This window comes from Sardina pilchardus, chromosome 12, assembly GCF_963854185.1.
Source record: "Sardina pilchardus chromosome 12, fSarPil1.1, whole genome shotgun sequence".
Classification (NCBI taxonomy): Eukaryota; Metazoa; Chordata; class Actinopteri; order Clupeiformes; family Clupeidae; genus Sardina; species Sardina pilchardus.
The window spans coordinates 8,114,490-8,248,230 of NC_085005.1; the positions used below are offsets into that span (position 1 = coordinate 8,114,490).

General features: G+C 40.6%; 4 protein-coding genes and 1 long non-coding RNA gene across 5 annotated transcripts; 4 read left to right on the plus strand and 1 right to left on the minus strand.

Moving 5' to 3' along the window:
* The first annotated feature begins 4,779 nt into the window (after positions 1-4,779).
* Positions 4,780-46,272, plus strand: LOC134098318 (fibrillin-1-like). Its single transcript, XM_062551347.1, has 70 exons — positions 4,780-4,792; positions 4,990-5,136; positions 6,156-6,302; positions 6,738-6,884; positions 7,222-7,368; positions 7,804-7,950; positions 8,288-8,434; positions 8,871-9,017; positions 9,355-9,501; positions 9,937-10,083; positions 10,421-10,567; positions 11,003-11,149; positions 11,487-11,633; positions 12,069-12,215; positions 12,554-12,700; positions 13,136-13,282; positions 13,620-13,766; positions 14,202-14,348; positions 14,686-14,832; positions 15,268-15,414; positions 15,752-15,898; positions 16,334-16,480; positions 16,818-16,964; positions 17,400-17,546; positions 17,885-18,031; positions 18,467-18,613; positions 18,951-19,097; positions 19,533-19,679; positions 20,017-20,163; positions 20,599-20,745; positions 21,083-21,229; positions 21,665-21,811; positions 22,149-22,295; positions 22,731-22,877; positions 23,215-23,361; positions 23,797-23,943; positions 24,281-24,427; positions 24,863-25,009; positions 25,347-25,493; positions 25,929-26,075; positions 26,413-26,559; positions 26,995-27,141; positions 27,479-27,625; positions 28,061-28,207; positions 28,545-28,691; positions 29,127-29,273; positions 29,611-29,757; positions 30,193-30,339; positions 30,677-30,823; positions 31,259-31,405; positions 31,743-31,889; positions 32,325-32,471; positions 32,809-32,958; positions 33,394-33,540; positions 33,878-34,024; positions 35,903-36,037; positions 38,729-38,875; positions 39,546-39,692; positions 39,809-39,955; positions 41,939-41,956; positions 42,051-42,197; positions 42,867-43,013; positions 43,620-43,766; positions 43,888-44,034; positions 44,157-44,303; positions 44,383-44,529; positions 44,627-44,773; positions 45,207-45,353; positions 45,687-45,796; positions 46,267-46,272. The coding sequence occupies exons 1-70, from the start codon at positions 4,780-4,782 to the stop codon at positions 46,270-46,272; spliced, it is 9,840 nt and encodes a 3,279-aa protein (XP_062407331.1).
* An 8,159-nt stretch (positions 46,273-54,431) lies between these two features.
* Positions 54,432-57,696, plus strand: LOC134098319 (latent-transforming growth factor beta-binding protein 1-like). Its single transcript, XM_062551349.1, has 9 exons — positions 54,432-54,459; positions 54,718-54,864; positions 55,302-55,448; positions 55,538-55,684; positions 56,131-56,277; positions 56,372-56,518; positions 56,713-56,859; positions 56,949-57,095; positions 57,542-57,696. Exons 1-9 carry the CDS (start codon positions 54,432-54,434, stop codon positions 57,694-57,696), a joined length of 1,212 nt encoding a protein of 403 aa, XP_062407333.1.
* Positions 57,697-57,824: 128 nt separating this feature from the next.
* LOC134097620 (uncharacterized) lies at positions 57,825-59,060 on the plus strand. Its single transcript, XR_009940934.1, has 4 exons — positions 57,825-57,928; positions 58,123-58,269; positions 58,359-58,505; positions 58,952-59,060. It is a non-coding gene; the product is annotated as an uncharacterized LOC134097620 (long non-coding RNA).
* Positions 59,061-60,086: 1,026 nt separating this feature from the next.
* LOC134098320 (adhesion G protein-coupled receptor F5-like) lies at positions 60,087-94,307 on the plus strand. Its single transcript, XM_062551350.1, has 19 exons — positions 60,087-60,114; positions 60,373-60,519; positions 60,610-60,756; positions 69,763-69,909; positions 70,066-70,212; positions 79,081-79,383; positions 82,280-82,383; positions 83,267-83,331; positions 83,794-83,933; positions 84,936-85,127; positions 85,514-85,714; positions 86,341-86,478; positions 86,871-87,055; positions 88,570-88,740; positions 88,907-90,286; positions 90,405-90,446; positions 92,820-92,873; positions 93,254-93,317; positions 93,497-94,307. Exons 1-19 carry the CDS (start codon positions 60,087-60,089, stop codon positions 93,532-93,534), a joined length of 3,693 nt encoding a protein of 1,230 aa, XP_062407334.1. The 3' UTR covers positions 93,535-94,307.
* Positions 94,308-97,310: 3,003 nt separating this feature from the next.
* LOC134098212 (lysophosphatidylserine lipase ABHD12-like) lies at positions 97,311-104,511 on the minus strand. Its single transcript, XM_062551209.1, has 13 exons — positions 104,128-104,511; positions 103,839-103,975; positions 103,188-103,287; positions 102,687-102,821; positions 102,468-102,498; positions 102,315-102,360; positions 102,055-102,184; positions 101,765-101,802; positions 100,113-100,198; positions 99,533-99,615; positions 99,332-99,410; positions 98,567-98,691; positions 97,311-97,514 (listed from the first exon to the last, which is right to left on the minus strand). The coding sequence occupies exons 1-13, from the start codon at positions 104,193-104,195 to the stop codon at positions 97,487-97,489; spliced, it is 1,086 nt and encodes a 361-aa protein (XP_062407193.1). The 5' UTR covers positions 104,196-104,511; the 3' UTR covers positions 97,311-97,486.
* Between the last annotated feature and the right edge of the window lie 29,230 nt (positions 104,512-133,741).

The following is a 133,741-nucleotide window of genomic DNA, read 5'->3' on the forward strand; positions in this document are numbered from 1 at the left end:
GCCAGCAGTCACTCCACTATTTTAAGAGTTTCATACTGTGTATATTAACTATTTGCTTTATTTATTTGCTCTCTCTTTATTTGCGTCTACAAAATTATAAAAATAGACTATCTGTATATTACAAGCACCCAAAGGGTGTTCCCAAAGTGAAAGATATAAAGTGCAGTGCAGGTACTGTTATCTAGATACACATGTACAACATACAGCTGATGCATGCAGATTACTCAGTCCAGGATAATATTCTCAGTACAAATATTTTAAAGAAGTGTTTTCCTCAAAAGAGTTCGAAAGATGCAGCTTATCCACAAGACAGATACAAAAGTTGTCCAACATCGCTTATACTGTAGAAAGGGCCTCAGATCAAAATCCACGTTCATGCCCCTTGGGGCCAATGTGCCCAAGGTGTAAATCCAAAAGGCTTCTTTTCTCAAGAGTAGGGCTGTGCAATGAAGTGATTTTTAATCATAATCGAGATTATTTTTTTAAATCGTTATCGAGATTATGAAAATATGAAATGGTAAAATAAATTTTTCACTTTAACTAGGGTAATTACAGTACTTATGTTTGCAAGTGTTGAATTTTGTGGCAAAAGTTCAAAGAAAGTTTCTTAATATCAGTCATTTAAAATGAATTATTAATAATTAATATTGTTTAATAGGAGCAAGATTTGCACTTTAAATCCCAATGGGGAAATTATTTGCAAAATGTTCAGTAAAAAAACAGCATATTTGAAATTAATTCTTGCCTTTTGTCATTTATACTATTTTGTCACAAAATAATCGTAATCGAAAATCGGATTTTGAGAAAAGAAAATCGAGATTTTATTTTTGGACAAAATCGATCAGCCCTACTCAAGAGTAACTATTTGTGTTATTTACTTGCTCTCAAAACATCTGCAGATAGTACCTACTGTAATGCCACAGGGCCTTTTATTAGGGCCCGAGCACCGAGGTGCGGCCGCTGAAGCAGCGGCTGCACCGTAGGTGCAAGGCCCTATTGCTTCTGCTCAGATTATTATTATCGTGGAATCTTCTTACGGCCATGTTTGGCCTTTTTTGACCAACTTGGCATGCTCTAAAACTCTTGAAATTTGGCAGATATATGTGGAATTGGTAACGCTACTCAAAGACAGTGCTCTGGCCACGGGTGTGGCTCAGGGACTCTATAGCGCCACCTAGCGCGGTTTCTGTTGTGTTTGACACATACATGCACGAAAATTAACCAAATTTGGTGGGCATATGTGTTGTATTAATCTGAACAACTTTTACATTGAAACTACACAGTGAATCTTAGAAGAATTTGAGTTATGATTATGATTATGAATTTTGCACGTCACGTATTTTGAAACACTTCTCCTAGACGGTTTATCAAAATCATGTCATATAAGCACTAAAATGATCTTGAGGGGTTGCCCGAGAGGAATTGCGAACAGATTTTTGAATTTTTGAAGTATATTGAAATGGCGAAGGTTTGAATTATGGCGTTTTATTAAGAAACAGGAAGTTGGTGTTATAGGTAGAAAAAAGGTTATGAATTGGATGTAATATGGCAGCTACATGTGGAATTGCTTCTGCTAGTCAGAGACAGAGCTCTGGCCTAAGGTGTGGCTTCGGGACTCTATAGCGCCACCTAGCAGCATGTTATCTGTTGTGGTTGACACAAACATTCACGAAAATGAACCAAATTTGGTGGACTTGTGTGTTATTGCTACTACTAGTCAGAGACAGAGCTTTGGCCTAGGGTGTGGCTTAGGAACTCTATAGCGCCACCTAGCACATTGTCTGTTGTGGTTGACACATACATTTGATGAAAATGAACCAAATTTGGTGTGCTTGTGTGTTATTGCTATCGCTAGTCAGAGACAGAGCTCTGGCCTAGGGTGAGGCTTCGGGACTCTATAGCGCCACCTAGCAGCATGTTATCTGTTGTGGTTGACACAAACATTCACGAAAATGAACCAAATTTGGTGGACTTGTGTGTTATTGCTATGGCTAGTCAGAGACAGAGCTTGGCCTAGGGTGTGGCGTAGGGACTCTATAGCGCCACCTAGCGCCATGTCTGTTGTGGTTTACACAAACATTCACAAAAATTAACCAAATTTGGTGGGCTTGTGTGTTATTGCAATCGCAAGTCAGAGACAGAGCTCTGGCCTAGGGTGTGGCTTAAGGACTCTATAGCCCCACCTAGCGCATTGTCTGTTGTGGTTGACACATTCATGAAAATGAACCAAATTTGGTGGACTTTTGTGTTATTGCTACCGATAGTCAGAGACTGAGCTCTGGCCTAGGGTGTGGCTTAGGGACTCTATAGCGCCACCCAGCGCATTGTCAGTTGTGGTTGACACAAACATTCACGAAAATTAACCAAATTTGGTGGGCTTTTGTGTTATTACAATCGCAAGTCAGAGACAGAGCTCTGGCCTAGGGTGTGGCTGAAGGACTCTATAGCGCCACCTAGCACATCTATCTATTGTCTATTAACAACTGTCTATTGTGGTTGACACATACATTCACGAAAATTAACCAAATTTAGTGGACCTGTGTGTTGCTCATGCACATGCACACCAACCCACACATGTTGCTTTGTTAGATTCCGAAATGTCACGGGTCCGCACCGAAGGTGCTCGGGCCCGCCATCGCCGCTTGCGGCTATATTTTTAATTGTGATAGCCTTGCTATTTTATTTATTTACATGGTTGTCTCATATGACGGTTAAATGTTAACATGTTGAGATTAAAGTTGAAATTTCTAAATAAAGATCTATTATGTTGACTTTAATCTCAACATTTTGAGATAGTTTGGGGAGAGAGCAACTGGTCCTATAGCCTACCCCGGTTTTGATTCTACAGTACAATTTCACCAAATCATCTACACAAGGCATTTTGTTAAGGCATTGGCTAACTGGTTGAGTATTAGGGCCGTTCGCTCTCTCTAAACTAGTTTTGAATGTTGATAATAAAGGCTAAATTTCAAGATTAAGGTCAACATGATATGCCTATTTTATTTTAGAAATTTCAACTGTTCTACATGTTACTTGCTAAACTGAACATTCACTCTACTCCATTTACATACTCAATAACTGTCATATGTGACATTATAAAATTGCTTCTCTCTCATTTTGAAATAATGGAACGTTCACGTCAGACAGACTTATTACTAGGGGTGAGCAATCCAAGTGGAGATGTCCTAGAACATGCACGCTGTGGAATGCCTCTCGTCCAATTAAAAATTATGAAATAGTTTGACTGGACCTAACCTGTTGAGTTATCATTCAATATTTTTATTTTGTTTTTAATTTGCAATATGTCAAGAAGAATGAGGAACTAGTCTAACACAAACCTGTTTAGAGATCTCCACCCCAGAACTTGCCTGAGGCATATGTTCCAGTAGGCTACTATTTGACAGGGTTAAAATATTTCTATAGAGAACGGTGATGTTGATAAAACAGTCAGTCAACAGTCATGATGATGCACATCAAACTTACATCTCATCAATCATGTGAAAGTATTTGTGCCAGTTTTGTTTTCTGTGTGTGTATTTTTCCATCCATTTACTCGTAACTCTTCAGTGGCATTAAGGAAGTAATAACTTGATGTGACATGATGTGAACTTTTTTACATATTTAACCAAATCATGAGCACTTAGCTTGTACTGTATATTATGACCAACATGGAAATTAAGTCAGTTTATTATCCTCATCCAACCACCACAATCCTGGAGACAGGACTTGGAAATTGATAGCCAGTGTGAACCACATATGAATTTGCTACTGACCTTCTCATTCAGTCAGATTTCCAAATCACCAAACCATCACAACCGCTTACCTAGCATTTAAAACACGATTTTACAAGTTAGATGTGTTTGTAGTACTTTTGAAAAGATTTAATAAGGGTTTAATGTAACAAGTTAAGTTTAAAGAGGAATAATGCAGGATTGGCGATTTCATCTCTGGTTTCGGTTTTGTTTTTCGTTTTCGCTCGTTTTATGCTTGCATATTTCTCTGCAGAGCTTCCCCGACAGCTTTAGCGTGTATACATATATTATATAGGCTATATATAAATATATAAATTGCAAGCGTGGTTCTTCTTGTTCCTTTCGCGTCTCTGACTTCCAGATGTAAACAGCAGACGATCGTTTATCAGAAAGTTGCAAGGTTGTAATAGCGGAGAGGGACACTAGGGGCGGGAGGAAATGTGACTGTTTTCGATAAAACTGGTCAGTCAAGCAAAACAACGATTTCTAAGCGATTTTATGACTATGAAAAAGTTGCATAGGGTCTCTTTAATTTCACTAGTTACACAGCATGGAAATCAAAATTGCCTGATGAAGACCCAGTAGGGTCGAAGCGTTGCTTGTTTTTTAAACATTAAATGGGAGCAAATAGCAGTGTTGTGGACATGATATTATTTTTTATTGAAGCTCATTTCTGTTTCCTCTTAAATGTGGACAGGTATGGCAGTGTCAAGGGGAGAATCTATGACCATCATTGTAATTATCTGTTGTGTTGTGGTAACATTGTGTGAAATCAGTTTTGCTCAGGTAAGGAAGACATGTGCAACTATTAATTGTTCAGTTTACTCTCAGAGTAATTGATCTTCTCTTTTAAGAATGAGTCATTACTCTTAGTCTTGAGTTGAGCATAGGCTACATATTCATGCTTGCATAATTCAATTGATTCAGAAATAATTTGCTGTTGTGTTGTTATATTGATTGGGCACACTATCATCCTTTCCTTAATCAACAGCTCACAGATGAGCGTGGAATTCAACCACACCTTCGAATGAAACGGTCTGGTATGGAAAGTATTCTCTTCCTTATATGAAACAACTTTAAAACTTTAATCCAAGTTAAGTCTTTAATTCCAGCCACAGTTGCTCTGTTTTGGTTTAACTGGCTAAAACTGTGCTTAAAGTTGTGCTTAAAGTTGTTGCTTAAAGTTGTGCTTCATTTACCTTTTCTTTTCTCCTGTCTTTCTTTTTTCTTTTTTTAGCTACTCAGCGGTTTCGATTTGTCCTTGAGATTGATGCAAACGTGTCCAGCCTGGGTGTAGCCAACAATCTGAAATATGTTGTGGGCAATTTCAGCTTTCCTTTACTAGTACAAAGTAAAAACATCACAGATATTGATGTCTCAACTGGTAAGAAATGGATGGAAACCTTCCTACATACAGTAATGTAATACACGTTTTTCAGGAAATAAATAGGACCATTATTATATGATATATAATATATGATATTTCTATTCATTTTAGTATGTCAACCAAACAACAACACCGGATACCAGTGCACATGTGAAGATGACTATTTCTTATTCTATAACACATGTGTTACCTATGGTGCTTGTGGCCACATTATCAATCAGAAATGTGGATGTATTAACTCCCTTCCATTCAGCATGCCATTATGTCAAAAAGGTATGAACATGGCAAACCACACAAATAACAAATGTAGAGATATTTTCTAATGTTGAACTCTAGGCTCTCGTCTAAGGAACAGTTGAAAATTATGTGAATACATAGTGAGCTGTATTGCCAGTTTGAGCCTCATGAGGGATCACCCAAGTTGCCTCTGTTGAACAGACATCCCCTAATGAAGTGGTCTAACAGTGTTGTTATTCTTTCTGCTGCTCAGATGTATGTGGCCAGAGTGAGGTCTGTGGGCCCAATTCCAACTGTACCAATGTGCTTGGAGGACACACCTGTTCTTGCTTGCCTGGATATGATATCACTGATTCAACTTGCGAAATCAGTCAAAGTAACCCATGTTTAGGTAAGATCTTTTATGTTGTTACTTGATCAGAAATAATTTATATTTCTGTTGTTTTGATTCATTTAACTTCCTTAAATAATCTCTAAATTCTCTCCATACTACATATTGATTGATTGTTATCAACTTCTGGGTTACCTTTCAGACATAGATGAATGCCTTCAGACACCATCAGTTTGTGGTCCAAACTCAGCCTGCAACAACACCATTGGAGACTACAGCTGCTCATGCTTGAGTGGATATAATGTGACTGATCCAAGTGTGCGAAGTAGTGCGAACAATTCCTGCACAGGTAATGTTGTTTTTAGGAACCATGTAAAGGACCTTGGGAGAATTTAAAACGGTTTTCTACATGAGTATGCATTTTAAGTTAAACTGTAATGTTTTTCAGATATAAATGAATGCAATGACATACCAAACGTATGCGGACCCAACTCAAACTGCACCAACACCAATGGAAGCTTCAATTGTTCCTGCCTGAGTGGATATCGGGAGACCAATGTGAATCAAGCCATAAGTGACAGCAATCAGTGCACAGGTAAATGAAGACATGGACACTTTGTATGTCTATCTCTTTGAATTGTAGTTGACTATACTTCCAATAACATGTTGTTGACCTCATGCTTCTTAGATGTGGATGAATGCCTTGAGACCCCACCAGTCTGTGGTCCAAACTCAGTCTGCAACAACACCATTGGAGACTACAACTGTACATGCTTGAGTGGATATAACGTGTCTGATCCAAGTGTGCAGAGTAGTGCTGAAAATCCCTGTACAGGTGAGGATTATTGTCTTGTGGAGGCAGGACTCTGAGTGGAATGTTGGTAGTTTGAGTTGACGTTTCAGTAGATCCAGGCTACCAACTGAAGTGCTGGTGTTCTGAGATCATTTTCATCAAATGTGTCTGTACTAAAATATAGTTGCTGTTGGTTTTCCCTTGCTGTGAGTGAATCTTGTTTTCACTCTCTTTTAGACATAAACGAATGTGTTGTGATTTTGAACCTTTGTGGCCCCAACTCAAACTGTGTCAATACCAATGGAAGCTACAACTGTTCCTGCTTGACTGGATATCAGGTGGCCAACCCAAATCAATCCATAAGTGAAAGCAATCAGTGCACAGGTAAATGAAAACGAACATGCCTTAGCAGTCTTTTTCTGAAATTTCTGTTTGACACTTTTTCAGCAGAACAATGTTAACTCTGTGTTTTTAGATGTGAATGAATGCCTTCAGACACCGTCAGTTTGTGGTCCAAACTCAGTCTGCAACAACACCATTGGAGACTACAGCTGCTCATGCTTGAGTGGATATAATGTGACTGATCCAAGTGTGCGAAGTAGTGCGAACAATTCCTGCACAGGTAATGTTGTTTTTAAGAACCATGTAAAGGACCTTGGGAGAATTTAAAACGGTTTTCTGCAATAGTATGCATTTTAAGTTAAACTGTAATGTTTTTCAGATATAAATGAATGCAATGACATACCAAACGTATGCGGACCCAACTCAAACTGCACCAACACCAATGGAAGCTTCAATTGTTCCTGCCTGAGTGGATATCGGGAGACCAATGTGAATCAAGCCATAAGTGACAGCAATCAGTGCACAGGTAAATGAAGACATGGACACTTTGTATGTCTATCTCTTTGAATTGTAGTTGACTATTCTTCCAATAACATGTTGTTGACCTCATGCTTCTTAGATGTGGATGAATGCCTTGAGACCCCACCAGTCTGTGGTCCAAACTCAGTCTGCAACAACACCATTGGAGACTACAACTGTACATGCTTGAGTGGATATAACGTGTCTGATCCAAGTGTGCAGAGTAGTGCTGAAAATCCCTGTACAGGTGAGGATTATTGTCTTGTGGAGGCAGGACTCTGAGTGGAATGTTGGTAGTTTGAGTTGACGTTTCAGTAGATCCAGGCTACCAACTGAAGTGCTGGTGTTCTGAGATCATTTTCATCAAATGTGTCTGTACTAAAATGTAGTTGCTGTTGGTTTTCCCTTGCTGTGAGTGAATCTTTTTTTCACTCTCTTTTAGACATAAACGAATGTGTTGTGATTTTGAACCTTTGTGGCCCCAACTCAAACTGTGCCAATACCAATGGAAGCTACAACTGTTCCTGCTTGACTGGATATCAGGTGGCCAACCCAAATCAATCCATAAGTGAAAGCAATCAGTGCACAGGTAAATGAAAACGAACATGCCTTAGCAGTCTTTTTCTGAAATTTCTGTTTGACACTTTTTCAGCAGAACAATGTTAACTCTGTGTTTTTAGATGTGAATGAATGCCTTCAGACACCGTCAGTTTGTGGTCCAAACTCAGTCTGCAACAACACCATTGGAGACTACAGCTGCTCATGCTTGAGTGGATATAATGTGACTGATCCAAGTGTGCGAAGTAGTGCGAACAATTCCTGCACAGGTAATGTTGTTTTTACGAACCATGTAAAGGACCTTGGGAGAATTTAAAACGGTTTTCTGCATGAGTATGCATTTTAAGTTAAACTGTAATGTTTTTCAGATATAAATGAATGCTATGACATACCAAACGTATGCGGACCCAACTCAAACTGCACCAACACCAATGGAAGCTTCAATTGTTCCTGCCTGAGTGGATATCGGGAGACCAATGTGAATCAAGCCATAAGTGACAGCAATCAGTGCACAGGTAAATGAAGACATGGACACTTTGTATGTCTATCTCTTTGAATTGTAGTTGACTATTCTTCCAATAACATGTTGTTGACCTCATGCTTCTTAGATGTGGATGAATGCCTTGAGACCCCACCAGTCTGTGGTCCAAACTCAGTCTGCAACAACACCATTGGAGACTACAACTGTACATGCTTGAGTGGACATAACGTGTCTGATCCAAGTGTGCAGAGTAGAGCTGAAAATCCCTGTACAGGTGGGGATTATTGTCTTGTGGAGGCAGGACTCTGAGTGGAATGTTGGTAGTTTGAGTTGACGTTTCTGTAGATCCAGGCTACCAACTGAAGTGCTGGTGTTCTGAGATCATTTTCATCAAATGTGTCTGTACTAAAATGTAGTTGCTGTTGGTTTTCCCTTGCTGTGAGTGAATCTTTTTTTTCACTCTCTTTTAGACATAAACGAATGTGTTGTGATTTTGAACCTTTGTGGCCCCAACTCAAACTGTGCCAATACCAATGGAAGCTACAACTGTTCCTGCTTGACTGGATATCAGGTGGCCAACCCAAATCAATCCATAAGTGAAAGCAATCAGTGCACAGGTAAATGAAAACGAACATGCCTTAGCAGTCTTTTCCTGAAATTTCTGTTTGACACTTTTTCAGCAGAACAATGTTAACTCTGTGTTTTTAGATGTGAATGAATGCCTTCAGACACCGTCAGTTTGTGGTCCAAACTCAGTCTGCAACAACACCATTGGAGACTACAGCTGCTCATGCTTGAGTGGATATAATGTGACTGATCCAAGTGTGCGAAGTAGTGCGAACAATTCCTGCACAGGTAATGTTGTTTTTAGGAACCATGTAAAGGACCTTGGGAGAATTTAAAACGGTTTTCTGCATGGGTATGCATTTTAAGTTAAACTGTAATGTTTTTCAGATATAAATGAATGCTATGACATACCAAACGTATGCGGACCCAACTCAAACTGCACCAACACCAATGGAAGCTTCAATTGTTCCTGCCTGAGTGGATATCGGGAGACCAATGTGAATCAAGCCATAAGTGACAGCAATCAGTGCACAGGTAAATGAAGACATGGACACTTTGTATGTCTATCTCTTTGAATTGTAGTTGACTATTCTTCCAATAACATGTTGTTGACCTCATGCTTCTTAGATGTGGATGAATGCCTTGAGACCCCACCAGTCTGTGGTCCAAACTCAGTCTGCAACAACACCATTGGAGACTACAACTGTACATGCTTGAGTGGATATAACGTGTCTGATCCAAGTGTGCAGAGTAGTGCTGAAAATCCCTGTACAGGTGAGGATTATTGTCTTGTGGAGGCAGGACTCTGAGTGGAATGTTGGTAGTTTGAGTTGACGTTTCAGTAGATCCAGGCTACCAACTGAAGTGCTGGTGTTCTGAGATCATTTTCATCAAATGTGTCTGTACTAAAATGTAGTTGCTGTTGGTTTTCCCTTGCTGTGAGTGAATCTTTTTTTCACTCTCTTTTAGACATAAACGAATGTGTTGTGATTTTGAACCTTTGTGGCCCCAACTCAAACTGTGCCAATACCAATGGAAGCTACAACTGTTCCTGCTTGACTGGATATCAGGTGGCCAACCCAAATCAATCCATAAGTGAAAGCAATCAGTGCACAGGTAAATGAAAACGAACATGCCTTAGCAGTCTTTTCCTGAAATTTCTGTTTGACACTTTTTCAGCAGAACAATGTTAACTCTGTGTTTTTAGATGTGAATGAATGCCTTCAGACACCGTCAGTTTGTGGTCCAAACTCAGTCTGCAACAACACCATTGGAGACTACAGCTGCTCATGCTTGAGTGGATATAATGTGACTGATCCAAGTGTGCGAAGTAGTGCGAACAATTCCTGCACAGGTAATGTTGTTTTTAGGAACCATGTAAAGGACCTTGGGAGAATTTAAAACGGTTTTCTGCATGAGTATGCATTTTAAGTTAAACTGTTATGTTTTTCAGATATAAATGAATGCTATGACATACCAAACGTATGCGGACCCAACTCAAACTGCACCAACACCAATGGAAGCTTCAATTGTTCCTGCCTGAGTGGATATCGGGAGACCAATGTGAATCAAGCCATAAGTGACAGCAATCAGTGCACAGGTAAATGAAGACATGGACACTTTGTATGTCTATCTCTTTGAATTGTAGTTGACTATTCTTCCAATAACATGTTGTATACCTCATGCTTCTTAGATGTGGATGAATGCCTTGAGACCCCACCAGTCTGTGGTCCAAACTCAGTCTGCAACAACACCATTGGAGACTACAACTGTACATGCTTGAGTGGATATAACGTGTCTGATCCAAGTGTGCAGAGTAGTGCTGAAAATCCCTGTACAGGTGAGGATTATTGTCTTGTGGAGGCAGGACTCTGAGTGGAATGTTGGTAGTTTGAGTTGACGTTTCAGTAGATCCAGGCTACCAACTGAAGTGCTGGTGTTCTGAGATCATTTTCATCAAATGTTTCTGTACTAAAATGTAGTTGCTGTTGGTTTTCCCTTGCTGTGAGTGAATCTTTTTTTCACTCTCTTTTAGACATAAACGAATGTGTTGTGATTTTGAACCTTTGTGGCCCCAACTCAAACTGTGCCAATACCAATGGAAGCTACAACTGTTCCTGCTTGACTGGATATCAGGTGGCCAACCCAAATCAATCCATAAGTGAAAGCAATCAGTGCACAGGTAAATGAAAACGAACATGCCTTAGCAGTCTTTTTCTGAAATTTCTGTTTGACACTTTTTCAGCAGAACAATGTTAACTCTGTGTTTTTAGATGTGAATGAATGCCTTCAGACACCGTCAGTTTGTGGTCCAAACTCAGTCTGCAACAACACCATCGGAGACTACAGCTGCTCATGCTTGAGTGGATATAATGTGACTGATCCAAGTGTGCGAAGTAGTGCGAACAATTCCTGCACAGGTAATGTTGTTTTTAGGAACCATGTAAAGGACCTTGGGAGAATTTAAAACGGTTTTCTGCAATAGTATGCATTTTAAGTTAAACTGTAATGTTTTTCAGATATAAATGAATGCAATGACATACCAAACGTATGCGGACCCAACTCAAACTGCACCAACACCAATGGAAGCTTCAATTGTTCCTGCCTGAGTGGATATCGGGAGACCAATGTGAATCAAGCCATAAGTGACAGCAATCAGTGCACAGGTAAATGAAGCCATGGACACTTTGTATGTCTATCTCTTTGAATTGTAGTTGACTATTCTTCCAATAACATGTTGTTGACCTCATGCTTCTTAGATGTGGATGAATGCCTTGAGACCCCACCAGTCTGTGGTCCAAACTCAGTCTGCAACAACACCATTGGAGACTACAACTGTACATGCTTGAGTGGATATAACGTGTCTGATCCAAGTGTGCAGAGTAGTGCTGAAAATCCCTGTACAGGTGAGGATTATTGTCTTGTGGAGGCAGGACTCTGAGTGGAATGTTGGTAGTTTGAGTTGACGTTTCAGTAGATCCAGGCTACCAACTGAAGTGCTGGTGTTCTGAGATCATTTTCATCAAATGTGTCTGTACTAAAATGTAGTTGCTGTTGGTTTTCCCTTGCTGTGAGTGAATCTTTTTTTCACTCTCTTTTAGACATAAACGAATGTGTTGTGATTTTGAACCTTTGTGGCCCCAACTCAAACTGTGCCAATACCAATGGAAGCTACAACTGTTCCTGCTTGACTGGATATCAGGTGGCCAACCCAAATCAATCCATAAGTGAAAGCAATCAGTGCACAGGTAAATGAAAACGAACATGCCTTAGCAGTCTTTTCCTTAAAATTTCTGTTTGACACTTTTTCAGCAGAACAATGTTAACTCTGTGTTTTTAGATGTGAATGAATGCCTTCAGACACCGTCAGTTTGTGGTCCAAACTCAGTCTGCAACAACACCATTGGAGATTACAGCTGCTCATGCTTGAGTGGATATAATGTGACTGATCCAAGTGTGCGAAGTAGTGCGAACAATTCCTGCACAGGTAATGTTGTTTTTAGGAACCATGTAAAGGACCTTGGGAGAATTTAAAACGGTTTTCTGCATGAGTATGCATTTTAAGTTAAACTGTAATGTTTTTCAGATATAAATGAATGCTATGACATACCAAACGTATGCGGACCCAACTCAAACTGCACCAACACCAATGGAAGCTTCAATTGTTCCTGCCTGAGTGGATATCGGGAGACCAATGTGAATCAAGCCATAAGTGACAGCAATCAGTGCACAGGTAAATGAAGACATGGACACTTTGTATGTCTATCTCTTTGAATTGTAGTTGACTATTCTTCCAATAACATGTTGTATACCTCATGCTTCTTAGATGTGGATGAATGCCTTGAGACCCCACCAGTCTGTGGTCCAAACTCAGTCTGCAACAACACCATTGGAGACTACAACTGTACATGCTTGAGTGGATATAACGTGTCTGATCCAAGTGTGCAGAGTAGTGCTGAAAATCCCTGTACAGGTGAGGATTATTGTCTTGTGGAGGCAGGACTCTGAGTGGAATGTTGGTAGTTTGAGTTGACGTTTCAGTAGATCCAGGCTACCAACTGAAGTGCTGGTGTTCTGAGATCATTTTCATCAAATGTGTCTGTACTAAAATGTAGTTGCTGTTGGTTTTCCCTTGCTGTGAGTGAATCTTTTTTTCACTCTCTTTTAGACATAAACGAATGTGTTGTGATTTTGAACCTTTGTGGCCCCAACTCAAACTGTGCCAATACCAATGGAAGCTACAACTGTTCCTGCTTGACTGGATATCAGGTGGCCAACCCAAATCAATCCATAAGTGAAAGCAATCAGTGCACAGGTAAATGAAAACGAACATGCCTTAGCAGTCTTTTTCTGAAATTTCTGTTTGACACTTTTTCAGCAGAACAATGTTAACTCTGTGTTTTTAGATGTGAATGAATGCCTTCAGACACCGTCAGTTTGTGGTCCAAACTCAGTCTGCAACAACACCATTGGAGACTACAGCTGCTCATGCTTGAGTGGATATAATGTGACTGATCCAAGTGTGCGAAGTAGTGCGAACAATTCCTGCACAGGTAATGTTGTTTTTAGGAACCATTTAAAGGACCTTGGGAGAATTTAAAACGGTTTTCTGCAATAGTATGCATTTTAAGTTAAACTGTAATGTTTTTCAGATATAAATGAATGCAATGACATACCAAACGTATGCGGACCCAACTCAAATTGCACCAACACCAATGGAAGCTTCAATTGTTCCTGCCTGAGTGGATATCGGGAGACCAATGTGAATCAAGCCATAAGTGACAGCAATCAGTGCACAGGTAAATGAAGACATGGACACTTTGTATGTCTATCTCTTTGAATTGTAATTGACTATTCTTCCAATAACATGTTGTTGACCTCCTGCTTCTTAGATGTGGATGAATGCCTTGAGACCCCACCAGTCTGTGGTCCAAACTCAGTCTGCAACAACACCATTGGAGACTACAACTGTACATGCTTGAGTGGATATAACGTGTCTGATCCAAGTGTGCAGAGTAGTGCTGAAAATCCCTGTACAGGTGAGGATTATTGTCTTGTGGAGACAGGACTCTGAGTGGAATGTTGGTAGTTTGAGTTGATGTTTCAGTAGATCCAGGCTACCAACTGAAGTGCTGGTGTTCTGAGATCATTTTCATCAAATGTGTCTGTACTAAAATGTAGTTGCTGTTGGTTTTCCCTTGCTGTGAGTGAATCTTTTTTTCACTCTCTTTTAGACATAAACGAATGTGTTGTGATTTTGAACCTTTGTGGCCCCAACTCAAACTGTGCCAATACCAATGGAAGCTACAACTGTTCCTGCTTGACTGGATATCAGGTGGCCAACCCAAATCAATCCATAAGTGAAAGCAATCAGTGCACAGGTAAATGAAAACGAACATGCCTTAGCAGTCTTTTTCTGAAATTTCTGTTTGACACTTTTTCAGCAGAACAATGTTAACTCTGTGTTTTTAGATGTGAATGAATGCCTTCAGACACCGTCAGTTTGTGGTCCAAACTCAGTCTGCAACAACACCATTGGAGACTACAGCTGCTCATGCTTGAGTGGATATAATGTGACTGATCCAAGTGTGCGAAGTAGTGCGAACAATTCCTGCACAGGTAATGTTGTTTTTAGGAACCATTTAAAGGACCTTGGGAGAATTTAAAACGGTTTTCTGCAATAGTATGCATTTTAAGTTAAACTGTAATGTTTTTCAGATATAAATGAATGCAATGACATACCAAACGTATGCGGACCCAACTCAAATTGCACCAACACCAATGGAAGCTTCAATTGTTCCTGCCTGAGTGGATATCGGGAGACCAATGTGAATCAAGCCATAAGTGACAGCAATCAGTGCACAGGTAAATGAAGACATGGACACTTTGTATGTCTATCTCTTTGAATTGTAATTGACTATTCTTCCAATAACATGTTGTTGACCTCCTGCTTCTTAGATGTGGATGAATGCCTTGAGACCCCACCAGTCTGTGGTCCAAACTCAGTCTGCAACAACACCATTGGAGACTACAACTGTACATGCTTGAGTGGATATAACGTGTCTGATCCAAGTGTGCAGAGTAGTGCTGAAAATCCCTGTACAGGTGAGGATTATTGTCTTGTGGAGACAGGACTCTGAGTGGAATGTTGGTAGTTTGAGTTGATGTTTCAGTAGATCCAGGCTACCAACTGAAGTGCTGGTGTTCTGAGATCATTTTCATCAAATGTGTCTGTACTAAAATGTAGTTGCTGTTGGTTTTCCCTTGCTGTGAGTGAATCTTTTTTTCACTCTCTTTTAGACATAAACGAATGTGTTGTGATTTTGAACCTTTGTGGCCCCAACTCAAACTGTGCCAATACCAATGGAAGCTACAACTGTTCCTGCTTGACTGGATATCAGGTGGCCAACCCAAATCAATCCATAAGTGAAAGCAATCAGTGCACAGGTAAATGAAAACGAACATGCCTTAGCAGTCTTTTTCTGAAATTTCTGTTTGACACTTTTTCAGCAGAACAATGTTAACTCTGTGTTTTTAGATGTGAATGAATGCCTTCAGACACCGTCAGTTTGTGGTCCAAACTCAGTCTGCAACAACACCATTGGAGACTACAGCTGCTCATGCTTGAGTGGATATAATGTGACTGATCCAAGTGTGCGAAGTAGTGCGAACAATTCCTGCACAGGTAATGTTGTTTTTAGGAACCATTTAAAGGACCTTGGGAGAATTTAAAACGGTTTTCTGCAATAGTATGCATTTTAAGTTAAACTGTAATGTTTTTCAGATATAAATGAATGCAATGACATACCAAACGTATGCGGACCCAACTCAAATTGCACCAACACCAATGGAAGCTTCAATTGTTCCTGCCTGAGTGGATATCGGGAGACCAATGTGAATCAAGCCATAAGTGACAGCAATCAGTGCACAGGTAAATGAAGACATGGACACTTTGTATGTCTATCTCTTTGAATTGTAATTGACTATTCTTCCAATAACATGTTGTTGACCTCCTGCTTCTTAGATGTGGATGAATGCCTTGAGACCCCACCAGTCTGTGGTCCAAACTCAGTCTGCAACAACACCATTGGAGACTACAACTGTACATGCTTGAGTGGATATAACGTGTCTGATCCAAGTGTGCAGAGTAGTGCTGAAAATCCCTGTACAGGTGAGGATTATTGTCTTGTGGAGACAGGACTCTGAGTGGAATGTTGGTAGTTTGAGTTGATGTTTCAGTAGATCCAGGCTACCAACTGAAGTGCTGGTGTTCTGAGATCATTTTCATCAAATGTGTCTGTACTAAAATGTAGTTGCTGTTGGTTTTCCCTTGCTGTGAGTGAATCTTTTTTTCACTCTCTTTTAGACATAAACGAATGTGTTGTGATTTTGAACCTTTGTGGCCCCAACTCAAACTGTGCCAATACCAATGGAAGCTACAACTGTTCCTGCTTGACTGGATATCAGGTGGCCAACCCAAATCAATCCATAAGTGAAAGCAATCAGTGCACAGGTAAATGAAAACGAACATGCCTTAGCAGTCTTTTTCTGAAATTTCTGTTTGACACTTTTTCAGCAGAACAATGTTAACTCTGTGTTTTTAGATGTGAATGAATGCCTTCAGACACCGTCAGTTTGTGGTCCAAACTCAGTCTGCAACAACACCATTGGAGACTACAGCTGCTCATGCTTGAGTGGATATAATGTGACTGATCCAAGTGTGCGAAGTAGTGCGAACAATTCCTGCACAGGTAATGTTGTTTTTAGGAACCATGTAAAGGACCTTGGGAGAATTTAAAACGGTTTTCTGCAATAGTATGCATTTTAAGTTAAACTGTAATGTTTTTCAGATATAAATGAATGCAATGACATACCAAACGTATGCGGACCCAACTCAAATTGCACCAACACCAATGGAAGCTTCAATTGTTCCTGCCTGAGTGGATATCGGGAGACCAATGTGAATCAAGCCATAAGTGACAGCAATCAGTGCACAGGTAAATGAAGACATGGACACTTTGTATGTCTATCTCTTTGAATTGTAATTGACTATTCTTCCAATAACATGTTGTTGACCTCATGCTTCTTAGATGTGGATGAATGCCTTGAGACCCCACCAGTCTGTGGTCCAAACTCAGTCTGCAACAACACCATTGGAGACTACAACTGTACATGCTTGAGTGGATATAACGTGTCTGATCCAAGTGTGCAGAGTAGTGCTGAAAATCCCTGTACAGGTGAGGATTATTGTCTTGTGGAGGCAGGACTCTGAGTGGAATGTTGGTAGTTTGAGTTGACGTTTCAGTAGATCCAGGCTACCAACTGAAGTGCTGGTGTTCTGAGATCATTTTCATCAAATGTGTCTGTACTAAAATGTAGTTGCTGTTGGTTTTCCCTTGCTGTGAGTGAATCTTTTTTTCACTCTCTTTTAGACATAAACGAATGTGTTGTGATTTTGAACCTTTGTGGCCCCAACTCAAACTGTGCCAATACCAATGGAAGCTACAACTGTTCCTGCTTGACTGGATATCAGGTGGCCAACCCAAATCAATCCATAAGTGAAAGCAATCAGTGCACAGGTAAATGAAAACGAACATGCCTTAGCAGTCTTTTTCTGAAAATTTCTGTTTGACACTTTTTCAGCAGAACAATGTTAACTCTGTGTTTTTAGATGTGAATGAATGCCTTCAGACACCGTCAGTTTGTGGTCCAAACTCAGTCTGCAACAACACCATTGGAGACTACAGCTGCTCATGCTTGAGTGGATATAATGTGACTGATCCAAGTGTGCGAAGTAGTGCGAACAATTCCTGCACAGGTAATGTTGTTTTTAGGAACCATGTAAAGGACCTTGGGAGAATTTAAAACGGTTTTCTGAAATAGTATGCATTTTAAGTTAAACTGTAATGTTTTTCAGATATAAATGAATGCAATGACATACCAAACGTATGCGGACCCAACTCAAATTGCACCAACACCAATGGAAGCTTCAATTGTTCCTGCCTGAGTGGATATCGGGAGACCAATGTGAATCAAGCCATAAGTGACAGCAATCAGTGCACAGGTAAATGAAGACATGGACACTTTGTATGTCTATCTCTTTGAATTGTAATTGACTATTCTTCCAATAACATGTTGTTGACCTCCTGCTTCTTAGATGTGGATGAATGCCTTGAGACCCCACCAGTCTGTGGTCCAAACTCAGTCTGCAACAACACCATTGGAGACTACAACTGTACATGCTTGAGTGGATATAACGTGTCTGATCCAAGTGTGCAGAGTAGTGCTGAAAATCCCTGTACAGGTGAGGATTATTGTCTTGTGGAGGCAGGACTCTGAGTGGAATGTTGGTAGTTTGAGTTGATGTTTCAGTAGATCCAGGCTACCAACTGAAGTGCTGGTGTTCTGAGATCATTTTCATCAAATGTGTCTGTACTAAAATGTAGTTGCTGTTGGTTTTCCCTTGCTGTGAGTGAATCTTTTTTTCACTCTCTTTTAGACATAAACGAATGTGTTGTGATTTTGAACCTTTGTGGCCCCAACTCAAACTGTGCCAATACCAATGGAAGCTACAACTGTTCCTGCTTGACTGGATATCAGGTGGCCAACCCAAATCAATCCATAAGTGAAAGCAATCAGTGCACAGGTAAATGAAAACGAACATGCCTTAGCAGTCTTTTCCTGAAATTTCTGTTTGACACTTTTTCAGCAGAACAATGTTAACTCTTTGTTTTTAGATGTGAATGAATGCCTTCAGACACCGTCAGTTTGTGGTCCAAACTCAGTCTGCAACAACACCATTGGAGACTACAGCTGCTCATGCTTGAGTGGATATAATGTGACTGATCCAAGTGTGCGAAGTAGTGCGAACAATTCCTGCACAGGTAATGTTGTTTTTAGGAACCATGTAAAGGACCTTGGGAGAATTTAAAACGGTTTTCTGCATGAGTATGCATTTTAAGTTAAACTGTAATGTTTTTCAGATATAAATGAATGCTATGACATACCAAACGTATGCGGACCCAACTCAAACTGCACCAACACCAATGGAAGCTTCAATTGTTCCTGCCTGAGTGGATATCGGGAGACCAATGTGAATCAAGCCATAAGTGACAGCAATCAGTGCACAGGTAAATGAAGACATGGACACTTTTTATGTCTATCTCTTTGAATTGTAGTTGACTATTCTTCCAATAACATGTTGTTGACCTCATGCTTCTTAGATGTGGATGAATGCCTTGAGACCCCACCAGTCTGTGGTCCAAACTCAGTCTGCAACAACACCATTGGAGACTACAACTGTACATGCTTGAGTGGATATAACGTGTCTGATCCAAGTGTGCAGAGTAGTGCTGAAAATCCCTGTACAGGTGAGGATTATTGTCTTGTGGAGGCAGGACTCTGAGTGGAATGTTGGTAGTTTGAGTTGATGTTTCAGTAGATCCAGGCTACCAACTGAAGTGCTGGTGTTCTGAGATCATTTTCATCAAATGTGTCTGTACTAAAATGTAGTTGCTGTTGGTTTTCCCTTGCTGTGAGTGAATCTTTTTTTCACTCTCTTTTAGACATAAACGAATGTGTTGTGATTTTGAACCTTTGTGGCCCCAACTCAAACTGTGCCAATACCAATGGAAGCTACAACTGTTCCTGCTTGACTGGATATCAGGTGGCCAACCCAAATCAATCCATAAGTGAAAGCAATCAGTGCACAGGTAAATGAAAACGAACATGCCTTAGCAGTCTTTTCCTGAAATTTCTGTTTGACACTTTTTCAGCAGAACAATGTTAACTCTGTGTTTTTAGATGTGAATGAATGCCTTCAGACACCGTCAGTTTGTGGTCCAAACTCAGTCTGCAACAACACCATTGGAGACTACAGCTGCTCATGCTTGAGTGGATATAATGTGACTGATCCAAGTGTGCGAAGTAGTGCGAACAATTCCTGCACAGGTAATGTTGTTTTTACGAACCATGTAAAGGACCTTGGGAGAATTTAAAACGGGTTTCTGCATGAGTATGCATTTTAAGTTAAACTGTAATGTTTTTCAGATATAAATGAATGCTATGACATACCAAACGTATGCGGACCCAACTCAAACTGCACCAACACCAATGGAAGCTTCAATTGTTCCTGCCTGAGTGGATATCGGGAGACCAATGTGAATCAAGCCATAAGTGACAGCAATCAGTGCACAGGTAAATGAAGACATGGACACTTTGTATGTCTATCTCTTTGAATTGTAGTTGACTATTCTTCCAATAACATGTTGTTGACCTCTTGCTTCTTAGATGTGGATGAATGCCTTGAGACCCCACCAGTCTGTGGTCCAAACTCAGTCTGCAACAACACCATTGGAGACTACAACTGTACATGCTTGAGTGGATATAACGTGTCTGATCCAAGTGTGCAGAGTAGTGCTGAAAATCCCTGTACAGGTGAGGATTATTGTCTTGTGGAGGCAGGACTCTGAGTGGAATGTTGGTAGTTTGAGTTGATGTTTCAGTAGATCCAGGCTACCAACTGAAGTGCTGGTGTTCTGAGATCATTTTCATCAAATGTGTCTGTACTAAAATGTAGTTGCTGTTGGTTTTCCCTTGCTGTGAGTGAATCTTTTTTTCACTCTCTTTTAGACATAAACGAATGTGTTGTGATTTTGAACCTTTGTGGCCCCAACTCAAACTGTGCCAATACCAATGGAAGCTACAACTGTTCCTGCTTGACTGGATATCAGGTGGCCAACCCAAATCAATCCATAAGTGAAAGCAATCAGTGCACAGGTAAATGAAAACGAACATGCCTTAGCAGTCTTTTCCTGAAATTTCTGTTTGACACTTTTTCAGCAGAACAATGTTAACTCTGTGTTTTTAGATGTGAATGAATGCCTTCAGACACCGTCAGTTTGTGGTCCAAACTCAGTCTGCAACAACACCATTGGAGACTACAGCTGCTCATGCTTGAGTGGATATAATGTGACTGATCCAAGTGTGCGAAGTAGTGCGAACAATTCCTGCACAGGTAATGTTGTTTTTACGAACCATGTAAAGGACCTTGGGAGAATTTAAAACGGGTTTCTGCATGAGTATGCATTTTAAGTTAAACTGTAATGTTTTTCAGATATAAATGAATGCTATGACATACCAAACGTATGCGGACCCAACTCAAACTGCACCAACACCAATGGAAGCTTCAATTGTTCCTGCCTGAGTGGATATCGGGAGACCAATGTGAATCAAGCCATAAGTGACAGCAATCAGTGCACAGGTAAATGAAGACATGGACACTTTGTATGTCTATCTCTTTGAATTGTAGTTGACTATTCTTCCAATAACATGTTGTTGACCTCATGCTTCTTAGATGTGGATGAATGCCTTGAGACCCCACCAGTCTGTGGTCCAAACTCAGTCTGCAACAACACCATTGGAGACTACAACTGTACATGCTTGAGTGGATATAACGTGTCTGATCCAAGTGTGCAGAGTAGTGCTGAAAATCCCTGTACAGGTGAGGATTATTGTCTTGTGGAGGCAGGACTCTGAGTGGAATGTTGGTAGTTTGAGTTGATGTTTCAGTAGATCCAGGCTACCAACTGAAGTGCTGGTGTTCTGAGATCATTTTCATCAAATGTGTCTGTACTAAAATGTAGTTGCTGTTGGTTTTCCCTTGCTGTGAGTGAATCTTTTTTTCACTCTCTTTTAGACATAAACGAATGTGTTGTGATTTTGAACCTTTGTGGCCCCAACTCAAACTGTGCCAATACCAATGGAAGCTACAACTGTTCCTGCTTGACTGGATATCAGGTGGCCAACCCAAATCAATCCATAAGTGAAAGCAATCAGTGCACAGGTAAATGAAAACGAACATGCCTTAGCAGTCTTTTCCTGAAATTTCTGTTTGACACTTTTTCAGCAGAACAATGTTAACTCTGTGTTTTTAGATGTGAATGAATGCCTTCAGACACCGTCAGTTTGTGGTCCAAACTCAGTCTGCAACAACACCATTGGAGACTACAGCTGCTCATGCTTGAGTGGATATAATGTGACTGATCCAAGTGTGCGAAGTAGTGCGAACAATTCCTGCACAGGTAATGTTGTTTTTAGGAACCATGTAAAGGACCTTGGGAGAATTTAAAACGGGTTTCTGCATGAGTATGCATTTTAAGTTAAACTGTAATGTTTTTCAGATATAAATGAATGCTATGACATACCAAACGTATGCGGACCCAACTCAAACTGCACCAACACCAATGGAAGCTTCAATTGTTCCTGCCTGAGTGGATATCGGGAGACCAATGTGAATCAAGCCATAAGTGACAGCAATCAGTGCACAGGTAAATGAAGACATGGACACTTTGTATGTCTATCTCTTTGAATTGTAGTTGACTATTCTTCCAATAACATGTTGTTGACCTCATGCTTCTTAGATGTGGATGAATGCCTTGAGACCCCACCAGTCTGTGGTCCAAACTCAGTCTGCAACAACACCATTGGAGACTACAACTGTACATGCTTGAGTGGATATAACGTGTCTGATCCAAGTGTGCAGAGTAGTGCTGAAAATCCCTGTACAGGTGAGGATTATTGTCTTGTGGAGGCAGGACTCTGAGTGGAATGTTGGTAGTTTGAGTTGACGTTTCAGTAGATCCAGGCTACCAACTGAAGTGCTGGTGTTCTGAGATCATTTTCATCAAATGTGTCTGTACTAAAATGTAGTTGCTGTTGGTTTTCCCTTGCTGTGAGTGAATCTTTTTTTCACTCTCTTTTAGACATAAACGAATGTGTTGTGATTTTGAACCTTTGTGGCCCCAACTCAAACTGTGCCAATACCAATGGAAGCTACAACTGTTCCTGCTTGACTGGATATCAGGTGGCCAACCCAAATCAATCCATAAGTGAAAGCAATCAGTGCACAGGTAAATGAAAACGAACATGCCTTAGCAGTCTTTTTCTGAAATTTCTGTTTGACACTTTTTCAGCAGAACAATGTTAACTCTGTGTTTTTAGATGTGAATGAATGCCTTCAGACACCGTCAGTTTGTGGTCCAAACTCAGTCTGCAACAACACCATTGGAGACTACAGCTGCTCATGCTTGAGTGGATATAATGTGACTGATCCAAGTGTGCGAAGTAGTGCGAACAATTCCTGCACAGGTAATGTTGTTTTTAGGAACCATGTAAAGGACCTTGGGAGAATTTAAAACGGTTTTCTGAAATAGTATGCATTTTAAGTTAAACTGTAATGTTTTTCAGATATAAATGAATGCAATGACATACCAAACGTATGCGGACCCAACTCAAATTGCACCAACACCAATGGAAGCTTCAATTGTTCCTGCCTGAGTGGATATCGGGAGACCAATGTGAATCAAGCCATAAGTGACAGCAATCAGTGCACAGGTAAATGAAGACATGGACACTTTGTATGTCTATCTCTTTGAATTGTAATTGACTATTCTTCCAATAACATGTTGTTGACCTCCTGCTTCTTAGATGTGGATGAATGCCTTGAGACCCCACCAGTCTGTGGTCCAAACTCAGTCTGCAACAACACCATTGGAGACTACAACTGTACATGCTTGAGTGGATATAACGTGTCTGATCCAAGTGTGCAGAGTAGTGCTGAAAATCCCTGTACAGGTGAGGATTATTGTCTTGTGGAGGCAGGACTCTGAGTGGAATGTTGGTAGTTTGAGTTGATGTTTCAGTAGATCCAGGCTACCAACTGAAGTGCTGGTGTTCTGAGATCATTTTCATCAAATGTGTCTGTACTAAAATGTAGTTGCTGTTGGTTTTCCCTTGCTGTGAGTGAATCTTTTTTTCACTCTCTTTTAGACATAAACGAATGTGTTGTGATTTTGAACCTTTGTGGCCCCAACTCAAACTGTGCCAATACCAATGGAAGCTACAACTGTTCCTGCTTGACTGGATATCAGGTGGCCAACCCAAATCAATCCATAAGTGAAAGCAATCAGTGCACAGGTAAATGAAAACGAACATGCCTTAGCAGTCTTTTCCTGAAATTTCTGTTTGACACTTTTTCAGCAGAACAATGTTAACTCTTTGTTTTTAGATGTGAATGAATGCCTTCAGACACCGTCAGTTTGTGGTCCAAACTCAGTCTGCAACAACACCATTGGAGACTACAGCTGCTCATGCTTGAGTGGATATAATGTGACTGATCCAAGTGTGCGAAGTAGTGCGAACAATTCCTGCACAGGTAATGTTGTTTTTAGGAACCATGTAAAGGACCTTGGGAGAATTTAAAACGGTTTTCTGCATGAGTATGCATTTTAAGTTAAACTGTAATGTTTTTCAGATATAAATGAATGCTATGACATACCAAACGTATGCGGACCCAACTCAAACTGCACCAACACCAATGGAAGCTTCAATTGTTCCTGCCTGAGTGGATATCGGGAGACCAATGTGAATCAAGCCATAAGTGACAGCAATCAGTGCACAGGTAAATGAAGACATGGACACTTTTTATGTCTATCTCTTTGAATTGTAGTTGACTATTCTTCCAATAACATGTTGTTGACCTCATGCTTCTTAGATGTGGATGAATGCCTTGAGACCCCACCAGTCTGTGGTCCAAACTCAGTCTGCAACAACACCATTGGAGACTACAACTGTACATGCTTGAGTGGATATAACGTGTCTGATCCAAGTGTGCAGAGTAGTGCTGAAAATCCCTGTACAGGTGAGGATTATTGTCTTGTGGAGGCAGGACTCTGAGTGGAATGTTGGTAGTTTGAGTTGATGTTTCAGTAGATCCAGGCTACCAACTGAAGTGCTGGTGTTCTGAGATCATTTTCATCAAATGTGTCTGTACTAAAATGTAGTTGCTGTTGGTTTTCCCTTGCTGTGAGTGAATCTTTTTTTCACTCTCTTTTAGACATAAACGAATGTGTTGTGATTTTGAACCTTTGTGGCCCCAACTCAAACTGTGCCAATACCAATGGAAGCTACAACTGTTCCTGCTTGACTGGATATCAGGTGGCCAACCCAAATCAATCCATAAGTGAAAGCAATCAGTGCACAGGTAAATGAAAACGAACATGCCTTAGCAGTCTTTTCCTGAAATTTCTGTTTGACACTTTTTCAGCAGAACAATGTTAACTCTGTGTTTTTAGATGTGAATGAATGCCTTCAGACACCGTCAGTTTGTGGTCCAAACTCAGTCTGCAACAACACCATTGGAGACTACAGCTGCTCATGCTTGAGTGGATATAATGTGACTGATCCAAGTGTGCGAAGTAGTGCGAACAATTCCTGCACAGGTAATGTTGTTTTTACGAACCATGTAAAGGACCTTGGGAGAATTTAAAACGGGTTTCTGCATGAGTATGCATTTTAAGTTAAACTGTAATGTTTTTCAGATATAAATGAATGCTATGACATACCAAACGTATGCGGACCCAACTCAAACTGCACCAACACCAATGGAAGCTTCAATTGTTCCTGCCTGAGTGGATATCGGGAGACCAATGTGAATCAAGCCATAAGTGACAGCAATCAGTGCACAGGTAAATGAAGACATGGACACTTTGTATGTCTATCTCTTTGAATTGTAGTTGACTATTCTTCCAATAACATGTTGTTGACCTCTTGCTTCTTAGATGTGGATGAATGCCTTGAGACCCCACCAGTCTGTGGTCCAAACTCAGTCTGCAACAACACCATTGGAGACTACAACTGTACATGCTTGAGTGGATATAACGTGTCTGATCCAAGTGTGCAGAGTAGTGCTGAAAATCCCTGTACAGGTGAGGATTATTGTCTTGTGGAGGCAGGACTCTGAGTGGAATGTTGGTAGTTTGAGTTGATGTTTCAGTAGATCCAGGCTACCAACTGAAGTGCTGGTGTTCTGAGATCATTTTCATCAAATGTGTCTGTACTAAAATGTAGTTGCTGTTGGTTTTCCCTTGCTGTGAGTGAATCTTTTTTTCACTCTCTTTTAGACATAAACGAATGTGTTGTGATTTTGAACCTTTGTGGCCCCAACTCAAACTGTGCCAATACCAATGGAAGCTACAACTGTTCCTGCTTGACTGGATATCAGGTGGCCAACCCAAATCAATCCATAAGTGAAAGCAATCAGTGCACAGGTAAATGAAAACGAACATGCCTTAGCAGTCTTTTCCTGAAATTTCTGTTTGACACTTTTTCAGCAGAACAATGTTAACTCTGTGTTTTTAGATGTGAATGAATGCCTTCAGACACCGTCAGTTTGTGGTCCAAACTCAGTCTGCAACAACACCATTGGAGACTACAGCTGCTCATGCTTGAGTGGATATAATGTGACTGATCCAAGTGTGCGAAGTAGTGCGAACAATTCCTGCACAGGTAATGTTGTTTTTACGAACCATGTAAAGGACCTTGGGAGAATTTAAAACGGGTTTCTGCATGAGTATGCATTTTAAGTTAAACTGTAATGTTTTTCAGATATAAATGAATGCTATGACATACCAAACGTATGCGGACCCAACTCAAACTGCACCAACACCAATGGAAGCTTCAATTGTTCCTGCCTGAGTGGATATCGGGAGACCAATGTGAATCAAGCCATAAGTGACAGCAATCAGTGCACAGGTAAATGAAGACATGGACACTTTGTATGTCTATCTCTTTGAATTGTAGTTGACTATTCTTCCAATAACATGTTGTTGACCTCATGCTTCTTAGATGTGGATGAATGCCTTGAGACCCCACCAGTCTGTGGTCCAAACTCAGTCTGCAACAACACCATTGGAGACTACAACTGTACATGCTTGAGTGGATATAACGTGTCTGATCCAAGTGTGCAGAGTAGTGCTGAAAATCCCTGTACAGGTGAGGATTATTGTCTTGTGGAGGCAGGACTCTGAGTGGAATGTTGGTAGTTTGAGTTGATGTTTCAGTAGATCCAGGCTACCAACTGAAGTGCTGGTGTTCTGAGATCATTTTCATCAAATGTGTCTGTACTAAAATGTAGTTGCTGTTGGTTTTCCCTTGCTGTGAGTGAATCTTTTTTTCACTCTCTTTTAGACATAAACGAATGTGTTGTGATTTTGAACCTTTGTGGCCCCAACTCAAACTGTGCCAATACCAATGGAAGCTACAACTGTTCCTGCTTGACTGGATATCAGGTGGCCAACCCAAATCAATCCATAAGTGAAAGCAATCAGTGCACAGGTAAATGAAAACGAACATGCCTTAGCAGTCTTTTCCTGAAATTTCTGTTTGACACTTTTTCAGCAGAACAATGTTAACTCTGTGTTTTTAGATGTGAATGAATGCCTTCAGACACCGTCAGTTTGTGGTCCAAACTCAGTCTGCAACAACACCATTGGAGACTACAGCTGCTCATGCTTGAGTGGATATAATGTGACTGATCCAAGTGTGCGAAGTAGTGCGAACAATTCCTGCACAGGTAATGTTGTTTTTAGGAACCATGTAAAGGACCTTGGGAGAATTTAAAACGGGTTTCTGCATGAGTATGCATTTTAAGTTAAACTGTAATGTTTTTCAGATATAAATGAATGCTATGACATACCAAACGTATGCGGACCCAACTCAAACTGCACCAACACCAATGGAAGCTTCAATTGTTCCTGCCTGAGTGGATATCGGGAGACCAATGTGAATCAAGCCATAAGTGACAGCAATCAGTGCACAGGTAAATGAAGACATGGACACTTTGTATGTCTATCTCTTTGAATTGTAGTTGACTATTCTTCCAATAACATGTTGTTGACCTCATGCTTCTTAGATGTGGATGAATGCCTTGAGACCCCACCAGTCTGTGGTCCAAACTCAGTCTGCAACAACACCATTGGAGACTACAACTGTACATGCTTGAGTGGATATAACGTGTCTGATCCAAGTGTGCAGAGTAGTGCTGAAAATCCCTGTACAGGTGAGGATTATTGTCTTGTGGAGGCAGGACTCTGAGTGGAATGTTGGTAGTTTGAGTTGACGTTTCAGTAGATCCAGGCTACCAACTGAAGTGCTGGTGTTCTGAGATCATTTTCATCAAATGTGTCTGTACTAAAATGTAGTTGCTGTTGGTTTTCCCTTGCTGTGAGTGAATCTTTTTTTCACTCTCTTTTAGACATAAACGAATGTGTTGTGATTTTGAACCTTTGTGGCCCCAACTCAAACTGTGCCAATACCAATGGAAGCTACAACTGTTCCTGCTTGACTGGATATCAGGTGGCCAACCCAAATCAATCCATAAGTGAAAGCAATCAGTGCACAGGTAAATGAAAACGAACATGCCTTAGCAGTCTTTTTCTGAAATTTCTGTTTGACACTTTTTCAGCAGAACAATGTTAACTCTGTGTTTTTAGATGTGAATGAATGCCTTCAGACACCGTCAGTTTGTGGTCCAAACTCAGTCTGCAACAACACCATTGGAGACTACAGCTGCTCATGCTTGAGTGGATATAATGTGACTGATCCAAGTGTGCGAAGTAGTGCGAACAATTCCTGCACAGGTAATGTTGTTTTTACGAACCATGTAAAGGACCTTGGGAGAATTTAAAACGGGTTTCTGCATGAGTATGCATTTTAAGTTAAACTGTAATGTTTTTCAGATATAAATGAATGCTATGACATACCAAACGTATGCGGACCCAACTCAAACTGCACCAACACCAATGGAAGCTTCAATTGTTCCTGCCTGAGTGGATATCGGGAGACCAATGTGAATCAAGCCATAAGTGACAGCAATCAGTGCACAGGTAAATGAAGACATGGACACTTTGTATGTCTATCTCTTTGAATTGTAGTTGACTATTCTTCCAATAACATGTTGTTGACCTCATGCTTCTTAGATGTGGATGAATGCCTTGAGACCCCACCAGTCTGTGGTCCAAACTCAGTCTGCAACAACACCATTGGAGACTACAACTGTACATGCTTGAGTGGATATAACGTGTCTGATCCAAGTGTGCAGAGTAGTGCTGAAAATCCCTGTACAGGTGAGGATTATTGTCTTGTGGAGGCAGGACTCTGAGTGGAATGTTGGTAGTTTGAGTTGATGTTTCAGTAGATCCAGGCTACCAACTGAAGTGCTGGTGTTCTGAGATCATTTTCATCAAATGTGTCTGTACTAAAATGTAGTTGCTGTTGGTTTTCCCTTGCTGTGAGTGAATCTTTTTTTCACTCTCTTTTAGACATAAACGAATGTGTTGTGATTTTGAACCTTTGTGGCCCCAACTCAAACTGTGCCAATACCAATGGAAGCTACAACTGTTCCTGCTTGACTGGATATCAGGTGGCCAACCCAAATCAATCCATAAGTGAAAGCAATCAGTGCACAGGTAAATGAAAACGAACATGCCTTAGCAGTCTTTTCCTGAAATTTCTGTTTGACACTTTTTCAGCAGAACAATGTTAACTCTGTGTTTTTAGATGTGAATGAATGCCTTCAGACACCGTCAGTTTGTGGTCCAAACTCAGTCTGCAACAACACCATTGGAGACTACAGCTGCTCATGCTTGAGTGGATATAATGTGACTGATCCAAGTGTGCGAAGTAGTGCGAACAATTCCTGCACAGGTAATGTTGTTTTTAGGAACCATGTAAAGGACCTTGGGAGAATTTAAAACGGGTTTCTGCATGAGTATGCATTTTAAGTTAAACTGTAATGTTTTTCAGATATAAATGAATGCTATGACATACCAAACGTATGCGGACCCAACTCAAACTGCACCAACACCAATGGAAGCTTCAATTGTTCCTGCCTGAGTGGATATCGGGAGACCAATGTGAATCAAGCCATAAGTGACAGCAATCAGTGCACAGGTAAATGAAGACATGGACACTTTGTATGTCTATCTCTTTGAATTGTAGTTGACTATTCTTCCAATAACATGTTGTTGACCTCATGCTTCTTAGATGTGGATGAATGCCTTGAGACCCCACCAGTCTGTGGTCCAAACTCAGTCTGCAACAACACCATTGGAGACTACAACTGTACATGCTTGAGTGGATATAACGTGTCTGATCCAAGTGTGCAGAGTAGTGCTGAAAATCCCTGTACAGGTGAGGATTATTGTCTTGTGGAGGCAGGACTCTGAGTGGAATGTTGGTAGTTTGAGTTGACGTTTCAGTAGATCCAGGCTACCAACTGAAGTGCTGGTGTTCTGAGATCATTTTCATCAAATGTGTCTGTACTAAAATGTAGTTGCTGTTGGTTTTCCCTTGCTGTGAGTGAATCTTTTTTTCACTCTCTTTTAGACATAAACGAATGTGTTGTGATTTTGAACCTTTGTGGCCCCAACTCAAACTGTGCCAATACCAATGGAAGCTACAACTGTTCCTGCTTGACTGGATATCAGGTGGCCAACCCAAATCAATCCATAAGTGAAAGCAATCAGTGCACAGGTAAATGAAAACGAACATGCCTTAGCAGTCTTTTTCTGAAATTTCTGTTTGACACTTTTTCAGCAGAACAATGTTAACTCTGTGTTTTTAGATGTGAATGAATGCCTTCAGACACCGTCAGTTTGTGGTCCAAACTCAGTCTGCAACAACACCATTGGAGACTACAGCTGCTCATGCTTGAGTGGATATAATGTGACTGATCCAAGTGTGCGAAGTAGTGCGAACAATTCCTGCACAGGTAATGTTGTTTTTACGAACCATGTAAAGGACCTTGGGAGAATTTAAAACGGGTTTCTGCATGAGTATGCATTTTAAGTTAAACTGTAATGTTTTTCAGATATAAATGAATGCTATGACATACCAAACGTATGCGGACCCAACTCAAACTGCACCAACACCAATGGAAGCTTCAATTGTTCCTGCCTGAGTGGATATCGGGAGACCAATGTGAATCAAGCCATAAGTGACAGCAATCAGTGCACAGGTAAATGAAGACATGGACACTTTGTATGTCTATCTCTTTGAATTGTAGTTGACTATTCTTCCAATAACATGTTGTTGACCTCATGCTTCTTAGATGTGGATGAATGCCTTGAGACCCCACCAGTCTGTGGTCCAAACTCAGTCTGCAACAACACCATTGGAGACTACAACTGTACATGCTTGAGTGGATATAACGTGTCTGATCCAAGTGTGCAGAGTAGTGCTGAAAATCCCTGTACAGGTGAGGATTATTGTCTTGTGGAGGCAGGACTCTGAGTGGAATGTTGGTAGTTTGAGTTGATGTTTCAGTAGATCCAGGCTACCAACTGAAGTGCTGGTGTTCTGAGATCATTTTCATCAAATGTGTCTGTACTAAAATGTAGTTGCTGTTGGTTTTCCCTTGCTGTGAGTGAATCTTTTTTTCACTCTCTTTTAGACATAAACGAATGTGTTGTGATTTTGAACCTTTGTGGCCCCAACTCAAACTGTGCCAATACCAATGGAAGCTACAACTGTTCCTGCTTGACTGGATATCAGGTGGCCAACCCAAATCAATCCATAAGTGAAAGCAATCAGTGCACAGGTAAATGAAAACGAACATGCCTTAGCAGTCTTTTCCTGAAATTTCTGTTTGACACTTTTTCAGCAGAACAATGTTAACTCTGTGTTTTTAGATGTGAATGAATGCCTTCAGACACCGTCAGTTTGTGGTCCAAACTCAGTCTGCAACAACACCATTGGAGACTACAGCTGCTCATGCTTGAGTGGATATAATGTGACTGATCCAAGTGTGCGAAGTAGTGCGAACAATTCCTGCACAGGTAATGTTGTTTTTAGGAACCATGTAAAGGACCTTGGGAGAATTTAAAACGGGTTTCTGCATGAGTATGCATTTTAAGTTAAACTGTAATGTTTTTCAGATATAAATGAATGCTATGACATACCAAACGTATGCGGACCCAACTCAAACTGCACCAACACCAATGGAAGCTTCAATTGTTCCTGCCTGAGTGGATATCGGGAGACCAATGTGAATCAAGCCATAAGTGACAGCAATCAGTGCACAGGTAAATGAAGACATGGACACTTTGTATGTCTATCTCTTTGAATTGTAGTTGACTATTCTTCCAATAACATGTTGTTGACCTCATGCTTCTTAGATGTGGATGAATGCCTTGAGACCCCACCAGTCTGTGGTCCAAACTCAGTCTGCAACAACACCATTGGAGACTACAACTGTACATGCTTGAGTGGATATAACGTGTCTGATCCAAGTGTGCAGAGTAGTGCTGAAAATCCCTGTACAGGTGAGGATTATTGTCTTGTGGAGGCAGGACTCTGAGTGGAATGTTGGTAGTTTGAGTTGACGTTTCAGTAGATCCAGGCTACCAACTGAAGTGCTGGTGTTCTGAGATCATTTTCATCAAATGTGTCTGTACTAAAATGTAGTTGCTGTTGGTTTTCCCTTGCTGTGAGTGAATCTTTTTTTCACTCTCTTTTAGACATAAACGAATGTGTTGTGATTTTGAACCTTTGTGGCCCCAACTCAAACTGTGCCAATACCAATGGAAGCTACAACTGTTCCTGCTTGACTGGATATCAGGTGGCCAACCCAAATCAATCCATAAGTGAAAGCAATCAGTGCACAGGTAAATGAAAACGAACATGCCTTAGCAGTCTTTTTCTGAAATTTCTGTTTGACACTTTTTCAGCAGAACAATGTTAACTCTGTGTTTTTAGATGTGAATGAATGCCTTCAGACACCGTCAGTTTGTGGTCCAAACTCAGTCTGCAACAACACCATTGGAGACTACAGCTGCTCATGCTTGAGTGGATATAATGTGACTGATCCAAGTGTGCGAAGTAGTGCGAACAATTCCTGCACAGGTAATGTTGTTTTTAGGAACCATGTAAAGGACCTTGGGAGAATTTAAAACGGTTTTCTGCAATAGTATGCATTTTAAGTTAAACTGTAATGTTTTTCAGATATAAATGAATGCAATGACATACCAAACGTATGCGGACCCAACTCAAACTGCACCAACACCAATGGAAGCTTCAATTGTTCCTGCCTGAGTGGATATCGGGAGACCAATGTTGTGAATCAAGCCATAAGTGACAGCAATCAGTGCACAGGTAAATGACGACATGGACACTTTGTATGTCTTTCTCTTTGAATTGTAGTTGACTATTCTTCCAATAACATGTTGTTGACCTCATGCTTCTTAGATGTGGATGAATGCCTTGAGACCCCACCAGTCTGTGGTCCAAACTCAGTCTGCAACAACACCATTGGAGACTACAACTGTACATGCTTGAGTGGATATAACGTGTCTGATCCAAGTGTGCAGAGTAGTGCTGAAAATCCCTGTACAGGTGAGGATTATTGTCTTGTGGAGGCAGGACTCTGAGTGGAATGTTGGTAGTTTGAGTTGACGTTTCAGTAGATCCAGGCTACCAACTGAAGTGCTGGTGTTCTGAGATCATTTTCATCAAATGTGTCTGTACTAAAATGTAGTTGCTGTTGGTTTTCCCTTGCTGTGAGTGAATCTTTTTTTCACTCTCTTTTAGACATAAACGAATGTGTTGTGATTTTGAACCTTTGTGGCCCCAACTCAAACTGTGCCAATACCAATGGAAGCTACAACTGTTCCTGCTTGACTGGATATCAGGTGGCCAACCCAAATCAATCCATAAGTGAAAGCAATCAGTGCACAGGTAAATGAAAACGAACATGCCTTAGCAGTCTTTTTCTGAAATTTCTGTTTGACACTTTTTCAGCAGAACAATGTTAACTCTGTGTTTTTAGATGTGAATGAATGCCTTCAGACACCGTCAGTTTGTGGTCCAAACTCAGTCTGCAACAACACCATTGGAGACTACAGCTGCTCATGCTTGAGTGGATATAATGTGACTGATCCAAGTGTGCGAAGTAGTGCGAACAATTCCTGCACAGGTAATGTTGTTTTTAGGAACCATGTAAAGGACCTTGGGAGAATTTAAAACGGTTTTCTGCATGAGTATGCATTTTAAGTTAAACTGTAATGTTTTTCAGATATAAATGAATGCTATGACATACCAAACGTATGCGGACCCAACTCAAACTGCACCAACACCAATGGAAGCTTCAATTGTTCCTGCCTGAGTGGATATCGGGAGACCAATGTGAATCAAGCCATAAGTGACAGCAATCAGTGCACAGGTAAATGAAGCCATGGACACTTTGTATGTCTATCTCTTTGAATTGTAGTTGACTATTCTTCCAATAACATGTTGTTGACCTCATGCTTCTTAGATGTGGATGAATGCCTTGAGACCCCACCAGTCTGTGGTCCAAACTCAGTCTGCAACAACACCATTGGAGACTACAACTGTACATGCTTGAGTGGATATAACGTGTCTGATCCAAGTGTGCAGAGTAGTGCTGAAAATCCCTGTACAGGTGAGGATTATTGTCTTGTGGAGGCAGGACTCTGAGTGGAATGTTGGTAGTTTGAGTTGACGTTTCAGTAGATCCAGGCTACCAACTGAAGTGCTGGTGTTCTGAGATCATTTTCATCAAATATTTAAACAAAAGTGTTAAGCTAAACTGTAATGTTTTTCAGATATAAATGAATGCTATGACATACCAAACGTATGCGGACCCAACTCAAACTGCACCAACACCAATGGAAGCTTCAATTGTTCCTGCCTGAGTGGATATCGGGAGACCAATGTGAATCAATCCATAAGTGACAGCAATCAGTGCATGGGTACCTAATTAGCACCATTTTTCATATAGGAAGAGGAATTGAACATAGCATTCATAACTATGTTGGACATGTTTTGATATACACCCTAACCGATAACACCTTACTTGACGGGTTCGTTCATAACACATTCATAACAGCTGTCATGAACTGCACATGAAGCATTAATGACTTTTTCATGAAACATGACTCAACCTTCATACCAACCCTTTCATGAATGTGGAAGACAAAACATCAAAAACTTGTTCAATTAAAAATCCAACAGTCGCAATGCAGCATTGCTGTCTCTTTTGTTTTAGCCAACCTGATCATGTCACATCTTAGTCAATGGTGAAGTCCAGTGTCCAGGGGAATTTAATTCTTTTTTTGTCTGTTTGTTTATTTTGTGATAGTAACCTCGGAAGAATGCATAATTGTTTACACCAATGACTGTATATAGATATAAATAAAATAGGAATGTCCAACCATTCAGAGGTTTACAGATGGTAAGTGGTTCACTTCCCAGTATGTTGAGTTCTTCACAACTCGTATAGCAAAGTGACATTTGAAGTAGATTTCATAAAATATTCATGAGATGTTTACAAACGCTGGAGAGGATTCATAATACCTTGTATATGGATTACTAGATGTGCTTCACAACTCGTATAGCAAAGTGACTTTTGAAGTAAGCTTTGTGAGATATTCATAAAGTGTTTACAAAGGCTGGTGAGGATTCATAATACCCTATAATGAAATAAACAAACAGACAAAAACTAAATTCTCCTGGACACTGGACTTCCCCGTTGAAGATGCGACATGATCAGGTTGGCTAAAACAAAAAAGACAGCAATGCTGCTTTGCGATTGTTGGACTTTCATTTTGACATGTTTTTGACGTTTTGTCTTCAACATTCATGAAAGGGTTGGTATGAATGTTGAGTCATGTTTCGTGAAACAGTCATGAATGCTTCATGTGCAGTTCATGACAGCTGTTGTGAATGTGTTTTGAACAAACCCGTCAAGTAAAATGTACCCTTTAGCAGATGTTAATTTTGGTGCTGATAATTTGCTAACATAATTTGTTATGCAGACGTTGACGAATGTCTACAATCTTCATCGATCTGTGGTCCAAACTCAGTCTGCAATAACACAGTTGGAGGATATAATTGCACTTGCCAGAGTGGATATCAGGTCATCAACACCAGTCTGCTGAGTAGCGTTGATAATCCTTGTACAGGTTGGTTATTTTATTAGTTACGATGATCAATTACCCAATATAGTACTTTAGGTTTTAATGTGCATGTGAGGCATTCTTTCCCACCTGTGATTCTCATAATTTGACATTATCTCTAGAACTTCTTTACTACAAAATTGAATTTGAGCTCAACGCAACTTCTGGAATTGTGGATCAACTCAGGAACATCCTGAATGGCCTGTCATTGTCTGTAGATAACCTGTCTGAAATCACTGACACTTCTATCACAACAGGTTTGGTTATTCTTAACTTTGTGTTTGTTATCATCACCTTATGAGTTATTATTATGTTCTTTATATTCTTGCATGTTTTTTTTTTCACCAACATATTTTTCTTCCACATATTTCTTCATGACCGGTCCTATATATTCTCAAAATGTATAGACCATTTTATGGATTATTTAACTGTTCTGTTGCTTTTTAGCTGTCATAAAACTGACTCTTATTATCCCCCCCCTAGTGTGTTCACCCAATGGCACTTCATACAAGTGCCAATGTGAAAGTGAATTCTATTGGTCTTGTGACAAATGCCAGACATATGGACACTGTGATGACATCATCAACAACACATGTGGATGCATCAATGCCATTCCAGATGACAGACAGTTTTGCCAGCCTAAAACAAGTAATGCCAGAAATGTAGATTCTACTGTTACTGCTGGTATATTTTACACATTAGGAAATATGTGTTTCATAGTTTTGCATTTCTGCTTTCTTAAAGAAGCTATGTGGAATTCTGTGGAATGCAGCCATAAGACACTCTTACAATGACTTACTACCTTCACATAGCACCTTTAACACTTTGAATGCTGCGCTGTTTTTGGAAGGTTTGGCCCAGAGTGCCAGCAATCTAGATTATTGTTGACGATTTTTGTAGAGCCACAGCGTATTCTCTGTTATAGCTTTGGACACATACAATGGCTCGTTTGAAAGGTGAGACTTTAAGCTCTCAGTGGGTACAAACCTTTTATTTCAACATGTCTCTGTTCTTGAGAAATCCCAAGGAAATAGTGACTAGTTTTCATCAAAATCCCATTTTTTTTCTAGACATGGAGAAAAGATGTCGTTCTTGAAATATGAAGTGTTGCCTGTAAAGTTACCGCGAAGTGACCTAGCGAGACCTGGCGAGACTGCCACCTAGTGATAAACCTGCAAAAACAATTTGACTCACAGTGGCAACCATTAAAAGCCGAGTTATTCTAAAATATCTAGATAAAATGTCTAGATTGTGCATTTTCATGAGCTTTCGATCGTCATCTATATCAGTTCTATTTATCATAGAGTTCTCAAAATCGCACCTAAGGTGTATATTAGAGTGTCTATCTAGAGGAGATTTGAAGGCCTAAAAGACATTTTCAGGCCTTCATTTTCAAGGGGGAGGGGGGGGGGGGGTGTGGAGATATGACCCCAATAACTCAATTTCAGTCACTACAAAATGTTCAAAGCCCTGGTTTTCAATTGCATCACAGCAATCATCTATACTAAATATTTCAAGAGATATTGATATTTTTTGTGATTGCTCTCATCCTTTAACTTAAATGTATCAATATTTTTCCAATAGACTTCAGCAACTGTCCAGGTAATAATGTCTTTTTTTATAATTATTCTGATTAACCAATCCTGAATATTGTGTTTGTTCATGTCCCTAAAGACACAATCTTACTATTTTAGATATAGATGAATGCTTACAATCCCCGCCAGTCTGTGGTCCAAACTCAGTCTGCAACAACACGGATGGAGACTACAACTGCACGTGCTGGAACGGATACCAAGTTTCAAATATCAGTCAAAGAATAAGTGAAAGTAATCCTTGTATAGGTGAGCTACAGTAAAAAAAATGGATCTCAAGATCTTTGTGTCTGCTTAGAAGCACTCTTGTGTCATAGTGTTCGCTTTGTAGGGAAATGGGAAACAAATGGACTTGGACCCATCTCTGTGTACATGATTCTAACCAATAAGATAAGATAGAATTAAATAGCAAATATTTTATTCATCCCGAAGGAAATTTGGCTGCCACAACAGCACCGTCCTGTGCATGTAAACAAACACAAGCACAAAAGTAAAATAAGTTTAAGAAAAATAAAATAATAATGATTATGACATCACATCAGTCATCATCAGCCACATTACTGAACACATCAATAATCACATAAAACAGATGAATCAACACATTGCTTCTGGAATAACAAAAGAAGACGCTGAAGTCAAAACAAACTTTTGCCAGAATTGCAGAGTTTTCCTTTAATAGAGCAGCATGTTTGGTAATGTTATGTTATGTTAGAGGCCAATATGCAAACTCACACTATTTTTGTAGGAACTGTTTTTTCATCAGCCAAAACTGATTACAATGACTGGGTACAAAATGAACATTTCTGTAGCAAGATAATCAAAACTAGATGTACCGCAAAGCGATACATAATATGACCGCCGCTCAGTCTTGCACATTTTCTCCGCAAATGTCAATCACGCTCCTGTTTCCATCGCCCACACCATCCCTTACTGCAACTTTTATGTATGTAAATGAGTGTGTGCATGTGTGCACTTGCTTTTGTGTATGAGTGCTTCTCTGTCTATATGTGTGTGTGTGTGTGTGTGTGTGTGTGTGTGTGTCTGTGTGTGCGTTTTCTAAAATTCCTTTTTGACACTTTTTCAACAGAACATTTTTCATTTGTGTTTTATAGATGTGGATGAATGTCTTCAGACACCGTCAGTCTGTGGTCCAAACTCAGTCTGCAACAACACCATTGGAGACTACAACTGCTCATGCTTGAGTGGATATAATGTGACTGATCCAAGTGTGCGAAGTAGTGCGAACAATTCCTGCACTGGTAATTTTGTTTTTACGAACCATGTAAAGGACCTTGGCAGAATTTAAGACCGTTTTCTGCATGATTATGTATTTTAACTGAAATCTACCTTTCTCAGACATTAATGAATGTGATGACATACCAAACATATGCGGACCCAACTCAAACTGCACCAACACCAATGGAAGCTTCAACTGTTCCTGCCTGAGTGGATATCGGGAGACCAATGTGAATCAAGCCATAAGTGACAGCAATCAGTGCACAGGTAAATGAAGACATGGACACTTTGTATGTCTATCTCTTTGAATTGTAGTTACTATTCTTCCAATAAAATGTTGTAAACCTCATGCTTCTTAGATGTGAATGAATGCCTTGAGACCCCACCAGTCTGTGGTCCAAACTCAGTCTGCAACAACACCATTGGAGACTACAACTGTACATGCTTGAGTGGATATAATGTGACTGATCCAAGTGTGCAGAGTAGTGCTGACAATCCCTGTACAGGTGAGGATTATTTTCACTTGAAGGCAGCACTCTGAGTGGTATATATTTAGTTTGAGTTGACGTTTCAGTAGATCCAGGCCACCAACTGATGAGCTGGTGTTCTGAGGTCATTTTCATCAAATGTATCTGTACAAAGATTATGTTGATGTTGGTTTTCCCTTGCCGTGAGTAAAAGTTGTGTCACTCTCTTTTAGACATAAACGAATGTGTTGTGATTATAAACCTTTGTGGCCCCAACTCAAACTGTGCCAATACCAACGGAAGTCACAACTGTTCCTGCTTGACTGGATATCAAGTGGCAAACCCAAATCAATCCATAAGTGATAGCAATCATTGCACAGGTAAATGGAAACGTACATGCTTTAGTAGTCGTTTTCTAAAATTCCTTTTTGACACTTTTTCAACAGAACATTTTTCATTTGTGTTTTTAGATGTGGATGAATGTCTTCAGACACCGTCAGTTTGTGGTCCAAACTCAGTCTGCAACAACACCATTGGAGACTACAACTGCTCATGCTTGAGTGGATATAATGTCACTGATCCAAGTGTGCGAAGTAGTGCTAACAATTCCTGTACAGGTAATGTTGTTTTTACAAACCATGTAAAGGACTTTGGCAGAATGTAAGTGAAATTCTGCATGTTTTCTGCATGATTATGTATTTTAACTGAAATCTATCTCATAATATCTTCTCAGATATTAATGAATGTGATGACATCACCAACAAATGTGGACCCAACTCAAACTGCACCAACACCAATGGAAGCTTCATCTGTTCCTGCCTGAGTGGATATCGGGAGACCAATGTGAATCAAGCCATAAGTGACAGCAATCAGTGCACAGGTAAATGAAGACATGGACACTTTGTATGTCTATCTCTTTGAATTATAGTTGACCATTCTACCAATTAAATATTGTTGACCTCATGCCTCTTAGATGTGGATGAATGCCTTGAGATCCCACCAGTCTGTGGTCCAAACTCAGTCTGCAACAACACCATTGGAGACTACAACTGTACATGCTTGAGTGGATATAACGTGACTGATCCAAGTGTGCGGAGTAGTGCCAACAATCCCTGTACAGGTATGGTTGTTTTTACGAACCATATAATGGACCTTGGCATCATTTAACACAGTTTTCTACATGAGTATGCATTGTAACTTAATCTCTACCTTTTGTAGATATAAATGAATGTGATGACATACCACTTGTATGCGGACCCAACTCAAACTGCACCAACACCAATGGAAGCTTCAACTGTTCCTGCCTGAGTGGATTTCGGGAAACCAATGTAAATCAAATCATAAGTGTCAGCAGTCAGTGCATAGGTATGTTTTCAACATCATGGTCTTTTTTCAGCTAGGAGGAGAAATTGAACATAGCATTCATATCTTGGATACGATATGCATTTTAACCTTTTGGTGCTGATAAGTTGCTAAAAGAAATTGCTTGTCGTTATGCAGATGTTGACGAATGTCTTCAATCTTCATCGATCTGTGGTCCAAACTCAGTCTGCAATAACACAGTTGGAGGATATAATTGCACTTGCCAGAGTGGATATCAGGTCATCAACACCAGTCTGCTGAGTAGCGTTGATAATCCTTGTACAGGTTGGTTATTTTATTAGTTCCAATCATCAATTACCTAATATAGCACTTTAGGTTTTATTGTACATGTGATGCATTTTTCCCACCTGAGATCCTCATAATCTGACATTTTATCTAGAACTTCTTTACTACAAAGTTGAATTTGAGCTCAACGGAACTTCTGGAATTGTGGATCAACTCAGGAACATTCTGAATGGCCTGTCATTGTCTGTAGATAACCTATCTGAAATCACTGACGCTTATATCACAACAGGTTTGATTATTCTTAATTACTTATGTGCAGTATTTAACTTTGTGTCTCTTATCATCACCTTGTGATTTATATATTCCTGCATGTTTGTTTTACAAATATTCAAATGTCTCTTCTTCATTTCTTCATGACAAGTCCTATATATTTTCAAAATGTATCAACGATTTTAAGCATTATTGAGCTATTCTGTAGCTTTTCAGTTGTCATAAAATTGACTGTTATTATCCCCCCCCTAGTGTGTTCACCCAATGGCACTTCATACCAGTGCCAATGTGAAAGTGAATTCTATTGGTCTTGTGACAAATGCCAGACATACGGACACTGTGATGACATCATCAACAACACATGTGGATGCATCAATGCCATTCCAGATGACAGACAGTATTGCCAGCCCAAAACAAGTAATGCCAGAAATGTAGATTCTACTGTTACTGCTGGAATATTTTACAAAGTTATGACACAATAGGAAATATGTGTTTCATAGTTTTGCATTTCTGCTTAAAGGAGCTATGTGGAATTTTTACCTTGAATGGTCTTGAATACAGCCACAAGGCACTCTTGTCATGACTTGCTTTGTGTTTTAATTAGCGGCCACACTTGGTGCAATGTGGTATTACTTCTTCAAACAAAGGAGAACCTCCCGCATAGTACCTTTTAATAGGCAATAGGAGATATACAGTAGAAGAGCTATAAATAAAAAGGTGAAAGGTTGCACAAATTACAGCCACATTAAGATTATTCTCAATTTAAAACGCCTAAGAGAAATGTTCTTGATGTTTTGTAGAATGTTTGGGAATATGACCTCAACGACTGACTTTCAATCACTACAAAATGTTCAAAGCTCTGCTTTTAAATTGCTTCACAGCTTTATTAATCATCTAATCTAAATATTTCAATAGATTTCGACTTAAATATTTTTTGTGATGGTTCTCATCCTTTAACTTTAATTTCTTGATATTTTTCCAACAGACTTCAGCAATTGTCCAGGTAACAATGTCTTCTTTTCAAATTATTCTAAATGCACTTAGTTTGAATATTGTGTTTGTTCATGTCCTTAAAGACTCAATCTTACTGTTTTTAGATGTAAATGAATGCCTTCAGACCCCACCTGTCTGTGGTCCAAACTCAGTCTGCAACAACACGGATGGAGACTACAACTGCACATGCTGGAATGGATACCAAGTTTCAAACATCAGTCAAAGAATAAGTGAAAGTAATCCTTGTATAGGTGAGCTACAGTAAAAAAAATGGATCTCAATGTCTGTGTGTCTGTTTAGAAGCACTCTTGTGTCATAGTGTTCGCTTTGTTGGGAAATGGGAAACAAATGGCTTGGACCAAGCTCTGTACACAATTCTAGCCAGTAAGATAAGATCAGAAATACTTTAATCGTTCCAAAGTAAATTTGACAGCATCGTCCTGTGTGTGCAAAGAAACACAAACTTAAAAGTAAAATAAGTTTAAGAAAAATAAAATAATAATGATAGTCACATGACATCAGTCATCAGCCACATTACTGAACATAATAATCTCATTAAACACCTTAACCAAAGATCCTTCATCTCCGCTTTAACCCTGTCTGCCTTAACCAATACATTTCTTCTGTAACAACGAACGAGTAATTTTTTATTTTTTTTTGGAGCTCAAATAACAACAACCTTTTGCCAGAATGGCAGACTTTTCCTTTAATAGAGCAGCATGTTTGGTAATGTTATGTTAGAGGCCAATATGCACACTTGCACTATTTTTGTAGGAACTTACTGGTTTTTCATCAGCCAAAACTGAGTACATTGACTGGGTACAAAATATACATTTGCTAGATAGATTGGTAGCAAGATGTATGATTTATTTTCACTTATTTTCTTTTTTAAAATATGATTTTGTTGACCTTGTTTTTAGATGTGGATGAATGCCTTCAGACCTCACCAGTCTGTGGTCCAAACTCAGTCTGCAACAACACCATTGGAGACTTCAACTGCTCATGCTTGAGTGGATATAACGTGACTGATCCAAGTTTGAAGAGCAGTGATGACAATCCCTGTACAGGTAAAGCTATTTGATGAAGCACTGCAAACCTGCTACATTAGCAGAAGTGGAACAACACCAAGATATTGTGAGTATTAGCGTATTTCCAGACTATACTGTAAGTCCCTGCCGAGTATAAGTCACATCAGTCAAAAAATGCATCAGGAAGAGGAAGAAACATATACATACAGTAAGTCACGCCAGACTATAAGTCGCATTTATTTACAAATGAATTTCACAAAATCCAAGATCAAGAACAGACAGAGACTTTGTAACTGAACGCGTAGTGAGCGCGTATTCCACTGTATCAAAGATTAACAAATGTCTAGCAGTGCAGCTGTTAGTTGTACACTGAGGACAAGGAGACCTTGACTGGAGCTAAGAATGGTTTGTATACTAAAGCTATCATGACCAGATTTACCCCATTCAGCAGGTCCCCGGTCAGCCCTTTGTCTCTGATGAAACATTAAGCCAAATTGGCAAAGTTTTGTAAAATCACTCAGTATTATAATGTAACAACTATATGTAGCTACCCACAATTGGTAACACAATGATAGTTGGAATCATTCATCACACTGAAGTATTGGTTTCATTCTCCATGTACTTTGTTGTTGTGAACCTTTTCAGATATAAATGAATGTGTGGAGATCCAAAACCTGTGTGGTCCCAACTCAAACTGTACCAATTACAATGGAAGCTACAACTGTTCCTGCCAGACAGGATATCAAGCAAGCTCTGTCAATCAGTCCATAAGTGGTAGTAACCAGTGCCAAGGTAAACAAATCCAAAGGCAACAAAGTGTCTCATTATATCTGTCCAAATATATAGATATACTGTATACATCTGTCTGAAATATTCATTATTAAAAGTGTGTTTTTTCGCCACACATTTTCAGATGTGGATGAATGTCTTATGTTTCCATCAATCTGTGGCTCAAACTCAGTCTGCAATAACACTATTGGAGACTACAATTGTACATGCTTGAGTGGATATAGTGTCAACAGTGAAGATCTACCAATAAGTGTCTACAATCAATGCACAGGTTTGTAATTGATTTACCATATTCTATTTAACAGTAGATTGGTCTTTATTTTAAATATTGCCTTGACTGTTGTGAAGATATTGTATTTGTTTCAAGGATTCAATGTATTTTTCTGTATGTAGATATACATGAATGTCTGGAGACACCAAATCTGTGCGGTCCCAACTCTAATTGTACCAACACAAATGGAAGCTACAGCTGTTCATGCTGGAGTGGATATCATGCAACAAATGCAAACCATCCCATTAGTGACAACAACCAGTGCATTGGTAAATACATTTCAATAAACTCTTAATTTTAAAATTCAGAGTGATATTTAGTACAATCTTGATATGATCTTTTCTTTAGATGTGGATGAATGCATTCAGACACCATCAATCTGTGGTCCAAACTCAGTCTGCAACAACACCATTGGGGACTACAGCTGCTCATGCTTGAGTGGATATAACGTGACTGATCCAAGTGTGCGAAGTAGTGCTAACAATACCTGTACAGGTGAGGTTGTTTTTATGAACCATATAGAGGACCTCGGCATCATTTAACACAGTTTCCTGCTTGTGTATGCATTTTAACTTAGCTCTACCTTTTTCAGATACAAATGAATGCAATGACATACCAAACGTGTGCGGACCCAACTCAAATTGCACCAACACAAATGGGAGCTTCAACTGTTCCTGCCTGAGTGGATATCGGGAGACCAATGTAAATCAAACCATAAGTGACAACAATCAGTGCACAGGTAAATGAAGACATGGACACTTAGTATGTCTATCTTTTTGAATTGTAGTTGACTATTCTTCCAATAACATGTTGTTGACTATGTGCCTCTTAGATGTGGATGAATGCCTTGAGACCCCACCAGTCTGTGGTCCAAACTCTGTCTGCAACAACACCATTGGAGACTACAACTGTACATGCTTGAGTGGATATAACTTGACTGATCCAAGTGTGCGGAGTAGTGCTGAAAATCCCTGTACAGGTGAGGATTATTGTCTTGTGGAGGCAGCACTCTGAGTGGAATGTTGGTAGTTTGAGTTGACGTTTAAGTAGATCCAGGCCACCAACTGAAGTGCTGGTGTTCTGAGGTCCTTTTCATCAAATGAGTCAGTGCAGAACCGTAATTGCTGTTGGTTTTCCCTTGCTGTGAGTAAATCTTTTTCACTCTCTTTTAGACATAAACGAATGCATTGTGATTCTAAACCTTTGTGGCCCCAACTCAAACTGTGCCAATACCAATGGAAGTTACAACTGTTCCTGCTTGACTGGATATCAAGTGGCCAATCCAAACCAATTCATAAGTGATAGCAATCAGTGCACAGGTAAATGAAAACGTACATGCTTTAGCAGTGTTTTTTTTTAAATTACTGTTTGACACTTTCAACAGAACATTGTTGACTTTATGTTTTAGATGTGGATGAATGCCTTGAGACCCCACCAGTTTGTGGTCCAAACTCAGTCTGCAACAACACCATTGGAGACTACAACTGTACATGCTTGAGTGGATATAATGTCACTGATCCAAGTGTGCAAAGTAGTGCTCACAATTCCTGTACAGGTGAGGTTGTTTTTATGAACCATATAGAGGACCTCTGCATCATTTAACACAGTTTCCTGCTTGTGTATGCATTTTAACTTAGCTCTACCTTTTTCAGATACAAATGAATGCAATGACATACCAAACGTGTGCGGACCCAACTCAAATTGCACCAACACAAATGGGAGCTTCAACTGTTCCTGCCTGAGTGGATATCGGGAGACCAATGTAAATCAAACCATAAGTGACAACAATCAGTGCACAGGTAAATGAAGACATGGACACTTAGTATGTCTATCTTTTTGAATTGTAGTTGACTATTCTTCCAATAACATGTTGTTGACTATGTGCCTCTTAGATGTGGATGAATGCCTTGAGACCCCACCAGTCTGTGGTCCAAACTCTGTCTGCAACAACACCATTGGAGACTACAACTGTACATGCTTGAGTGGATATAACGTGTCTGATCCAAGTGTGCGGAGTAGTGCTGAAAATCCATGTACAGGTGAGAATTATTGTCGCGTGAGGGCAGCACTCTGAGTGGAATGTTGGTAGTTTGAGTTGACGTTTCAGTAGATCCAGGCCACCAACTGAAGTGCTGGTGTTCTGAGGTCCTTTTCATCAAATGAGTCAGTGCAGAACCGTAATTGCTGTTGGTTTTCCCTTGCTGTGAGTAAATGTTTTTCACTCTCTTTTAGACATAAACGAATGCATTGTGATTCTAAACCTTTGTGGCCCCAACTCAAACTGTGCCAATACCAATGGAAGTTACAACTGTTCCTGCTTGACTGGATATCAAGTGGCCAATCCAAACCAATCCATAAGTGATAGCAATCAGTGCACAGGTAAATGAAAATGTACATGCTTTAGCAGTGTTTTTCTAAAATTACTGTTTGACACTTTCAACAGAACATTGTTGACTTTGTCTTTTAGATGTGGATGAATGCCTTCAGACACCATCAGTCTGTGGTCCAAACTCAGTCTGCAACAACACCATTGGAGACTACAACTGTACATGCTTGAGTGGATATAATGTCACTGATCCAAGTGTGCGAAGTAGTGCTAACAATTCCTGTACAGGTAATGTTGTTTTTACAAACCATGTGAAGAACCTTTGCGTCATTTACTGTAACAAAGTTTCCTGCTTGTGTATGCATTTTAACTTAGCTCTACCTTTTTCAGATATAAATGAATGCAATGACATACCAAACATATGTGGACCCAACTCAAATTGCACCAACACCAATGGAAGCTTCAACTGTTCTTGCCTGAGTGGATATCGGGAAACCAATGTGAATCAAACCATAAGTGACAACAATCAGTGCACAGGTAAATGAAGACATGGACGCTTACTATGTCTATCTTTTTTAATTGTAGTTGACTATTCTTCAAATAAAATGATGTTGACCTCATGCTTCTTAGATGTGGATGAATGCCTTGAGATCCCACCAGTCTGTGGTCCAAACTCAGTCTGCAACAACACCATTGGAGACTACAACTGTACATGCTTGAGTGGATATAACTTGACTGATCCAACTGTGCAGAGTAGTGCTGAAAATCCCTGTACAGGTGAGGATTATTGTCTTGTGAAGGCAGCACTCTGAGTGGAATGTTGGTAGTTTGAGTAGACGTTTCTGTAGATCCAGGCCACCAACTGAAGTGCTGGTGTTCTGAGATTGTTTTCATCAAATGTGTCTTTACTAAAATGCTATTGCTGTTGGTTTTCCCTTGTTGTAAGTAAATGTTTTTTCAATCTCTTTTAGATATTAACGAATGCGTTGTGATTCTAAACCTTTGTGGCCAACACTCAAACTGTGCCAATACCAATGGGAGTTATAACTGTTCCTGTTTGACTGGATATCAAGTGGCCAATCCAAACCAATCCATAAGTGATAGCAATCAGTGCACAGGTAAATGAAAACGTGTATGCTTTAGTGGTCTATTTCTAAAATTACAGTTTGACACTTTCTCAACAGAACATTGTTGACTTTGATTTTATAGATGTGGATGAATGTCTTCAGACACCGTCAGTTTGTGGTCCAAACTCAGTCTGCAACAACACCATTGGAGACTACAACTGTACATGCTTGAGTGGATATAATATCACTGATCCAAGTGTGCGAAGTAGCGCTAACAATTCCTGTACAGGTAATGCTGTTTTTACAAACCATGTGAAGAACGAGGGTTACGATTGTAACCACGGTTCTATTTCGTTTCTCCTGACCACCAGAGGCGGTGCTTTCAGCACTGAATATCCATCACACGTACGTGCAGGTCGAGTAATAATATCAACAAAGTCACCTGTGACCTGGGTGACGTCCTAAACGTGCGCCAGCACAAAAGCCAGGACCACCCAGGAAGTGATCTCTTGGCAATCTTCTCGTGTACACTCCGAGTGACTGCCAAGCTCTGGCGGTCATCCGAAACTCATAGAACCGTGGTTACATTCGTTACCCTCGTTCTATTTCGTTTCTCCCGCCAGAGGCGGTGCTTTCAGCACTGGATGATTAATACCAACAAGGTCATGAGGAGTGCCTACCCGTGCTTTAGAGATGCTGTGACGAGGTAGGGAGTATTGCTGTGGCCACAGGGTTCTGAGACACCACATTTAAACTATAAAACCGTGTAAACGTGCAGCCTGATGCCCAGGAGGCTGCCCTGCAAATATCTGCGAGGGGAACACCCCTTTAAGACGCCCATGAGGTCGCCATGCCCCTTGTAGAGTGTGCTCGGATATGCTGAGGAGCTGGGGCGCCGCTATGCATGTAGGAACACCGAATTGTCTCTGCTATCCACTTAGACAATCTCTGCTTGGATAGCGCATGACCCCTTCTAGGACCCCAGTGACAGAGAAATAATGCATCCGACTGGCGGAACGCTGTCGTTCTTGCAATATAAACCCTGAGGGCACGCACTGGACACAACAGTTCAGCGCTCAGGCCCTGGCCCTCCTCCTGAGCAGACTCAAAGGCCGCTAAGATGAGGGGCTCATTGGTAAATGTGGAGGAAAGGGTCTTCGGGAGGAAGGAGGGGTTTGGCCATAGGGTGACCCCACTACCTCCAGGATGCCACTGCAGGCAATCCCCGCTTACCGATAGGGCATGCAGTTCTCCCACCCGCCTAGCTGATGTTATGGCTAAGAGAAAGGCGGTCTTCATCGACAGCCAGCTGAGCTCCGCTGTCTGCAAGGGCTCAAACGGGGCTGTACACAGTGCTCGCAGCACCAGGAGGAGATCCCACGGAGGCACCCGGTTCCCCTGTGGGGGTCTCAGGCGAAGGGCACCCTTGAGGAAACGGGCAACCAGGACATGAGAACCAATGGTTCCCCCTTCTACCCTGACATGCTTGGCGGAGATGGCAGCAACATACACATTGATAGTGGAGGGAGTGAGTCCTTTATCAAAGAGTGACTGTAAAAACTGTAGTACAGTTGGCAGGGGGCAGTGAGTCGGCTCCAGTCGCCGAGCCTCGCACCATTCAGAGAAAATTCTCCATCTGTTGGCATAGAGGGCGTTAGTGGAAGGCGCCCGCGAGCTATTAACAGTGTAGACCACAGCTGGCTCACAAAGCGCTAGCAGTGGGTCCGGCCCCTCAGAGGCCAAACCCAGAGCTGCAGCCGAGCCGGTTCCGGATGCCAGATCTGCAGATCTCTCCTCATCGGCAGACACCAGGGTTCCTCCTGTAATAGCTGGAGCAGCATGGGGAACCATACTCTCCCCGGCCACCGAGGAGCTATCAGCAGCAGTTCGTGCCCCTCTGTGGCCACCCTGTGTAGGGTGGGCCAGATCAGAGGCAGAGGAGGAAATGCATACAGCCGAAGCCTCGGCCACGCATGTGCCAGCGCATCCCGGCCTAACGGGCTTGGTTCGAATAGGCTGAACCAGAGAGGGCAATGAGTCGACTCGTGGGAGGCAAAGAGGTCTACCTCTGCCCTGCAACATTGACCCCATATGGCTTGCACCACCATTGGGTGGAGTCTCCATTCCCCTGGGTCGGGGTTCCGACGTGACAGGAGGTCTGCAGCCCTGTTGGAGGAGCCTGACAAATATGTAGCCCTCAGGCTCGACAGGTGCTGATGGGCCCACTGCAAGAGTTGCTGTGCTAACCTCAAGCACTGCAGGGATCTGGTGCCCCCCTGGTAGTTGATGTAATACACTGACATGTTGTCCGTCCGTACCAGTACATGCCTGCCTGTCAGTACTGGGAGGAAGTGCCTTAGAGCAAACAGTACGGCCTGAAGCTCTAACACGTTTATGTGCTGTTGACTCTGATGCGGGCTCCAAAGGCCCCGGATTGTGCGACCCTGCCACACTGTTGCTCCTGAAGCCCCCAATGAGCTGGCGGATTCTGTCGACTCGCTGCTGGGAGGGAACAGCCCTCATCAACTGAGAGTCTAGTTGCATTCCCAAGAACACAATCTGCTGACAAGGCACCAAGGAACTCTTCTTGAGGTTCACCCTGAGACCTAGGTCTGAAACATGTGCAATCAATGCCGCCACATCTGTGCGGGCCTGCACCTCTGTCTGGGCGCAAATTAGCCAGTCGTCCAGGTACGGTAAAATGCGCATTCCACTGGCCTGTAGTGGAGCTAGGGCAGCTGCTACGCACCTGGTGAATACACGGGGTGACAGGGCTAACCCAAAGGGTAGGACTCGAAACTGATATGCCTGGCCTTCGAAAGCAAAACGGAGGAACTGCCTGTGGCGTGACGCGATTGGGACGTGGAAATACGCATCCTTGAGATCGATGGTGGCAAACCAATCGTTCCTCTGGACGCTGTGCAGAACCTCCTTGGTGAGCAGCATATGAAATCGCAGCGTCTTGAGATATACATTTAACTGCCTCAGGTCCAAGATGGGCCGGAGCCCACCATCCCTTTTGGGAACTACAAAGTAAGTGGAGTAGAACCCACCTTCTTGTGTAACTGCGTCGAATCTCTCGATGGCCCCTTTTTGCAGGAGGGTGTCGAGCTCCTGACGCAAGGCTAGAGCCTTCCCTGGGTGGGTGACGATGGTGGTCTTGACCCCATGGAATCTTGGCGGTCGGCTTGAGAATTGAATGCTGTAACCCTGAGAGAGGGTTGCCAGCACCCAGGGGTCTGATGTTACGGCTTCCCAGCACTGGAGTTGTTCGCTGGAGAAGCAGCTGACCGCCAGTGAAGGACTGTCATCGTCTGCCCGGTCGCCCCCTCTGGTCCCTAGAGGGGCGACGGGCTGCGGCCTGGGCGCTTTGTTGGGCGCCTTGTGTAGGCCGACGTGTGTAATTGGTGGAGGACCGACGAAACCCATATGTATTTTGCGGCCCCTGCTGGCTGACTGGGCCCTGCACAGGTGCTGCCGCTCTTGGTGTCGGGGGCCTACGTCCAGCCGTGCTCTCCCGGCGAAGACTTGCAAACTGCTGTCTTGCCTGCAGCACCTGAACACTGTGCTCCAATGCCTGCTGTGCCGCCTGACCGAACAATTCCCCGGGTACCACAGGAAGAGAACGCAGCGCCCTTCTGCCTGGCTCCGCCAGTGGGGATTGGGCCAACCAAATTTGACGGCGGGCGAGTGTCAGGCAAGACATCAACCTACCCAACTCCCTCGACATATAGGCGAAGGCCTGTAGTGAGGAATCACAGACCCTGGGATTCTGATGCACCATCACCAGCCTGAAGTGTCTGGCTGAGAGCCAACATTAAGTGGGACATAGAATTCCCAATACGTCCTATGCAAGCTGCTGCATCGTAGCTTTTCACAATGAGGTCATCTGTCTGCCGACATTGTGGGCGGGGACAGCGACCATGGGGCCTAAGCGCCTCATCAGGTGACAGCACTAAGGCTGCCACTGATGGCTCTATACTAGGCATAGCCTCTAGTCCATAGGTGGAGGCACCCTGCATGGCTGACAGAGCCATACAGTCACTGGGGCGGTGAGAGAGTTGCCTAGGATCCGCCCAGCACCTCTGGAGCTCCTCAATATATGGAGCTGAGGGTGGGACCGCAAAGGCCGCCTGTTGCACAGCCCCCCCACAGCCTGCATTGTGGGGGGGCACCGCCACCGGTGCAGGGTCCTGCCCAAGACGTGCCAAAGCCAACTTGAGGGCAGCCTTCACTGACAGACGGCCTGCCTCAGAATCCTCAGTCACCGTCTGGCCAGTGCCCAGGGAACTGGATTGAGAGTGGGGGGCTGACTCGTATGGGTCAGCTGCGTCTGCCTGACCTAAGCCCAAAGACTCTGATGCCCTTGTGGAGAGAGTGTCCTCCTCCCGGATGCCCACTGGCGAAAGGGTCGGTGGTGACAGTTCAACCTGACCGGCTGGTGGGGTCTCGGCGGGAACACCAACCCGCACACCCTGAGCCGGAGGCTGCAAATTGGCCAAGAGCTGCCTAATTTTCTCAAACTCTGTGGCCATACTGTCCACCTTCTGGGCCAAGTCGTCTTTCCTCTTCTTAGCCTTAGGGCCCCTGTGCACCATAGTGCTCCGGCGCCTAGCAGGCCGCACAGCTGGAACCACATCCGCTTGTGCCTGTGGAGTGCCTGCCACCTCTACCTGGGCCAGCCTTGCTGCCCGAGCTGCCAGGCTCAGGCAGCTACAATTAACACAGGCCTCCTCCGTAAGCGCCTGCCTCAGATGGTCAACGCCAAGACAGGCGGGACAACTCAGATGGCCATCCTCTGGCTCCAGGGGGGCCAAGCAGTCGGAACAGACCAAAAACATCTTTAAGTCCGGCCTTAAGCGTGCAACACCTACCGGACTAACTGTTTGCAAGACCGCTAAGGGAGCAGCAAGGGCGTGCACACCCTGGCTCAACAAGCCCCAGTGCGAAGACACACACACACACTATGTGAGCGGACGGCTGCAAGCGCCAACACAAGTAGCACAAAAACAATCACACAAGTCAGAATATATCTCAGGTCGGGGCGAAAACACTCCCAAGAGAAAACAAACGATGTCTGCGGTAGAGTGCCAGCACCACCGCAGCAATCACTAACAACAATAAACTAATAATCTAAACAAATTAATCAATAACAAAACACAGAACGAAAAAACTACCGAGTAGCCGTTTAACTTACTGGAGTTGTAGCACCAATACAACACGCCAATACAAGAGCGAAAACACTCTGAAGAGAAAACAAACTTATGCCAGCGGTAGAGCGAGAGCCCGCCGCAGCAATCACTATTCAAACTGATCAAATCAAATAACAAGAACGAAAATGCTACCGAGTAGCTGTTAACTTACAAAGCTAGAAGCTACCAAAAGAACACCGGCGAATACACCGTTCGACTGGGCTGAATACTGCAGCCCGTGCTGTAACGAGCAAAACCGCTCCAGCAACGGCTGCAGACCAAGCAAAAATGTAACAAAATGTTCATCTTACCCGGCTTCCAAACATAGTCAAATGTAGATGAACGCAGTTTCTCGGAGGGCGAAATAAGTCACAGCTCCGACCTAGACGGGTAGCGAAACCACACGCGCTCAATTCAAACAAACAACCTGCTTTGGCGAGAAGATGCAAGAGATCACTTCCTGGGTGGTCCTGGCTTTTGTGCTGGCGCACGTTTAGGACGTCACCCAGGTCACAGGTGACTTTGTTGATATTATTACTCGACCTGCACGTACGTGTGATGGATATTCAGTGCTGAAAGCACCGCCTCTGGCGGTCAGGAGAAACGAAATAGAACCTTTGCGTCATTTATTGTAACACAGTTTCCTGCTTGTGTATGAATTTTAACTTAGCTCTACTTTTTTCAGATACAAATGAATGCAATGACATACCAAACATATGTGGACCCAACTCAAACTGCACCAACACCAATGGAAGCTTCAACTGTTCCTGCCTGAGTGGATATCGGGAGACCAATGTGAATCAAACCATAAGTGGCAGCAATCAGTGCACAGGTAAATGAAGACATGGACGCTTACTATATGTCTATCTTTTTTTAATTGTAGTTGACTATTCTTCAAATAAAATGTTGTTGACTATGTGCCTCTTAGATGTGGATGAATGCCTTGAGACCCCACCAGTCTGTGGTCCAAACTCTGTCTGCAACAACACCATTGGAGACTACAACTGTACATGCTTGAGTGGATATAACGTGTCTGATCCAAGTGTGCAGAGTAGTGCTGAAAATCCCTGTACAGGTGAGGATTATTGTCTTGTGGAGGCAGGACTCTGAGTGGAATGTTGGTAGTTTGAGTTGACGTTTCAGTAGATCCAGGCCACCAACTGAAGTGCTGGTGTTCTGAGATTGTTTTCATCAAATGTGTCTTTACTAAAATGCTATTGCTGTTGGTTTTCCCTTGTTGTAAGTAAATGTTTTTTCAATCTCTTTTAGATATTAACGAATGCGTTGTGATTCTAAACCTTTGTGGCCAACACTCAAACTGTGCCAATACCAATGGAAGTTACAACTGTTCCTGCTTGACTGGATATCAAGTGGCCAATCCAAACCAATCCATAAGTTATAGCAATCAGTGCACAGGTAAACGAAAACGTACATGCTTTAGCAGTGTATTTTCTAAAATGACTGTTTGACACTTTCAACAGAACATTGTTGACTTTGTGTTTTAGATGTGGATGAATGCCTTCAGACACCATCAGTCTGTGGTCCAAACTCAGTCTGCAACAACACCATTGGAGACTACAACTGTACATGCTTGAGTGGATATAATGTGACTGATCCAAGTGTGCGAAGTAGTGCTAACAATTCCTGCACTGGTAATGCTGTTTTTATGAACCATATAATGGACTTTAGCATTATTACCTCCACCAAGGAGGATGCGTTTTCATCAGGGTTTGTTTATTTGTTTGTTTGTTCGTTTGTTCGTTTGTCTGTCTGTCTGTCTGTTTGTTAGCAAAATAACTCAAAAAGTTATGGATGGATGTCGATGATATTTCCAGGGAAGGTCAGAAATTACCCAAGGAAGAAAAGTTAAAATTTTGGGAGTTATCCGTATCACCGTTGTGATTCCAGAGCCGTTTGTTTTTCGCTTAGTGGTGTAATGGCATGGTATGGCCACCTGGTGGCGATCTGAATAGTTTAGGTTCAAATGTATGACAACCTAGGAAAAACAACACAGGCGGAGGTCTGCCCTCTCTGAGTTCTAGTTTAAGACAGTTTTCTGCTTGAGTATGCATTTTAACTGAAGCTTTGCCTTTTTCAGATACAAATGAATGTGATGACATACCAAACATATGTGGATCCAACTCACACTGCACCAACACCAATGGAAGCTTCAACTGTTCCTGCCTGAGTGGATATCGGGAAACCAATGTGAATCAAACCATAAGTGGCAGCAATCAGTGCACAGGTAAATGAAGACATGGACGCTTACTATATGTCTATCTTTTTTTAATTGTAGTTGACTATTCTTCAAATAACATGTTGTTGACTATGTGCCTCTTAGATGTGGATGAATGCCTTGAGACCCCACCAGTCTGTGGTCCAAACTCTGTCTGCAACAACACCATTGGAGACTACAACTGTACATGCTTGAGTGGATATAACGTGTCTGATCCAAGTGTGCAGAGTAGTGCTGAAAATCCCTGTACAGGTGAGGATTATTGTCGCGTGAAGGCAGCACTCTGAGTGGAATGTTGGTAGTTTGAGTTGACGTTTCAGTAGATCCAGGCCACCAACTGAAGTGCTGGTGTTCTGAGATTGTTTTCATCAAATGTGTCTTTACTAAAATGCTATTGCTGTTGGTTTTCCCTTGTTGTAAGTAAATGTTTTTTCAATCTCTTTTAGATATTAACGAATGCGTTGTGATTCTAAACCTTTGTGGCCAACACTCAAACTGTGCCAATACCAATGGAAGTTACAACTGTTCCTGCTTGACTGGATATCAAGTGGCCAATCCAAACCAATCCATAAGTTATAGCAATCAGTGCACAGGTAAACGAAAACGTACATGCTTTAGCAGTGTATTTTCTAAAATGACTGTTTGACACTTTCAACAGAACATTGTTGACTTTGTGTTTTAGATGTGGATGAATGCCTTCAGACACCATCAGTCTGTGGTCCAAACTCAGTCTGCAACAACACCATTGGAGACTACAACTGTACATGCTTGAGTGGATATAATGTGACTGATCCAAGTGTGCGAAGTAGTGCTAACAATTCCTGCACTGGTAATGCTGTTTTTATGAACCATATAATGGACTTTAGCATCATTACCTCCACCAAGGAGGATGCGTTTTCATCAGGGTTTGTTTATTTGTTTGTTTGTTCGTTTGTTCGTTTGTCTGTCTGTCTGTCTGTTTGTTAGCAAAATAACTCAAAAAGTTATGGATGGATGTCGATGATATTTCCAGGGAAGGTCAGAAATGACCCAAGGAAGAAAAGTTTAAATTTTGGGAGTTATCCGTATCACCGTTGTGATTCCAGAGCTGTTTGTTTTTCGCTTAGTGGTGTAATGGCATGGTATGGCCACCTGGTGGCGATCTGAATAGTTTAGGTTCAAATGTATGACAACCTAGGAAAAACAACACAGGCGGAGGTCTGCCCTCTCTGAGTTCTAGTTTAAGACAGTTTTCTGCTTGAGTATGCATTTTAACTGAAGCTTTGCCTTTTTCAGATACAAATGAATGCAATGACATACCAAACATATGTGGACCCAACTCAAACTGCATCAACACCAATGGAAGCTTCAACTGTTCTTGCCTGAGTGGATATCGGGAAACCAATGTGAATCAAACCATAAGTGACAACAATCAGTGCACAGGTAAATGAAGACATGGACGCTTACTATGTCTATCTTTTTTTAATTGTAGTTTACTATTCTTCAAATAAAATGATGTTGACCTCATGCTTCTTAGATGTGGATGAATGCCTTGAGATTCCACCAGTCTGTGGTCCAAACTCAGTCTGCAACAACACCATTGGAGACTACAACTGTACATGCTTGAGTGGATATAACGTGACTGATTCAACTGTGCGGAGTAGTGCTGAAAATCCATGTACAGGTGAGAATTATTGTCGCGTGAAGGCAGCACTCTGAGTGGAATGTTGGTAGTTTGAGTTGACGTTTCAGTAGATCCAGGCCACCAACTGAAGTGCTGGTGTTCTGAGATTGTTTTCATCAAATGTGTCTTTACTAAAATGCTATTGCTGTTGGTTTTCCCTTGTTGTAAGTAAATGTTTTTTCAATCTCTTTTAGATATTAACGAATGCGTTGTGATTCTAAACCTTTGTGGCCAACACTCAAACTGTGCCAATACCAATGGAAGTTACAACTGTTCCTGCTTGACTGGATATCAAGTGGCCAATCCAAACCAATCCATAAGTTATAGCAATCAGTGCACAGGTAAACGAAAACGTACATGCTTTAGCAGTGTATTTTCTAAAATGACTGTTTGACACTTTCAACAGAACATTGTTGACTTTGTGTTTTAGATGTGGATGAATGCCTTCAGACACCATCAGTCTGTGGTCCAAACTCAGTCTGCAACAACACCATTGGAGACTACAACTGTACATGCTTGAGTGGATATAATGTGACTGATCCAAGTGTGCGAAGTAGTGCTAACAATTCCTGCACTGGTAATGCTGTTTTTATGAACCATATAATGGACTTTAGCATTATTACCTCCACCAAGGAGGATGCGTTTTCATCAGGGTTTGTTTATTTGTTTGTTTGTTCGTTTGTTCGTTTGTCTGTCTGTCTGTCTGTTTGTTAGCAAAATAACTCAAAAAGTTATGGATGGATGTCGATGATATTTCCAGGGAAGGTCAGAAATTACCCAAGGAAGAAAAGTTAAAATTTTGGGAGTTATCCGTATCACCGTTGTGATTCCAGAGCCGTTTGTTTTTCGCTTAGTGGTGTAATGGCATGGTATGGCCACCTGGTGGCGATCTGAATAGTTTAGGTTCAAATGTATGACAACCTAGGAAAAACAACACAGGCGGAGGTCTGCCCTCTCTGAGTTCTAGTTTAAGACAGTTTTCTGCTTGAGTATGCATTTTAACGGAAGCTTTGCCTTTTTCAGATACAAATGAATGCAATGACATACCAAACATATGTGGACCCAACTCAAACTGCATCAACACCAATGGAAGCTTCAACTGTTCTTGCCTGAGTGGATATCGGGAAACCAATGTGAATCAAACCATAAGTGACAACAATCAGTGCACAGGTAAATGAAGACATGGACACTTAGTATGTCTATCTTTTTGAATTGTAGTTGACTATTCTTCCAATAACATGTTGTTGACTATGTGCCTCTTAGATGTGGATGAATGCCTTGAGACCCCACCAGTCTGTGGTCCAAACTCTGTCTGCAACAACACCATTGGAGACTACAACTGTACATGCTTGAGTGGATATAACTTGACTGATCCAAGTGTGCGGAGTAGTGCTGACAATCCATGTACAGGTGAGAATTATTGTCGCGTGAAGGCAGCACTCTGAGTGGAATGTTGGTAGTTTGAGTTGACGTTTCAGTAGATCCAGGCCACCAACTGAAGTGCTGGTGTTCTGAGATTGTTTTCATCAAATGTGTCTTTACTAAAATGCTATTGCTGTTGGTTTTCCCTTGTTGTAAGTAAATGTTTTTTCAATCTCTTTTAGATATTAACGAATGCGTTGTGATTCTAAACCTTTGTGGCCAACACTCAAACTGTGCCAATACCAATGGAACTTACAACTGTTCTTGCTTGACTGGATATCAAGTGGCCAATCCAAACCAATCCATAAGTTATAGCAATCAGTGCACAGGTAAACGAAAACGTACATGCTTTAGCAGTGTATTTTCCAAAATGACTGTTTGACACTTTCAACAGAACATTGTTGACTTTGTGTTTTAGATGTGGATGAATGCCTTCAGACACCATCAGTCTGTGGTCCAAACTCAGTCTGCAACAACACCATTGGAGACTACAACTGTACATGCTTGAGTGGATATAATGTGACTGATCCAAGTGTGCGAAGTAGTGCTAACAATTCCTGCACTGGTAATGTTGTTTTTATAAACCATATAATGGACTTTAGCATTATTACCTCCACCAAGGAGGATGCGTTTTCATCAGGGTTTGTTTGTTTGTTTGTTTGTTTGTTTGTTCGTTTGTCTGTCTGTCTGTCTGTTTGTTAGCAAAATAACTCAAAAAGTTATGGATGGATGTCGATGATATTTCCAGGGAAGGTCAGAAATGACCCAAGGAAGAAAAGTTTAAATTTTGGGAGTTATCCGTATCACCGTTGTGATTCCAGAGCCGTTTGTTTTTCGCTTAGTGGTGTAATGGCATGGTATGGCCACCTGGTGGCGATCTGAATAGTTTAGGTTCAAATGTATGACAACCTAGGAAAAACAACACAGGTGGAGGTCTGCCCTCTCTGAGTTCTAGTTTAAGACAGTTTTCTGCTTGAGTATGCATTTTAACTGAAGCTTTGCCTTTTTCAGATACAAATGAATGTGATGACATACCAAACATATGTGGATCCAACTCACACTGCACCAACACCAATGGAAGCTTCAACTGTTCCTGCCTGAGTGGATATCGGGAAACCAGTGTAAATCAAACCATAAGTAGCAGCAATCAGTGCACAGGTAAATGAAGACATGGACGCTTACTATATGTCTATCTTTTTTTAATTGTAGTTGACTATTCTTCAAATAACATGTTGTTGACTATATGCCTCTTAGATGTGGATGAATGCCTTGAGACCCCACCAGTCTGTGGTCCAAACTCTGTCTGCAACAACACCATTGGAGACTACAACTGTACATGCTTGAGTGGATATAACGTGTCTTATCCAAGTGTGCAGAGTAGTGCTGAAAATCCCTGTACAGGTGAGGATTATTGTCTTGTGGAGGCAGGACTCTGAGTGGAATGTTGGTAGTTTGAGTTGATGTTTCAGTAGATCCAGGCCACCAACTGAAGTGCTGGTGTTCTGAGATTGTTTTCATCAAATGTGTCTTTACTAAAATGCTATTGCTGTTGGTTTTCCCTTGTTGTAAGTAAATGTTTTTTCAATCTCTTTTAGATATTAACGAATGCGTTGTGATTCTAAACCTTTGTGGCCAACACTCAAACTGTGCCAATACCAATGGAAGTTACAACTGTTCCTGCTTGACTGGATATCAAGTGGCCAATCCAAACCAATCCATAAGTTATAGCAATCAGTGCACAGGTAAACGAAAACGTACATGCTTTAGCAGTGTATTTTCTAAAATGACTGTTTGACACTTTCAACAGAACATTGTTGACTTTGTGTTTTAGATGTGGATGAATGCCTTCAGACACCATCAGCCTGTGGTCCAAACTCAGTCTGCAACAACACCATTGGAGACTACAACTGTACATGCTTGAGTGGATATAATGTGACTGATCCAAGTGTGCGAAGTAGTGCTAACAATTCCTGCACTGGTAATGCTGTTTTTATGAACCATATAATGGACTTTAGCATTATTACCTCCACCAAGGAGGATGCGTTTTCATCAGGGTTTGTTTATTTGTTTGTTTGTTTGTTTGTTCGTTTGTTCGTTTGTCTGTCTGTCTGTCTGTTTGTTAGCAAAATAACTCAAAAAGTTATGGATGGATGTCGATGATATTTCCAGGGAAGGTCAGAAATGACCCAAGGAAGAAAAGTTTAAATTTTGGGAGTTATCCGTATCACCGTTGTGATTCCAGAGCCGTTTGTTTTTCGCTTAGTTGTGTAATGGCATGGTATGGCCACCTGGTGGCGATCTGAATAGTTTAAGTTCAAATGTATGACAACCTAGGAAAAACAACACAGGCGGAGGTCTGCCCTCTCTGAGTTCTAGTTTAAGACAGTTTTCTGCTTGAGTATGCATTTTAACTGAAGCTTTGCCTTTTTCAGATACAAATGAATGTGAGGACATACCAAACATATGTGGATCCAACTCACACTGCACCAACACCAATGGAAGCTTCAACTGTTCCTGCCTGAGTGGATATCGGGAAACCAGTGTAAATCAAACCATAAGTGGCAGCAATCAGTGCACAGGTGAATGAAGACATGGACACTTTCTATGTCTATCTCTTTGAATTATTGTTGACCATTGTTCCAATTAAATATTGACCTCATGCTTCTTAGATGTGGATGAATGCCTTGAGACCCCACCAGTCTGTGGTCCAAACTCAATCTGCAACAACACCATTGGAGACTTCAACTGCTCATGCTTGAGTGGATATAATGTGACTGATCCAAGTGTGCGGAGTAGTGCTGAGAGTCCCTGTTCAGGTGAGGATTATTGTCATATGGCATGCATTGAGATACTTCCATCATACCATATCATTGACAATCATTTGTTCTATAATGTATTTCCATTGAAACGCATTGATTTTGACTTGACTTGATTTCCTCATTTCTGAGGTGATATGAAGTGATATCTAATATTCCCTTTGTATAGGCTTTTGGTATCCAATATAAGCAAAATGCAGCGATTATTTTGAAGCTGACTGTACCTATTGTTCAGATTTAGTTTTCTAGAAATATATGCAAATTATTGCATATTTAAAAATATAAAACTAGTCTCATTTGCATATCTAAACATCACATTTCAGAAAACTTGCAATACAAAAAATCTTTGCCTTAATGTCAGTAAACAACTGTGAACATTTCAATTTGATGGACTTCCGGGTTGGACATGGCGTGATTAGGCGGACGACGAAGTGGCTCCCAAGTCTAATTTTATGTTTTATGTATTTACCCCATTTATTTTAGTAAGGTCGATTACCACAGTGAGTTGTAATCATTTTTTGATACTCCAATCGATTTCAGTATGTCAAGTAAGCAGCTTCGGGACAGAAAACAGAGTGATAAAGAACCCTGTACCTCAGTGACTAGCAAATCTAGCCGAACCCCATGCATGGAGCTAGCCGAGCAGTTTGAGACACTGCGTTCAGCGCCTCTTTCTGAGCTTACTCAGTCTATCCACACGGTTATAAAGACCGAACTAGAGACTGCTTTATCTCCGCTCAACTCGACGCTAAATCAAGTGAAATCTCTATGCGAGACACATGAGGAACGGATTGGTGGAATTGAAGCTACGCTTGACCAAAGCGAACCGAGACTTGCCCTGGTTGAAGCTAAGTTGGTTACCATACAAGCTGAAAATGCGTGGCTGAAAGAGAAAGTGACGACCTTGAAAATCGCTCTCGCAGGCTTAATTTAAGAGTCGTGGGGATTCCTGAGAGGGTGGAGGGAGCTAACCCAGTTGATTTTATGACCAACTTTTTCAAAGAGGTCTTTGGGAAGGATTTCTTTCCAACCCCCCTAGTTCTCGCCCGAGCCCACCGTCTTGGACCACTGCCCAAATCAGAAGCGAGCGGTAATCAACGACCACGAGTTTTTATTGTTGCATTCCACAACTACCAAGACGAACAGCGGATCATGGTGACATACAGGCGTCAGCGGGAGATGTCCTTTCGAGGCCATAGGTGTTTCTTCATGAAGATGTCAGCGCAGAACTGGGACGTAAGCAAGCAGCATTCAAGGAGGTGAAGGCTTTGCTTTACTCAAAGAAGGTCAAGTTCAGGATGGTCTACCCTGCTCGTCTCCGAGTGTCGTTCGAGAACGCGGAGCTGCATTTTGACACACCCGGGAAGGCGATGGACTTCTATCGTGAGCATTGGGGCTCTGAAGCCTCTGATGCTTCATCTACTCATGACGACTGAGGTAACTCGAGCCCAACCTACTTTGTGAATGACGAGAATAGAGATGCACCGATCGATCGGCGGCCGATTTTCACATGATCGGCCACGACCGGCAACCGGCCGGTCAGTCTGAGACATGCCGATTTTATGCCGGTCAAATGCACTCGCACGTACTTGCAACAACATCACACTCACACAGCTGAGTTTGCAAAGTTTGATGAAGCTAGGCCAACAGTCAGGGCTGGATAAAGCGCTAATACTGAGTTTTTCTATGCAGCGAACGCTGTGCTTTGCCATATTGCGTGGAATTTACTATACTAAGCGGTCACTTCAGGTTACAGCGCTCATCAAAGCCCGTCCTTGCCGCTAATTGCATGCCCACAGCTGAACCACAAGCGCTATCAATAAGCAGTGACATAGCCTTTACTCAACTTAAGGCGAGACACGGCAGGAATAAACATAGTTTTGCTTCGGTTTGCCAACTTATCATGTATTCTTTCACACTACTACAACAACTAAGTCCGATTTACACATTTAGAGGTTTATTTCATTACCTTTTGTCTGATCACGCCTGTATATTTCTCTAAATTCGCCAAAAGTTAGCATTCTAACGTGTCATAAACTACCGCGACCGTGATACAAAACATATCAAGACCCGATCAGATTACAGGCGGCATGCGCTATGAAACCCATTCATTTCAATGGGTTGAGAGCGCAAAAGCGGCTCTGCCGCTAAGCGCAGCAAAGCGCAGCGCCTGTTGCGCGTACCGCGGTCGAAGTTGAAATAATTTAACTTTGACCGCGGCGCGCTGTAAGTGAATGGTCTTTTGCACGGAGCCCAGCAGTAACCATAGAAATAGGAGCGGTAACAGCAACAAAAATCGTACAACGTTATCTCAACCAAGAGCAACCTAGCGGTGAGCGCAGCGCATGCCGTCTACAATGTGATCGGGCCTTCATGCGTGGTGTCGTTGGAAAGCTGTGTTTCTCCTGCATGACGTTATGCCATCCAAATATGGACACTTCCTTAGTATCCACAAGCAATCGCGAAAGTTCAAAGAGTGTGGACTGAGAATGTATGTCATTTGCTGTGTTTCAAGGCTTCTCAAAATTAGTTTTTTTTGTTGTCATTTTCCAACATCTCAGCCTATGTAAGCACTAACTTCAGTTATCAGTATTCTGAAGATATTTACAGTTGGATATTGCATATGGATGTGAGAAGAAAAGAAATAGTGTTCCTAGTGCATTTCTACAGTGAAATGAATGTCCCACACTGGGATTACTGCAGCTGAAGAAGACTTGAAGAAGAATCTGTCTATTCACATTTTTCTACCAGCCATTGATAAGTTGATTACATTTCTAACATGTTGTATTAAAGAAAATATAGGCTAGAAAATAACTCTTTGTTTGTGCTGTAAAGTGGTTAGAAGAAATTAAATCGGAATCGGCTAAAATCGGTATCGGCCGGTCAAACTCGATGAAAAATCGGAAATCGGAATCGGCCAAAAAATTGCGATCGGTGCATCTCTAGACGAGAAGAAACATTTCAAACTCAGTGGACAGTGCTAGCATGTCACGTAGCCTAAGGATTTTGTCATCAAGTTTATTTTACAGAACTGACTTTGACTTATGAATGGTGAGCTACTAGGCTATAGCCTGTCTGAAGCTGAATAGGCTGCTCTTTCATGGCCCATTATCTCATTTATATATTTTATTTCCAGATCATATATGCCAGGATTCTTTATATAATTTGCTCATGCATAGAATGGCATATCTAACATTTGAAGAGGTAGCCTATTGCGAATTTAGTGTATTGTTTCAGATAGCCTATATAATGGGTTTTGTTCCTTGTCATTGACTCATTTACAAATAGGTCTGTTGATAGGCCTATATGGGGTTTTGTTTTATACATGACTTTGGGAGCCACGCTAGTGGCATCTCTGTGAGTGTTTTCTTTATTATTACTATTGTCTTTTTTTCTTAATGTCAGATCGGATAGTCTATAGATTGGTTAAGCCTGTGATCCCCTTCATTTTCTTTAATAGAGGAGGATCTAGGACGGTGTTGTTGTTCATGTTATTGTTGTTGTTTTTTTTTTCTTTGGGTTTTTTTGTTTTGTTTTTTTCTCTCTTTTTTCCCTCCCGCCCAGGACACGAGCCCTTATCACAGTCATATCTACCCCAACCTTATGTGATTCACCGCCTTTCTCATGTCTCTCTAACTCTCTAGCCAAGCACTTATGCTATAGCTTTACAACATTACTGTACTCCACTATACTCCTATGGCTACTTCTGATAAATTGAACTATAATTCACAAGTACGTTTTATTTCGTGGAATGTTAAGGGATTGAATGGACCAGTCAAACGATCCAGGGTTTTCTCCCATCTTAAATCTTTCAATGCGGATATTTTGTTTTTACAAGAGACACATTTACGTTTAAAGGATCACACCCGTTTGCGTAAAGCTTGGATAGGTCAAGTCTATCATTCTAGACATAATGGTAGTTCCAAAGGTGTTGCCATTCTCATTAATAAGAAGGTGCAGTTTACACCAACAGAGGTCACCACTGACCCTTATGGTCGTTTTGTTGTAATTTGCGGCAGTCTTTTTCAAACCAAAGTTCTTCTGGTGAACGTGTATGCCCCAAACTGGGATGATACTGATTTTGTTAATAAACTTCTATCATCACTACCAAACCTGCATACACATAAACTAATTTTAGGAGGTGACTTAAATTGTGCTGTCAATCCTGCCTTAGACAGGTCATGTCCCAAAAAAACATCTTTGTCAGGCATGGCAAAGGCATGGTCAGCATTTATGGCACAGAGTGGTTGTATGGATCCATGGCGACTTCTTAACCCAAATTTGAAACAGTTCTCTTTTTTCTCCCCAGTCTACCGCTCCTTCTCTCGTATAGATTATTTCTTTATCGACAGCTCATTCATTCCTTCAATTAAGTCTGTTGACTACTTGGCTATAGTTATTTCTGATCATGCCCCTGTTGTTCTAGATATTTCATTTGCTCTGAACATAAAACAACGTCCAATATGGAAACTAGACCCTCTTTTACTAGCTGATGAAAACTTTTGCAAATATTTAGCAACCAATATAGATGTTTACATTAAAATTAATAAAACTGATGAGATCTCATATTCCCTACTTTGGGAATCACTCAAAGCTTACCTTAGGGGGCAAATTATTTCACACGTGGCATTTGGTAATAAAGAGCGCTCAAGAGAGATATTGGACTTGATTAACTCCATACATAGGCTTGACCAGCTCTATTCAGAGTCGCCTAATGCTGAGTTACATAAGGAACGAGTGGAGTTGCAGTCTAAACTGAACATATTAACTACAAAACATGCAGAGCAACTTTTATTAAAAACCCGTGGAAACATTTACGAATATGGGGATAAGTCTAGCCGTCTACTTGCTCACCAACTAAAGCGCCAGTCCGCGTCCCGTCTCATCCCACAAGTAGCAGATGAACAAGGTAATTTAATTTCAGATCCCAAACACATTAACGATACATTTGTCTCCCACTTCATTTCAATTTATACCTCTGACTTCCCTACAGACACCTCTCCAATGTTTGCCTTTTTGAATAATATGGAAGCCCCTTCTCTTGACCAATCTGTTGTATCCACTCTTGAACAAAATTTAGAAATAGGAGAGGTCCTTCAAGCCATTATGGCCATGCAAAATAGCAAAACTCCAGGCTTGGATGGATACCCTATAGAGTTCTATAAAAAGTTTAGAGACCAGATTGCACCTCTCCTCTTGAAAGTATTTACTGAATCACTAAATAATGGTTCCTTACCCCCCACTTTCTCTCAGGCATCCATCTCACTTCTTCTCAAGAAAGATAAAGACCCTACCCACTGTGGATCCTACCGTCCAATATCTCTCTTGAACGTAGATGCTAAGATCCTAGCTAAAGTGTTGGCCCACCACTTGGAGGATCGACTTCCAAAAATTATTTCTGAGGATCAAACAGGGTTCATTAAAGGACGACACTCATTTTTTAATATACGCCGCCTCATTGATATAGCCTATACAAAAAATACGGATCGTTTGCCTGAAGCAGTAATTTCTCTAGATGCTGAGAAAGCATTCGATCGTGTTGAATGGCAGTATTTATTTGCAGCTTTGGAGAAATTTGTCTTTGGTGTTAATTTCATTTCATGGATTAAGCTCTTATATAAGGCTCCCCAGGCGTGCGTTCAAACCAATGATTTGCGGTCATCTTTTTTCCCCTTAACTAGAGGCACAAGACAGGGTTGCTCACTTTCCCCACTTTTATTTGCCATTGCGATTGAACCACTAGCCATAGTCCTACGCACCACATCAGCATTTCAGGGTATAATAAGAGGGGGAATAGAACACAGGGTTTCCCTATACGCCGATGATTTGTTGCTTTATGTCAGCCATCCAACCACCTGTGCTTCCAAAATTGTGTGTATCTTAGAAGAGTTTGGATCTTTTTCTGGATACAAACTCAATTTGCAGAAAAGTGAGTGTTTCCAGCTTTTCTCTCCGGTACCCTCTAGATTGATGCCTTCCTTTCCTTTTCATCTTTCTGATTCTGGTTTTAAATACTTAGGAATTACTATTACTAAATCTTTCTCCTCACTTCAGTCTTCAAATTTCACAATATTAGTTAATCAAGTGAAGGAAGACTTTAAAATATGGTCTGCTCTGCCACTTTCTTTGTCAGGACGTATAAATGCAGTAAAGATGACTGTGCTTCCAAAGTTTTTATATTTATTTCAATGTTTGCCCTTATTTCTGACTAAGTCTTTTTTTCAATCAATCAGTCAAATGGTGAACTCATTTATCTGGGATAATAAAGCCCCTAGAGTTAGGAAAGAGCTTCTTCAAAGACAACGTAGTGTGGGTGGACTTGCTTTGCCCAGTCTCATCCATTACTACTGGGCTGCAAATATCCATAAGATACATTATTGGTTACACTCTCCTCATGTAAATTGGTGTGTTCTTGAGGAACAGTCATGTTAGCGGTCTAGCCTCAGAGCTTTAGTTTATTCATCTTTACCTTTAAAACCTTCTCGCTTCACGTCCCATCCTATAGTGCTCTCCACTCTTAAGATTTGGAACCAATTTCGCTCTCATTACAAATTTGTTTCTGCTGCTATCCTTGGCCCCATTCATAATAACCACCTATTCCTTCCCTCCACTATGGATCTGTCTTTTATGGAGTGGTGGAAGAGGGGTATTTACTCTTTTCAAGACCTTTACAACTCTAACATCCTAGATAGTTATGACAATTTACAGAAACTTCATAACCTCCCTAGACAATTGTTTTTTCAATACCTTGTAACGGACCGCCACAGCTTTATTATAATAAAAATAACTTAATATAATTTTCAATGCACTTAGCCAACCGGGTTTCGTTAAACGTAATTGGTGTTGACGTCACGCAGTCAACTGGCGATAAATCAGCTGCTTGGCCAAACCTGCGGGGAGAGAACTAATCACGGAAGCTCTACCGGAGAGAGTGGTTGCCGAGGGCATGTGAGACGTGGCTGGAGCTTTTAAACAGAGAAGATTCACACTGGAGGTAGATACGGGATTCCTCTGGATCGTACCTTTATGGATTAATCCTTTGGAGGAATTACCGAAGCAACGCGGAACCTGAAGAAAAGGACCGGCTCAAACTACGCGTGTGTTGCGCACGACGGAATGGATCAGCAGCATGACAAGGTTCCCTTGTCGGGGTGTTGTTCAAGATCCCTGGTTTCAGTCGTAGGCCGACTCTGCAGTTCCCCTGGCTATAGTCTCCGCTGGTAACTCTACGCTCATCTCCGAGTTCACATTCCTTTTCCGTCAGTACACGACTCATTCAACCTCTTCCACAACTCACTTTCCATACAGACCTTTCGGACTCTTCCTTTTTTGTTGTGTAAATATGTATTCGTTTTGCATTGATTAGTTAGGTGTATTAATACATTTGTTGTATGTAAACTATCACAATATATTATTTGAAATTTATAAAACGTTTGTGTTGTTTCCTTTGTGTGATAGTTCGCTGTAACTGTGGCTAGATTTGAATTGGCAGCAAACACTGCCTGGCACCCCAGAGACAATTTTATTGTCTTAAATTAAACAAAGATTCAGATTTGTCCCGTTACAACCTTCAAATAAGACATTATCTCAAGATCTGCTACCCTTCCTTCCCCACCCTACCAGCACGTGAAGTCTGGGAGGAGTTAACTCTTATGGAGCCAGGAAAGGGAGTAATTTCTGTATTGTATCAGAAAATGATCTCTCTGGAAGACAACGGCCTAGCCAAGATTCGGTCTAAATGGGAGGATGAGCTGGGAGTTGATCTAGGAGAGTACTGGGAAGATGCACTAATGAGAGTCAACTCGTCATCGTCCTGTGCCCGCTTGGCACTTATTCAGTTTAAAGTGCTACACAGAGCACACTACAGTAAAGCCAAGCTAGCAGAAATATATCCAGGAGCTGATGCAAGTTGTAGCAGGTGTTCTTTTTCCCCAGCTAATCTCACACACTCTTTTTGGTCCTGTCCTTCCCTTGAAATATATTGGTTGGGAGTATTTAAAATTTTATCTGAAGCTCTCAACATATCCATCGAACCGAATCCCTTGATTGCAATATTCGGTACTCCCTCGGAAACAGTTACTTGAGCCCAGTCTGATGTAATTGCATTCACCTCTTTGCTTGCCCGCCGCAGAATCCTCCTGGGGTGGAAATCTACTACACCTCCTTCACTAGCCCGTTGGCTGGAGGATGTTATGCTCTTTCTTAAACTAGAAAAAATTAAATTCACCCTGAGAGGATCGATGAAAAACTTTTACTTGAGATGGCAACCCTTTATTACCTACTTTGAGAATTTAAAAGAACTGGATTCTGAACCCATATGATCCATATGATCTACGGTACCTTGCATTTCCACTCTGTTTATTTTTATTTTTTTTTGAGAATGTGTGGTGGCAATGTTCACAAAACACCTACTTTGAGGCTATGATTTACTAAGGTTATATGTTATGCCAATATGATACCTTGATGTGTCCACCCCCCCCCCCCCCCCCCCCATTTATTTATTTTATTTTTCTTTTATTTGTAATGCTAGTTCAAGGCATTTTGATGAATAATGTTACAATGGAAAAAAGAAAAATATGGAAATTATTATTACTTTTCTATACAGATATATTTTATTCTGTACAGTGTATTTCCTGCAATTTCCATCAATAAACAGATTTGTAAAAAAAAAAAAAATAAATAAATAAAAAAAATTCAATTTGATATCTATAGTTTAAAATTTTACCCATTTCACCTGTAGTAAATCCCAATGGCAAAATGCATTGGAAATTGCTACCTTTGACCTTGAAAAAAAGTATGTTCCTCTAAATATAAATTGGTAGATTTTTAATATGTGATGCAGGTGGGTTTAAGGATCAATAAAAAAGTATGAACCATTACTATTGCAATTAGTTTCATTTTTGGCCCTTTTTTGAGCTAGATTGACTGGCCTACATTACAAGTAATTCTTAAGTGTAACATTCAGAGTAATTCAGAGCAATTTTGTATTCTAATTTCTTTATTTAGATGTGGATGAATGCATTCAGACTCCATCAGTCTGTGGTCCCAACTCAGACTGCAACAACACTATTGGAGACTACAAGTGCTCATGTCTGAGTGGATATAACGTGACTGATCCAAATGTGCGGATGAGTGCCGACAATTTCTGTACAGGTGAGGGTTATTGTTGCGTGAAGGCAGTACTTGGAGTTTAACATTTTTGAGTTGACGTTGAATATTTTTGAGTTGACGTTCGGTCATTTTCATGAAATGTCTCTTTGCGAAAAATTTTGCATTTGCTTTTCCTTCCTGTTTTTCACTCTCATTTAGATATAAACGAATGTGTTCTGATTGAAAACCTTTGCGGCCCCAACTCAAACTGTGTCAATACCAATGGAAGTTACAACTGTTCCTGCTTGACTGGATATCAAGTGACCAACCCAAACCAACACATAAGTGACAGCAATCAGTGCACAGGTAATTTGAAATGTCTTTTTTATGAAATGTTCTGTTTATTACAGAAGCAGAAACATTAGGTGAATTATGCTAAGCTAGGCTAACCGTGTCAAACACTGGTGCATTTTTTACAAAAGGGTTGTTGGCTCTCCTCCATCGCAATCTTAGAACAATAGATCAATAGATACTGTACATAGATACTGAATTTGTAATTTACATGAAATTACTTTGTTGCAGCACCTATGCATTATCAGATCACTGCAATACACACATACTGCATCCAACACACACTTAACCTACACCCACTGCATCAGTACAGCACATTAGGGTGACCATTTCCATAACACCAAAAAGGAGAAAGGAGGACATCATGTGGCATATCGATCAATTATATAGTGTACATAGGACGGTATACTCTCATTTACACTACAATTTTAGCTGAATAGGAAAAATATTAATGAAAATTTGAAGTGTTTGTTCACAGTATTGTGTGTGGTAACAATGAAAGGCAAAGACTTGTGTCACAGTGTCACCTACTGGTCATTGAAAATGCACCAATGCGAAGGCGAATTTCTTGGGTCATCAATTCACGGAAAGTATTTAGTGCTTCTATAAAAATCCTGTCATCCAAGAAATGCAAGCTGATGTTGCTGAATGTATTTCGTAAGTTATCAAGTTACTATTCCGTGACACATAATTCATTCTGTAAACTGTTGACTCACAAAATATATTGTAACGTCATGATGTAAAGTCATGAAACTGATTTGAATGGGATTCTTTTTTAAAAAAAAAGAAAAAAAAGAAAAATTGTGGATGCAAAATATTATTTCATATTGAGGTGTGTCTGCTTAGTGAACCCAAAATGAACATTTGAATATCTGAAGGATATCCCATATCAAACTAACTTCAATGAATATCGGAATATCTGTTCAATATCCAATATCAAACTAACCTCGGTTTTCGAGATTCAGAATTGTCCTCGAAATGCGAGCAATGTCACTGAATGCATTTCGTAAATTATTAAATTACTATTTTGTGGACGGCATGCCTTCTGTAACTGCAGAGCCACGGAATATATTGTGCTAAATCTCTTATGTACACATCATAATTTTATTCATTTATTTAACACAACATGATGCTTTTGTGGACGAAATTGAAATAGGATGGCACAGAATGGTGTGCATCCAGCAGTTTATGTGGACAGAATCAATTTTGACCAAAATGAAGTTAATTTCCTCAACGACAATCATAGTGCATTAAGCCTTATGTCCATGAAAGGAAAAGGCCACAAGTCAATGTCAATGTCAATGTCAATTTATTTATATAGCACTTTAAAAAACAACCACAGTTGACCAAAGTGCTGTAAAACAAACAGTCAGACAAACAAGAAACATAGGGTAGGCTACATAAGACAACAGAGGCTAGACGGAGCGGCGTAGTCACCAGCGTGCCCACCAAACATGACACCAAGACAAACAAACAAATTTAAAAAATAACAAATCGCTACATAAAGATAATGCCGTACGGAGCGGCGAACTAGCCAGCGTACCCGTGGCACACAAGACATACAAAGACAGACATCAAACAAAAATCAACAAATAATAAAAACAACACAGACAAACACTCAAAAGACAAAAAGTCAAAAGTCAATTTGACCCGCAAAATGATGTGCTCTCTTACAGTGGGTACGGGTTGAGAATGCACGTTTTGTCGCGGCAATCCCGCAGAGATCCCGTAGTAGGCTGTCAAGCCGACTTTTTTCGAGGCTACGGCAATGTACCCAAAAAACCACCAGGTCAGGTGGCAGAAAGTTTCAACCCGAAGACTTAGCTAATGCATTTAATGATCAATTTAAGAGAAGGGGTTACAAGACCGCATATCTGTCAATAGTTGACTCCTTTAATCTCATTTAATCATTTACAGTAAATGAAGGTGATGACTGGCGAAATGAATCAAAAGATGTTTCAATAAACCATTGTTGAAATGAATGAAAATGGTTTTAGAAAATAGCCTTCAGTAGGTCTATCAGAAGGAAATAGCCTTCAGTTCAACCTGAAAGACTTGATAGGCAACCTTTAGATTAATTCATTAGATTCATTCAGACCGCATTTCCGTGAATAGGCTATAGTTGTCAGTTTAGTCAGGCAGCTATGGGGTCAGACCTGGTTTTGTCGGTTAAAGTTTTTTTGCAGAATCTAGTAGACTAGGGGTACCTCTTTAAGATTTAAGAGGGTGCCCGGTGATATCCCTTGGGCAATTTCGTATATTAAGCCTTTCTTGTCCAATGTGTTGACTATAAGGCGGATACTACAGGTAAATAGGGTAAAAACATTAACAAGCAGATATCACTATGAAACTTCACCAGTTGATTACTTAGATCAATATGACAAATAAATGTATTACAAGTTTTCTGAAATGTAATGTTTGAATATGCAAATGAGGTATGATGTAATTAAATATGCGCTGATTTGCATACACTTAAAAAGATCAAATCTGAACATTGGATAAAGCCAGTTTAAATTAGTTTCTTTTCATTTTGTTGACATAAGAGATTAAAAGTATTTTAGAGAAGGAATTATGGATATCTCATTTAGTTATTCAGTAAATCAGAAAATACTACACCAGCCTTTAAAAAAATCAATTTTCGCCATCTTTTTTGGAATAAAATGTCATGTAAATCAGGCCAAGAATAATATATCAACAAACCCCTCTGAAAAAACCTTCTAAACATGGTTAGGTATAAGACTGAAAAGTTTGGTGTATGTAGATGCTTGTGAAGTTGAGATTTTGTTCTCAGAGTGAGAGAGGATCCTGATGAAAGAAGAGTACTCTTTCTTTTGGTAGTTTTGGTGTTTACATATTCATAGAACTCACTGTTGTGTGGGTCTTGGATAATCAGTCAGAAAGCTATACACTTAAAGGGATAGTTCGGGTTTTAAGACACGAAGTTATATGGGTTCCCTGTCAGCAACGTTGTGCATCAGCAATGACTTACCCCCCGACAGCGTCCTGTGAGCCGAGATCCAGCCGGTTTTTGATGCTGAAGAAAGTAGTCCGGCAAGTTTCTGGGGTCACGAAAGTAAAGTGTTTTTCTTCTCAAAACCATACGTGTTCAAAAGAGTGATATATTTGCACCACAAAAACGTTGTCCAGGAAAAATTCAAACCTCGTTATCTTGGCACTATTTTTCTCGATTCCTATCACTGCGCGCTACTGACAGCTGGACAACGTTTTTGTGGTGCAAATATATCACTCTATTCAACGCATATGGTTTTGAGAAGAAAAACACTTTACTTTCGTGACCCCAGAAACTTGCCGGACTACTTTCTTCAGCATCAAAAACGATCAAAAACCGGCTGGATCTCGGCTCACAGGACGCTGTCGGGGGGTAAGTCAGTGCGGATGCACAACGTTGCTGACAGGGAACCCATATAACTTTGTGTCTTAAAACCCGAACTATCCCTTTAACACTTGGGAGTATGGGGCTCCCTGCACTGAAAATGGCCAGCAGCCAATGAGTTCAAATCAGTTAACTAGTAGTAGAACTGTTGTATGAAAGCAATATGGCACTCGAGTGTAATTCAATGAGTGTTCTACATGACATGAACAGTGCAATTTTGAACTCATTACAGTCACAACAACACCAGCTCCTACAGCAACCTCAACAACACCAGGGGCCTGTACTACGAAGCGGGGTTACTGGCTTAGCTGGGTAACTTCGAGAGTATGTTGATCACGTGTGGTGTAACTTCCCGGTTAACCCGTACTACGAAAGATGGATAGGTTTTAACCGAGGTATGCTGCCATGGCAATTTACGCTGCATTTCAAACCTGCTCCGAGCAGGTTATGATCTTGGTTAACCCGAGGTTTGCGGTTAACCACACCCCACAATAAGCCTATAAACCTTCTGAATGTTTTTGAGTTTCATTTTCACCTGTTGCCAGCGGCACTGCCGTTGCATCTAAAATGTTCACAGGATAGGCATACACTAAATCAGTCAATGGGGCTAAACATTCAATTATCCTTTATTAATAGTTATTAATATACATGGCATGAATTGTTTTGCATCTGTAGGACTCTTATGAACTCAAAATGTATTTATTCCAACACATTTCAGACATTCCGCAAGCTATTAATCCTCCGTAACACATAGGCTATTTAAGGAACATGAAATAAAACTTTACTTTCATATATCCGATCTGCAATAGCCTGCGTTGCCAACAGCCTTGTCTTGCTTTGTTTGCTGCCGACGTATTTGATGTATCGTAAAGTGGGTTTTAATTCCTCGCAACTTTTTATAATCATTGCGCATGGCTTATCCGTAAAATAACGTGATCGCGTCATCATTAAAAGTGATGATTTGCGCTGCAACCCGCCCATTTTATGTGAACGCGCACCAACTCCGATGAGGTTAACTCCAGTTCAACAAATCAACTTCTTACTCAGCGTCGTAGTACCGATTAACACCAATGAAGATAACCAGGTTTTGTCAACCCCGGTTTAGCAAAGTAACCCTGGGTTACATCTGGGTAGGTTGAGCTCCCTTCGTAGTACAGGCCCCAGCTCCCACCACTACAACAACAACAACACCAGCTCCTACAACAACCTCAACAACACCAGCTCCCACAACAACCACAATAACACCAGCTCCCATAACCCCAACAACACCAGCTCCCATAAGCCCAACAACACCAGCTCCCACAACAACCCCAACAACACCAGCTCCCACAACAACCACAATAACACCAGCTCCCATAACCCCAACAACACCAGTGGGGTGTCCTACGAAGCTCGATTAGTGGCTTAGCGAGGTTTGTTGCGCTCAAAACCAGGGTATGCTGTCATACGAAAGTGGATTTGTTTTAGCGTCGCTGTATCACCATGGTATCTTATGCTCGCAACCAAACCTGCTCGGGAGCGGGTTATGTGCTTAGTTATAGCTCAAATCGTGAAATATCACCGCCCTCTGACCAATTCTAACCAATCCATTATCTTGAACAACGAAGTTATCTCACGTGTGCTAATCTGTCATACTTTGAACAGGTTCGGCCCCGCCTCTGCAAACATTTTGAATCTCGAAGGCGCTTTTAAGTATGTTGTGCGTGCAAATATGTCACTACTATGGACATGCATGCCATACAATATCTGATGACCATCGACTTTCTGATGTTATAGGTTAGACACTAAAAAAGACGACCCTAGATTTCGCTACCGCTCATAAATGCGGAAGTAATCGTTTTTAAACCTAGGCTGTCTTGTGCGTCTCCACGTTTCCCGATTGGTCAAAATCACCCCAACCACGAGAACGCGCACAGATCTGAGCTGAAAGCCTAGTTTGACAAATTTATCACATACCTGCTGTCGTAGGATCACTTAACTTAATACCCGAGTCAAGGCTTTGTGCAGCCTCGATATGTCTAGATAACCTAGATTTGTCTAACTTGCTTCGTAGGACACCCCACTGCTCCTATAACCCCAACAACACCAGCTCCCACAACAACCCCAACAACACCAGCTCCTACAACAACCACAATAACACCAGCTCCTACAACAACCCCAACAACCCCAGCTCCTACCACTACAACAACCCCAACAACACCAGCCCCTACAACAACCACAATAACACCAGCTCCTACAACAACCCCAACAACCCCAACAACCCCAGCTCCTACCACTACAACAACCCCAACAACACCAGCCCCTACAACAACCACAATAACACCAGCTCCTACAACAACACCAGCTCCTACAACAACCACAATAACACCAGCCCCTACCACTACAACAACCACAGCTCCTACCACTACAACAAGCCCAACAACACCAGCTCCTACTACCATAACAGCAATCACAGCTGCACCCGGTACTCAAGTCTGCTCCACTTGCACGTCATGCACAAAAATAATAATCTGACTAAATTTATAGGGACCGCCGCGCAGCGAAGCGGCAGTCATAATAAATGTATAGGAATGCTCTACAGTGTGTTTTATACCAAAGTCTGGGAAAATCAAATGGAAATGATTAACAGCTTACACTTTTTTACCCCTTTTCTACATTAGACGTTGACTATCGTATCCAGCTTTGCTTAACATCCCACAATGTTTGCTCCATTCACCTCCTCATTGACCAGTTGATTTTAGCCTGTGCCTCTTACTTATCGATAGTCTTAGGACAAAACTGATACTGTGTCTCTGCATTTTAAGACTATGGCCAGCTACCCAAACATGCTTTTTACCTTGATATATAAAAAATGCGAACTAGCCTAATTGGAACAATTTCCACAGATAGAGGAGGAACAATCAAAAAACAAAATAAAATATAGCCGCAAGCGGCGATGGTGGGCCCGAGCACCTGCGGTGCGGACCTGTGACATTTCGGAATCTTAACAAAGCAACATGTGCGTGTGAATTTGATCAATTTTCGTGAATGTATGTGTCAACAAACAACAGACAACGAACTAGGTGGCGCTAATCCACATCCTAGGCCAGAACTCTGTCTCTGACTAGCGGCAGCAATAACACACAAGTCCACCAAATTTGGTTCATTTTCGTGAATGTATATGTCAACATCAACAGACAACACACAAGTTGGCGCTATAGAGCCCCTAACCTTATTTCTCTGACTAGCGATAACAATAACACACGAGCCCACCAAATTTTGTTCATTTTCGTGAATGTATGTGTCAACCACTACAGACAATGCGCTAGGTGGCGCTATAGCGTCCCTAAGCCCTGTCTCTGACTACCGATAGCAATAACACACAAGCCCACCAATTTTTTTTTTCATTTTCATGAATGTGTGTGTCAGCGACAACAGACAATGCGCTAGGTGGTGCTATAGAGTCCCTAAGCCACACCCTAGGCCAGAGCTCTGTCTTTGACTAGCGGTAGCAATAACCCACAACCCACCAAATTTGGTTCATTTTCGTGAACGTTTGTGTCAACCACAAGAGACAACGAGCTGCTAGGTGGCGCTATAGAGTCCCGAAGCCACACCTTAGGCCAAAGCTCTGTCTCTGACTAGCAAAAGCAATTCCACATGTAGCTGCCAAATTACATCCAATTTATAACCTTTTTTCTGCCTATAACACCAACTTCCTGTTTCTAAATAAGACGCCATAATTCAAACCTTTGCCATTTCAATATACTTTGAAAATTAAAAAAATCTGTTCGCAATTCCTTTTGAGCAACCCCTCAAGATCATTTTAGTGCTCATATGACATGATTTCGATAAACCGTCTAGGAGAAGTGTTTCCAAATCTGGGCCATTTCCATGAATGTATGTGTCAACCACAACAGACAACGCGCTAGATGCCGCTATAGAGTCCCTGAGCCACACCTTTGGCCAGAGCTCTGTCGCTGAGTAGCGTTACCAATTCCACACATAGCTGCCCAATTTCAAGAGTTTTAGAGCATGCCAAGTTGGTGAAAAAAGGCAAAACGTGGCCCAGAAGAAATGTAATCTGAGCAAAAACAACAGGGCCTTGCACCTCGGTGCTCGGGCTCTAATAATCTGAGCAAAAACAATAGGGCCTTGCACCTACGTTGCAGCCGCTGCTACAGCAGCCGCACCTCGGTGCTTGGGCCCTAATGATATAAAACAGAAATTGGGGTTTTTAACTCATTGGCAGCCAATGATGTCTATAGACGTTCAGTTAAATACAACTGTTGACTGTCGGCCCCAGCCGTGGCGCAACTGGCTGGGGCACCTGCACCGCACGCCGGCGACCGTGGTCCTTTCCGGATCCCACCCCCACTCTCTCTCCTGCTTGTTTCCTGTCATACTCTCTACTGTCCTGTCCAATTAAAGGCATAAAAAGCCCAAAAAAATAATCTTTAAAAAAAAAATACAACCGTTGACTGTCTATAGATGTCAATTACGTTTTTCAATGGGGCGGGCCTGGGAACGATCTGGCAGAGTTTGTCACTAAAAATAACTAAATGTACTGGCGAACTGACCTGTGCCACTTTAGACAATAGTAGCCGGCTGCAGAGCCGCAGACATAAACCACTAGTCTAACACCCCCGATCGACCACAGCGGATCTAGTTTGTATACAGTCCAGTGAATAAATAATCTCTTAAGTTAAAAAATGGAAAACACAACAATATTATCCATTTACGTTCAGATATTGCCATAGACTGACAGACTTTGCAATGTGCTAGCTTGCTAAGTCTACTGTCCTGTTCAGAGTCTCGAACAACTGTCAGAGTCTTGATGAGACTGACGATAACAGTACAATCGTGGTTGAAATACTCCCAAAGTAGTGTCACTAAAGCAAAAAAAACATTTATTTTCACAAAAAGTTTCAAACCTATATTTAGCCTGGCTCTGCCTGTCTACCTTCTTCCACTCAATGCCTTTTCTCTACAGTACTCCGTCTGGAATAGCTTGATCCGCCCTCGTTTACTTTGGCTTCAGGACACCCAACCAACCAGCGAACAGAAGGCATTTCTGAGAGCGATAAAGTTTAAGTTGCAAGCCTATCGTTATTGTTGTGTCCACCTGCTTCAGACAAGTGTCCACTAACCAGGAAATACATGTTTGCCAATCAGTTTTGGCCAGACTCTCTGTGTAGTCAGAGAGACTGGTATCCAGGCTACCTGTATTCTATTGCCGATTAATAAAGAAGGGGACAAAATGTCCTGATGAAAGAAGAGTACTCTTTCTTTTGGTAGTTATGGTGTTTACATATTCATAGAACTCACTGTTGTGTGGGTTTTGGATAATCAGTCAGAATGCTATTAAACACTTGGGAGTATGGGGCTCTCTGCACTGAAAATGGCTGGTAGCCAATCAGTTAAACTCAATTAGTTGGTAGTAGAACTGTTGTATGAAAGCACTATGTGTTCTACATTACATGAACAGTACCATTTTGAACTCATTACAGTCACAACACCAGCTCCTACAACAACCTCAATAACACAAGCTCCTACAACAACCTCAATAACACCAGCTCCCACAACAACAGCAGCTCCTACAACAGCAGCACCAGCACCAGCTCCCACAACAGCAGCACCAACAGCAGCTCCTACAACAGCAGCACCAACAGCAGCTCCTACAACAGCAGCACCAACAGCAGCTCCTACAACAGCAGCACCAACAGCAGCTCCTACAACAGCAGCACCAACACCAGCTCCCACAACAGCAGCACCAGCACCAGCTCCTATAGCAGCGAACACCGCTGCACCAGGTATGTATCAGCAAGTTCAGCGCTATGATTTCTGTTTTATACTTGCCAGTAATGTGCCATTATTTTGCTTGACTACAATTGTCATATACAGTCATGGCTGAAAGTGTTGGCACCCCATGCTAAAGTTGACTAAAAAGAGGAATATAAAATCATCTTTTGAAAATTGACCTTAATGCCTTAATTGATAAAATTAGGATATATCTAACCTTTAAGGCGAGACACTACAGTTGAATAGGGTAAAATTTTTAAATAATAGGTATCATCATGAAACTTCCTCAGTTGATTACTTATACAAGTATGAGAAAAAAATGTATTACAAGTTTTTGAAATGTGTATGTTTAATTATGCAAATGAGGCATTATCTCATTAAATATGCATGATTTTGCATATATTTCCGGTAGATAGATCTGGGCATATGATAAAGCCAGGTGCAAAATTATTCTTTCATGTTGTTTACAAACAAGATTACAATAAAATTACAGAAGGATTTCAGGATATCTGCTTTCATTGCCTAGGAAATCCAAATATACTGTCCATAGCCTTAAAAAAACGATTTTTGCCATGCTTTTTTGATTAACATGTCACATAAATCAGGCCAGGAATGATGTATTAACAAATCCCTCTGTAAATGTCTTCAGAATACTGTTAAGTGTATAACTGGAAAGTTTGGTGTAGATAGGTGCTACAGAGGCTGAGAAGTATCTACCGGAAAATGACTCAAAACCGCAAATAACTAGTTTTGAGAAAACAGCCTTGAAACACAGCCAATGAGATTCGTTCTCAGCTTAGACTCGTCTTTGAACTTTCGCGATTGGCAATTTAGCGTTGTAGAGGGGGCGGGAACGGGCGGGGATGACCGCTGTTAACGTAATGAAGTGACAGCTTAGTAAATTCCACGCAATATAGCATTCTGCGTATACAAAAACTCGCTGTTAGCGCTGTGTTATATCCTCACTCCAAAGTGAAACTGAAAGTGCAAGATTGAGGATATTACTGCGCCACACAATATAGTTATCCCGTGTAACTGTATTTTAATAGGGAAAACATGTTTGGTCGCTTCTCACTTCATCTCTGAGATCCTAATGAATGCATTGGGCTAGCTAAGTGCTATGAAACGTGACTCGTCTTAGTTAAGGGAATAACATAGTTTTATATGAAAAAACGGTGAAGTGTTCCTTTAACTAGAGTAAGCAGTAAGCCACCTGAGCCCTATGACTTTGTTTTGTTGGGAGGACTCCACTTGGGAGGATTGCCACTTATTCTGACTTTAATTTAGCCAAGCTTGTCTTTTATCCACATTCTTGGCCAGCCCGTAAATGTATGACAATATGTGACGTTCCACGGCAAAACCAGTCGCTTGTCGCAACAGGCGTTTCTGAGAAAAATGGCCATTTATGTATATAAATGTATATATATTTATTTATGCTAAAACCGTGGATTTTTTTTTGTAAGTGTTTTGAAACAGTGGGAGGTCTACACTGTACGGCCGTGAATACATTTCGCCGAAAAACTGACCTTTTGTAGTCTAAAAACGTGAGTTTGTTGAGGTGAGAAAGTTAGAGGAAGCAGGAAGTTAGAGGCATCTCTTTTTTGCCGCTCTATTCTAATATTTACGGTAAATGCACTCATTGATAACCACCAAGCCATCCGCGTGCTGTGTCATTGATACAAGTACCGTAAATCTTGTAATAGCGGCGACCTTACAAAGCGTTCGTGAGTGTTGAGCCGACGGTTAACTTCAGAGGCAGATTTCTCCGTTTTTCTATTGGCATGACAGGATGAACTCAACTCCTTTGAATGTTTATATTTCAGTAATATGACGTTCAATTCATTAGATATAGGTATCGTTTTGAAGGTCGATTATGCCCCTTCCTGAAAACGTAATAACTTTGATTTTGAAAATGTGGACATTGTGACTGATTTCGCCGTGGAAGGTCACATACAGTAATTCCTTATCTTTCACGTTGTGTATTAACTGCAAGACAGTGTCCAATAGCCCAATGAACCAGAATCAGATTATGCTTTAATCATAAAGAAGAATGAACAAAAATGCATTCCCATGCCCTTGTCTATTAACCCTCTGGAGTCTAAATCCCCCCCCTGGGGATTTGAAAAACTGTTCCAAACACACATCTCAATCTCTGCAAAGGTTTGTCCTAGAAACCTACAGTAAGTGACACCATTAGAAACCTTTAATCAACTAGTATATGTTTTAAAAGAGAATGTATCAATGGCACTTTGTAAAAACAATAAAAGAAAATCCCAGGATTGCAGTCCTCTCACCTGCTGCAGGCCCATTCAAAATGCCCATTCACCTTAATTTGCATTTGAAAGAGACACTCACTAAGTGACCCATTTAGTCTGACATTTTTTAATGTTCTTTTTACTTATATGGAGCCAACACCATTGTCTTCAAGGTTCAAACTTCAAAAGCCTTAGCTCGATATATTTATAGTGTGTTTTTGACCTTTGACCTGATATGTGAAAATCATTTTTTAAATAGTTGTGTTTACACTGAATTATAATAAAAAGTAATTTCATTACATCCACTTTACTCTCATACTGTATAATTATTGAGGAGGACCTCTAGAATATAACCATATGTGCCACTTTTGCATAGATGTTTTTAGTTAGATGAAAAACTTAAAAATCTCAAGGTATAGCTGACTGCCTCAAAGTGCCTGAAAAGGACCCGGACCTCCAAGTGTTAACCTCATAACTGAAGAAATTGAGCAAAATCAATTCATAAACCTTGGTTAATAGTCGGGAAAATATGATAGATAGTACATTTGTTCACGGCATCATTCGTGGATGCTACCAAACATTTGACTGAACACTGATTTCTGAGTGCTTTGAATTCAGTATCATATAAAGCTGTACATTTCTGTTTTTGTAGAATCTGCAAGCATGACCTTAACATTGAGGGGTAACTTTGAAACTAGTTTAAATGATCCAACAAGTGGAGACTTTAGAACTTTGGCGGGAATTATAGAAAACGCAGTAAGTATAATTTAGTTTATTTATTTTCCTTATATTTCAGTACTGTATACATACTTCATTCAAAATATTTTCACACAAAGCAATGTGACGGAGCCCCCTGCCACCCCTGGTAAAGTTGAGTAAAAAATTAAAAAGTAATAAAAGTTTTTTTCTCTTTTAGAATAGATTAGCTTCCTCCTTGCTTTTATGGTGTGACTAACCCTACAGTCACACAGGCTACGAGAGACAGCGACAACTCCACCAACGTGGCGTTGAGTGGGGAGGTGATTCGCGAGTGTTTGACGGCTAACGATTGCTACGTGCTAAGTGGCTGACCGATAGCTCGTACATACCTTCAGATATATTTTTTGATTACAAAACCTGGCTTTTTGGATTTTAAAGTTCATATTCCTCACTAAAAGTAGCAAAATATAAGGCAACAAACCCTGAACTTACTTGTTAGTACAGAAATACTGCCTTCGATTAGTTAGCACCGCCAAAAATATTTTGGATAAAATTTGCAACTTTACTTTCAAACAAGAAACGTCACGCTTCCTTCACTCCGATTGGCAGTCGCTTTGTTGCTTCGCTCAACATTTGCATAAAATAGCCCTCTTGTCTATTTTGGCCCGCCTTGCTCGCGGCAGCGGCAAGCTTGTCGCTGGCAAACGTTCACTCCCATTGAAAATGAACGGCAGCCTGTCGTTTTGTCGCTGTCTCTTGTAGACTGTGTGACTGCAGGGTAAAGTTTTTTTTTTATACCTCATTTTACTCAATTTAACCAGGGATGCCAAGAAATGTGGAGGTGTTGTAATCAATTTTCTAAGCATTTCCAAAATACATGGTGCCCAAAACAGAATAAATACAAGTATCAATTCAGCATTTTTTTGTATTTTTTATACAGATAAGCATAAGTTATGGAAATGAAAATGTACCTGGTTTTACAAAAGCAACAGTAACAGGATTCAGGTGACGTTGTGGCTATGTTCTTGTGTACTTTCTTCAAACAGCCCTGCTCTTATTTATCAGAGCAAACATGTCATTGATTATGCCATATGTATTGTACAATGTTTATTAGTAGTTACTAAGGGTCATTATTCCATGATTGTTAATTGCTCCGGCTGTTAGGATGCCAGAATATTTGTAAATCACTATTTGAGAGGGTTGGTCATGTCATTCAGCTTGCAGTCTATCAAGTCTTCCGGTAACACTTTACTTGACGGGTTCGTTCATAACACATTCGATTGTTGGACTTTTATTTTGACAAGTTTTTATCATTTTGTCTTCCACATTCATGAAAGTGTTGTTATGAATGTTGAGTCATGCTTCATGAATCAGTCATGAATTCTTCATGTGCAGTTCATGACAGCTGTTATGAATGTGTTATGAATGAACCCGTAAAGTAAAGTGTTACCGAAACTTTTTTTACAGGCAAGGTAGTATAATAGCTGACATAAACATTGCTCATACTAGCAATCTCGACTGGGCCAAGATAAATCAACGAAATAATGCTCTGGCTGATGAACTGCAAAAAGAAGGTTATGAAGTTACTGAATTTGTTTCTGAAAGTGGTAAGAATTCATCCAACATCTATCTATTAATGCAAGGAACATCTGTCTGTGTGTCACTCTGTCTGTCTGTCTGTTCCACACATAACTCTCGAACCACTCATCTGACTAACCTAAAATCAACAACCGCGGTTGCCTACCGCCCTAGCGGTTCTGTTGCCTGATCTCTAAACATCTATCTATAAATGCAAGGAACGTCTGTCTGTGTGTCTCCCCGTCACTCACCTGTAACATAGCCACCTAACGTCACTCCCGGTCCTCCCGGCTTAATTGGATGGACTCACAAAGCATCACATGTTGCGGTGGCACAACCCTGACCATTCAAAGGACTTACCATGCAACGCCTAATATAAAGGTTGCTGATCTTGCAACAATATGCCGACACACACACGTCAGTAGCATTCTGTAATTTGCATTTAAAACAGCCGCTCTTGACTCTATCTGGACATCGGCTATGGGCATAACATTCATTCAAACATCACTCTCTAGTTAATAGCACTGGCATGGCCAAGGTCATGCGGTTAGCTTTATCATTTACCAACAACAGCAAAAATGCGCTGGCATGTAATGTGTCTAATATTGCCATTAGCTGCTACTCAAATGCCTTTCCCCTTCACTTTTTTACTTTGCAAAGTGAGTAAAAAGCTTTACTAACTGCACGGGCCTTATTCTACATCATCGCCAATTTAACATGATCTACCTGCATCAACGTATGGCAACAAGTGTCTTGGAAAACATTGTTTGTAGGGGCACTGCACTAGTGAACATTAAATGATCAACATACTTTACAATTTGAATTTAATATACATCAATTACTCCTCCACACACACACACACACACACACACACCAATCCCCCCTCCCCCCATACCCCCACACATAGACACACACAGAAAGCACACACACACACACACACACACACACACACACACACAATTAATTAATGAATAATTCATTCATTTTGATTATTCTTTAAAGTTGAACACACTACCATTTTTCTCCAAAAGTTCCAGGGGATCTTATTAAAGGGGTTCAAGTTCACTCAGGAGATGAATCCATGACATTAAATTGTCCCCAGTCAAATGAAGCAACAGGTGGCCCAGAATGGAGATTTGGCAGGAAAAAACTCAACCCAGGACTCAAATATGCAATGTCATCCAGCACACTGACAGTAAAAAAGGTTGTCCTTGGTGATGAGGGTAAGTCATTTTATTTTACTTGTTACTATGTGTTTGTTGTCCGTTATTGATATATGAGGAGATATGAATGAGTTTGTAGTAAATACTGGGGTGGTGGTAGCATAGTGGCCATGGAGTTGGGCTAGCATGCGCCTGAAAAGTTGTGGGTTAAATTCCCAGCTTCCTGGGAGCTGTGAATTCCTGTTCCCTTGAGAAAGGCACTTAACTCTGAGTTGCTCTGGGCCTGGGAGAATCGCCCTTGTAATATAACTGACATAAGTCACTTTGGATAAAAGCATCTGCTAATTGGATTAATGTAAATGTAAAGTAAAAATATGTGGTACATTGTCATGCTTGTGCTATGTTCAATGGGACATCTCTGAAGCTTGTCTGTTTTGTTCTTACAGGTCGTTACGAGTGCAGATATACCAGAGCCTCAAAACCAACTCTTATTTATTGGAGCAAAGTAACAATCAAACCAGATCCTGTGATTACGCGGAATTTTATCGAAAGGCTGGTTGATTGTGGAGCCAGTGTTAATCTGAAATGCTGTGTGCCAGACTCATACCAAGTCATCCTGACTTTAGAAGAAGCTGTTCTAAATGCATGTTTGTAACACTTTTGTTCTACAGTATTTAATTCTAATACACTCTAATATACGTAGTTTCATTCTAATATAAGTAGTCCTTGCTGCCTATTCTTTAAAGGTGACATAGAATGGAAATAATTTTTATGTTGGTTTTGATGAATTAGGAGAGGTTGTACATAACCAAAGAGCTATCATGAAGATAAGGCATGGTTGTACGTGCCCTCCTTCAAACAAAAATCTTGTACTTTAAAATAGCCACTAAAAATATGTCAAATATGTCAAATATGTTAAATAGCGCAAAGCCATTGAAGTTCAATTGGGGTTGCCAAAGAGGGCGCCATTTAGTCAAACAGACGATTTCAATACCCAGCCTAAATATAAGGTTTTAATTGGACTTGTAAAATTGCAATTGAGTTGAATTTTTATGACTCAAAGTTGAATATATACTATTGTAACATCAGAGAACAGTACAATACTCGATTCATCCATTCTATGTCCACTTTAATGTTTTTTTGTGGAATACATTCAGCATACTTTTGTAAAGTTGAATGCTGAAGGACACTAATTTAGCATTTGTTCACAAACATTCAACTGTTTATGTGGTTGTTTAGGAAGTTTAGCGATAATGTTGTCTCTTTTTTGCAGCACAAAGACGGTGTAGTGAGTCTGAATATACTACGAAGCTTGAGGAATGTGGCAAACCACTGATATTTAAGTGTAAACTACTTGTCCTCCAAAACAGAGAACAAGCTATTACACTGAATGTTCGTGAAGAGGGTCAAGGTATATTTCCTCCCAGTAGCTTTCACATTCATGTTGTTTTTAATCACCCAGTGTCATTGATATAATATTGTGACATATTTATTATTAAGTCCAATAATATGATGATGGTGTGACTTTCCCATATACATGCATGTTCCTGGTTGGAACCTGAGCTAAAATAGATCAAAAACATTTGGAGACTTTGATAAACCTAATACTGTCGGAGTTCAAAAGATGCAACAATTATCAGTCTGTGTGTTTGCGGATAGTTCAGCTCAGATTCAAGCCCGATTAGAGTCATATTTTATTTTCATATTGCCACTGTGTCTACACAGTGTCACATACAGTACTCAGCCTAACTTCACATAACACACTCATACATGTGTCCTGATTGGAACTATTATCTTTGTCAGTTGTTATAGTATCTTGTAAAGCGGATGAGGACAAGGGAGAAGGAGCCGAAGGGGATGAGACAATAAGTCGCTGTGGTGAAGGGAAAGTCGGTGAAATACTGTACAGGTGTGAGGAGAGTGTATGGGTCCTCAAGCAAGACAATTGTGTCTTAGAAGAAATCCAAAACTTGAAAGAAGAATCAGAGGTAATGTTCTGTTTAACTGTCTAGATCCTCCTGTTATTTTAAGGCACTAGCCTACTTAAAGGAATAGTTTGGTATTTTACACTTTAAGCCCGTTTGCTGTATTGCCTAGATCAGTGTTGGGCAAGTTACTGAAAATTGGTAATCAGTTACAGTTACAGTACTAGTTACTTCTTTTAAAAGTAATTGAATTACTTGACCAGTTACTGTATATCAAAAGTAATTAGTTACTAGGGAAGGTAACTTTTAAGTCTGCTTTTTAAATGTAAATATGAACAGTACTAAATAGTCAACAATCAATTTATTCAACTCTGCCCGGCTTATCGGCTGCACTGTAGTCCGTGTAAAGTCTAGCTTTGGTTGTTTGCATGAAGTGGCGCCTTCAGCATTTGTAGGGCTGGGGTCTTTCAATGCTCATTGACTGATTTGATCGGTATATCATTGCGCCACCCTGCGACGTCAGATCAGAAGCAGCTAAAGTAAGCCTATCTTGACTTCTTGTCTGCAAGCGTTCATTTTTCACAAAAGAGAGTAATCTAAAGTAACTAACTCATTCAAAATTCAGTAATTGTAATTGCGTTACTAGATTTAAAGAAATACTTAGTTACAGTCATGGCTGAAATTGTTGGCACCCATGCTAAAGTTGACTAAAAAGAGGAGTATAAAATCATCTTTTGGAAATTGACTTTAATGGCTTAAGTAATAAAGTGAAGAAAAATCCAACCTTTAAGGACACCAATTTTCTTTGTGAATGAATAATGTATCATAAATAAATAAATGTTCTTCCCAAAATACTGGGGTCAAAAATATTGGCACCCCCATGTACAGTAACCCTATGGGAATTTAACACATACGGTTAACATTTTTTTTTTTTTTAAAGGCCACTAATTTCATGGATTCAAGATACTATGCATCCTGATTAAGTTCCTTTGACCTTTGGAACTAAAATAGCCCCACATCATCATCACACACCCTTCACCATACCTAGAGATTGGCATGGTGTTTTGTTCGGTTTTGTTCAGTTAGCCTATTTGCTGGTTTGATTTGCATTGAGCTTAATGAGCATCAAACATGTCCTTAAAGGTTGAATATTTCCTCATTTTTTCATTTAAGGCATTAAGATAAATTTCCTAAAGATGATTTTACATTTAACTTTAAGCATGTGTTCCAATACTTTTGAAGGGCACTGTATATACAGTATGTATTCAAATTGATGCTCATTAGACGGTGATAGGGAACTTATTTCATAAATGACATGGGTAATGCTAAACTAATGTGTGTTATAATGGAACGGTTGTTGTGGAATATTTGTGGAATATTTCAAAGTGAAGTTATTTAAGTCAATACATGGGTCTTATATTTGTGAAAATTAGTTTTTATGATACAACAAAGAGGCGAAACAAAAGCCCATTGTGAAATCTTTTTTTTTTATTTATTCATTTATTTATTTATTATGTTTTAGCCTTATAGTTGATCACATTCCTGTTTTCCATTACATGAATGTGTCTCCCCTATAGAACCTAAATGGAGGGGATGTTTCGGAATTTCTTTTGGAGCTCAGTAACACCACACAGGATAATGATGATGACATTGTTACTTCACCAGCAACTATTGCATCTATTGTAGCCATACTTGACAATGTTGCAGCAGCCTCTAGAGAAATCAGATTGGACCAGAGGGTTATGGAGGTATGGTGTTTTGAATTGTGAAACTTGTTTTTTTTACCAAGAATCACCCACACAAACAATGTATTGATAGTCTTATTATTGTTATTGTATTGTTAAATTGATCTGGGTAGGTGTCATTCACCACCAAACACCTAACACCAAACATTAAATAACTCTCTTTTCACAGAATTTCCTTGACACTGTGAATGTGATTGTCTCCCCGAGTGCAAATAATGTCTGGAGTAACTTGAATAGTGATTCTGATGATGAAACTCGTAGAGGTGCCAGCTCCAACATGTTGGGTGCTGTGGACACAATGTCAGGTAGACTCTCGGAAGAAGACACATATCAGATTTCGACAGAAAGCCTTTCTTTGAGCAAATCTGTGGTGACTACAGCCAATAATGGGCTCACAACAAACACATCTGAAATTACATTCACTGTAACAGAACGATCTTCGACAAACACCTCCGTTACGATCATTGAATTTTTTACCCTTAGTAATATAATGTCAAACAGAAATTCAGAAGACAATACCATCAATTCCACAGATTCCATAAATTCAATAAATGCCAATATTCTTTTGGTCGATATAAGTCAGACAGTTGAAAACATTACTCTAACATTCAAGAAAAACGACAGTGACTTGGCAAACCCACTGTGTGTCTTTTGGAACTTCAAACTTTTCAACAATAGCGGTGGATGGGATACATTTGGATGTGAGCTGAAGGTCGATGAAAATTCTACAGTCAGGTGTGAGTGTAATCACACAACTTCCTTCTCCGTTCTCATGTCACCATATATACCACCTGAAGCTAAAATGGCCCTGGATATCATCACATATGTTGGAGTTGGAATATCAATCGCCAGCTTGGTAATCACCCTAATAATTGAGGGGATAGTTTGGCGTGTCATGACAGTTAATGACACAGCATACATGCGACACGTCTGCATCGTTAACATTGCTGTGTCCCTCCTGATTGCGGACATCTGGTTCATCGTGGGAGCAGCCGTGTCGAATGAAAATGGTGCAGCCTTGGGGCCCTGTACAGCAGCCACGTTTTTTGCCCACTTCTTCTACCTGGCTATGTTCTTTTGGATGCTGATGTCTGCTCTACTGCTTCTGTACCGCATTGTGTGGGTTTTCTCAAACGTCTCCAGGTTGGCCATGATGCTAATCGGCTTCTTTGTCGGCTACGGCGGCCCTCTCATTACGGCAGTGGTAACTGTGGCATCGACAGCTGGAAATAATGGCTACATCACCTCACGTGGCGTATGCTGGCTCAACTGGGAAAAGACCAAGGCCCTGCTGGCCTTTGTGATCCCTGCCTTGGTTATTGTGGCCATCAACTTGTGTGTCATGATGGTGGTCCTGGTTAAGATGCTGAGAAGAGGCGTGGGAGACACTGCACAAAGTGATGAAAAACACAACCTAAAGGTCATCGCAAAATGTGTGGCCGTATTAACTCCACTGTTTGGTATTACCTGGGGATTTGGCATTGGCATCATGATCAGCCCAGAGAGCTTTGGGCTCCATGTTGTCTTTGCATTGTTAAACTCTTTACAGGTAAATATTTGCATTAGCATACATTATGTCAATTGATTATATACAAGAAAGAAATAGCATTTTAAACATTTTTCTGTACATTGAATAATCTAATTTCATTCATGTTTCTGTTGAAAAGGGTTTCTTCATTTTGGTGTTTGGGATCCTCTTGGACAAAAAGGTCTGCTTTTCCCCTAAACTCTATGGGGCAATTAGCCCTTTTCACGTGATGAAGAAGAAGTATTCATGGGTTTCATCAGGTCCCTTTCCACAGGTGTATACAATCAAGCACCTTGATTATCAATGCAGACCATAGACTGTATATATAGATCTATATATACAGTCTATGATGCAGACTGCATGGTGCTTGATTGTATACACCTGTGGAAAGGGACCTGATGAAACCCATGAATACTTCTTCTTCTTCTGTAGTATTTGGCGGCTGGACATGCCGGATGATACCCAGCAACGCTTCGTCTGACATCACCGTGAAAAGGGCCAATTGCTCTGTCGCTAGTTTGGAGTTTAACACGGTTTTAAACTCGGTGGTGACGTCACATGACAACTTAAGCTCCATTGCTGTGTCATATGCACCTGTGGTTTAACCTGCTGCTGCATTTTACCTTGATCTCAATTGCTGTGTCTTCAAGGAAATTCAAATCACCCACTAGAGGGCGCATTTATAGCGTGTTAGTCTAATCTCGGAAAGGACGTGGTTTTACGGTAGACTAAACCATAGTTTGCAGGATAGCTAGATAGGTGACAGCTTATGCTTCATAAATCGACACATTCACACACTGTTGGCTAGTTTGGACTTATGACACAGTAGGCTACAATAAAGGCTACAAGATAGCAGATGCTTAAGTAGGCAAATGCCTAACTAAAAATGTACAAAGAACGAGTAGCCTAGGCCTATTCGTAAAATAGCCTAATGCACGGTAGATCGTACCATCAACCCTCAATTATGGTCTTTATTTAGGCTACTTAGGCTGCGCAAAGCATTTATTTGAGGCAGACTTCCAGGCAGGAACTTTTGTTACGTGCGTTTTATTGTGAGACCAGAGAGACATGCGTTTTGTTAGCGGCACCAGTAGGCTATTAAAAGCAGTAGTTTTCAGTTTAGTTTGGGGTTTAATTTACTTTTGGACTGTTTGGTGATGTTGCTAAATGTAGAGACTGATGGGCACTGAAATATTATTATATTTGAAGGTTCACTATTACGTTTCATGTCGTTGAAAGGGATTTCCACCCGCTGTTTGCGGGAGGCGCTTTCATTCATTCAATGACTGCGCGCTGTGAAACCTTATTGCGTATTGAGCAAGCGTCACTGTAATTTTTATTTATTTTTTTAATTATCGGCAGGCCTACTTATATGAAACATAAGAGGTACATTCTCATTTGACCATGCTATGCAGTTAACCGAAATGGTTAGTCTCCACAGTAAGCCCCTTCTTCAAATTGAGCCTGGTGGCTGCAGCGACAAGTTATTATGCATACAGCCGGGCCATCTCACGACAACATTGCGAATGCGTTGTTATCGCAAACCATTTGAGAGTTTAGAGCTGTAGGCTAGGTGAACATCAGAAACGGCAATATTATACAAAAAGAATGTTATTACTTAGTAATATGATTTGAAAACGTCTGCCCCTATCCGAAACACTAACATGCATTTCACAGGCATTAAAGACAGCTGTGACATTATGTAGCCTACACCGCACAGATGCATTTTGCCTGGTGTAGGCCTGTTTAGGCTGACAAAATACGTAGTCTTACCCACATTGATTCGTAAAGGCTGGAATGCGCACGGAGCCATGGAATGTGGGTTTAGTGCCAGCATAGTTTGTCCATAGTTGGGCTGAAGTGTGGAAATTAATAGGCTTATTTTTGCTCCTCCGTGTAATGTTCTATTTAATTTGTGACAATTGATTGACTGACTGATTTAATGTTATAGCATAGCCTACTGGATAATATTTCAGATTCAGATTTCCACAAAAGTAGCCTAGACTATTTCATGATATATTTCAACATCAGTTGCGTTTTATTAAAATGTACATTACATTCCCAAAGTGTTTTGGCACTTAGAGCGCATTTAGCCACAAGAGTCATAAAAAGTATCCCGTCAAAATCCTGAAATGCGTTAAGACTGTTGAATTACGACTGCATCTGCTGGGGTAAAACTCGAAACAGCGTACTTCCGGCTTCCAGGCAGTTTAACCCCAGTTTAACTAGGAACCAGCTGATCCTGTCTCATTTGTGACACAGCAATCACGTTAAACTTTGTGCGCAGCTGCGTGTTAAACTCCAAAACCTCCGTTTTAAGGAGCACGGTTTTAAATCGTAGCACAGCTAGCGCAATGCTAACTGACAGAGCAATTGGCCCCTTATGCTCAGAAATAAATAAATTTGATTTTTAGATAATTAGATACAGTATCTTTGGCATACAGCTGATTAGTATTAATCATTTAAGTACACCTCCAGTAAATGTCTTTCCTATAGGAAGCTATACATCTAAGATCAAGAAAGTGCTAAATAGTTTCTTTTTTTTAATGCCAAGGTTCGAGATACTCTAGCCAAAAGACCACACAGCACAACCTCCGGACAAACTAGTGTAAGTATTAATTTCACATACAACAAATGAAAACAGTGGATAAGAATGAAGAATTACTGTTTGAAAATGTAATTTTAGCATACAGTATCTGAATGTGAGAATTTGGTTGTATTGATTTTCCATTTCAGAATATAATTTTGTGAGTTGCTATTAGGCAGCTATGCTTGACTTCAATATAAGTTTTACCCACTTTAATTGTATACATTTTCCATTTGACTTGGCCAAACAGCCTTTTTAATAGACATTTGGGAAATATAATATTAAACCTTACTTGTAATACTACGTATGGCTCCGCTGTGGAATTATTTTGTGATGTACCTTTTGGATGCAAAATAATTAATGCCTATACTTTTATTTTACACTCCTTTCGTTTCTTGTAGAGCACAAGTGGAGGAGTCTCATCATCTACTGGTTTGAACATCTTTCGAAGGGCTGCAAGGAGACGTAAGAGAATGCTTTGTTATTGATTGACTAATTAATAATTATAATAATAATAATAACAATAATAATAATAATAATAATAATAGTAGTAATAGCAGTAGTAGCAGCAGTAGTTTAATTCTGTACTTTAAATATCCTGGAACTTTTAAGAATCACTCCATTTTTATTTATTTATTTTGCAGCGGGATACAGGAGTGCTGCAGGTTCTGACAATACCTAACAGTTTAATGCCCTTTCACTCTGTTGCAAGTTGTTTGGCAGCTTCATTTACAAATGGATGGATTATATACATTGAATAATGGCACTTATCTTGAAGTAGCCGAAATCTCAACCAAATTGTCCCATTGGTTAAAATGACATGTTTGTGAAAATTCACTGTAATACATTAAACTTATTTTCAGTTTTGTCATAACTTAATCCATTTTAAATGTTCTGTTTTTCATGTTACCCTTTTATTTTTAGTACTCAAGCACTTTTTAGTACTAGCGTCTACAATTCATTCCACTTCAAATGGTAAACTTTGGCTTTGCTGTAACAGCATTTGTTTACCTGTGTGTTGTGTTGTTGAGAGCAAAGTGCATTATTCTGTTATCACACATTGGTGATATTTTCCCCCAATATCTTTATTAAAAACACAGTTCTTGGCAGATATTAGTATGATGTAGCATCACTGTTGAATGTTTTTCCTGTATATTCCTTCTATGATATCTGCAGTGTCTGCTGCTCTGAAATCATGTTTGCATCGTTTGCACTAAAAAATATAATAAATAGAAATAAAATAAAAAGTGTGTTAAATGGGTTCAGGAAAGATGAGGATAAATTCAGTGTATGAATGTATCAACATGTCTCAACATTAAATGTTTTTGTATTGATAATCATTATTGTGAACTTTTATGAAATGTAGACATTTTAACTCACACCTTACGTACATGTGTTTTCTGTAATTGATTATAATACCATGACTGCAAACTGTAGGCTACTCAGTTTATCAAAGACTTTGAGACACATATTGTAACAGACGTACTGTCTTTTTTGAGGGGGGATGTTTTCAGCCTTGTTTGAGGACATCTTCATATAAATGCTTTAAAGGGACCCTATGCAGTTTGGGCAATTTCTTCACTGTTTTCATGCTTCTTGCTCACTGTTTTCTCTACAGAGCTCTCCCTACAGGATCAGTATTTTTGTATTTTACATTACGGTCAGTCTGCCGTTTCCTATTGCCCTGTTCCTCCGACAACAGTTTACTCACTTACTGTACACTTCTTTTCACTGGCTCTACCATTGCCTACAATTTAACATAACAATTTATTGTAATGCCATGAATAATCAGTGTTCAAGACACTATCAATAAATATAGCTGCAAGCGGGAATGACCGGCCCCAGCACCTCTGGCTCCGTGACCCGTGACATTATAGAATCCAACAATGCACTCACATGGTGCGCTTGTCAAATGCACATACCTGATGGTGTGTTATTCCATCGATAGTTTGACGTTATCATTTATTTGTCCCGGTTGTTCTGTGGAGTGGGTAAGACTGTTTTTAGTGGCAGGTTCGACATACAGTACCATTGAAAATGGTCTCCACTGACCTACAGTATATCACACTGGCTAAGTTGGAAATAAAGTCGTATGTCCAAAATTCCACTGCTGTGCACTTGACCAAGGCACTTAACCCCAATTTTCTCCAGGGATGTCCACCAATGTAATCCTTTGTAATAGAATTGACATATGTAAGTCACTTTGGATGGAAAAGTGTCTGCTAAATGTAAAAGTGTGACGTTTTACACCGACGTTTTACACTCTTTAGCTAGGTAACTTCAACATCCACATTGGCACCACAGACTCCATAACAACCACTGACATTTCTCCTCCCTCAAAAAAGGACACACACTACTGTAGATCTGGTTTGCACCTCCGGTACCATCTCCGACCACCTGGCCATCACCATTGACCTCGTCGTCCCAGCTCCCCTCACCAAGCAGAAACGTACCAAAATGTTCAGGCACCTCAAATCCATCAACCCCACCTCTCTCTCCCCCATTCTGCAAACTCCACTGACACCCTGAGCCCCTCCTCCACTGTCCTCATCAACATCTACAATGATGCACTCTCAATGCCGACAACTGAGGTGACTCACCAATAAAATTGGCCTCGTTGTCCACCTGGAAATGCCAAGGCCTGCCTCCCCTCCCTCATCACCAACTTACAGTAATCAATTCCTCTCTGGCCTGTCATTTCCCCTCCCCCCCTCAAGCTTGCAGCCATCACCCCCATGATGAAAAAACTTGGTTTGAACCCAGACAGCCCCGACAACTACCGTCCCATCTCAAATCTCCCATTTCTGCCCAAAACCCTGGCAAGAGCTGTTCCTACTCAATTTCAAACTCACCTCAACTCCATAGCCTCTATGAACCATTTCAATCTGGCTACTGCTCCAATCACAGCACCGAAACATGCCTTTCTTAAAATCATCGATGACATTCTGACTGCTTGTTGCTGACTCTGGTCTCCTCACCACCCTCATATATGCCAAAATATGATTTTTGACGTACTTGTTTGTTCAGTGGATACAGTATAGGAGTATAATCACACAACACTATGACACCCATGTAGGTTATCTTATTATTATTATTATTTTTTTTGTTTATAGGCCTAGGCCACAAATAAGCCACAATTATTATGCTACAATTGTAGTTATTTCATTGTTACTGTAATTTCGGCTTCATTGAAAATGAGGACTACCTTCAATGAACCTCCGAGAATGAAGGGCTGAATGAAAATGGCGCCACATACCTAGATCCAGTGGAACTGTCATGGAAACAATGCGTCGTTTGCGTAAGAGATAATCTCGCCAACATGAGAGAACAATGGATGGTTACCAAGGAAATTCCAGGGAGAGGGCATTATGCAACAGGTATGCACAAATAAAGAGTACAAAGAGCCACCACCATGCACTAATACCCTAGTGCAACGTTTAAGACCTTGAAGACTGCCTTTACAATTTAGTGAGCAAACAGATAAAGATAAGATAAAGTAACTATTTTGTCATTAATTATTTGGTCCACCATCTTACTGATTCAGCCCTAAGTGTTTTGTTAGTACTTTTGTTAGTATAGTTTGACACATGACGTATTATCCAGCATGATGGCTGGAGACAACACTTTGGCTACGGGCCATCTGTCAATGGTTTGCACATGACTAATTATGTTACAGATATGCTTGAGTAGAAACAATGCCACCTACAATAGAACCAGACAAAGGCAAAATAATTCTAAACAGGTCTAACCAGGCTTTTGATGTCGAAAGTGTGTTTTTTAGTAGTGTTGACGTGAAGGGACGGTGAAGGACTTTTATTTTTTTTATTATTTCAATTAATTCAGTGACATATGATATAAAGTCATATACTGTACAGTATAATGATGTTTGGCTATGAAGAAGCACTCACATGTGCTCACGTAAACGTGCATTCCGTTTTTCTCTATTCCCCAACCCATTATTGTTCACTTAGTGAACGAGGACGCTAGTCTTGATATCACCATACTAAGCTCAATCTTTGATTGAACATTAGTATGGCGAGTCTGTGCTTTATTTCTACTGCACAAGAGGTGTGATCATTGGGCATCGTTCAAATGTCTCCGTACGCTTGGATAGTCCTTCAACCAATCAGACCAATTTAACCTATTTAAAAAAAAATAAAAAATACAGATATAAGGTCAACGTTTTTCAATTTTCATTTTGAACTTAAAAATCAAAGGAAGTGTTTAACAAATGGTACTCTGAGATTTCATTTTTGAACGAAGTGTATGTATGACATAGAGTAGCATGCAGGACCAAGTGTGTCGCATAAAGGAGTAAGTGTGTTGCAGAATTGCAACTAGGGTGTAAAGCAGCACTTTTGTTCAAGGTATAGGTAAATGTGTTTGAGATATGGCAGCAAAAGTTGTGTTACTTTTGTCTAAGCATGGGTCTATAGTGTTCAAGCAACGGACAAAAACTGTAATACATATTTAACAATTTATTTGTCATAAAATAGATCATTCTTATGTGAATGATGGTAATCTGTGGGATTCACTCAGTAAGTCCAGTAATGTTAGTCATAATACAAAAATTAATATAAAAATACAATTAATACAATACTCTAGACTGCTGATTCCACTTGATGATGCTCACATCAATTTTTCAATGAAGACACAAACTGTCTGCAATAGAGAAAACAAATAAGCATTTATCAAACTTTGTTATTACAGAGATGCTCAAAATGATGTATGCATGTAGGCTATACTCTGCTAGTCACAAACAGGTGTTCATCATTCACACTTCTCTTCACCGTCCTACCGGCGGGTCAGTTTCCCCCCTCCACCACCTCCCCCCACCATTCAAAGTCAATTGTTAGGGTTATAACAATGTAACAATATAACAATTCTTGGGAATCCAAAATTGACCATTTTTTGTATGTACTATCTGTTTAGTACTTTACATTGTTAGATTAATCATACTATGTCTTAATCAAATTTAATCAAAAATGCCCTCCTCCGCTTTTGGTGCCACCCTGACATCTGGCTGCAGTGTAGCTGCACAGCCTGCACTACAACAAGTAGATGCCACATATTGGGTACTGAAATATTCAGGAATCCATAGAAATTGAATCTTCATGTTGTTTTATCCAATATTAGTTGTCCAGATGTATTGTCGAGCTTATACAACCATTGATCCAAGAATGGTTGTATATACAATTGTTGGTTGGGGCAGCCGTGGTGTACTGGTTAGGTCTTCGGGCTTGTAACCAGAGGGTTGCTGGTTCGACCCCCGACCAGTCCACCACGGCTGAAGTGCCCTTGAGCAAGGCACCTAACCCCTCGCTGCTCCCCGAGCGCCGCTGCTTGGGCAGGCAGCTCACTGCTCTGGGTTAGTGTGTGATTCACCTCACTGTGTGTGTGCTGTGTGTGTTCACTAATTCGGTTAAAGAGGAATAATGCAGGATTGGCGATTTCATCTCTGGTTTCGGTTTCGTTTTTCGTTTTCGTTTTGCGCTTCAAAGTTGAACCAAGTTCAACTCACAGTTTGCTGCAGTTACGCCAGCGTTGTCACTGTTCCGCTGCCGAACCATAGAGAACAATAGGAAACCTGCCGCTTGCCGCTGGCTAGTGTGATCCCCGCCTTAAGGTTTAGCCTACCATGCAATCCGATTCCTTCCTCCTTTCAGTGTGTGTGTGTGTGTGCATCAGTGAAAATGTTAACTGTGTTTTCTTACTTAATGATGTCAGGAAGTCGAGGATCCCGGTAGATTCCATTATGCAGGTATCCAAGGGATCTCTCAAAAGGAACAAGCTTGACATCTTCATCTGAGTTTCGTGAATTCCGTGCAATCTCAAACAGCTGTTTAAAAGGATATGACCACTGTTCTGTTATACGACTCAAATGCTGTGTCCTGCACATGTTTGAGCTCAATGCAAATCAAACAGGCTAACAGGCCTACTGAATAAAGCTCCATGCCCATTTCTAGCTATGGTGAGAGCTGAGAGGTATGTGATGATGTGGGGCTATTTTAATTCCAAAGGCCAAGGGAACGTTATCAGTATGTACAGTATAATATCCTGGATCCATGAAATAGCTGGCCTTTAAAAATAAAAAACATATTAAAAAATCCTCCTGCTCCTATGGGAATTTAACATAGGATCAAATACTTCCTTCCCCCTATAGCATTTAAGGAAGAAAATGTATTTATTTACAATATATACAGTATTTCAATCACAAAGAAAATTGGTGTCCTTATCGCTTTGATTTTTACCCTTTTTTTTTCATTAAGGCATTAAGATCAATTGTCAAATGATGATTTTATATTCCACTTTTTAGGAAACTTTTTAGGAAGCATGGTATAAAATGCATGTTCTCTCCACTGTATGTGTAAAATCTCAAGTTACTACCCTGATGTGTGAAACTATCCATATATCATTGCTAATCATACATTTACTATATACTGTGATCCATCCATCACAGCAGCTTTCATTGATATTACCTCCTGACCCATGAACAATGGTACAAGATGATCATCTTCAGCATGAAGAATCAGCAGAGGAGACTTCATCTTCCTAACACTAAGAAAATAAGGTGGGAGAGTGGAAGCTGTGTTTTAATAGCTGTATTAAATACAAACTTTTTTGGGCACACCCTTGTACCTGATGACAAACAAATATATATCTTGATGCAGTGTACTTACTTTTCGCCACTTGGAAAGACCACTTTGTTCTTTGACATGGGGTCCAGGAAAAGATATTCAAAATAGGGGAATCTCCAGTAAAACTGAAAATAACCAGTTGTGTTTCACTAGCTTTGAAAGTGACATCAATCACACAGAAATCATCTATAATATAATCCAATAATGATAATTGCAGTCTTCTGTGTTCTGTAGTTTGTGTGAATATTTTCATTGATTCTGTTCAAATTCTATGACTATTTATTTTAATTGCAGCGATTACCAATAGAAAACTTCTTAGTTAAATGAGCATAATGCAGAATTTTCCCAGCACAAGGATTTAGATAGTAGTGGGGGACGAGAGAGAAGTTAGTGCCATCTATCCTGTACATAGACTCATTCTTTTTGTTGGAGTAGCCACTGAGTGTTAGTCAGTGACAGGCTACATCGGGCACATACTGTACTGTAACTAAAGTGCGCCATTCATGAAGTGAATTCCCAATTAAAAATAAAATGTGTGTTTCTAAGCCCAATTAGAGCTAAAAAAAAATAATCATTACATTAATACATTATGATTAAAATGTATGCACGGTAAAATGTGTACCCAGGCAAATGGATGGTGGGCTCCTTCTTGTCCAGGCGGTATTTTTGAGAATGCTCCCTCTAGCATGACTCCATCAATAGTGGTTCCTGTGAGGAGAGTTTTTTCAGTAATCCAGTATAGTAATGATATTTCTCCTACATACAATACAGAAGAACAGTCCCATTTACATTTTGCCTCATTAAAAGTCAAGAGAAGGTGAAACAAATGGGGAACAGTCCTCCAACAATCTACTGCGGCTTCTGCCCCATCCACACATTGCTAACAGGTGGTGTGACATATCACACATGGCTAATATATCTGCACTATAATTAATATCATCTCTATCTTAAGAAGAAATAGTAAACCACAAAAAAACCACTCCGATTTTCTTCAACCTTTCGATGTAGAAAGGAGCTGTAGATAAACACCAGTGAATGCTTGGCCATGCCCATGCTTACGCATCTACGCAGCCCCCAAATGAACATGGCTGGAATATATTCTTATTGAAGCGGAGTTTGCTTGGCGTTCCCTCAAAATAAATGTTGAGTTCTCTCGTAAGTTTTGCGTTCCTTCAAAAGTCCTGTGAGGGAATGCAGAATTGTCGTGGGAACACAACATAAGCTCTACAGATACATTTCCACATCTTCCATTGGGGCGAAGCACAGGTACTTGGGTGCAGAGATGTCATGCAACAATTGATATCTTGTCTCATTAGCCACAGCATGGACAGTCAGTCTCTCCTCTTCTTTTGAATAAGAATGAATGTGAATAAGTGGATGTTGTGGACAGTATTGCAGCCTCTACCCAAACACTCAAGAGGAATAAATGTACAGTTAAAACATTATGATAAATGAAATACTCAGTTTTGAGGGTGTTCAGATATTAAAATCAATCTAATCAAACTAATGCAATTAAAACGTTGTCAAATGCAAAATATCCATGAACGACGTTTCAACTACTTCTCTCGACCGGTCATTCCAACCACCAAATTGTCCGGCCATGTTTGAGATTGAGAGTTGGACCTACCCTTTCTAAAAACACCAAATCCAAGAACAACGGTTCTAAGATTGCGACAGAAGTTAGCCAACAACTCTTTCTGTGAACACACCCCTAGTAGGACTGGTAGCTTGTGCAAGCAATGAGGAACAACAGAAGAGAAAAGTTTGGATTGCCTTGTGTGGACGGGTGACAGAGCTAGGAGTCGTTCAATGAAGAAGCGCAACGGTCGGGAGGTAACATACTGTATGCCTGCATGTGCATTCAAGTAAGAGTGTGCAGAACCAGAGACTACTTTGTAGGCAAGCAGCAGCAACTGACTGAATTTGATGTGGGCAGCTACAGGGAGCCAGTGGAGCTTAAAAGTTCTTATTGCTTCAAAGCAGTGTTACTGGTGACTCTGTGGGAGGATTACTACATAATACAGGGGCAACAGTGGCCTACTGGTTAGGGCTTCGGGCATGTAACCGAAGGGTTACCGGCTTGTATGTGCTGTGTTTCACGAATTCACGGATTGCAATAAATGCAGAGACCAAATTTCCCTCACGGGATCAAAAGAGTATACTTAATAACCTGTGTATTCAAACTGTATTCATAGTTGCATGTATTCCCTTTTAGCTTGAGGCAACATGTCATTCTTAACACACAAACTAATAAAGCATCCCAAAAGAGTTTACCTTGTTCTTGTAGTCTCACTGCAGTGTTAGCGGCAACTCTGTGGGAGGTTAATATAATTTCTTAAACTATGCCATCTTGAATGACATGAGTAGACTACATTATCAGTAATGACTTCATCTCAATTCACTGAAATATGATTTTGTTGTAAATGTTAATAGACATCCAGAAACATGAACAATCAATGCTAAATAGTATAAATTAACAAATCCAGGATTAAATATATATTACCCATACACATCATTCTGGAAAACACTTTAATCTACGGCATGAGATTGTTAACATCACTCACCCTGTGCCAAGTGAATGTCCCCAGAATATAATCAGGCTGCTCCCACTGCGTGCTCTTACCCACTGGTACAGATAGAGGGCGTCAGTAGTCAGGCCTGCTTCAGTCGGTTCACCAGAGGAATCTCCGAAACCTACTCAGGTGCCCAAACAACCGTTGTTAGTCACCAGCTGCTCTCATAGAGAGACGTATGAAAACTTTGATAAGACACATAATGATCTGGCTATTCCTCGAAGTCAAGTTCTTCATAGCAAAATACAGACCTCTGTAGTCCAGTGAGAAAACATGGAAGCCAGCAGCACTCAAAAGCTGCAACAATATAGAAAATGTATGGTCAATCCGACCAATATGACAAATTATTGTCAGTGTCAGTTTATAACAGTCGTCAAATAAAAAAATTAAATAAAAATACTCACATTCACCACTCCAATTCTGTGAGTGGCGCCTCTGCTCCCAATAATTCATGACAGCACAGGAGACAAGCACATTCTCAGAGTCAAATTTTATATGAAACTGTACGTACAGTACAAACTGACTTTGAATAACACATAGCCTACCATATTTTCTATGCAAATAGTGGCTAGGCTACTTATGACTTTTTTGCTTTTTTTATCTGTAGAAGCCAGAACACTCACGACTCAGTGCAGCACCTCGTGCCCCCATTTCCATGCAGGTAGATGAATATCGGAGCTCCGTTTTGTAAGGTCTGCTCGTACCATCCCAGATCCTTCCCCTGAGCTTCCTGCCAAAGGGTTTCTGGAACTGTGTGCCTGATTACATCAAATAAAATATTTGTGAAAATATGATTTTCATCATAAAAACGACCTGATGAAATTAAATTAAAAAAAAATAGAAGAAAGATAAGCTAGAAAACCTATACAAGAATTGAGAATATACTAATGACAAAGACTTGGACATATTCTTCAGTACTCCAATTGCACCAAGGAAGGCTACACTACAGTGTTCTAGGTAAACCAACAAACCAAAGATAGGCATATTGATCATGCAGGCCCAAAGGCTCCTACTGTTCACATTGGGAATGTTCAGGTTGCTTTGGAATGCCCAGAAACATGGCCCAAGTATATATTGCTCTGTGAACCATTGACACTGACAATATAGTCGTTTAAATAGCTTACCATATTCCCAGACGTATGCCTTCCTGCGGTGACAGGTAGAGGTTAACCGTGTGATTGAGGGAGAAGTCTGCTGGACGACTGAGATCGGTGTAGAAAGGAGCTGTAGATACACACCAGTGAATGCTTAGCCATGCCCATGCTTATACATCTACGCAGCCCCCAAATGAACATGGTTGGAGTATATTCTTGAAGCGGAGTTTGTTTGGCATTCCCTCGAAATAATTTAGTAAATGAGTGCATTATTGCGTAAAACGTGCAGAGGATGTAGTAAATTGTGCGCATGTTACTAAATAGTGTGCTAATTTTACTAAATACTACATGCTCTCGTTTTAATTGTTGAGCACACTATTTAGTAAAAGGCGTGTTCAATTTACTCAAATGAGTACACATTCTCTTGATACATAAAAAAAAAATATCTTGCAATGACCCTACTACGTGGTGACACAAGTGTGTGTGAAATAATTTGAGTCCCCTCGTTTTGCGTTCCTTCAAAGGTCCTGCGAGGGAATGCATAATTATTGTGGGAACGGCACGCGCTCTACAGATACATTTCCGCCTCTATAAAAGTATCCCCACCATGTGTGAGCTACGGGGGGGCTTAGTCATTATTGGTAAACGCTAAATGAACATTCTTAAAATAATTTCACTCACCAACATAAGAGAACATTGGATGGCTCAGGAATCCAGGGAAAAGTCGCTGTGCAACAGGTATGCACAAGTACAAAATACCAATAGTCACCACCATTTGCACCAATACCCTAGTGCCCCTTTTAGACCTCGAAGACTGCCTTTACAATTTTGGGAATAAGATATAAGAGAAAGTGTCAAACAGAGTGCCATGCCATACATAGTCCACTATCTTGTTCATTTGTAGCTGAAGGCTAATACAGTAATGCCAACAACTGCGCGCTCACTGTGCGTGAGAACATAGGTAACCTACCTTTCTTGCACTTTGAAGTGGCTTTTTTCCTGATGCACTTCACTTGATTTATCGGGTCGTTTTCGCATGTTGGTAACTTTAGTTGGAGCTCAATAACAGATCAGTTAGGCTATAGTTGTAAAATGCTGTTGCATTATTTGTTTGGAAGTTCGTCGGAGGGGAGTCAACGTTCTCTGTTCAACAGGGGAAAGTTCACATAGCCTAGGCTATAGTTCGTGTTTGTGGACTACGGTCAAGACTAAGTCTTGCGCAAGGCTCAGTCGGCAGCGATTTACAGACCAACCAGACATTAAGCCGTATAACAACCGACTACTTGTAGCATTAGCCTACACTATAGTTAGTGGTGTGGTTATGTAAGGCCCTGAGATGAATGTTTGATTAGCCTACTGTATTCGAAACAGTCAACTTCCTCATTAACCCTTCCTATACCGTAGTCGTGCATATTATTCATAAAGGCTATAAGAAGATGCTGTTATAGGTTGTCGTCCACTCATGCAATTTGTCCTTTTGTTTTACTATTGTTGCCCACATCCTTTTCGACTATTGTCCACTTCGAGGCTCTGAATAAGCTTTTGAAACAACAACAGGAACTGTCGATTCATCTACTGAACAGACTGTACGTGTAGTTTGGGCCTGAAGAGCGCGGTATTGTCCAAATATATAAGCTCATGGTGTAGCAGCCTTAGATTTTCAAGCAAAGTCAAGTCAACTTTTTTGTAAGAGTTTCTCCAAGTTTTTTGTAAGAGTTTCTCCAAGTTGGCCTACTATAACTTCTCTGCACAGCCTAGCTATTGATAGTATATACTATCAATTGATAGTATACTATCAATAGCCTAATGCAATAATGACAGTATATTTCGGGTAAATTAAACACATTAGGCCTATACTAAATCAATTGAATACAGAACTATAGGCTACACGTAGGGCCTACACCCATTATTTGGAACTTCGGGGCTAACTCCATTTCCTCGATTTGAAAGTGGTTATCACATGAACGAGAATTTCTGTTTTGTCTGCGGTTTCATATTTTCCATTATATTTGCTTTATTTAGTCTCGTCAGCACGTCCACTTCCTCCATACGTATGGCATCCCCGTTTTCTCGCTCTCATCCATCCCTGCACAGGACTAGCCTACAGGAGCCGCACTATTTTACCACATCAGGTAGGCTACTCTCAAACATCTACATTTTCATGTTACTGTTTTGTCAAAGCATACGCTTGTAATTAAAAATAACCTAATGGCACTATTCAGTCATGTTTGCCAGGCCTATTTGTTTGAATTCAGTTGTTGTAACCCCAGTGTCTATGAATGGTCTATCTTAAACTACCGTGATCAATTTAAATTCCCGCAACAATGACCAATTTGTGCCCTCCTTGGAAAAATGTAATGCCCGTCCGTGAATTGGTGCCTGTCGTTGGGTCTGACAAGAAGGGTGCGTATCATAACATTCATTCCTGCAGGCGCCCCTGAGTTGCACAACACAGAAAGAAAACCAAACAATACTACTACTACTACTACTAGGCCTACTATAATAATAATAATAATAATAATAATAATAATAAGCAACACTAATAATTAGGCTAGGCCTAACACATAACGATAAAAAATAATAGAACATAAATCAGTTCTAAAAAGAAATGTTTGATTGATTGATTGTGATGTAGCCTAGCCTATGACTAACATGAGTGAAAACACGGACGAATTGATTTGCGTATCAAATCGTACCAGTTAGATCAATCCCGTGTATAATTAGCCGTTGCGCTTTTCTATAGCTATTTAACGCCGTGGATGGCTAGGGATGCATTTTACAATGTATTAGGCTACAGACTGCGTGTTACAATGTTACAATGATGTGGTGGCTTTATAGGACTGCGTGCGCGCCAGACTGCGAGGCTATTTTCATTAGTTCAGAGTCCTGGAGTTGCACATTTTAGGCTGACTTTACTCACTCGCACATCACTTTCTTCAACACTGATAAAGCTTAGCCAACTGAACGTCTTAGAACCCCTTATTCTAATCCCTCCTCTTATCAATAGCTATCTGAATCCATAAATATTCCCCCGGACACCTCCCTCCAATCACAACACATCAGAACTGATTGACATTCTATGACATAGGAGGGAGAGGGAGACACAAACGCGCGCGCACACACACACAGACCGGGGAAACACGATATTCGGGGAAACAGACAGAGCAGTCCAACGAGGGGGCTATAGCCTCCTAGTATGTTAGAACAATATGTTGGTGTGGTGATACAACATAAATGCACATTTTACATTATGTGTGTCATCATGTAGCCTAATTGCTACTATCTCCCTTTAGTAGCCTATATATTGCTAATAACAATAATAAGAAGAAGAATATGTTGACAAAAATGTAGGGGGGAGGAGGGTGTCAGCCTAACCTTGCCCTAACCTCTAAGATTCTTTATTATACAGCTTGTGGTAGTGTGAGTGTGCCAAGTGCTAATATCTACACTCTATAAGGAGAAAGGAAATATGAATATGAATATATTACCGTTTTTTTTTATTTCTTTGACACGGTAGTCGTCATTTTTCAAAACTGTTAACGCAAAGGCCTAAACAGTGGCATCAATGGTCAAAATGACTAATTTTGCCTGTAAAAGGCTCTAACTCGGCCAAAACATTTCAAATATGGACCCAAAGCTAATTTTGCCCTCAAACAACACAACTTGCACACAAGTGCATTTAAGCGCTTCCAATCAGTCATTAGACAAGGGGCATCAAAATACAAAATTCAGCTCTCAATGTGAATCAGTGCTGCAATACTGGTCAGCAGCTTACATATCAGTTGCTTTCTTGCAAAAAATAGATCCAGAATCATATACAATGACTTTTCAAATGTTATTGAATGCAGTATTCATTCTTTTTTTTGAGATTGTGGCTAAGAAATGAAATATTCGAACAGAAACCACATAAATAGCATGATATATATGAGCCCTCTACCTCTTACTCTCACTCTTACAGTATCTGCCTTAGACCATCCATGCTTGCAAGTTACAACACACAACATGGCACCTTTTACTGTAAGCCTGCAGACTGATTGCAAATTGAAAAGTTGTGTGAACCAGTGTCAAACAGGTGCTTCAGTGATTTCATAATGGGCAAGCAGTTTCTAAGAGATGGGAACATATAGTTTCTGTTTCTGTTACCACAGCTAAAGCAATGGAGTTTGGACTGCTTGAACGACATCTGCGTTAACTGATTGGCAAAAGGGTGCAGGTAGTGTGTCAAAACAATGACACATTTGAACTCATTTGAACCTCATTGAACTCATTTTCAAGAGGTGAGAGAGTGATGATGAAGACTGAGAAGTTACCAGTTTCTTCAACCAGGTCAAAGCAATAAAAAAAACTCTATTATTATATGTAATATTATAATATAATAAAGGAGTTATTTCACTTTTTTTCATAAAGGAGTTCATGGAGCCCCACTTGGGGCAATAAGGTGTAGAAGATTTTGATAGAGAAGAGGGTTAATTTTGTGACTACAGAGTTTAGCTCAGCATTTTTTCTCGGGTAAAAGCTGCTACTTCTTGTCTGCTCTATGGAAATAGCTGATAAAACATAGTCTACTACTATGATAAAACAAAGTAGACAAACAGAAAGACAATACTCAACATAACCTGTTTGGTATGTCTGGTCCTACACCAGGAAGATACATTCTTCCTTGATATTAATGGTGGTATGACCATTTTGCTGATGCTAATACTGATACAGTCTCATACTGTACAGGCAGTGCAGTGTGCAAGCAATTTTTTAACATGGACGCCAAAATGAAAGGATATGTAGCCACCATGCATACACCGCGCACCACAGATGTGAACGGTGTGTTAGGTGAATACAACTTTTCTGCGTTTGATAGGCAGATATGTTACTTAACTTGCTGAAATTGTCAGGAGTAAGCCTATGTTGTTCTCTAGTGTGCAACTACAGCCTGCTGACACCTCAGCAAAATAAGGCTTTACAAAACAAGGAAACAATAAAATGTCAGCCCGTACAGTATGCTTTTTTTCCAATAGATCAGCATTTCGGTACCATCTCAACAACATAGTTGATTTTCTGGATGGCACACCACTCGAGAAAGTTGAGGAATTCAAATACTGAGCCATCTAAGTCAGTTTATTTGGCTTCATTTTCAAATATGTATGCTTTTATATTCCCATCTTACTTAAAACAATACAGGGCATCATATAGTCTTAGCATCCTTTCTCATGTTTCCAACATACAGTATCTAGAGAAAGTGGGCAACATACTTTTAAATGCAGATTGGAATAACCTGCCCAGTTTAGGTCTTATACAGTACCTGCTCTTACTTCTATTCTTCTAGTTTGCATTTCCCCCCCTTGTGTGCAAGTATATGTTTGTATTAATGTAGGCTTAGATTAAGTACAAGGTCATATGTAGGCTATGTGTGCTCTTGACTGGTTTGAATCATACCTTAAAGGGTGTTCTTTCAACGTGTCTTGGCAGGGACCGGTATCAAAGTTTCATGACTTCACCATAGGTGTGCCTTAGGGATTAGTATTAGGACCCCTGCTTTTCTCTATTTACACTACTTCCTGTGAGACCATTCGCTCCTATGGATTTTACTATCATTGCTAGGTGAGACCATTCGCTCCTATGGATTTGACTATCATTGCTATGTGGACGTGGACGACACTCAACTTTACCTATCTTTCCCACCTGAAGACTCTAGTGTTTCCCATCGGATTGAATAAAAGATCACAACCTTCATCTTAATCTCTCAAAAATGGAGCTTCTGGTGTTTCCAGCTAAAAGGGCTACTCCCCAACAGATTAACATCCAGCTTGACCATACATGTAGATCAGCACGTAACTTGGGCGTCGTAATTGATAACCGATTTAACTTATCTGAGCATGTACACTAGGTTTATCCTTTATAAACTAAGTACATGTTGAATAGATATGCTTTTAGACCCCTCTTTAAAAACCCAAAACTATCATAGGAATGGAGAGCACTGGGAAACTCATTCCACCAACAGGGAACCACTTAAGCCAGGGTTAGACTTGCTGCAGACAACACGTTCGTGTCCGCATCATGGCTGCCTCGCGTATTTTGCGGTCGTTTAGAGCGTCGGACGTGGATGTCGTCGCAAGCGAACATGAACCGTCCGCGAGATGCAATACTGATAAGAAAGTAGGGGGCGATCATGCTGAAAAAAGTGACTGCAAGATGCATTATCGACATCAAAGCTGGGGGCAATCATGAGAGTAAACAATGGCACATGGCCACATCCACATCTGATATTAGGCTAGTATAGTTTCCCCCTAGTGAAGACCTCCAGTAGAGTGTGTAATGCTGCAGCGAGTCTATACACAGGACACAGCAAGTTGCACATGGGCGCATATGCTTAGTCTAACAGCAAGTACAACTTCAGCCTTAGAATAAGAGTCTTGAATTGACCTATGTTTATTACTGGTCAACACAACAGACTCACATTATAAGGTCGCAGTGAGCGGTTGGGGATATACATCTTGATCATTGAATTAAGATAGCTGGGAGCAGATCCAGTCAGTGTTCTACTGTATATATTATAGGCACCGTCAAAGTGAGAGATGCTGTCGCATTCTGAATTAATTGTAACAATCTTACTACAAAAGCAGGTAGGCTAGCTAACAGTGAATTGCAATTGTCGAGCTTGGAGATAACCATGGCTTGAACAAAAAGTTGTGTGAAATCTTGTGTCAGATAAGGTCTGATCTTCATAATGTTGTTAAGCGTGTCTTTTGCATTATGGTTTGTACATTTGTATATTTATACCCTTGTATATTTGTATCTCATTTGTACCATTGGGCTATTGATTGAATTGATATTGGCTGTGTTTCCCAGATTCGATCTTTCTTAAGGACTTAAGAAGGCTCCAAAGAAGGAATCGCTAAGAAGGGGCGCTAAGATACGGGTGTTACCTAGATGCGCTCTTAACTTAGCCTAGAAATCTAGACGCACCCTAGCGGCCAATATTTTTGCCTAGCGGGATGGTCTAGGGTCGCACCGTTGAGGACAAGCCTGCGCCAGGGTCGAGTTTAGCCGAGCCAATCAGAACGCTCTATCTGTGTACGGAGTCCTTGAGCCCGCCTTAGCTCACCTTCGGCTTCCGATAATAAGACGCCAGGGGGCTGGACCATGCGTCCTCGTTCGACGAGTTGGGTTTGAGACCGTATCGCACAACCAGGGCTGCCAAGTCATTTCTCACGCAAAATATTTCCCCATTCAGTGCACTATATATTTTTTTTCATGATGATAAACTTTGGTCATTGCCTTGCCGTAGTTTGAGCTCTGATTGACTGACAGCAATAACCAATCCATCAGTCCTTTGTGCCTAAATCTCACCAACCATAGAAGGCATCACGCAATATAAACAAATCAGAAGCAACGTAAGGCGGGTCTTGGCGCCTCTAACTTGTCTTTCAAACACACAACAGCGCCGACTCCGACAATTAGATTTTAAACGTTCTACCTGCTAGTTTTTTTCACTGTTGATTCGCTGTTTCTCCTTGATTTTCCAAGTTAACGTTACGGCTGCTAAGTCTATCATTGTCCTATACCTGTTGCAGAGCTGTGTAACATTTATTTGCCTCTTTCTTGATAAGTTCACACTTTGAGTGTGACAGTCAAAAAAAATGTCGCCAAAAACAAAAGATGAGGCTAAGGAAGCGCGCTCGTTTGAATCGGCTTTGGAAGAGTAAGACTTGGGCTTTTCTTTGAAGTTTGAGCAGAAAGAGACACTTAAGTCATTCGTTTTAAAGAAGGATGTATTTGCTGTTTTGCCGACCGGCTACGATTGGTCACAAATGCTGGCCTATTACGTGCAGAGGCAGTTTGAAAGACAACTGTTCATCCCACCCACAGGCTTCAACTCTGTGAATGGTCCGACCCCAGACTATACATTTCTGTGTAGTTTGGCTTGCCAGGCTACTCTTAACTGCCTTCTTGGGAGAACCTTAAGATCAAGCCAAAGAAGCTTCTTAAGAAGCTCTTAACGAGAGCTGTTCACCACGGTGGTGCTGAAACTGAATCAATCGATGCCAGGCAAATCGATCACCCACCCCTTTATCAGCGCACAAGTCACACACAGCGCCCCGTGTTCCCCCTACACGTGCGTGCGTGCGTGCGTGCGTGCGTGCGTGCGTGCGTGCGTGCATGCTTGTGTGTGTTTGTGTATGTGTGCAGGCCCGGGGGGCTAATCGGGAGATTCGGGAGGATTCCGGGTGGGCCGTTAACGTTTTGGGCCGGTGTGAATATCGTGAGCTTAAATAAACTGCTCACAAAAAGTAAGGAAACTTGACTTACTTACATTATATCTCCTCTTTAATAATACCAATCACTAAAGTGTTTTATGTCATTTTCATCGTTTATTAGTCACCTTTACAATGAGGTACAGCTTGTAAGCATTGGGCTCCCATGGAATGAGCAACACAAGCAAACGTGTAAGTAGTGCCAACGAAAAATGTGCCAAAATGGCTTGTTATGCTGTTGGAATTCACCTTTGTTACTTCAAGCATTGACGATTGCACTCTCCCACAGAAATGAGGAAAACAAAACATGTTAGGCATACATTCGCTCATTTTATACTCAGTGTCAGGGTCCTCAGTAGCGTGCAGGATCCATATGCAGCCACAACAGCTTGGCACCTTCTTCTCATGCTGGTCCCCAACCTGGCTACATTCTGCTGTGGGATGGCATTCCACTCCTTGATAAGGATCTGTTAAGTCAGCCAACTTGGTTCTGTTGGTGACTCTGGCACGTACAGCATGCCCAAGCTGATCCCACAAGTGTTCAATTGGGTTGAGGTCTGGACTCACGTCACGGCAGGCCATTCTATCCTCTCCACTCCCAAATTCTGGAGGTACTCTCTGATGATCCCAGCTCTATGGGGGCGAACGTTGTCATCCTGGAGGATGGCATTTGGTCCCATATTCTGGAGATATGGAATTGCCACTGGCTCCAGAATCTCAACCCGGTATCTAAACTCACCTGGTAGCACTTGAAGCCCAAAACGAGATGTCTGGCAGCAAAACATTGGCCATTTTGGCACATTTTTGGTTGGCACTACTCAGACATTTGGCTGTATTGCTCATTCCATGGTTTCCCTATGCTTACAAGCTATACCTCATTGTAAAGATGACAAATCAACGATAAAAATGATATGAAACACTTTACTGGTTGGTACTACTAAAGGGGAGATATAATGGGCCAAAGTCAAGTTTCCTGACTTTTTGTGAACGGTTTATATTGTTTCTGAAGATAATTTGCTGCGCCCTTGCGGCACTTCTGCAGCCTGGGCTGTGCGGTCGCGGCTCCTAACACCTATAGTCTGCCAAAAAACTCAAACTAACTGATCAAACAGGGTGATTATCAATATAGCATAGGCCTATTTTTTATTAGCTCAGGCCATTCATATATTACAGTAATGTAAACCGGACTTTTACATCGCAGACTTTGGCAACGCTTAGAGTAGCAGGTGAAGCCTCATTGGATTAGGTTCAGCTGAGTTCAATTACATCTGTTTCCTTCTTCCTTCTGTGAAATGCCACAGGGTTGTTGATGTTTTTTGTATGTGTAGTACTATAAACTCATATGCAGATGTGTTGAAAACTTAAACGTGTAATTCAATATTATTTGTTTAAGTCTATGTTTCTTCCGCCAGCAGACAGTATGCTGCTAAGTGTGGTGACAGAGTAGCTGATGTGCTGACAGGGGCTGCTAACAGACCACAAAGTTAGAATGCACATACAGTACCATACCTGCCAACCAGGCTTGTGCAAAATTCAGAATTGAATTGAGAATGACTCCTAAATTCCAATTCAATTCTTGAGTTTGAATTGAATTTGAATTGAGGTCAAAAACAGGATGCAGAATTACAATTCGAATTTGAATTAAGGGATGTAGAATTGAAATTCAATGAAATTCAAACAAATTCATATACTGTACATCATTTAAGGGTACACTGCAAATTATTTGATTCTTATCAAGATAAAAAAAATAGATTAGAAGTGTTAGATAATTTATATTGTTTTAAGAGTGATTTTTTGTCTCAAATAGGCATGAAATCTTAAAATGAGGTAAATACTGTTAAAATGAGATCTTTTACATCTCTCCCTCAAATTCTCATCAAAATAAAGCTTGTTTTAAGATTCAGTGACAAGAACATTTGCCTTAATTTAAGATGACATTTAAGATTTAAGATATCATCTTAAAAACAGCAGTTTATGCTTATATTTCTATTTAACTTATTCTGAGGCTGTAACAAATTTCAATATATGTAATCTAGATTTTTCACGAGCTGTGGCACTGGCGCAACAGGTTTCAGCGTTAGCACCATGTACTTGTCCCACGTAGTACCCACGGGGACCCGGTTCAAATTCCACCTGAGGTCATATCCCACTTGCGTTATTAAGAGCGCTCCAAAGAAGATCTTTAGTGTTAAGAGCTTCTTAACGAATCTGGGAAACGCGGCCATTGTCGTTTTTATTTCTGTTCTCCTTGGTGTAGTCTTACCAACTTTTTTTAATTGTTTACTGTTACATGTAACTATTGCATTGTTGTTATTTGTATGTCGCTTGGACAAAAGCGTCTGCTAAATACCATAACCATAGTACATCTTTTGTATATCCAATGCATTCATTCTCTAGCCTATATACAGTAACTTGTTCTTAATGGTGGACTAGTGGGTGTAGATGTGGTTAGGTGTAGGCGGGCTTTTGTCTGAATATGTGTGACTGTATCAGTGGCCTGTCTTGTGTATTGTCTTGTTCTTCTGTGTGGGTCTGTGAAGTAAAGACTGTTTAGTGTAAATCGTTGACTTCTCTGACAGCATGGTAGTCTCGACTACCATGCTATACCATGCTATAGTAGGCCCTACCAAGGCTTGTGGTATGGATAATATTACAGCAGAACATTTGAAATGTGGCAGTCATAGGCTTTTCCCTCTGATTACCATGCGCTTGCATGGTGTCCTATCATGACTCTAGTATGTCTGCATTGCACCTCTTATAAAGGACAATGCTGGCACACTAAACAGCATGAATAATTATGGGCCTATTGCCCTCTCCAATATTCTCTCCAAAGTGCTGGAAACTATCTTATTATGTTTGTCACTACTGTAGTCAGTTTGTTTTCAAAAGGAAATGTGGCACTGATAAGAAAATGGTTGCAAAATACTGTATGACAGCCAAACTGTATTCATTCCACTGTATTTACTGTATGTGTTTTATAGATGCAATGTTATAGATGCAAGGCTTTTGATCAGATAAATTATGAAAAATTAAGAATGGCGGGATCCCAAGGTGCATACTTATAATAGTTGGCAACACTTTACTTGAAGGTATCTACATAAGAGTGACATGACACAGGTCATGCTAGTCAGAAGCAAAGAGGACACAGAAACATGTAGGCATGTCTTTAAAGACATAACAATGAGATTAAAGGCTTTTTAAACGTATAATCTTCACAACTGTAACACTTGTTCATGGGCTCACTCAGATTGACAGCTGGCATTCATTCAGAATCTTGTCTTGTGAAAAAAAACATACTATCTCAGCTTGCTGTCTTATTTTACTGCGATTATCTTACTGTAAACTGAGTATTGTATGTTGTTATCAAAATCAAAATTCTTCTGGGGAGGCATCTGCCCTCCTCGGCCGGAATGTATCTGCCTATTTAACCAACTCTGTTTTTGCTGGATTATGCAACATACATAAAAAATACATGTGGGGAATGTGTCATACGATCCTTCATTACTTCCAAGAACGTGCTGTGTGTTTTTTTTTTTTTACATTTATTGCTGCAACAGACAATTAGAAATTGTTGACTCTCCACTTATACCTTATACTTCCTGTTTAACACCTGCTTTGTGTCAGGCTGTTCATCCAGACAAGGAAAGAGACTGAGATCAGTCAGGAGGAAAAAACTGTTATTTGATACTATTCAGACAAGCTTGACTGAACAACCCTGTTTACTGTTAGTGTGTGATTTTAGTTCTAGAAATTTCCTCATCTCAACATATATGCCTTCTATTTGTCCTCTTGGAGTATAAAATAAACTATACATGTATCTATATATCTGCTGATTTAGAAATGGAAAAACAGCAACCATGAATATGTGAAGAGCTACATTATTGGTCTGTATTTCCCACTGTACTTGTAATTGAGTTAAATCATCATAATAATTTTAGCCACACAGTTCAGAAGTGTCAACTCTTTAGTTTCTGATCTACATTTTACACCTATGTTGAATCACATCAGAACATTTCCATTAACCAGTTGAAAATATGTTTGATACACTTGATAAACTGTGAGGCACAAGATTTTTTTTTTTTGGTTGAACAAACAAAACTATAGTGAGTGAAAAAAGTGCATCCTGTTGCCAGTGAAGCTAAAAGATCACACATGACCCATTGCCTATGAAATGGAGATAATTCGACCAGTAAATTACAACATTTTTTTATAGATGCATAGAATTAGCTGATCTTGTATGTAGCCTATAGACCTATACTGCTAGTAGTATACTGTCTATTAGTGCTCATAGTTTGACACTTAGGATAAGAAGAACTCATGACCCTATTATCTTACAGGACGACTCTGGCTAAGGACATCTGCCGCTGGTATGCACCTCTGATAAAGTTACAGATATGCTTCAGCAGAAACTACGCCACCTCCTTCTAGAAGCAGGAAAGGAAAATAATTCAAAACAGGTCGATCGAGTCAGACCTTTCTTCTATCAAGTCATGCTGATGCTGAAAGAGTGTTGAAATAGTACTGCTGGTGTGAGGAACAGTGATGGACTTCTTGAAATGACCCTAAAAAGCACTACTAACACAGTAAGTACAGTTTTGGTCAGTTGTTTTGTATGTCAGTCTTCTGACATGAAGCTATCTGTTGAGTTGTTTAAGCAGAAATGTTATAGTTTTCAGCAGTAGTCAGATGGCAGGATAGAAGTAACTTGGTTTCAGAGGATTTAACATGGAACAACCACCATCTTCATTTTCCTGAATGTGTTGTGTGATTCTGGTACAAGTTTACAACAATAAACCTACTATTTAGCTCCTTTGGTACTTTAGTGAAATATTTATATAAAATTATCAGGTTTACTTTTCAGAAATGTGTCATTCAGGTATCTTGTGTTGTTGTGTGTCTTTTTACATAATCTAGCCAAAACTGGTTGTAAACTGGCTAGGAAATTGATAGCCTAGAGATTGTTGAGAATTTTAGGATAAAAGCCCTACCGACATTTAGCCTGGGAAAACCAATGCAAACCTTTTCCAATTTGGGATTTACTCTGCAGGTCCGCTTGGCCAGAAGGCCATTGAAGCCCACCTCCAATGTCCTGAACGTTACACAAAATTACACCATTAGAGGACATTCTAGGATGCTTTGCATCGTCCCTAATGACGTACATTAGCGGGGCTTATTATTGTTTAAGTATCAAAAGGCAAAGTTGAGACTTCACAAACATGCATGTGGGGGCACAACCTTTGTAGTCTTTAAATCAAGAATAGACCACAAACATACAGTATCCTCTGTTCTCCTGTTAAAGATGCAGTAAGAAGTGTTGGTGAAGGCCTACTTGCAGGCTAGGCTATACAAAACCCTTTCAAACTTCAACTGCACAATTGGCTTAATAACAGTATGCTGCTTAGTGGTGTGTGGTGACAGAGTAGCCGATGTGCTGACAGGGGCTGCTAACAGACCACAAAGTTAGAATGCACATACCATACCTGCCAAAACTCCCGTTTTCCGAGGTCTGTCCCGTATTTCAAAGTAATTTCCTGGCGCACTCCAGTTTTATTTTCATGATCATCAGACTTTATTATGAATAGCTTAACATAGATCCATTTGTTTTCGATGTTCGTCTGACATTTCCCAAGTTTGCCTGATTGTGTATGAAATGTATCCAATCCTACACATAAATCATTCACTTCAAATAATTGTAACCTACAGTACTTGTCATAAAACTTGGTAACCCAAAACCATGCCAGTGAGTGTATGTGCACTGCGCAGCTACTCTCGCAAGCAAGCGGGCAAGTTAAATGCTTGAAAACTGCCTAGGATGTTTTAAAATTGTTAGGGAAGAAATATAGTGATTGGTGATTTCACATCGGAGTGTCTGTATATAAATTGAATTTTGAGTTTTGTTGATAGTACACATTACAATAACTACAATAGCTACTTTATGTCTTCGGACAGCAGCTCAAGTGTTGGAGGTAGGCTACCAGGCAGGAGGTGGATTACAACTGGCATGCAGCATAGCCTGCCGCTTATGGTAGATCAGTTCCATGCAGTGTTGCATCTGGAGTGTTGGCTACAGTAAATGCTGATCATGATGGAGAGTAGGCTATGGCTAGTGTTTTGCACAGCACAAAAACAACAAGTGGGCAGTTAGGCTACTGCTCATAGGCTTTGTAGGCCTAGAGTCAGAATCTTCCCAAGGCTAGGCCCAGTTCTGACTTTTCTGCCAGTGCTGCAACAGGCTTGTTTTAAAGAAACGGCGCGACGAAATGAGATAAATTAGGCAATTATCCGTCTCATTTTCAACATCAGCTGAATACTTGGGCTAATGTTCAGTTAATGTGAACTTTACTTTACCCTCCTCAACGTCTCCTCCAACATTGTGGTAAAGTTAGTCTGAAAATTAGACATTCGCCTGACATTCAAAACATAGCTACTGGTACATCGCTCTTAAATTTCAGGTTAATAGCGTGCGTAATGCAATTAAAAGTTGGACATGTAAATTACTTTGGAAAACTTTCATGTTTGATAGCTGATCTTATTTGACCCTGAATTCTCCTTCTCCTGGGAAAATGTGAGCTACTGTTTGCTTTTATTGACTTGATAGGATTCTCATCTCTCAGTGTTATTGATCAACCCAATTTCTTGACCAAATTTCACGTTTATCAATATAATTGCATGTCTTCAATATCCTATTATGAACAGACAGAGAGGACTCGCACTCAGAAAGACAACAGTCAAAAAATAAGGGTTTGGTTTTAAACCACTTGTATTTTTCATTTTTTTTATTCTTTATTTATTTTTTTTCGGAAGTGCAAAAAGTGCAAAAAGGTGCAGAAGTGCTGTGCAAACGTTTCAGTCCTTATATCCTCAGTGCAAAACAAAGCATTAAAAAATAAATAAATAAATAAAATAAAATACAAGTGGTTTAAAACCAAACCCTTCTTTTTTGACTGTTGTCTTTCTGAGTGCGAGTCCTCTCTGTCTGTTCATAACCTTTTTATGACCACCGCACCAGAGACTTTGAAGGACTAAAAAACAAGGCACAGCTCAAATCCTGTGTTTTTTTATCCTTCAATATCCTGTTGAAATAATAAGGGCTCTTATAACACGCACACTGATGGTTATACTTTTTAAATGCTTTATGTAATGTAGGTATCTCTGGCTGGCATCGTCAAAACCTCTGAATGCACACCATCGTTTCGTGGAACTCTGTTCATGGGGGGCCATACAATAAATTCATTTATGTGTACATTTAGTGACTGTACACCAACTGGCCTGTAGTTGGCCAGACACAGTTTTCTGTGAATATATTGAGTACTGTAGGGCCTAGGGGCCATGTCAACCCATCTCATAACCATTTAATGTATAGCATTACCTACAGTAGTCAAAAATGAAAAAGCAAAAATGAGGCATTGTAATCGCAGATATCTTTGGTTGGCACTTGGCAGGTTCAAAACTGAAGTGAAGGATCATTATGACACCCTCTGAATGTATGCCAAGTACACTACGCACACGCATGCACAAACACATAAAGAAATTTTCACACACATTCAGACATACACACACTCTCACTCACACACACACACACACACACACACACACACACACACATAAACACACACACGCAAACAAGCACAGACGCACACACAAGCACAGACACACACATAAACAAACACAGGAACATACATACGTACACACAGATATGCACACACTCACACACATGCACATACACACACACATAAACACACACACACACACACACAAAGACAGCCACATACACAGTAGACAGGTAGGCATACGCACATACACATGCACCTGCACGCATGCACAAACACGCTCACACACACACACATAAACACACACACGCAAACAAGCACAGACGCACACACAAGCACAGACACACACATAAACAAACACAGGAACATACATACGTACACACAGATATGCACACACTCACACACATGCACATACACACACACATAAACACACACACACACACACACACACACACACAAAGACAGCCACATACACAGTAGACAGGTAGGCATACGCACATACACATGCACCTGCACACATGCACAAACACACTCACACGCTCACACGCATGCACCCCCCCCACACACACACACACACACAGACTCGCACACACACATAATAACACACAGACACACACACACACACACCATTACCCTCACACACACACTCACAAGTGAACATACACAGACACATAAAACACTCACACAATGCAGGCAAGCAGACGCGCAAACACACACACACACACACACACACACACATCTCATTACCCCACCAAAAACACTCACAAGCGAAAAGTCACAGACAGAGAAGCACACATACACAAAAGTAAGCGCACAGATGCACACACTAATTTACATACATAAAAGTTGCACCAGGGGATGGAGTAGGAAATGGAAACAAATTGACTAGCGTGATTTATTGATGTGGAGGGAACATGCAGTACTGAGCGGCGATCATAATCATCTAGTTATTTCAAAGATTATTATTAGACATCCACGGTTAATTGTACCAACCATGGCTAGGACTTTTCAAAAGGGCACTTTGGACATTAAGGTCACTAAGGGTCAGGTGCTTGTGCACCCTTAGCCCTCCCATGTGTGGTTGGCTTCCACCATTCTGCCCTTGAGAACAATTGCTTTTGTTGAACTCAATTCTTTGAATACCAAAGAATCTAGCAAATGCCCAAACACACAAGGAAATGATACTCTCTCTGGACTCATGCTATTTGCTCAATAGGGAAATCATTAACCACTAACTCCACGAGGATACAGATTCCTGTCATGATTGCAGATGAATACTTTCACTTGGCAATGCTCCTTACCTCGTGAATGAGGATGCAGGTTGAAGTGACACTACATCACTGTCATATCTCTCACCTCAGGTTGGCAGTGGATTCAGTTATGGAAGGAGAGGTGCAAACTGTTACGACGTCTGTTAGTTGCAGGGACATGCACAGGAATTTTGAGGGGCAGTTGCTCGGACCTGAAAAAAGGGTACCCCCCCTCCCCCCTTAAATAAAAAAACAAAAAAACACAACTCATCTCTTGGCCTATCTGCTATATGCCTCATTCTGGTCCACATTTTCCAGGGTCTGGGGGCTTGTGGCTGCTCCTCATCTTAGATGTAACGTAGCCTTAGCCTATGAAAAATTGTCATTACTAGGCTAAAATATGAGTCTGATTAATTAATCAATTCGCCTACACAGTGTCATCTTTATCACAGTGCATAGTCTCTGTCTCACTTGCTGGTTGGCTTTTTCGTAGCCAACCCTGCATTGATGTGCTGCCCTTTGCTGCCTACTTGAGTTGTCTCTCCCTCTCCTGATTTTTTTCAGTGATCATTTTTACTTCAATACCCTAGTGATAGGATTTAGGCATTCAACCATTTTGAATGAAATAATGAATGTGATGCATTAGGCTACTTCCATCATTCATTGTTCTTGCTAAAACGAAATGTGAGAAACAAACTATTATGCCTATACCAAAAAAAAAATAGTAGGCTAGCCTGCTATGGGACAACGGGCTGCTTGTCTGCTTGCAGGCTGTCTGATTAGGCTAAACGTAGCAAACTCAGCCTGGATTTATGGAGATTGTAATTAATATCATACAACTTCATGATGATTATTGTTCGTTTGTTATACATCACAAACTAACCTTTTCCGACAACGTTGAGGAGGCAGTCGGTCTCACCAGACAACCGCGACAATATCTTTCGTCGAGGGCCGCGATAGACTGTCATGCAGGCTCAACTCAGTTGCCAGTCGCATGAAGCGCTGCAACAGTAGCCTATACGTAAACAGAATTTGCCCTCCTTCTGACTTTCGCTCTCGGTGCCCCAATGGAAGTGAATGAGGCTACTTTTACTTTGCGATTTTTAAAAAATCTAGGCCCACGTGAAATTCTGCATCCATTGTAGCCTACGATTTATTATTATTGTTTGCCCTCGGAAGGGCAACATGAGTCGAGAAGGGCATATGGGCAGTTGCCCGAGCAACCTGAGCAACCCCCCTGTGCACGTCCCTGGTTAGTTGCGAACGTTGTACGTTCGCTTTTACGTGAAGGGGTGTTACGGCTTTCTGTCTGGTTGCAAACGTTACAAGTTCGCTTTTATGGGAAGGGGTGTTAAGGCCCTAGCGTGATCTGGCCGTCTGTGTGCTGTGTTCAATTTCAGGGCCACGCCCACCTCTGATTGCCTGAGTGGTTCCTGCTTGGGGCTAATTATTGGTCAGCCATTAAAATAACCAAGACTGCATCAGAGCAGTGCCTTTGAGCCCGCCAGCATCCACGGTTGTGTGAGAGCCGTGGATGGCTGTGTGTCATGTGTGTTATGTGGTGTCTGTTTGCAGTGTGTGCCGAATGCGGCAACTACTCTCCCAGTGGGGAGTTTGAGTGGCTACGATGTAGCACAGCATGGCTTAGTGTGGCCAGGGTGTGCCGGGTTTGGCATAAGCCTGTTTATTGCCTTTGTGTGGCCTTGGTGGCCTGGGGTGTCCAGGTGAGGTACCTGGACATGCTCATTTTATAGCCCGGGGGCTTCTTTGTTTGTTTGTCTGTTTGTCATGTCTACGTTTCCATAGGCCGAGCCTAACATTACTTTAGTTATGTTATTGTTCCTTTAAATTCTTATTTTGATTTATCAATAAACCGGTCATTTCATTCAATTGCTTCCTTGTTGTGTTTACTATTTTCTCTTTAGTTTAGTTACGGCATCCTCCATACCCCTAGGATTTAACATCTTCCCGTAACACAACGCACACTAAAGTCGAGGTGCAGGCAACTAGGTTTAAAGCTTAGTCAGAGAGAGAGAGATGCCGCACACTCCGAGTTATAGGTCAGTTTTTTAATAAAGCGGATGAAGTGGATTCAGTTATGCCTCATTTGCCTTGAAAGTCAGAGAGTGTCATGCTGCGACATTTTCATATCGAGACTAACCAGGAAAATTAAGGAAGTTATACTTTAGTCAAATGTAGCAGTGTTTCGAGTGCATTGCAAATCTATTCATGAACATGAAAGATTTTCTCTTAAATTATTCCTCAGGATAAATGTCCCTCTGCTTTTGTTGAATTACATCAGAGTCAGGTTATTCTCTTGAAATATATCACAGCCAGTTTCATACAGACATTATTCGGGTGACATACCACCTGGAATATCTCGGTAACACTACTTGACTGGTTCGTTCATAACACATTCATAACAGCTGTCATTGTCTCAGTGACAATGGGGGGATTCGTAGAACATGAACAAAAAATAGGTGATGGCAAAAACGGAGTAGATGCAAAAGTATTTATTGCAAAAAAAGATAATAATAAGAAAAGAATATAAGACAACGAAAAACTAAGGCTGCCAAAACGAAAGGCCTCCAAAAGCAGGCCCAGAAAATCCCCAGCCTTTTCCAGACTCTCACTCCGAGAGCAGGCGGGAGCGACGGCGACGGCAAAACCCAGAGCGCTGGCTTGCGCAGAGCAGCGGAGCAGGGTAGCGTAGCGTGGCGAGGTAGCGGCCAACCCATTATCCAAAGATAAAACCAAGAACCTCCCTCTCTGACCAGGAAGCCCCCTTTTTAAAGGGTGGAAACCCAATCACAGCGCAGGCAATTAGAGGCTGTTAGCCGACAGGACCGTCAGCAATTAACAAAGCACAAGACACAAAACAGACCAAAGCAAACACACACTGAAAGAAACACACAGGGACGTAACAGTCATGAACTGCACATGAAGCATTCATGACTGTTTCATGAAACATGACTCAACATTCATACCAACCCTTTCATGAATGTGGAAGACAAAACGTCAAAAACTTGGCCAAATGAAAGTTAGACAATCGCAAAGCAGCATTGCTGTCTTTTTTGTTTTAGCCAACCTGATCATGTCACATCTTAGTCAGCGGGAAAGTCCAGTATCAAGGAGAATTTCGTTTTTTGTTTGTCTGTTTGTTTATTTTATGATAGTGAAGAATGCATAATTGTCTACACCCATGACTGTATATATAGAAATATATATAGGAATGTCCAACCATTCAGATGTACACAGATGGTCAGTAGTTCACTTCCCAGTATGAATACTTCACAACTCGTATACTAAAGTGACATTTGAAGTAGACTTATAAAATATTCATGAGATGTTTACAAACGCTGGAGAGGATTCATAATACCCTGTACAGTAATTTCCCGCATATAAGCCGCATTGTGTATAAGCCGCAGGACACTGTTTTATGCAAGTTGAAAGAAACAAAACCATATTAACACCATATTAACTGCCCCCCTGTATTAACCTCATAGCTGAAGAAATATTGCAAAATCAATGTATAAGCCGCGGCTAATAGTCGGGAAATTACGGTATATGGATTACTAGATTGTTGGACTTTTATTTTGACAAGTTTTCATCGTTTTGTCTTCCACATTCATGAAAGTGTTGGTGAATGTTGAGTCATGTTTCATGAATCAGTCATGAATGCTTTATGTGCAGTTCATGAAAGCTGTTATGAATGTGTTATGAATGAACCCGTCAAGTAAAGTGTTACCAATATCTCAAACAAAACAAAAAAAGGAAAAGAAAAAAATCTGTGCTGGACAACCGTCATAAAACCTCACTCAAAGCTCAGGATAAATGTCTTCATGGTTTGATGATCACTTTGAATGTTTTATTACAGTGCATGAAAATGCACTGTACTGTTCTTCCTCAGCTTCTTCTTCTACCTCTTATTATTCCGCTCACTTTTTCACTTTTTTAAAGCTATTGTCTTGAACTGTTTAACTTAGAAACTTCATTCAAACATTGGTCTTCTAATGGACCAGGTTGTTATGACTTTTCAACTTTGTAACATGTAAACTTTTAAACTATAAATTAAAAACTGTTAAATTATTAGAAACAATTAGAATCCTATATGCCAGGTGTTCAGGGCACCTGCAGCAAGTCCCTGTCTCAGCCTTTAAGCGTATGATCTGACTCTCAGGGGAGCTACACCAGATGCGTAACTGATGCGTATGCTGCAGCAGTTATATATCACTATAATCAAGTAGCTACCTACACCAGACGTGACAGTGGCGCGTACATTAAAAGAAAATAGACCAGTCTTCTAAAATGGATTTTGCGCATTGCGAACGGTATGCTTCAGTTACACGCTTGGTGTAGCTCCCCTGTAATACTAATAGTTGCATAATAGTTTAGTAATGTCAGCAAAGCTTAACAAAAAGTCTGGGATATGTGTTATGTCATGAGTCAATGAGAATGAGGAAATGTTCTAAGTTGGAATACAAATCTGTTTACACCCCTATGTACTTCCCCTGTGTTTGTTCCAGAAGGATGCAGATCAAAGTATATATAGGAAAACATTTCCTTCTTATCAATCAAGTATTTTTGCCAAATATGTTTTCCGTGTGTGTGAATGGATTTTTTTTAAATGTAATGCCCTTATGTCTTTACGGAGCCCGGGAAGGGTCAGGTGGGTGAATATTTTTTAAGTGCTCTTTTGCGTTCCTTCGCAATACTTTTGCGTTCCCTCACAATACTTTTTGCGTTACTTACCTCGCAATACTTTTGCGTTCCCTCGCAATAACTTGTATGTGCATGTCCTTGAAGCCGCAGGTTCCGTTTGCGGAGTGGGAGGGGTACAGAGGGAGCGAGGGTGTGTGAGATTAGAGTGGGAGAGAGAGGCATGTTACAGGGACAACCACTGTGCAAGTTATTAACCTGCATACTGTTGTGATGGAGAGGGAGTTAACCCGAGTCAATTAAAGTACCTCGGCCCTAGGAGCAGCCAAATAAGTCTCCCCTGAAATCTCAAACTACGTTCTAAGACATAAAGACAACATTGGGCGCAATACAGTAGGCTATACAGTAGGCTACTGTACATCAGGTTAACTCTCAACTCATGCTGCGCCGAAACAAGCCGTTTTTCTTTAGCAGCTTCAGAGTTTTCATGCTTATAATCACATTGTGTCTGCGTTTACATGCACTTTAGTATCCCGGTTATGATCCGGGTTTTGAAGTATACCGGTTTTGTATTTGCACGTAAACATCATACCCCGATTTCGGAACCCCGGATAAGCCCTTATCCCAGTAACGAGTATCCCAGTTATGCTAGGTGGTGTACTCCCAGAGAAACCGGGATACTGTTCGTATACACCTTATGCCGGTTTCTCAGGCAAAACACGTAATACATTAGTAACAGGGATACGGAGTGCTAATAGAACTTTATTGTTGGTAACCGAAATACTGTTATTTGTCATGTAAACAGGGATATTAATAACCGGGTTTCTCTGTGTTCACGTAAACATCATATCCATCATATCCAAAATCGGGATAAGCCTCATAACCGGAATACTAAAGTGCATGTAAACGCAGTCCATGTAAACCTGTATGGTGGGCTAATGTATGGAGCCCAAGTTGACAGGAACACATACAAGTTAATGCGAGGGAACGCAAAAAGTATTGTGAGGGAACGCAAAATTATTACGAGGGAACGCAAAAAGTATTGCGAGGGAACGCAAAGTATTGCGAGGTAACGCAAAAGTTATTGCGAGGGAAAAAAAATATTCACCCACCTGACCCTTCCCGGGCTCCGTATGTCTTGCTTTCATCAGTAGAAGCCTTGGAGAAGTAATTATAGTCAGTAGAATAGATTTCAGATAATAATGTGAACTTCGTTAAATCATTAACCCAGTCAATCATGAGCATATCAACTTTGTTTTTATTCTCTTGGCTAAAATCAAATGAATTTGTGACAACAGAACTAGGAAATTGGCAGCCTGGGTGAACCACATTTGAATTTGAATGTGGAAATCTACTGTAGTGGCCTTCTTATTCAGCCTGATTCCCAAGTTCTGTGCTATCTGATGCAACTTACTTAACTTATATCATGGCATAGAATGGTGCTGTCTGTTTTGTTTTTGCAAGCAAGTGGACAAAAGAAATAAAATGTAACTTCTTCCGTCTAATAATGGGGGTCATTTGTGTTTTCTCTTAAACGTGGACAGGTATGGCAATGTCAAGGGGAGAATCAGTCACCATCATCACAATTATTTGTTGTGTTGCAGTAACAGGGGCGTTCTATGAAATCAATTTTGCTCAGGTAAGGCAGACAGGTGCAATCTGTAAGTACTGACTGAGTAATGGATCTTGTCATAGTCTCTTGGACTCTTAGTTTTGAGTTGAATTTGCATAATTTAATTGATTCAGAAAGAATTTCCTAGAGTTTTTATAAATATTACAGTAACTGGATTGACTTTCATCCTTTCCAGCTCACAGATGAACATGGAAATCAACCCCATCATCGAATGAAACGATCTGGTAAGGAAAGTTTTTCTCATTTGATTTATTTGAAACAACTATAAAACCAAATAGTTTAACAACTGAACTGGAAATGGTATTCTGAATTAAACATTTCTCGATATGTTAATTTAAATAAATTAAATGCTATGAATAAAAAATATTAATAGCAATAAGTAAAGTTGTGCTGTATCTTTCATTTGCCTTTTTTAGCTACACAGAATCTACGATATGTCCTTGAAGTTGATGCTGACGTGTCCAGCCTCGGTGTAGCTAATGATCTGAAAAATGCTGTAGCCAATTTCAGCTATCCTTTGTTAGTGGTACAAAATAGTAACATCACAGATATCGATGTCTCAACTGGTAAGAAATGGATGGAAACTGCCCAGCATAGTGTAATGCACATTTTTTCAGAATATAAAACAAACCATTATTATTATATACATACATGACATTATTATTTATATCCATTTTAGTATGCCAACCAAACAACAACACCGGATACCAGTGCACATGTGAAGATGAATATTTTTTATTTTATAACACCTGTGTTACCTATGGTGCTTGTGACAACATTATCAATCAGACATGTGGCTGTATTAACTCCCTTCCCAGCAGCGTACCACTGTGTCAAAAAGGTATGAAAATTGCAAAGCACACAGTCATACTACAGTCAACTTGCTGATTTTGCTCATTTAACTATAAGCTCTCTTTGTGAGAGCAATTTCAGATGATGTGAAAAGCGGTAATGATGACCAGTGTTTGTTATGTCAGTTTGAGTCTGATGTGGAACCACCCAAGTTGCCTCTATTGAACAGACATCCCCTAATGAAGTGGTCTAACAGTGTTGTTATTCTTTCTGCTGCTCAGATGTATGTGGCCAGAGTGAGGTCTGTGGGCCCAATTCCAACTGTACCAATGTGCTGGGAGGACACACCTGTTCTTGCTTGCCTGGATATAATATCACTGATTCAACTTGCGAAATCAGTCAAAGTAACCCATGTTTAGGTAAGGTCTTTATTTTGTTATCTAATTGGAAATAATTCATTCATTTTTCTGACAAAAGTTAAGAACATAAGTTCTGACAAGATTCAACGTGCTGAGATTTACATTTGTCACAATCTGTAATATGGCGTTATCTGTATAATGATCACAAAAGCTGTTCATTTCCATTCAGTGGGAAATCGCAGTGAGTTACAGGGACTTTTTAGACTGGGTAAACCCTGCCTGATCTGCTGGCGATTTGGATTTCGCCCTGCAGCTCAGGCTGGAAACCTGCGCAGCTATCTCTACAGCTACCTGTCCACATCTTCTGGGACCTATCACAAACTAGCTTATCCAAAAGGTGCACCTGGATCGTTGGTCTGATTGGTGGAAGGACTATCCAAAAGAGTGCAGAGTCATTTGAACTAATCACTAATCACGCCTCTTGTGCAGTAGAAATTAAGCGCAGACTCCCCAGACTAATGTTCAATCTAAAGGATTGAGCTTAGTATGGTAATAGCCAGGCTAGGGACTTTTAACAATTTCCTGAAAAATGGTCTAAAGTCTCCCCCCTACCCTCTATAAGCCTATGTCCGTTGTTTGAATGACAACATGTGTTATAGGGACTAGCTTGGAATTTGAGAACCAGCGCTGTCCACTGACTTCATTTGATTTTGCATGTTGTGCGTTCACGCTGCACCTCGCTGCGTGCTTCACTCGTATTCAGATGAAACAAATATCTAAGCATTTAGATTGACTGAAATTCTTCTGTTCTGGAAAGTTACGTTTCAAAATAAAGAGCATGTTTGAGACTGGCAGTCCGATTTTTTTTTTTCTCTGGTTCAAAAGATCTCACGGGCCAGATGTTTTTTGCTTGCGGGCCGCATCTGGCCCGCGGGCCGCCTATTGCCGACCACTGCTCTACATATTGATTGATTGATTGATTGATTGATTGATTGATTGATTGTCAACTTCTGGTTTACCTTTAAGACATAGAAGAATGCATTCAGACACCGTCAGTTTGTGGTCCAAACTCAGTCTGCAACAACACCATTGGAGACTACAGCTGCTCATGCTTGAGTGGATATAATGGGACTGATCCAAGTGCGCAAAGTGGTGCTGACAACCCCTGTACAGGTGAGGTTGTTTTTATGACCCATATGAAGCACCATGGCAGAATTTAAAACGGTTTTCTGCTTGAGTATGCATTTTAATTCTTTTTTTTATAGATATAAATGAATGTGAAGAGATACCAAATGTATGTGGACCCAACTCAAACTGCTCCAACACCAATGGAGGCTTCAACTGTTCCTGCCTGAGTGGATATCGGGAGACCAATGTGAATCAAGCCATAACTGACAGCAATCAGTGCACAGGTAAATGAAGACATGAACACTTTCCATGTCTAGTTTATAGTTGACCATTTTTCCAATAACATGTTGCTGACCTTATGCTTCTTAGATGTTGTTGAATGCCTTGAGATCCCACCAGTCTGTGGTCCAAACTCAGTCTGCAACAACACCATTGGAGACTACAGCTGCTCATGCTTGAGTGGATATAATGTGACTGATCCAAGTCTGAAAAGTAGTGATACCAATCCCTGTACAGGTATGGTCATTTGATGAAGCTTTGTAAAACTGCTTCATTTGATACTTAATTGCTAAATTAGTTCTTCAGTTCCCTGGTTCCTTTGTGTCAAATATATTTGGATACTACAACTGTACTTGTTGGAGTGGATATAATGTCACTGATCCACGTGAGGAAATGTTGTCACATGACGGCAGAACTTTGAAATGTTGCTCTATAAATCCACCCTACCAGTTGGTGTTCTGAAATCATTATCATCAAGCCTGTCTTTGCCCAGATGGCATTGTTTTTGGTTAACCTTGCCATGAAGTATGTTTGTTTTCACTCTCTTTCAGATATAAATGAATGTACTGTGATATCAAATGTATGTGGAGCCAACTCAAACTGTGTCAACTATAATGGAAGCTATAATTGTTCCTGTCTGAATGGATATCAAGTGACCAATACAAACCAAACCATAAGTGACAGCAATCAATGTATAGGTATGTGCAGTCTATCGTCAGTTTTTTTTTCTTTTTTCAAGGAGACAATGAGAAATTGAAAATACTGTAGTATTCATAACTCTGTTGGAAACGTTTTGGTATACATTTTAACCTTGTTCCATTCAGTGCTGATAAATTGCTGAAATGAATTACTTGTCGTTATGCAGATCTTGACGAGTGTCTTCAGTCTTCATCGATCTGTGGTCCAAACTCAGTGTGCAATAACACAGTTGGAGGATATAATTGCACTTGCCAGAGTGGATATCAGGTCATCAACACCAGTCTGCTGAGTAGCGTTGATAATCCTTGTACAGGTTGGTTATTTTATTGGTAACGATGATCAATTACCCAATATAGTACTTTAGGTTTTAATGTGCATGTGAGGCATTGTTTCCCACCTGTGATTCTCATAATTTTACATTTTGTCTAGAACTTCTTTACTACAAAATTGAATTTGAGCTCAACACAACTTCTGGAACTGTGGCTCAACTAAGGAGCACTCTGAGTGGCCTCTCATTGTCTGTAGATAACCTGTCTGAAATCACTGGCATATATATCACAACAGGTTTGGTTTTTATTACATGTATTTGACTTTTTGTCTGTTGTCATCTGTTATCATGTTATTATGTTTCGCTTTGGACAAACGTGTCTGCTAAATAACAGTAACCATAACCATATTTCCCCTTAATTTACCCCCTAAATCAAGGAATCCCTGAATTAACACCTTAAAACAAAATTAAGATATACTTAAATTGCCCTGAAATACCCCCCCCCCCCCCCCCCTTAATGACAGCAAATAAAAGGGAACCCCCTGATTTACAACTTAAATGTAAAATTAAGGGGTTTTACACTCATATCTTAAAACCTTTATTATTATAAAGCTGACTCTTATTATTCCCCTCCTAGTGTGTTCACCCAATGGCACTTCATACCAGTGCCAATGTGAAAGTGAATTCTATTGGTCTTGTGACAAATGCCGGACATATGGACATTGTGATGACATCATCAACAACACATGTGGATGCATCAATGCCATCCCAGATGACAGACAGTATTGCCAGCCCAAAACAAGTAATGCCAGAAATGTAGATTCACAATAGGAGATAATATGTGCATAGTGTTGCATGTCTTCTTTCTTAAATGAGCTATGTGGAATTCCGTACCTCAAATTGTCTTGAATGCAGACACATGACACTCTTCCAATTAAGTCCTCATGACATAGACTATTCTCAATATGAATTCCTAAAATGAATAGAATTTCCAGGATTTCAAGAAATTTCTTATAGTCACAAAAATATTGAATCATTTCTTGGCCTCATTTTCGTCCTTTAACTTTAATTCCAATCAACTTTAATTCCTTCCAACAGACTTCAGCGACTGTCCAGGTAAAGTTATTAAGATCTCTTTTTCATAATCACTTCGATTGCACATGGAAATGGTTTGATAGTGTGTTTGTTAATGTCTTTAAAGACTCAATCTTACCATTTTTAGATGTGGATGAATGCCTTCAGACCCCACCAGTCTGTGGTCCTAACTCAGTCTGCAACAACACTGATGGAGACTACAACTGCACATGCTGGAGTGGATACCAAGTTTCAAACACCAGTCAAAGAATAAGTGAAAGTAATCCTTGTATAGGTGAGCTGCAATTATTTACAAATAATCAATATACTGTCCTTAAAAGGTACAGTAAAAATTGCATCTCAAGGTCTTGCAGTTGTTAATGGTAAACAAATTGGCTTGGACCAAGTGGTACATACATTATTCCAGCCAATAAACACATTGCTTCTGGAACAAAGAAAGGAGGAAGAAACCTTTTGACAGAATACTAACTTATGTTAGTGGCCAATATGCAATCTCACATTATTTGCAGAGGACCACACATCTCATATGGCAAAACTGAATGCAATGACAGGTAGCAAGACAATCAAAATAAACAATTACCAGCCCAGACGAGCTATTTTTATTGGCGGGTCCTAAATGACCTCGACCTTGACCACATCGGTTTGACCTTGAAATGATCTCCACCCTCTTCCACCCCAAATATTGGCTCATCACCCAAGAGAGTATAGTTTGATGGCAAAATGACCCTTTTATTGCTGATTCCTATGCTACTCATCTTTTTTGGTAAGCGCAGATGGTGACTGTCTTGAAAATATGAGTAAAAAAACATTTGCTCTTGGTGCCCCATTACAGTTGAGGACAGTGAGAACTGGTTATTTGTATCATAGTTATAACGTTATTGCCTTGAGCAATAGCGTTATAATATACTCTCTTCGAGTACCCTTCTTATGCACAGGTTGGGATTAGGCTGTTCAAGAACATAAGAGTGAGATTTATTGCAATGCCATGTCTATAGATTGCGAGATGAATCAGTAATTCTTGATGGATTTCTGATGATAGGTGCTGAGCTTATTGCCAGCATCCCCTACCGTGTCAGCCATAGCCTGTTGTTCAGGGTTAGCTAGAGGCTCAGGTACAAGCTGAGACAGAACAGAGGGCTAAAAGGTTGAAGACCCTGATATTACCTGTGTGATAAAATGTGATATTACCTGCGTGATAAAATAAAATAAAAATCCCCTGAAATAAACCTTTAAATAAATAAATACATCCTTATTTCCCATGGAGAGAGAGTCTGTATATGTCAATATGAATAAATATATAATAAATAGAGTGATATTGTTATTACGTCTTCAACATTTATTACGCTATGGTCTATTGCATTTCTTTCAAAATTCTTATGTTATTGACAGTTATTAAGTTATTGCCTGCTACAGCAACTCTTCACGTTTGATGATTTGTAAACTCACTCGATGCACTTTGCTAGCTGGTGTTATGACCCACTACAGCAAATTGCTTAGTCTAAATTAAAAGCAGTGGAGACACGCTCAGAGTGCCGAACACTTCACTAAGAGTTTATGTGCCATTAAAATGACTTTAAGGTAAAAACAAGTATTTAGGGCTACATTGATTTTACGTAGTTCAACTATTATTTCCATGTTCTTCTGCTGACTAAGTATCATCAGAGTAGCGGTATCCCTCTGCCTTAAAGAACCTGCTGAAGACTCGTCTCCTCTGAGAGAATCCCTTCACTTAACACCTTGAACACCCTAGCATGTGTAAATCCAACATTCTACACTGGGCCTACTTGTTCTCCTTGCACTTTGTCAACGGGTGCAAGGTTTTGGCCTTTCATTTAAAGTATATATTTTTGGCCTGTTATGCCCTTAATCAGATAGAATAGTAGAGAGAGACAGGAAGTGAGTGGGATGGAGAGTTGGGGTGGGATCCGGAAAGGACCACGGGGCGGGAATCAAACACGGGTCGCTGGTGTGCGGTGCAGGTGCCCCAGCCAGTCGCGCCTTGGCAGGGGCTGGCCTTTTATATTTGACCACAATGTTACGGATGTTATGGCTCAGTGCCTACAATCAAACGAAGAACATGCGTTTCAGTGCAAAGGTTGACGAAAATGTATACTGCGCAATTTGCAGTGCCACTCTTAGTGCCTGAGTGGACATATTATTTACTTTCAAATATTTTCCCTTTTTAAATGTAATTTTGTTGACCTTTTTAGATGTGGATGAATGCCTTCAGACCCCATCAGTCTGTGGTCCAAACTCAGTCTGCAACAACACCATTGGAGACTACAATTGTACATGCTTGAGTGGATATAATGTGACTGATCCAAGTTTGAAGAGTAGTGATGCCAATCCATGTGCAGGTGAGGATATTGTCACGTGATGGAAATGTTGGTGTTAACGGCTCTATAAATCCAGCCTACCAGTTGGTGTTCTGAAATCTTTTTCATCAAACCTGCATGTCTTTGCACAGATGATATTGCCTTTGGTTAACCTTGCCATGAATTGGGTTTGTTTATACTCTCTTTCAGATATAAACGAGTGTGTTGAGATTGTAAACCTTTGTGGCCCCAATTCAAACTGTGCCAATATCAATGGAAGCTACAACTGTTCCTGCTTGGCTGGATAT

Excerpts from the sequence above, each read along its gene's own strand:
- LOC134098320 (XM_062551350.1), top strand. The coding sequence starts at position 60,087 with ATGGATGTCGATGATATTTCCAGGGAAG. Across the intron at positions 60,520-60,609 it reads TGGCAGCAATCAGTGCACAG|ATGTGGATGAATGCCTTGAG; the intron begins GTGAATGAAGAC and ends CATGCTTCTTAG. Across the intron at positions 87,056-88,569 it reads ACTTGAAAGAAGAATCAGAG|AACCTAAATGGAGGGGATGT; the intron begins GTAATGTTCTGT and ends TCTCCCCTATAG.
- LOC134098212 (XM_062551209.1), bottom strand. The coding sequence starts at position 104,195 with ATGCGAAAACGACCCGATAAATCAAGTGAAGTGCATCAGGAAAAAAGC. Across the intron at positions 102,361-102,467 it reads ACAGAATTGGAGTGGTGAAT|CTTTTGAGTGCTGCTGGCTT; the intron begins GTGAGTATTTTT and ends ATATTGTTGCAG. Across the intron at positions 99,411-99,532 it reads GTCTTTCCAAGTGGCGAAAA|TGTTAGGAAGATGAAGTCTC; the intron begins GTAAGTACACTG and ends TTATTTTCTTAG.
- LOC134098319 (XM_062551349.1), top strand. The coding sequence starts at position 54,432 with ATGGATGTCGATGATATTTCCAGGGAAG. Across the intron at positions 56,278-56,371 it reads TGACAACAATCAGTGCACAG|ATGTGGATGAATGCCTTGAG; the intron begins GTAAATGAAGAC and ends CATGCTTCTTAG. Across the intron at positions 56,860-56,948 it reads TTATAGCAATCAGTGCACAG|ATGTGGATGAATGCCTTCAG; the intron begins GTAAACGAAAAC and ends TTTGTGTTTTAG.
- LOC134098318 (XM_062551347.1), top strand. Across the intron at positions 10,084-10,420 it reads TGAAAGCAATCAGTGCACAG|ATATAAATGAATGCTATGAC; the intron begins GTAAATGAAAAC and ends TATGTTTTTCAG. Across the intron at positions 10,568-11,002 it reads TGACAGCAATCAGTGCACAG|ACATAAACGAATGTGTTGTG; the intron begins GTAAATGAAGAC and ends ACTCTCTTTTAG.